Source organism: Lissotriton helveticus, chromosome 1_1, assembly GCF_964261635.1.
Source record: "Lissotriton helveticus chromosome 1_1, aLisHel1.1, whole genome shotgun sequence".
In the NCBI taxonomy this organism is placed as follows: domain Eukaryota; kingdom Metazoa; phylum Chordata; class Amphibia; order Caudata; family Salamandridae; genus Lissotriton; species Lissotriton helveticus.
The window spans coordinates 1,623,776,542-1,623,920,720 of record NC_136057.1 but is presented as its reverse complement, the minus strand read 5'-3'; positions in this window follow the sequence as shown (position 1 = coordinate 1,623,920,720).

The window sequence follows — 144,179 nt, the reverse complement described above, 5'->3', positions numbered from 1 at the left end:
TGGCAGGGCTGGCCACTTCACCCATGGTTGTACTTTATGGAAGCTGCTTCACCAGCAAACAGCATTGGCAAAGCCAAACCGATAGGTCCAAAATTGCAGCCTATTGGCTTTGCTACTGCTAGTGCATTTTAAGAAATTGCAGCTAGGTTAGTGACATTGACACAAAGGCTTTTGGGACCTTATAAGTGTTTAGCCATGCAAGGATATTGTGCTGCATAACTAAATACTTATAAGGCCCAAAAAGCGAAACCTATTGGCTATGCCAATGCTTGTTCTAAATTATTCTTAGTCAAATGATTTGCTTTAGTATGCAGTCCACTCACTGCTGTTTGATCCTGGATTCAAGCAAATTGACTCCCACTGCAAAAAATATTGTCTGACTCTGGCAGATGGAGAAATAGGCTAAGCAGCTACCTGACAGCAGTGCAGAATTTGTAAGTGAAAGAGTGCCCCTGCCCCAAAGCTCTGCTCTGAAAGACGCGGCCGTGCAATTAAATGTGACTGCGTGGTCCTGAATCCACCTCGTACCTCTCAAATCCACGGCTGCCCCTTCTGCTCACTCTTGCAGGTTATTACTTTCTCCCTTTGAGATAGTTTCCCGGTCTTTCTTTTCCAACGTCTCGTTTATGGGTTTTTCACTCTCTTGCGTGCGTAAATGTCTGATGCAGAAAAATAAGTGCATTTCCCCAAAAATAAGTGTTGGCGCCCCCCACCAGCAACCACCGGCTCAAATCACACATTTAAGGGATTTCGGAGGGACGTCAGAGGGAAAAGTCAGCAGGCAGATCCAGACCGACTGTAGGAAGTGAGCTCGCACAACATAATCAGGCACCGTCCTGTTTGGCCTTCATCCGACGACCACATGTCACCAAGGCCTTGATTATCTCTCACGTCCTGGCCATAGACTCTGCACCTGAATATTGAACGAGGCAGACCGTTACCTCTGTGACCACACTACCCTCAGTGTACCCGGCTGGGTTCACTGTAAGTATTTTATCTGATTATCCGACGCATGGTTGGCACCCACCACCGAGGATTGAGCTTGCACTACCCAGATGTCCCACATCTCCCTGGTCCTGACGAGACCCGCTATCCACTCCTGGGTCGAAACGCCGTCGACGCCTAATGGAAATGAACCATATAATCAGTGTCTATGATTTAAAATAGTCACTGTAACATTTGTATAAATCATTGCTTTCATGGTCGTTTTCCTTTTTCCTTGTAAATACCCCTTGCAGAATCCTTGTATATAATTCACTCTATGTCACTGAACTGCTGTCTAGGTTCACACAATACACTTGGGACACTTTTGCACTTTTCACAATACTATGTGTATAATATATATGTCTGATTAATTTCCTGGTTGAAATAATACAAAGTCATTATTTAATGCAACAAACTCTGTTGTCTTGAGCCTTGTTTTTCCCTCTGACATCCCTCCGAAATCCCTCAAATGTGTGATCGCTATTAAGCTATGTACTAATTTATAATCGTACATTCAATGCACCACTGGAACCACTGTTTCCTATATAAAGTACGCACCCTGGTTCCTTAGTGAGTAGGGTTCCCTTGTTCTCCTTGTGACCGGCTCAAATCAAGCACTGTCTGACAAATAGAGTTGACATCGGGTATATTCATATTTTTATTGTTCCAGAAAATAATTGAAATGAAATGAAATTGAAATGAAATGAAAAAGCGATTTATAAAGGCGCTGAATCAAAGAATTCCAGGACCCTATCAGAGAAAAACCACCCCAGTGAGAAAAGGCTAGATGATAGATACAGAACCTACAAAACTAAAAAGAATGAAAGAATACCAATAGACTATGAAACCCAGGAGAATAAGGCATAGTTTTTATATGTTGTCGAAAAGAAATGAAAGACAGTCTAAGCAATATAACTTGGCAGTGTAAATCATAACTTGGCCGCTGCCACAGAGAAGGAGTGTGCGCCCCATCTTGCCTTTCGTAATTTGGGAATGATAAATAGGGCTCCCGGTTTTATGGTATTTATTTTTTTGACATTTCCATCTGTATTTATCACATTTATTTTGTGCTAATCTTATCTGTATTTATCCATATTTATTTTGGTCTTTGTGAAAAAATTAAGCTGAAATTAGTATATTTCCACATTTATTTAACATATAAATATGCACTCATGCTTGAATGCCTGCCAGGTTTCAGTGCTGTGAACACCCGCTGAAGTTAAATCAATGCACTTATATGAAAACATGCACATTTCACTATCAGCATTGTGTTTATCTGCTACTGTTAAAGCCTCTTTACTATAATCCTTTTCTTTTTTAACCCCCTTTTCTATCAACCCACACAGCTATTGGATTGGCAGTCATGGCAGAAGGAATTTAGAATTACTCAGAAAACAACCCAATTTCTGGCTTTATCCACATTTCAAAATAAATACAGGCACGAAAATAAATGTTTTCTATCTGTATTTATCTGTAAAAATCAGTAAAAACTGAAAACAGGGAGCCCTAGTTATACATTTCTTTCTAGAGGCTGATTTTAAGTGCCTGGTCGGCCTGTACAAATGAAAGGCAGACCTGATGGTTACTGATCCTTTAACATGAACAGCCAAGTATAGTATACTAAGCGCCTTAAAGATCACTCGATTCCTATTTGGCAGATAGATATTTCAGGATGTTAAGAATAAGACGTGCAGCTGCATTGTGCACCGTCTGGAGCTTATTCAGAGAGTTACTATTGATAATAAGGTAAGTAGCATTACAGTAATCTAACTGTGAGGTGACCAACGCGATTACCACTGATTTGAGAAGTTCCTCAGGAATGAAAGGAAACATTTTCCTCAGGGTGCGGATGATGAAAAAGCAACTGCTTGTGGTGCAATTTACTTGTAGATTAAAATTATGAGAGGTGTCCATTAGTACTCCAAGATTCTTTACTGAATCCACAGCGGTTGGGAGGGGCCCACATAATTCCAGCCACCATAACTCTGACCAGACGGACTGCTCGGCTCTAAAGATCATAACTTGGGTCTTGTCAGCATTTAGGTTAAGGAAGTTATTCTTCATCAATCAATAGCCATTTATTCAGCGCACAGATACCTCCAACAAAGGTGTCCCGGCGCTAGGAGTGGACACAGCGGTGAGTAAGGGTGGCTAAAGAACCAGGTCTTCAGGGCCTTCCTGAATGCTGGTTCTGTCTCAGCCTTATGAAGGTGTAATGGCATAGAGTTCCAAAGAGACGGGTTTCTCACTGAGAAAGCATGGCCGTCCACCCTGGCTTTAGAAAAGCACGGAGTCCTAAGTAGTTCTTGATAGTTCGATCTCAAGTCCCTGGTCCGGCGATATTTCTGGAGTCTTTGTCTGAGGTAAAACGGGCCTCGGTCCCTGGTGGCTCTAAAAGCCAAGAACAGCGCCTTGAACTCGAATCTTCTTTGGACCGGTAGCCAGTGGAGGCTCAGTAAGTGTCGAGAGATGTGGTGGCGGAGTAGCACATTTCTAGTAAGTCAAATCGCAGCGTTTTAGATGATTTGTAGTCTACGAATCAAATAAGGTGGGAGACCTGTATAGAGTGCATGAACCACTGTCTTTCTGCAGTCCATGGGCATGAGATGCGGAAATCTCAGAAAGGCTTTTACTTTCCAGAAGCAAGATGATGAGACTTGGCAAATCTGGGCCTTGCAAGAGAGGCGTGTGTTTAACTTAAACCCAAGGTTCCTAGCTCAGTTAACTGGCCACCAGAGAACGGGATGCAGAGGAGAGGATCTCAGTCAGCTATCTGTCATCCAAATTGAGATATTAATCAAGAATTGCTTAAAATCATTGAAAGCTACCTTAGAGTGTTTTCTAAAAGAGAACACCAGCTGATTATCATCAACATAGGAAACTACTTTCACTCCCTGTTGTTCGACTAGCGATGCAAGGGGGGGCAGATGTACGTTAAAAGAGTTGGGCTCAGAGCTGAACCCTGGGGGACTCCACACATTAAGGGGTTTAGGTGTGGAGACATACGGACCGAGAAATACTTGCTGAGATCGGCCGTCTAAAAATTAGCGGAAACACGCCAGTGTATTTCCTGTTACTCCGAGATGTTCAAGTCTTTCCAGCAGGATCGATGCGACACCGTGTCGAATGCTGCGGATAAATCCAGCAACACGAGCATAGCGCAGTGGCCTAGATCTAAGGTTTCACGCAACGTTTCTGCTACTTCCAACAGGGCTGCCTCTGTACTATAGCCAGATCTAAAGCCAGATTGAGAGTCGTGGAGACAGTTGTTAGTCTCCAGAAAGTTGGATAGTTGCTTCTGGACCTCCTTCTCAACTAGCTGGGCACAGACCACCGGGCGAGCCCGATTTACATTTATGCAATAATAGGAGCGCTGCATCTGGGCCAAACGGACAAAATTCTGACCAAACGCCTGGAAGGCATAATGAAGAGTTTTATAACATTGGTGGCGCTTTCGAGGAGAAAGAGGAATAGGTGGATTGTATTTTCTTATGAAAGAAAACAGATAAGTCCTCACAGAGCGTAGCTGAGCGTAGCTTCATGCAGCGGCTCACTTCACTCATGCAGAGTTTACATTTCTCTGCCATTTCAGAGAGAGTATCAGTGAAAGACACAATAATTTGCGGGACATCAGCATATGACAACACCGGGAGACCAAAAGATCTCACCAAGGTCGCCAAAAGCAAACGTAGAAATTAAAAAGTGTGGTACTAAGCAGGGATCCCTGCGGCGCTCCACATAAGAGACTATCCCCCAGATTCAACAATCTCAAAATCTGCGATTTCTAAATTGCGAGAAATACCGGATCGCAATTTAGAAATCGCAGAATGGGATTCATGAAATTTTGTGAGAAAAATAAGCGAATCGCAATTGGCCGCAAACGCCGATTGCGAGTTATCGAAAATCGCAGAAAAATCGCAATCGGACTTTTTCCCTGTTGAAATTGCGATCTCGCAATTACCGATTTCGCAAATTGCGATCGCGCTAAAATGGGAAGTCGCATTTTGAGCACAGTGATGACATCACAACCAGGAAGTAGGCAGTCCCCACCCTCATTCTGCATTCAGAGCCTGAAGTGGAAGCAGCATTGATCTGAGCTCCACTCCAGACAAACTCCAGCTGAAAACCAGGAGACACCCCACTGCAGAATATGTCCCAGGAAGCAGCAGGGGACAGTTCCTCAGGGAGGAAACGGAAAATTTAATTTTCTGAACAAGAACTTGAATATCTCTTAGAGGGTGTGTGCAAGGACCACGATCGGCTCTTTGGGAAGGACTCAAGGAGGGTGCCTGAGACCGACAAGAGAAGGATTTGGGTGCGTATCCGCGCCAAAGTAAATTCTGTGGGAGTGACCCAGCGTTCCATAGATGAATTGAAGAAGCGTTGGTACGACCTCAGAGGGCGTGCCAAGGAGAGGATTGCTGAGAGGCTGGGGGAGCGTGTCGCAACAGGAGGAGGAGAGCCCACTGTCCCACCCAACACCCCACTTGAGGACATGCCAGTGGGGCTGACAACAGCAGCAGCAGCACGTAACCAAACCCGCAGCACTGCCGCTGTGAGAAGCCAGTCCAGTGGACTGGGGAGGGAGCCGCGCAACTCAACACCACGTGCAGGCAGGGGGGTGAATGTGCGTGCACCTGGGCTCTCCATTGAGCGCTGTATGCTCCGCATACACCAGACACAAGCCCATCATCTCGCAGCAATCCACCTCTAGCTACACAAGACCGCTAATAATGTGGGACAGCTGTCAGACAGGATGGATAGGATGACCGCTGCAGTAGAGGACAACACACAGGCCATGTTGAACCAGCAGGATGTCAATTGGCGCCGCCACCGTCAGCTGCTGACCCGCCTTTCTGCGTACACGCGGTCAAATTATATCATAGGGAATACCACCTCCCAACTCTCACGACGCTCATTGGCCATGCAACTGCAAATGGTCCAGTGCTGCCAGGATGTTGCAAGGGCACTGGAGCAAGTGACTACTGCAGTGCAGGGTCTGCAGGCAACTGGCCATGGCCAGGCGGGTGGGGGGGATGACACTAGTGAGGCAAATTCAAGCCACAGCAGCCAATCGGTGCCACTGGTGATTGTACCCCGCCGCAGCACCAGAACCACTGCTGCCTCACGGCCAAATCCTGAGGAAGAGCTGGAAAGACGTCTGGGAGCGTCCGCCCGGAGGCGGCATTGACATTTTCGTTACTACCATGAAGGGCCATGCTGCTGACACACGCATGCCCTCCTCAAATACAAGGGGACATATGACTTACAATACCACTCATGTAACTGTGTGAGAAATTCCTAGTTAATTGTGAACAAAACAATAACAAATATTCAGTTCCAATTAATTTGACTCATGTCATTATTTCAATTGTCATGCAAGAGTGCAGTGTTGGGTGAGGGGAGTGGGTGCACTAGAAACAGTTAATGGTGATTTGGTTGCGGCGCCTGTGTACTTCTGCAGGATTCTCCCCGCGTGCATGATGCACATGTGCAGGTGGGCGGTTGTCCCCTTCCGACTCACTGCCAGAGATCTCTACAGGTATCCTGCGCTTGGTAGCAATGTTGTGGAGTATTGCACACACAGCCACGATGCGGCAGCAGACCTCAGGCTCGTATTTGAGGGCACCACCAGTCTTGTGGAGTATGCGGAATCTGCTCTTCAAAAAGCCAAATGTCCTCTCAATGCAATTTCTCGTGCGTATGTGTGCAGCATTGTAACGCCGTTGCTGTGGTGTTGCAGGGTTGCGGTATGGGGTGAGGAGGTACTCACAGAGACCGTAGGTGCTGTCACCTGAATGAAAGGAGCAGAGGGTGAGTGTCTGTAATGCGCAGCTACATGGTCACAGTGTACTAATTGTTGGCATGTGTACTCACCGAGTAGGTGTCCTTCCCCAAAGTCTCCCCTGGCTAGACGTGTGTGCATGCCGCTATGCCGGAATATGAAGGAGTCATGTGTGCTCCCCGGGTATTGTGCCACTATGTCTGTGATGAATGTCTTGGCGTTGCACACCATCTGTATATTCAGGGAGTGGTAGGACTTGCGGTTCCGGTACATGTACTCCGTTTGTGCAGGTGGGCAGATGTGGATGTGGGTACAGTCAATGCATCCTATGACATGTGGAAATTGCGCAATGTTGTAGAAATGAAGCTTGGTTTCATTTAAGTCCTGTTGAGTTGTCGGGAATGAGATATAATGGTGTAGCCGGGTCTGCATTGCCTCCAGGAAACTCCTTAGGCAGCGGGACATGGTGCTCTGGGATATCCCCCCAGCAACAGCGACTATCCCCTGGAAGCTTCCTGAGGCCAGTAGGTGCAGGCTGCACAGGACCTGGACATGGGTGGGCACGGCATTGGTCCTCCTTGTTGGGTGCTGCATCAGGGGGTCTAGGTCCCGGATCAGCTTAATGATCATTGCCCCATTCAGGCGGTACTTTGAGTAAATTTGCTCTGCAGTTTGGCCCATAAGGGTGATCCGCTGGCGAAATATTCGCTCCTGGATCCTGCGTCTGTTCCGTGCTGCTGCCTGGAGGCTTCGCCGCCTGACCACCGTGTAGAGTCCTGGCATTGTGAAAGTCCTCATGCTCCTACCGTGTCTCCTTAAGTGTGTTTGATCAGGCCTGCACCTGTGGCTAGTAAGGACTTTTTATAAAAAAAAAAAAAATCTTTCATGGTTACCACCTGGTTTTGGTTCTCCTAAAATTGCGCGTCGCTAATTGCGATTTTCTGATTTTTCGCAATTTGCGATTTTTCATGAATGGCGTTAGCGAATATTTAGCGAGTTCGCAAGGAAATTCGCAGAATCCATGGATTCTCGCTATTTCCGATTCGCTATAGGGGTTCCTCCTAGATCCTGCAAATTATTTTGCGAAGTCGCAAATGTTCTTTTGCGATTTCGCAATTTCTGTGCTTTTCACATCATGAATTGCTTTTCTGTTGATTGCGATCGCAATAGCTAATTCGCAGCTATTGCGATCGCAATTGTGCTTGATGAATCTGGCTGTAAAAGCCTTGGCCCTGAACTGACTGAAGCTTACAATCTAACGTCTCTCCAAAAGAAAGGAATGAAGCAATTTCAGTGCCTTACCAATTAGGATTTTAGCCACTTTTGGCATGTTTTAGGGGTCATATCACATACACAGGGCACTGGACAGCAGTGTGCCAGTGTGCAGGGTCAAAACAACAACAATATCTAGCAAAAAATAGGGGTGACCACGCAAAGAGGGGCATTTCCCTATAATGTGAACATTGAGAAATGGAGTTAGAAAAATTGTGAGAAAAGCAAACATAGATCAAGCCGGTGTGTGTCCTAAGGCTCCTGCTTCTCAAGTGGTTTTTCATATATGAACTCATCATTTAAAGATTCATATAATCTCCGACCAAACTAGGTATGATTACAGTCCCATCTTGTTCTATATGAAAGCAAGTGCTGTAATATGCTTACCGCACACTCCTAACTGAATAATCACGAACTGAAACTGGGTACAATTACAGTCCTACCTAGTTCCATGTGGGAACAAGTACTCTAATAGCCTTGCCACACACTCCTATTGTAATGCTGCAGTGTGTTTCATGTTTGGAGAAGTAGTCAAAGTCCAAAGCATATCAAAACACATGAAGGCCAAGGAAGACTCGTTCTGATCCAGAAGTCACAAGGACATCTATGTGCCAATCTGTCTTGCTATCAATCTTCCTATGAGAAGACGATTTTTCAGTTGATCCTGATGCGCCTGAGCTAGCTCATCACCAATGCCACAGCAGATAACCTTTAGGGAGGCCATGCCATGGCTCTTTGGCACTCTTCCCATTACTTCTGGCTCGCCTTCAGGTTCCAAGAAGCCGAAGTGGCACCATCTGTGCCTTTTGAACCCGCCTTGGATTCTGTACCAACTTTGTTGCCAACTTCCACTCTGGCGCCACAATCTGCACCTGTCCCTTCGATGTCATTGTTGGCCCCTATGCCACTGAGGAGGACCATTTACTGAAGACAATGTCCAAGCAGCACCTGTTTTAGACTCACCTTGGTTGTGTCCCCATACAGTCAGATTTTGTGGGGAACACTGCATCTACCACAGAGCAACTCTCAAGCGCCCCATCAGCTTTTTGGGTGGGACCCAGATCAAAGCCAACTACTACTTGTGGATGACAGTAAAACCCATACATGGAGGGTACAGGTGGCCAATGGACTCAATAGGTCCTGATACTGAGTTGATTTGTTTCTCCCAGGGCCACCAATAGAGGAAAGTGCTCCCTTCGCTGTGGTGAGTAGACATGCAGTTGAAGTCTTGGACCTATGACTCCCTTCTCAGGAGTTTTGGAGCTTAGGCAGGCTTCATCTGAGCTCTTACTACTGTTTAATGAAGCCCTAGATGACACATTATGGGTACCTGGTCTAAGACATATTCTTGAACCACAATTCATTCAATACACCCCCTTACACCTGACAGAGAATCAAAGAGAATTGAGGCATTCAGTAAACAAAATTTCTCAGCAACCAGCCTATCCTTAAGTTCAGTCACTGCCAGTTGCCTGCAATGGCATTGCACTTGCCCTAGAGGGCGTGGTCAGTGAAATTTTGCCATCAGAGGAGTTTTATGGCTCCCTGGCTCAAACTGTTAAGAATGCAGACAAAAATGCAATGTGTTTGTGCCAGGACACTACCAATTGCTTGGGATAAGCAATCAGCATGAGGGTGCTTTAGCTTCTGAGAGTGAGGATGTGTTCGCAGGACAGCTTTTTCTTGGGTACCATCTCTAACCAGCTGCAACCCCATCCCCTGCCTCTCCTTATTCTCTGTGGGTGTTCAGTGGTGCTCAGAATCAAACAAAACAAGCCGGGTTTCAATCCATAATGAAGCCAATGTTTGTAAGGGTACCAATGAGTGTCCTGAAAACTAAGAACTTGGAATATGTTTCAAAAGTGGTAAATACTGTTAAAAAAAGTGTTGTTCTCCATCGCCATGCATGGATGTGGTCTATGAGCTTCTCTGTCTGAGCAGCCCTTCTATTCTGGCTGTCTTTGTGTGCTGTCGCCTTCTCCCCCATGCCCCTGCTGTGAGGTATCCCAAGGACACTGTTTGAGCAGCTCTTATATCTAGGTTACTCTTTTCTATGGATAACTTTCTGTGCTGCCTCCGCCTTGCCCTCTCCCACTGCCTTCATCTCTGCGACTGCCGTATTCTTGGTGTGGGTGGTGAGTTTCTCCGGCAAGGTCAGTTGTGTGACCAAGGAGTCCTGTGCTCCCCTTTTGACCTTTTCATGCTCGCCCACCCCACTCTCCTGTTGGACAGGTCGTGCCTTTTGAATGTTGCTCCCAATCGCTGCCTGGCATTTTTGTGGGTTTTTGCCTTGCGACCATAGTCCTCGTTTCCACCGCCGGGAGGTGCTCCCCGTGATCCCTAAATGCCTCCCCGACCTACGTTACTCTCTTTCCTTTGGCTTCCAACACAAGAGCGTCCTACGCCATTTTGAATGTTGAACTTTAAGTGTATTTTCTAAACTCAACTACGAGTACATGTGATTCACAAAGAGTTGTCCAATCAATCAGCACTTTTATGCTACTCCTCCTTGAGGGAATTTCCCCTGAGCCGCGCACCGAACTGAGGAGCTCCAAGGTGAGAGGTCACATTGACTGACCCTAGACCATGTAGGATTCGACTCCATTAACGGTGAGAGGACGAGAGGTTTCCAGGGAGTAGGTAGGGACAGGGCTACACCCTCTTGAAGCTCTTCTTTCCCCGACCTCCCTGCAGACTTTACACTAGTATAACTAGATATTTTCTACTCATTCCTCTAGGACTACTGAATTTAGTAAACACTGTGAGCAGGCTTTTGGATGTTATTGTCATTTCCACTGCTCCCCTGGTGCTGTTTTAGGTGAGAATTTCATCGCTGCAGACGGCGTGCAAGACAGCATTTCACTGATCTTCCAATTGTGGTGTACCCTGGGTATCATGGGCCCTGATGCAAGCAAGGAAATGAGGCTCTACGCCCACCGAGGGTTAGTTTTAAACTACAGAGATAATTAGATGCAGTGGGCACCTCACATTCCTTGACCTTGGTGTTACTACACCTGCTAGTCCCCTCCCACCTCTGGTCCCAGGTACCCCTTCAAAGGCTGCACCACTAACAGCCAGTGTTGATTGGGAACAAAAATCGTCCCGGGTACACCAAAAAAAAAGTGGCCCACATTTGCGTATTCCCTATCCGCAAAACACTGCATCAGCAAAGTTTTATGAAAAAAAAGGGGGTGAGGTCATGTTTTATGAACTTCACTTAGATTTGAGAAAAATGCACAGATTAGTTCACATTGCTGAGCCACACATGAATGCAAGTGAGACCACTTCTGCTCAGGCCCCCTGCCCCGCTCAATCAGCATACATTAATGGGCCGGCCCAGCGAGAGAAAGGGAGTGATACCTCCACCCATCTGCCTCTAGAAAGGCCACTCAGGCACCCACTGGGCCGCTTGTGGCATCTTAACAGCATAGACAGCATAGACAGCCCCAGGCTGCCCAAGAAAGCAGCCCACAGGTGGAACTCGGCTATCAGCCCTCTGGCCATTTCCCAGGTGCCCGCCTTACCAATCCGACCCTGCTAACAGCTACGCCCCTGCTGCCAACATCGAATTTGTACACCTGTGCTTTATTCTTAAATGGAAGGCATGATTTACAGAGGGGTGGGGCGATGCGTCACAAAGCACTCCTCGGTTTCCTCAGCTTCGCGCAGAAGATGTGTACTTTCTGCCAGGATTAAAAAGCAAATGGTGCAAGGTGGATATGCTTCAGTGAAGGGATGAAGCATCTGGCAATCCTGCTTCTCAACTAAGCACAAAAATCGATCAAGGCGAGTGAGCAATTGTTGCAGGGTTCAATAACTGCACAGACAGATCCCAATTGAGGTAGGCAGCTGGGTTGTGCATGACCTTACAGGAGGTGTGATGTCATGCAGAGCAAATTCAGTGAGTTTTCTTTTCTACACTGCCTGTCTTCATTGTGGCCGGCCCCACCAGAATGATCATTCACTTACTGCATGGTGTGCTCCTGCTGTAAGCTCCTGTGGCCACCCTTCACCGTGCAGTTTACACTGTAGTTCCCCTCATTTGGTGCACTCCAGCAAAGAAAGTTGCCACAGAATTCTGCACTTGTGCCATGGCCTGCTGCCACAAGGTGAACAACATGTATGTCCTTCCGCTTGGTCTCATCAGGCAGGAGAGTCTGACAGATGTTAGGGACCTGTCTGGTGAGACCAAGTGGAAGGTCATACTTATCTGGTGGCTCTCTTTCCATTCAGTGAGCCATTTGTCCAGTCAGGTCAATTGCTATTTTCTGCTTACTCTCTGTGAAGAAATGTGTTTATTATATGGTGTGGTTGTGCGACCTTACTGTGTAATAAAGACATAAAATCCATATTGAGTCCAGTCAGTTTTGTTTAAAAAACCTTAGTTCAATCCTGGGTAGCTGTTGCTCTGAGCAATCACGTTTTATCAAAGGAACAAGTGTTAAGCATTAATAAGTACTAAAACAGTTGGATAAGAAGAAAACACAACACAATTAAAAACAAAAAATCTAAATAAATCTATACAATTTGGTTATGTTTTTATCTTTATATAGACACTTTAATGACACAAATCCACCGTAGGGTTCCAGAGATATGAACTTTTAAAGGAACAGTAAATCATAGCTTTTCATTGAGCGCAATAAATCATTATAATAGAACGCAATAGTGTTAAACATTTCAAACTAAGTTGTAAACAACTCTTACGGCAGCCAACTCTTTCAGGGAACTAGTCACAGAGACCAATAAGTTTGAGTAGAATAGTTAGCCCACAGTCAAAACAGTCTCCAGTCCAGTTCCAGGCTCTAAGGCGAACCACCATAGACTTTAATGAAGTGGTTCTGATTCAAGAGATGCAGGATGGTGAAGATGTTCAAGGATGTCGAGCCGGAGATAGGGCCATCCTGGGGCCATCCCTTGATCGCCGAATATGGTGGGGGGGTGCGACTTTGGCTACAAGAGTCGATGTCCCTCAAAATCCAGGTTACGTCAAGCCAAAAAACAGTTACCACTGGTCTACTGGTTTCCGGTTACGGCAAAACCAGCGGTTCCCTTTCGCTGCCAGTGGCTTCCTTGCTGGGTAACCTAACTGCACTCTGACAACTCTCTCAGGTCTAGTAGACTTGGTTGTAACTTTTGAGGGTTAGAACTTGTTCTCCATGGGTTCATTTTGGCGGCAGTGTCATTCTGGGCTACCTACTCACCAAAGCAGGCTTCTTCAGCTTTTGTGGCACTATAGCTCTAAATGAAAGTCAACCAACTGACTCTTAGAGTTACTTGTGCCTGAGGCTTAGGACAACTTTTTCTCAAGCATGGTACCACAGTCCTCTTTTTGCTAGCCCAAAGGCCAGCAGATGCAGTCCAGACTTTGGTGCACCCACTTTTTACTGGGTCCACAGAACAGCAGGGAAGCCCTTCTTTGGTCCTCTGATCAGTTCAGACGTGATGTGAAGTTTGGGTGCCAGGGGTGCGACTTTTATTCCTAGGTTATGCCCTCTGGGTATGCTGCGATTGCTAGCCAATGAGCTACCACATCCCCTCCCGCCTAGTAATGACTTCCTGTAAAGTGTGGCATCTATCTAGCCCAGAATGCATCATTCTGCCTGCTCCCAAGATGGCAGAACCCTTCTCTTGGCGTGTGGAGGTCCCAAGCTCATTCCAGATGTGTGGCAATGTGGGGGCCACATGCCACGTAAATACAGTTTTGTAGTAGCTTCTCCATCTCTGTCCCCAATGCCAGCCTATGTGCAAAAACAGAAGAGCAGCCCCTCTTGTGTGTGACTACAATTTGTCCTTCAAAGGCAGCCTCCCCATTGAAGCTTGTGTTTTGGACTCACATCCTGTTTGGCCTTCCTGCCAGGGAGAGGTCACCCCTCTTCCAATGGCAGGCCCTTTGTGTTCCTTCCTGACAGTCATTTCCATCTCCCCTTAGGAGGGCAGAAGTCTGTCTCGTATCCAGCAACCATAAACGGTCACCGGAATACTTTGCACAACAAAGTGGCATCAAGTCAAATTTAATGCAACAATTATTTTGATTTTTTCATACCTCGAAGTATCATATTTCGTAGTTCCATTTAGATGTTAGCACTGTCGAGTTGTCAGCCTGTAACCCTCTACTTGCCATTTGGGGTAGTAGCCCTTCCACAGTAAAAATGACAATGTATGGTTTTTACTGCCAGGACATGTAAAGTTATAAACACATGTCCAACTTTTTAATATAATACTCCCTAAATTAATAGCTCAGTAGGCTTGTCTTAGGGGCAACTAATAAATAATAATAAGCATTTGCAATGCAACAGGTCTCGCAATTTCTAGTTTCTGACCTATTGGCATTATAAATGACAATGCCATTAATTTATGTGTTAAAAAAGCACCTCCAATAATAAAAGGCATTGTCATTTACAACACCGATAGGTCAAATTTTCTGAAATGCGAGACATATTGCATTGCAAATGCTTGCTTGCGTTCCCTGCCAAAGTCCCTGGTTGCATGAACAACCTTCTTATTTTTTTAAGGCTATGGAAGACATGATTCTTCCCGATGCAAACCAGCCCATATACATCTGCGTTGAAAGTTCAAAATGTTTACTTTAGTTTTAAACCATTAGGGAGGAGCAGTGAACTTTAAAATTGCTAACTTTCCATGTATTTTGCATTTAGTTAAACACATTTTAGTGGCTCATTAAATGCCAGGCAGGCAGACCTGCAAAGCTACTGGTACCCTGAATCTATCTCCCCTGCCTGCCAATGACAGCCCACCCACTTTTTAATGTGATTAATGGATAAGGGATGGGAAAATAGTTGCCAAAACTGCTTTTTGGTCAAATGGCTGTAGTAAATCACTGAAAATGCTTAGTGACAGTCAGTTTACCATGCTGTAGCAGCCAGATTCCCCTGACACACCGAGAATGTTCTCCCTGCGTGTTGGGGACATAGGTATGTTTTCATGTCTTGCAATTGTATGGCAGACCTGGGCATGGAATAACAGTGCTAGAAGGCCCCACTAAATAAGGCAGATTTCTGACACCTCTGAACCCTGATTGTGTGGCCACTGAAGGCTCAGAGCTGGCTGGGCCTTTAGAAGCAGAAGTGCATTCACCTCTAAAATAGGAGGGGAAAGGAGTGCCGACTGAAGGGCCATGTAAGAGTGGCTGGACCACTCAAGAAGAGGCGGAGGCACAATAGCAGGTAAAGTATTTATTTCACTTATGGAGTAATAAGAGCGCCGGGAGCCGCGTCTGCTCTCTTTGCGGGCTCTGTGGTAACTGCCAACATGGCGGTCACCCTCTACGTCGTTACGTCACGGCGTATCGACTAGAGCGAGACACTACATATCTCCCCCCGTTAACAACGGAACACAGTAGGAAAGATAATGTCCCAAAGTCTATCTGCTTCCCCGCACGTTCACCTCTCCCATCTCATAGTCTCTGTACCTCGCCGGTCTTACCACAGTTCTGCCAGCATGGGTACATCTCACCGGGGTGCTGGAGGCATTCCTTGTATCTTCTCTGGGAGATCTAGGCCACGATCCATCTACACCCATTGGTCCCCCTTTCGGTGTCACTTCGCTTGGGCCATCTTGGCATCCCTGTGTGTCCGGCTCATCCCCTTCCACTGACACCGTCTCTCCCAGGACGTCTCCCGAGATAGCCTTCTCTTCCCTCGAAGGGAGGATCTCAGAGTGGTTTTCGTTGTGGTGTTCCGACTGTGACCCCTCTGCCTTTGTCCACTGCAGTATTTTGTTGCACTTGGACATCCGATCCTGGGACCAGATCTTTCCGTCACTCGGCAAGGCCGCTCTGTTGTAAACCTCCTTCACTTGCATGGGTGCACTGAACTTGCTGTCGCCGTTTCTTCTCATCTGAGCTAGTTTGACTCGGACCCACTCTCCTCTCCCTAACGTCATCTCCTTCATATTACGTCGTTTGTTGAAGTGTTCCGTGTATACTCTTTGTGCTTTCTCCAGATTGTGGTGGACCACTGCTGGGGACCACTTGCTCACGATGGTGCGTTCCTTCCATGCCACGTTGTCCTTGGTAAAGGGGCCCCGTCCCCTGAGGATTTTGAAGGGACTGTACCCCGTGCTGGTTGGGGTGATCAGGTATGCCCACAGCGTGTTCCTCAACTCCGTTTCCCAGTTCCTTCCCACGCCGATTGCCAATTGTACTGACCCCATGATGACTCTGTTAAACCTTTCGGCTAAGCCATCACCGGCCAGATGGTATACCGACGTGTGCTCGATCTTGATCCCATTCCTTCCCATGTAGGCTTTCCACTTCTCGGACGTGAACTGGGGTCCATTGTCGCTTAAGACGGAACGTGGGATACCTCCCCTTAGGAAGGTGGCTGTGAGAAACTTCAACACTGTCTCGGTATCCATGTCCTCTTGTATGTCGATCTCAAGCCATTTGGAATATCTGTCCATGAGCACCACCACATATTTCTGGACTCCTTGTGCATCTAGCACTGGACCTAGGATGTCTATCGACAACTCCCCCAAGGGGTTTGCTGGGTTGTCGAACCTACCTAAGGACAGTCGCATCAAGCTTTGGGATTTGTCAGCATTTTGGCATTGCGAGCATTCTCTGGCATGTCTTTCTATCTGGCTGTCCATTGCTGGCCACCAGTACGTTTGTTTCGCCCGAAGTTTTGTTTTTTCAATACCTAAGTGTCCTTCATGCAGGATGGAGAACAGGTGCGACACCAAGGAAGCGGGGGGAACTACTTTATCTCCTCTTAGCAGGAAGGTGCCTTTGTCCCCAATGGATAATTCTTCCCGCACTTCGAAGAACTTACTGTGCTCTGCACTCAAGCATTTCTTTTCTGGCCACCCTTGTAGGATGAACTGCATAACCGCCTTGATGTTTCTGTCGTTCTCATAGGCCTCTTTCCATTCCTGTGCGCCCGCCGCTTATTACTTTTTCGTGGTCCTCCATGAATGCCACAGCTGACGTCCTCTCCCTCCGCACAGTGTGGAGCTTCCTCCATGGCTGACGCTCTGCTGAGGTAATCAGCAACCTTATTTATCTGTCCTGGTATATATTCGACATCATACCGGTAGTCCAACAACTTTAGTGTCATCTTTGCTATGCGGGGGGTTGCGTTCGCATGTCCGCAAGATGTGAGCACTTTCACCAGAGGCTTGTGATCCGTCCTGAGCCGGAATCTAGAGCCCCATATGAAGCGGCAGAACTTCTCCATGGCCCAGACTGCCGCCAGCATCTTTTTCCACTACACTGAACTTCTGCTCCGTGGGCGACAGGGACCTGGACACAAAGCTGATGGTGGATACCTCACCTTCTTTCGTTTCTTGCATCGGGACAGCTCCCAGTCCCCTCTCACTTGCGTCCGTAGTTAGTATGGACATCGCTTGTTGGTCTAAACCGTAAAGCAGTATAACCGTACTGATATCTGCTTTAATGCTTTGAAATTCTTCCTGCGTCTCCTCCGTCCACACAAAGGATGTTCTGTCTTTCAGGAGTTTGCGCAAGTGGTGTGTCTTTGTGGCGAAGTGCGGCACGAATTTACTATAGAACGCGTCCATCCCCAAGAAGGAGCGAACCTCTTCCTTGTTTTTCAGTGGGGGCGGATCGCGTATGGCTTTGAAATTAGCTTGTTTGGGCGTAATCCCTTGGTCACTGATCTCGTGGTCTAGGTAGGTAACTGAAGACATTCCAAAACAACATTTCTCCCATTCGGCAGTGAGTCCATTCATGCCAGGATGTGCAACCCTGTGGACAGTTTTGCATCATGGTCTGCCCAGTTCTTGCCCATTATCAGGATGTCATCTTAAAAGTACTGTACCCCATCTGTGTCTTTGAACAGCTTATGCATAAGCTTTTGAAAGACAGCCGTCGCCGATGCTAGTCCAAATTGCATCTTGCGAAATTGGTAGCACCCGAATGGGGTTATAAAGGAAGTCCGCTTGCGGCACGTATGATGTACGGCTATTTGATGGTATACACCGAGGTAAGGTCGATGGTGGAAAACCATTTCACATCTTTGGTCTTGGCCAGTATTTCGTTTATCCTTGGTAGCGGGAACTTTTCAACTATTATGTTTTTGTTCAGTTCTCTCAAGTTCATGCATAGGAGTACCTTACCATTGGGCTTCTTGGCCACTACCAACGGTGCCAACCATTCTGTGCTGCTTATCGGCTCGATGATGCCATTGTCCTCCAGCTGTTGCAACTCCAGCTGTACTGTCTCTCTTATTGCCAACGGGATGTTTCTCACTTTGTGGCACATGGGCTTGCCGTCTGCTTTAAGGTCTATTTTGTACTGGAATTTTGTCAATTTTCCTATTTTGCCTCCGAACACTGTGGTAAACTCCTCCTTCCATTTGGTGGCATCTGGCTATCGCTCTGGGCTTGTCCTTAGAACCTGCGCAATACCACCCGGGTCCAGTTGTATGCCCAACTCTCCCTGGTCGACCCATCCTAAGACTGAGGGCTCTTTTTCGGCTACGTACAGCTTGCAGTTTGCTCTTCAGTCCTTAAACTCAAATTGCAGGACTCGGTACCCCACCATGGGGATGGCTCACCTGGAGGTTCCAGGTGTGGTCCTAGATGTTGCCTGAAGTGTTCGTCCCACACCTTGCGTTGTATTATGGTGTACGGGGACCCTGAGTCAGCCACCATTTTTGTTTATACTCCCCCAATTGACAGTTCACATTGTGGTTTCTTAGAGCGAGTGCAGTCGATGCCCAGTATGTGTTCTTCTATGCATAATACGTTATCATCTTCTTCGTCCCCGTCTCCTTCATTGTCTGATTCTTGTGCGACGTACTTGACCGCCAGTCTTCTCTGCGTACGGCGACACACTTTTTCAAAGTGCCCCATGATTCCACAGAACATACATTTGGCGCGGAAGGCCGGGCAACATTTGTCAAGGGCTGCATGGGCATGGCTCCCACACCTGTAGCACTAAAAAATAGTGAGAAGGCAAGATGACACCACACGCTCACCACACGCTTTCATAGGGCTTTGGTGATTGACACTACGGCAGAGTGTAAGCCCATTGAAAAGACTCACAGATCGAGTTTTGTCTAATGTGTGACATAAGAAAAGAGCTGGTATGAAGGACCCTGGCTCGTTTATGTCCTTGTAAAAGAAAATGTCAGTATCCAGTACTGGTGCCAGGCGACCTCACTGCCCTGATGAAATTGCCTTAAAATTGTGGTGGCAATGAAACATGTCGGCTCAGTATGAAGCAGTATGCATAATTTGCAACCGATTTTAATTTGAATAAGTGTACAGTGAATAATGAAGTTGGTATCGATTAATGTGCAACTTATTTCAATTTTATTTTCACATGGTCGCATTTGATTCATTCACTTCACTTTTTTCTTAGCACCATTCTTTGTATGTTTTGGAAACTTTATTTATTCTTTAAGGCAAGATGGCTACCAATGATGAAAAAAGTGGGTATAGCTGGTGAGTACCAATCAGCAAACTCTATTGGTGGTGCGCATGTGAGGTGTCATCTTGCCTTCTCACCATTTTTTAGATTGAGGTGTTTTATTTCTGGTACACCATTCACAGTGATGCTCCTGTACATTGGTCAGGGGTATTGTAGTTCGGTGACTGCTATTTGTAAAAGCGAGATTGTCTTAAAAATTTTAAGGCAATTAAGTGGGAGGTTACTACCTCGTAATATAAAGGAGAGGCGTATATGGCAAAAATTGTTTTGGATCCCTACCCCCGCTTATATAATTAGCCTCAAGAGATGTTCTTTGATGTTCAGGTCTTGATGTACTGATAATGATAAGACTTGATTCAGGTCTGTCAGGCCCAGGGGGCCTTGCTACTAAAGGTGTTGCGGCACCATGGAAATTTTTGACTATTTCAAAAAGAGACGAAGTGGACTCTTGATAAGATCTACTAGTGAGCATTCCATGGATGTGGCCACCAGTGAACGGGGAGTAATCCCAAATACATTGCAATGAAGAGGATGGGAGAGGAATTTGCCAGATTAATACAAGATCCCCGATCTCAAGGGGAGTGTGTTATTGCTTATGAATGTCAAAATACTTCTTTGAATGCATAGTTAGAAATAAAATATTTATTTTAATATAAAAACAAGTATTCAACTGGAGATTGATTTATTGTCATTACTGAGTGCGCTTTGAGGAATGATTTGGGTTCACTAACCTATATGTACACTTCCTCTACAAGGGAGTCTATGACTGCTCATCCGTAGCTACCGCTGAAAATGAAGTGCAGAAGGGGTACTTGGCCCATTTACTTAGGATCCAAAGTAAGTCCATCTCCAAAATATCAGGAGTAAAATGTCTCAACCACCACGGTTGGGCCCAGTAGCCCTTGCGTGCCCTGTGGTCCTCTGAAAGGGGTTCTAACAAGGTGCTATAACTAAATCTAGCCATAATTTCACTTTAACCGTATATATACATGAAAAAGTTTTGGTTTCTGTGTATCATATCATGTATATATGTATGTGTGTGCTTTTCAGGACGCTTTGTTGGCAGGTTGTAGTTTTTCCATCCACCACAGGTTAGGAATTCTGTTTTAAAGGCTTTGAGGTGACTCTTGATCAGTTGTAATTTGTAAAGCAAAAGTGCCTCTGATACCATGGATCGGACAAACAATGTTCTTTCCCAAAAGATTTTTTAATTATCCTTGGGGTATAATCATATATACTTTTTATTTTTTCACATTTATTTTACAGAACATTCATGCCTGTCACTCGACAAACTAGACATTATTGACTTGCCTTCTCATATCTCTTCTGTAAATATATACCATTAATTAAACAAACAACACGGAAGTGCCCAAGGATTATGTACAGTGCTAAAGAATCAAGTATTAAGACATACAGTGCATTCTTCACAAAAAAGTATATTAATGAATCAAGGGTAAAGTTCAGGTACATATAAAATCCCAAATCAAAGACTAATCCTGTTGCATTCTATCACCATAGGATGATACACAGGCAAGTTGCTACTTTTCTTGTCCTTCAGTTATGTTATTGATGTAGACAGGAGAGAGGTCAAGGATAGAGTTCAGAGCTCAAGGAAGGTCTCCCTTAACGGGGATTTATTATGTCCAATTAAAGGACCCTATTCCGACTTGGTTCTGTTATGAGCCTCTCTTGGGTAAAGCCAACGCGTTTCGACCTTCTTGATGGCTGCGCTTTAAACGAAGATCTTCATCAGGGAATGTGTATCTTTTAGAAAGGACTTGTGTACCCTGTGTGCTTCTTGAGAACTCAAGGCAAAAGTTAAATTGTCCTTGTACTTTTCAAATCGCGACAAACGCTTCTACAGTCCGTGATGGGGTGTTGGCTCCTGGGCAATCCTGCTCCTGCCCAACGGATGGGTGTGCTGCACCGTTCTTATTTTGCGGGTCCCCACGCTGGGTTTCTCGAGCGTGATGGTGGTATGAGAGCCCTTCCGTCAACGCTACGAGTCTCTTGATCAGTTGTAAGTCACTGGCTTTGAGGCAGTCACCTAATTTTGAGAGCTCAGGGTGATTAGGTTTATCCAGTTAGTGAATTATGTGGGTGTTGTCAGCGTCGTTGCAGGAAGTGTGGTTGAAGGATTTGATGAGTGCCGTATGTTTTTTTGGTGTTGGTGTTGAACCAAAGCAGTGAGGTAATTCATCATTGCAGAACCTCTGTCTTAAACTTTGCATTGGTTGTAAGAGAATGGAGGAAAGGAAAGGATACTTGACCTGTTAGGAGTCAATCCAGTTGAGTATATTTCCCTTCAAAATAATATTTTTCAATCTGCTCAATAAGGTTTCATGCTGTACAGTGTTGAATGCTTTGGGGGTCCAAAAGAAGGAGTCAGAGCACTCCATATTTATCCACTAAAGATTACCATGATCCTTGAGGAGTCAGAGTTGTCATGTTCAGTGATTGCTAGGAACTCCTTGTTTAGGTTAGGGGGGCTTATGGTGGCTCTGTGAGCTTGCTGGTCTCTAGGCCAACATAGACTACAGTAGTGCTTGGAATCAGTCTAGGCACCTCACCCAAAGTTTATGTTGTTCACAAACGTCCAGATCCTGTGGATTAGTGAGAACTACTTGACACCCCCTGTCCCAACTACTAGGCCAAGAATACATTTATTTGTGTGGTTTCTCACTCCTAAAACCCCTCTGAAATTACGCATGTGCCTATAGAGTCACTTGGGCACAGTGCAATAAAAAATAAAAGCTGGTTTTCCGGATTAAACAATTACTCTTTCTGTGCAGTGTAATATACTGCGGCTAAGGGTAGACTGGGGGTCAAGGAGCTCAGCTCCCTCTGCACCACCACAGCAAAGGACGCTCCCTCCTCCGTAGCCATGGTAGCGTGTGAAAGCATGCCAGCATCTGGACAAGTGTCCAGGTCACTCGCTTCACCCAGAGCCTCACCTCAGCCCATATTGCCTTCATCATCAGGCTGATATTTCCAAGGGACTAGCTACCCCTCCCATTCCTTCCTGAGTCCCAGCCCATAAGAATAGGGGATAATTCTAAGGTAAGGAATTTGCGGGTAGAAGTCTCTATCAGATATTTACTTTAAATTTCAAGGAATGCTTTGTTAGCATTCCTATTTAATACATAAGCAGCCAAGCAGTTTCGCATCTAAATTAGCTAATTACTATGTGTCTGCGAGTGCGGCATCACTGGTCACAGAACACTCTCTGCAGCATTATGTACCACAAAGAAGAATCAGTTTCAGAGAGACTATTTCCTTTTTGGACCATGGTGCTGCAGTTAATGACTCTGATGGGACACAATGTTTGCTCATAATGGGGAATTAGGGAGTTCAGCTGTATCTCTCAGCACAATTAAGCAGTTAGTTAGAAAGTATCAGAAGTGCTGACCTGCAGGGGCAGAACGCAGGCCTCTGCAGTCGCTGTGGCGCAAAGAGGCCCACAACCTCTAAAGGGGCCCTAAATGGTTGAGGGGGCCTGTTTCAGCCTTTGGCCAATTAATATCTGTGAGATATGAGAGACTCAGGGGCTTCTCATCAAACTCTGCAGGGGGGGCTCATAATTTTGTGTTAGGCTGCCTGGCAGTTGCATGGGCTTTATCAGTGGTGCAACATTAGCCCCCGCAGCTGACTGGGTCCAGGGTGGGCGGGCCTTCATGTACTTTGCAGGGGGGGGGCCTCAAGTTTCGTTATGGAACTGGGCTGCATCAGTACAGTCCATGATTGACAGCTGAAAAAAAAGATCAAAAGAGGTCACCTCAAATAAATCAGACGAAGGGTCAGGGATCTCCTGGCTCGTCAGTTTGAAATCTTGCCTGCATTTAGTCAACCTTCAGCAGGTTTGTACGGGGCAGGAGATACACCTTAACGTTTATAAAAACAGCGATGCCAGGCCCTATATGATTTAACTGACGACACTGAAAGAACGTTCATAGGGAGGCGGAAGACAAGTGTGGCCGCTTATATGAACTCTGTACCCTTAGGCCAGACTGAGGGATATATGACCAGACCACTGGGGCGTTGGGAACAGAGTTAATTATCGGGCAGATACACTGAAATATATGTTATGTGTCCCATTGGGTTTTCACACCAATCTTAAATCTTTACCATGCCCCTGTGATGGTAATTCTGGCCAAACGATGTTGCGCTTTACATTTTTTGTGTGGTTATTATGTTATGTACTCAAGACGCCTTTTGCTTCCCCTCATAAAAAAGCACCATATTGTTAATCTAAAAAAAAACTAAACGTACTTTTTCAACTCTTGGACAAGGAAGTGATAATCCCTCTAAGTGCTCGTCGGTCTCTGAACACTGGGTAGATCTGCCAAAATGTCTGATGAATTGCTTGTCAGTTATATGATGAGAGACAACATTTTAGCCAATCGTTTAACGAATTGTTTGACTGTGTATATATTTTTTACGAGTATTTTATTGTACGTGTGTGTGCACTTTAATGGACAGCATTGGTATTCGAATAACGTTTTTGAACTTGATTCAGATATTTCAATGTGGCTTGGAGCCTGGCTCTCTTTATCTGTATCTTAATTGGCCTCTTGCAGCTAGGAGTCATGCTGTTGCTTGAAGTGCAAAAAGAGGGAAATCTTTAAGAGCAGCATGCTATCATCTTAATTTAGTTGATAGATGTGATTATTTTCACAGTCCCCCAAGGAATTTTTCAATCCCTCGGCATGTCTGCAATGGGATGGCGGCATCTACGTGTCCCCAATCAAAACAGAGGAACCCAAAAGCGCCATGACGTGGCAGAATGCACAGGCAGGCGGCGTCAGCGTGGATCTTGGCAACAGTAATAGTTGGCCTTTCACCCAATGTTGGGGGAACAGTGGTGGCACCCCGGCAACAAATACAATAGCAGGTACTTCAGGTCCTGGTAATGGAGATCTACAAAACAACCCCACAGAAAAGGACAAGAGGAACATTGAAGAAACCCCTGTGGCAGTCCGGAATAGTGGTAAAAGGAGGGACGGAGGAAGGTCAACTGTCAGATGTTCAGTTTCCAAGGCCCAATCAACAAGGACCATGTTGAGAGGTCGAACACTGGAGGCATTGATGGAATATAGAGAGGAGGCAAGAGAGACAGAATCATGTGCTACCCAGGCTCCCGGGGTATGGGTATGGAAGGGGAAACAGACTCCTCAACATGATAGATAGATCGATATATATTTATTTGTACAATTAATTAAAATCATTGCAATTCATACAAAAAAGAACATAAACAGCACTTTCTGCTCTCAGTTTAAAAGAAAATTAATAACTGACACAGCAGAGGTTAATGGGTGGTATCTGCCGGTAAAATTGAGTTTATCTTAATCATAAATTTTACTGATCGGGCGGCCATCTGGGCTGAGTCCCTCTTCATACATTCCTCTAAGGCTTCTTGGCATGTCTGCATGTTAAGAATTCTCCAGATGGGGGCAACCAAAAAGTTTGAAGGGGGAGTAAAGTTCTACAGATGCACAAGACATGAGTTAAGTTTTCTTCCCCGTTGTAACAAAAGCGGCACTGAGAGGACGTATCAGCCTTGTACTTACCTCCATATTTGTACGCCCCTAGGGGGATTAGTCCAAAGCGTAATATCATTGACTGGTGCTTCACTGATGGCATCATGGAGGATGACAGATAGTGTGGTAGAGTTTTTAGATCTTAAAGTTTTGACGCCCAGCTGAGGTGCATCAGGTGAACTGGGGCTTTACATGTCTGATTGACAGAAACATAGGTGGGCAAAGAGATGGTGGGTGTGGCCAGGATGTATGACGTTACAATGCATGCTTTTACCACGCATGCTGTTACAACGCAGGTTTTACTACGCATACCATTACAATGTATAGCGCTTTGGGGTGCTGGAAAGTGAATAGTTTAATTTACTATTCCAACTCCAGTCCCCGTGGACACTAGGGAAGGTGTTGGATAGTAAATTAAATCTATTCCCTATCCTAGAGCGCCCCCCAGCGCAATGCGTTGTAATGGTTTTCGTTGTAAAACCTGCGTTGTAATAGCACTGCGTGGTAAAAGTTGCGTTGTAAAGGATGTTTCCCGTGTGGCCAGCATGCCCATCTCGCATCAAGAGGTTTGCCACCAGAATACTCGACTAAAAGTGGGATGGTTAGCTTGTTAGCAGTGGCACAGGAAAGAAGGACAGGCAAGGAAGCACAAATTATCAAACTGATGGAGGTGGAGATACACCAGACGGGCAGAAGGTCTGGTGTCTGAGGCCAATATTACAAGCAAACATTGGGAGAGCTAAGGGGCTGCATTACTCTGGTGATGCAATGTATTGAGAAGCTATAGGAATCTTCAGAGGAAAAAGGAGGGGTAACAGGGAAAATGCAGCTGTTTGGCGAGAGCCTTGGAGAACGTGGCAGGCAACTCTGGGATTCCACTGGCCCAGTAGAAGACAAAAGGGACAGCCACGACCATCACTTTTCTGGGCTATGCCTTAAATTTGGTAGTCATGGAATCACACTTGCTGGAAGAAAAGTTGTAAGTTCTGAGAATCTTCTACAAGGTAGAGGGGCCTCAGAATTCCAAGTTGAGGAAAATACTATAGTTTCTGGAACATCTGAACTTTGTGGGTAGGGTGTTTGCCCCAGAATGAGCCTTCTATAGAAGCATGGCCCTTGTCTTGACAGGGGCTTCGAAGCAACGCCATACGATTGTATTTCAAAGACTATGAGGCAGGACTTGATGAGTGGATTAGATTCTTAGACTAATACAATGTAGTGTAGTGACAATATGGTTGTAGTTGGAACTCAGATTGCCTGGGCGGTGGAAATCTCTTGTAACGCATTAGGTTCTGTGAGGTTCAGCCTACATTTGAGAGGACACTGATGTGATGATAAGTGGCCAGTTAAGTGGATTGGGAGCAAGCATAGTATTATATTTCTGAAATGTTTTCAAGCAGCACTGGCCAGGGATAGGAGTTTAGGAACAGGACAGTTTCCCTTGCCATTGATAATGAGGTGGTGGTGCAGATGATCAACAAACAGTCAGCCAAGGACCAGTGGATGCACAGATTTTAAGAGAATGGTACTGAAATGTATGCATTGAAGCATCATGTTTGGAGCATGGCACATCCCATTTCTAACTAACATAGTGGCAGATACATTGTCTCCATCTCTGTGGCCAAGATTCCTTGGCTTGGCACCGGATACAGACCAGCACAGGGTGGCTGGTCTGGAGGCTATGTGGAACCTATGACAGTCAGGGTATTACAGCTCACTGAAAACTTGCTGGTACGGTTCATGATGAAAATGTATTGGCAGGCATCGAAGGAGATTGCCATGAGCAATGTGGGGAAAAGAAACAATTATGGGTCAGATTAGGAACTGAGGAAGTCAATTTAGCGAACTTTTTGATTTCCATGATTGACAGGAAGTTGTCACTGGTGAATATTTCCTGGGATTTAGCAGGGATAAAATATTTTGTGAAATGCTGTTAGGGACATGAACCAGGAGGGTGGTGTTTCTTAAGAGAATACTGGAAAGACGGGCCAGTGACAGGCACCAGACACAAGATAATAGGCAATTGATAATGGTGGACATTTTGGACTGTATCATTGCACAGATGAGAACTGTGTGCACGTCTACCTCGGAATGATCCGCATCCCTCAAAACTACTGTGGTAATAGGAACTAATCTTCCACTGTCTAAAACGCCTCCTTTTGTTTCCCACTAGGTCACCCTGCTACCAATCATCCACTAGCTCCTGCTCTCAGAACAAACTGTCCTGTTCTCCTCTTTTGCCCATACACTTGAGTCAACTTCTGTTCATGCACACCCCCCTTCTCTCAATTCCACATTCCTAATACCCCAACGAGTTTCATCCACAACTCACCATCAAAGTCTTTCAATCACACCCCACTTCTACCATGCTCCTATGCTCCCTTGCAGCACGTTTCTAACACTACATAGATTATCAACCCTCTGCCCCATTCCGTTTCTCACAGCGACATTCTAACATTACGGATGCGCCAAAACCAACCAAGTATCATTTGATAACCACATTCTACTAGCTCCATTTTTTCTTCAGTAGTCAGCAACAAAGTATCCAACACTAACCCATCAAAGTCGTATAAATGCAATCCGCCAAATCAGTTAACCAACCACATTTAACAATGTACTCACAAATTGCTTCATTACCATTCAGACAACATGCTACACCAAAACTGGCACTCACATCCACAACACACAAAACCCACAAAAAGTCCTTTCATCTATTGTAGTAAACAGAGCTCTTACGGATGCCATCCACCCTCTCCCTTTCCACTTATGCACATGCAAACACACACACACACACTCTCTACCTATGCCAGAATCAAAAGGAAAAGAGACAGTGCCTCAAACGCCACAAACACTCTCGCCTCTCTTTCTTTGCACTCCAACAAGCCATCCCCACATGTTTCCATCCGTAGTCCACAATACTATTGCAGCCCAGATACTCAATGCTTTCAGAAAACACAAAACCTCACACTTCTCTACCCAAATAACAGATACCAGTTTATTGCTAATGCAGGACTATTCTAAACACAACACATTCAAATATGAATCTTATAAGGCCATATTCCCTCCTCTTTTCTCACATCTTGCCTCACACCTCAACAGCTTACTCATCAGTACCAGATAATTAAACACAAAAAGACTACATTCATGACATTCTATCTGAAAAACAGACCTTTTTCATATTATGGCTTGGAAATGAGTTGGCTCCAGTACTCCACCAAGCAGCACCACCATGGTATTAATGATTAATGATTCACTTAGAACCACCAAGACAAAAAGGAGAGCTCGGAACAACATTCAAGGATGACATAACTTTCACAAAATGGAAGGGTGTGAATCTGTACTCACAGGATACATTGCTAACCAGACATTCTAATGTACATTTATACAACCATACAGACCTTCACCCAGGGCTTTAAGTGGGGGGGTCTGTGGGGGTCTGAGCCCCCCCAGTTTTTGGGGGGGCCTCGAAAGGGGGCTCTCGGGGGCTCTATTTTCGGGCCTCAAAGGTCAAAGGTAGGGTGACCAGACATCCCGGTTTTTGTTTGGTGTTACTAGTGTAGTAACATGTCTTGATAGTGAAATACTGCCAATTTCGTTTTTCACTATTGAAAGGCTATCTTGCCCATAGGATAACATGGGGGATGCTGTGTAACATGTTTACCTGCATATCTTCCCATAACAGCAAGGTAGACATATGGAATCTGGTATCCCTGAACTCAGAATTTAATAACACATCCTTTAGTGAATATGGTTTTTAAATTCTAAGTTTGGAAATAGCGCTTTTAGAAAGTGGCTATTTTCCTGTTCAACCTTTCTGTGTGCCTCTGCCTGGTTGTGTATTGACTGTCTGGTCTGTGAGTGACAGGAGCTGGGGGCGGCTCCAGGAGGCTGGCTGAGTCAGCAAGAGGCTGAATAGACCTATCCACATGTAGAGTGGTGGTAGGAGTAGCACCAGGGCCTGAATAGGGCTGTGCCTGCCTGCCACAATGCTGGCTCCACCTCCTGCGATGCGTCTGATGGCCCTGGCCTACACTCACAATGGAAGAAGAGGTGCACTGGAAGAGTGCACCCAGAACGGGTTTAGATTGGGTCCAGGACCCCTCACACAAGAAGAACAAAGACTTTTGGGGTATAAAAGTAGGGCTGGAGCCCCAGTAAAAATAGATTAGGAAACTTCTTTTTTTTTTTTTTTATTTAAACAATTGTTATTGCCATTTCTAGTCATAGGGGAGACAGAATCCACTACTCCCTCTCCCTCCCTCTTATGTTAAGGATCATTTCTAGTCATATACATACAATTGGCAGAAAATCTGACACCATATCAGAAGATTAGCAATGATACAGTTTGGCATTCGTGCATGATTCATAATATTGTCAACAGTGGTCATTTGGCACAAATCACAGTTACAAGCAGGTTCAAACCCCAACATTAAGGCATCGTATTCATCAACAGCGTATTTCCCTCCTCCATTGTCGCCCTCACCCCACCCTATCGTTCATTGACACTACAGCAATTTACAATTATCAGCGACATCCCGGCACCCATGTCCGCCATCACTGCCAGTCAGTTTATTATATCTATTCTGTAATATGACCACCCTGCTGCGTCATGTGCTCTCGCATATCATCCACTTCTTGGTCTGAGCCCCTGTCCCCAGAATTGCCTTCACCCACCACAGGCATCCTTTCCAAATATAATGCCCAATAGTTCTTAGGGCGATTACGTGGGGGGAGTAACTCACTATACAATCCCGTTTGGGTACAACAATACAGCATATCCCTGGACCATCTGGCTAGTGTCGGGGTGGGTCCCTTCATCCAGGTGATCGCCACGCAGCGTCTAGCTACCAGAAAAGCTATATCCACCAGCCTGCGAAGCTCTGGGACTAAATCCTTAGAGTAGCCTATTAATGCAAGCATCGGTGAGGGAGATAAGGACAAATCAGTAACTCTATTCACCTCCGCGTAAACTGTGCACCAGAAATCTGCAATCTTTGGGCACAGCCAGGCTAAATGCAAAAAAATTGCAGTTTGCTCCGGACACCTCTCACAGTTTGGAGCGTCTCGCAGTCCATATCGGAACAGTCGCTCGGGTGTGTAATACACCCTATTGAGAAATTTAAAGTGCAAGAGTCGGTGTCGGCCGATTAGGGAGACCCTTTTAACGTTAGCGCAGCAATAATCCCATTTGTCCTCTGATAGTTCGGTCCCTATGTCCGTCTGCCGCTCCAATCTGGGTTTTGCATAATGCGTCGTTTTCTCCCCCAGTGTGATTCTATATAGCCGCGATATTAAATGAGCTGGAGTCTTAGCCGTGGCCACATATTTATATGTCAGTATCGTAGGTGGTTCTGCCATGTCCTCCCCTAATAGTGCTCGAAGAGCCTATCTCACCCGGTGGAACTGGAATCGAGCCAGCGGCGGTGTGCTCGGACTATCTTCCGCAACCACTTTGTCCCATGTGCGAGTCGCTCCGTTAAGAAACAGATCACCCATAGTTGTTAAATTTATTTTCACGAGTGATGACAGGACACCCCTGTCTGTGCAAGGTCGTAACCACGAGCCCCATTCCAGTTTGGCCGCCGGCGCATACAGCAGCGAGCAAGCCTGTGTATCTTTCAGTAGATTAGGAAACTTCGTGATCAAGAAGGAATCCGTGCTGAGTGTCTGGAAGCTGACCTACAGTTGCTGTGAGTGCTGAGGAAGAGGACCAAGGGACTGCCTGCTGTGTGCTGTGTCCCCCTAACTTGAAGAGGAGCTGTGCTGTGTGCATTGCCCCTCTGAAGCCTGCCTATCTCCAAGGGCCTGAGAAGAGCTGGGAACTCAGGAATACAAAATTTCTCCACCCACCCTTCCAGCTGCTGTGTGGGACTCTGCGCTGTGCCTTCGTGAAGCTGCCCCCTGTGAAATCTGTCTCAGTGTGCTCATCGGTACACAGCTGGGGCGTAAGGTCGTGAGGCCTGCTCTGCCTCAAGCGTGATCTGCCCCAGGATGAAGTCCCTTGCGCTTTGTGTGGATTAACGCACCGCTGAGGACCTTTGGAGCGCCTGCTTTGCCCCCAGACTTTTGGTTAGTGAAGTGCGTATATTAAGAGGAATGAAGGACTCATCAGGGGAGTTTGCTTCTGCGGCTCAGAGAGCAGTTGACAAGGGCAAATTCAAGAATGTTCCTCTTTTCCATGGTAGAAGTAACTCTGTTGCCCTTAATCCAAATCAGTTTTACCAAAGTCTGTCTGTAAATATCAATAAACTATGTGCCCCGGATTCTGAGTAACAACTTATAGCCAGTTTCAGTGTACTAGATGCAGGCAAATTGCCTTCTGGTGATGAATGCATTCTTGATGGCGAAACAGAGATCCAGAAACTGTGTTCAGAGTTTCAGCTGCCAGCAAGAGATACTATCCAAGCTTTTAGACTTTTCAAAGATTTTGGTGGAAAGAAAACCACTGAAGCATTAAAAAAGTTTGTAGTTTGCATGGAAACCCTGCCAGCAAGTAATGCAGATTGCGAGAGAGGTTTCAGCGCAATGAACTTAATTGCTAGTCCAACAAGGGCCTCTCTTCTTGTAGATACCATTTCTTCATGCTTATGGGTAAAACTCAAAGGTCCTCCATTTGAAACATTTGACTCAAAGCTGTATGTAAGGAGTTGGCTAGCAAAAGATAGAAGGTCTGCTGAAGAAATTTGTTGTGAGAAACCCCGGCAAAATAGACACAGTGAATGTCTTCAAGGGTTTTGGGATCCTACAATAGATTTCTAAGTAATGTAAATAATTATTACATGTTTTTTTAAAGTGTTTGGTATTTTATGGCTTATACTTCATGAATATATTTTTTTGCCTATTTTATTATCCTTTGCTGGATGCGACTTCATGATTTTCTTAAGCACACAATGCTAATTATCTTGATTTAGACCACGCCCCTACTTAGATAGGCCACAGCCCTTTACGAGATTTGCCAAGCCCCTTTTGGAGCACCACCAGGTTTTTTTTCCCACTTAAAACCCTGCCTTCACCGACAATTGAAGCATTAAAAATAAGTGTCTAGACATCATATTTGACCAGTACAATAGATATTTCAACATATCCGTCCTCGGTGACCTAAACATTGGGTTCAACAAGCCAAATATGCCACACCCCAAAACTATCACCGCTGGACTATCTGGTCTCAATATCACTCGAGTAATCTCCACTCAGACTCACATAGCAGGGTACACACTGGACTCCAATCCGAAGCAATGAATAACAAACAGATTGTTCCTGTCCCCTGGAGTAACCACTATGTCATCTCAATTAACCATAATATTCTGACTAAACATTCAATCAACTCTACATCTCATTGCACAAAACATAGACAAAGAAACAAACTGTCAGTGGAGAACTTTGCCACCAAAATTACTAAAATTAACATCAATATAGACAAGACAAACTCAATAAAGAAGCTTTCTTATTGATGGAACACTGCCTTCAATCAAATTAGCCGCCTGAAAATGTCAAGACAATGCAAAAGGAGAGGATAAAACTCTTGAATTAATATTGAAATAAAATAGAAGAAACATCACAAATATACACTCTTTGACAAGTGTGGTACAACTCCAAAAACCTATAGGACAAAGCACATCTACAGTTTAAAAGGACGCCAAATCCTATGCTAAAAATCCACAAAAAAACTCAATTCGGGCAATATTTTAATGAACAAATGGTATTAAAAGAACTACACAAATTTGTGGAATTTTTTTGAAATCCTGCATTCAAAACAGCATCAATATCTCAAGTCCAAACCTCCTGCAACCAAACAGATGATCCTTTCCTTTCCAAAGTCAGAGCACTAGATGTATACCTATCAAATGAAAGGAAAATGTGCAAAATAAAATTCCCTATTAATGGAGCTCATTGGAGGAAAATACTCTCACTGTATCAAACAAGTGATTTTCATGTAGTTTCATAAGTGAGTGAGATCAAGTTGGCTAGTCATCAAACCATCAAATACTTACCCACGCCCAATAGTCAATGACATTTTACCATTTATATCAGCAGCAGTTCCAGCACTGAACATCATCAACAAGTCCTTACCCACAGGCACATTTCCGTCATAAAACATCACACATACTCCCAATAATTAAAAAAGAATAACTTGGAGCCCAGACCCCAACAACTGCAGACCTGTAGGTAGCTAATGGCCCAAACATTGTTTGCAAAAATAACAGACAGACTGCCTTCTCCCACCACAAAGTTCTGTAGGCAAATTGGCTTCCGTCCAGGAAAAGGCGCCAAATTCACCTGAACTCCATTTATGAGGACTAGTTAACAGATCAAGAACTCTTTAGCTCAGTAACTCATGCACTCTTTCTCTCAGAGAAATATCCACAGAATATGCAATGGGACGTTTGCAAAATATTTTTTGAACCTACATTATTCTTGTATAGAATACATGTACTGCTATAATTAGTAGACTGAAGGATATGAAAGTGATTACAAGCACCAAAATAGTGAATAGAAGATTTAGTTCAACCATGGTGCTACAACAGTGTATAAATGCAGGCAGATATAGCAGGGTAGTACTCAGATGTATTCCTACTGTGCAATCCCTACTCTATGTGCGTCTAGAGTGTATGTAGGTGTATAGCCAATAATCCCCCCATGGGATGATCCAACCCCATTACCTGGCGGGAAAGAATGTAGGACCCGTCTTGGTCACATACTGGACCTCCTCATGGAGATGTTAGACAACTGCTTATCGAAGCCTCAGCATGCGGCACCTTTCAATGTCAATGGAAGTGTTACCTCTGCTAACCCCGGAAATGCTTCTTTATTTATAATAAAAACCATCCTTGCGATGTATATGCAAACTTCCATTGTTATGGATATGCAGATAGCCCTGTCGCCTGTGGATGAAGATAGAGCGACATTTGTACATTGTGTGTGAAGGGCTTGTACTCTGTGTACAAGGCATCATGATAATGTTGCGCGAAACCAGATGTGTAAGCAAAGTAATTATGCAGAAACCAATACAACATTATCACGCTCGAAAATATGTGCAACTTCCATTGTTATGGATATGCAGATAGCCCTGTCGCCAGTGGATGAAGATAGAGCGACATTTGTACATTGTGTGTAAAGGGCTTGTACTCTGTGTACAAGGCATCATGATAATGTTGCGCGAAACCAGATGTGTAAGCAAAGTAGTTTTAGAGAAACCACTACAACATTATCACGCTCGAAAATATGTGCAAAAGGTCACAGCAAGAGGACAATGCAGAAAGAGGACAATGGAAGACTAAGAAATTGTGCAGTGTTGCTACATGGACCTAACTTGGACACATAACATGGGCCTGAGTCTGGTCTGCTATGTCTGTGTCAAGTTTCCTTGTCATGCACTAGAATAAATGACAAAAAAGTGACCTTTTTTTTATTTCTATTTTTGTATGGAGCTTTATATAGCACGAATTTGACCAGAAGGTATCGGCTATCAGAGCACTTCACACGAGCACCAGTTGCATTACATGAAGACATATTCATTTTTGTTAGGTATGGGAAGATTAAGTGATTTGCCCAGAATCACAGGATGTTGTGCGTCCTTGCCCAGACTCAAACCCGGTTCCCCAGATTTGAGGTTGACCGCCCTAGCCATTAGGCCACCTCCTCTCCCCTTTGATGTAAAACGAGAGAGAGAGACAGAGATACATATCTAGTGGCTGAATTTCAAAACATGAAACCAAATAAGCAGGAATCAATATCACTTCTCTGTTTGTCCAAACTGTGTGATCCTAGGCAAATATTTTAGTTCACAGAGCCTCCCTTTTCTTTATTATCAAGCAGGAGAGTATTTTTAAGTACTTGAGTGCCCAATCTGCGGTGTAAAAACACCTCTTACATTTGCCTTAATAGACTATAATGTTGCTCCACCAATCATAACAATCATAACAATGTAGGCCACGTTAGGGTTTACATCTTCACTGACTTGCATCTTAGCTCATTAATGAAATTTTGTTGGTGGGGTAAGCCATTAATGTTACTAAGTTCATGTTTAAAAACTATCACTTTTAATAAATGTCATCTATTCAGTGATATAATCTGATATACTATGGCGGAATGCTTTAGCATGTTACAGAAATACACTTATTTTTAACTTTGAAGAGACTCTATCATATTTTAACATTTTGTTTGATGCACAAAATACATGGCAACTCTTTTCATGCCTTGGCTCGTGCATTGACTATTAGAGCAAAGCCAGACCTTTTGGTCATCTCTGGCTCGGTTAACCCTATTATAAATGTGTTGGCGTGCCAGCCTCTATTTCCAATTTGGGCTTCGTACATGGGGCAGCTAGTCACTTGTCGCTTTTTAACATCGTTTTTTAACATCGCTTTTAAATATCACTTTTTAACATCACTTTTAAATATCACTTTCACCACCTGCTTTTAAAAAAAAAGAATAACCCACCACGCACTCTGCTCCCTGAATCCTCACAGGCTTCCCCGGTCCACCACGGATTGTTCCGTTTGTGGGAGGGAAGACCTGACTCACCGGAAGGACTCTACTTCCGACAGGGCATCGCACGCAAGTCAGCAGTCCAGCTGCTTAACCTTCAGGATAAAAACAGATGCACTCCCCGCCGCGCAGCGGACGCGCACAGCTGGCGCACCGCCGGCGCGCCAAAGGCAAGCCAGTCTGTTCCCGTCCGCACCTGGCCGGGCCCAGGGGCCAGGACCCCTGGCCGCCTCCCCTCCGGGAGCATCATTTACTCCAGCGAAGAGTTGAACAATCTAGAACCTCCCCTGTTCCTACGCCATCTCTCCCACGAACCACAAGAAGTGCACACTCTGCTCGTATGAATTTACCCCATTAGGCTCCCTAGTACCTGAGCCGGCAAAACCCCTCAAACTATATCTACTCAACTGCAGATCCCTACCCAAGCACAATATAGAAATTTCAATGCTCTTGAATGACCTATCACAGGAGGTGCTTTTCCTCATAGAGACCTGGCTCACCCCAAGCTCAGATCCCGACATATTACAAGCTCTTCCCCCGGGGTATCAGATTAAACGCCTTGATAGAGGTTTTGGCAAAGGGGGCGGGATCGCAATCATCCATAAGTACCAGCTGATCTGTCGGCTACTATGTAGCCCTCTATCAGACTGTGAGAACGTCCACTTCTCTATCGAATTTTCCCCTACTCTTTCCCTCTCAGGCATCTTCATATACCGGTCCCCTGGAGCCTTGAATAAATTCACTCATTCTATAATAGAATCAACCATCACCATCGCCAGCAGGGCATCCAATTTTGCCATTCTTGGAGACCTCAATCTCCATTTTGACGACCCGCTAGACGGACCTGCAACTGACGTAGCCTCAGACATTGCGTCTTACCAGCTACTTCAGAAGGTCCCACTAGCTACACATATCAAAGGACATCTTCTCGATCCAATTTTTTCAAATCTTACACACCTGAAAGGTACCAACGCTCTCCCCCTTCCTTGGTTTGACCACTTCCTAGTCACCCTCCTTTGGTACCCACCTAAATCGACCCTTCCCCTCCCTGCACTGCCATTGCTCACAAAAATCCGCCCCTGGTCAAAACTCTCCGTAGAAGACTTGGACCCTTGCTTTAGAGAACTCCAGACCCACCCTCAATGACAATCCTATTTCATCTAACAGGAACATCACCACATGGATTGAAAGCTCCCTAAACATGGTACTCCCAAAAAAAACAACCGGGAGAAAACAGCTTCTTATACAGCTTCTTATACAGCTTCTTTTCTCACCTGTTGCCTGTTGTGATTTGACGAGGGAGCTTTGGACTGCGAGCACGCAGGAGCTGCTCTTCCTTAAACTTCACTCAACTCCTCGCGGTACCCGCTCCGCGGGTCCCGCTTCGCCCTTGGTTCTGTGTCAGCGCTGCTGAAAGTGCGCTGTGTCTCCAGGATTCTTAGTGACTGAGCCTCTGTGGCGGTGGTGTGGGCAGGGCTGCGAGCGTGGTCAGGCGAGGACTTCAAGTCCCAGGAGCGCCTGACCCTCGGCATCACCAGCAGCTGACCCGCTCTCCCTGCTGGCCCCTCCCCCGCCTCAGCGCGGCTAAAACCAGCGCTTCAGTTTGTCCTGTGGTTTCTCACCTGTTGCCTGTTGTGATTTGACGAGGGAGCTTTGGACTGCGAGCACGCAGGAGCTGCTCTTCCTTAAACTTCACTCAACTCCTCGCGGTACCCGCTCCGCGGGTCCCGCTTCGCCCTTGGTTCTGTGTCAGCGCTGCTGAAAGTGCGCTGTGTCTCCAGGATTCTTAGTGACTGAGCCTCTGTGGCGGTGGTGTGGGCAGGGCTGCGAGCGTGGTCAGGCGAGGACTTCAAGTCCCAGGAGCGCCTGACCCTCGGCATCACCAGCAGCTGACCCGCTCTCCCTGCTGGCCCCTCCCCCGCCTCAGCGCGGCTAAAACCAGCGCTTCAGTTTGTCCTGTGGTTTCTCACCTGTTGCCTGTTGTGATTTGACGAGGGAGCTTTGGACTGCGAGCACGCAGGAGCTGCTCTTCCTTAAACTTCACTCAACTCCTCGCGGTACCCGCTCCGCGGGTCCCGCTTCGCCCTTGGTTCTGTGTCAGCGCTGCTGAAAGTGCGCTGTGTCTCCAGGATTCTTAGTGACTGAGCCTCTGTGGCGGTGGTGTGGGCAGGGCTGCGAGCGTGGTCAGGCGAGGACTTCAAGTCCCAGGAGCGCCTGACCCTCGGCATCACCAGCAGCTGACCCGCTCTCCCTGCTGGCCCCTCCCCCGCCTCAGCGCGGCTAAAACCAGCGCTTCAGTTTGTCCTGTGGTTTCTCACCTGTTGCCTGTTGTGATTTGACGAGGGAGCTTTGGACTGCGAGCACGCAGGAGCTGCTCTTCCTTAAACTTCACTCAACTCCTCGCGGTACCCGCTCCGCGGGTCCCGCTTCGCCCTTGGTTCTGTGTCAGCGCTGCTAAAAGTGCGCTGTGTCTCCAGGATTCTTAGTGACTGAGCCTCTGTGGCGGTGGTGTGGGCAGGGCTGCGAGCGTGGTCAGGCGAGGACTTCAAGTCCCAGGAGCGCCTGACCCTCGGCATCACCAGCAGCTGACCCGCTCTCCCTGCTGGCCCCTCCCCCGCCTCAGCGCGGCTAAAACCAGCGCTTCAGTTTGTCCTGTGGTTTCTCACCTGTTGCCTGTTGTGATTTGACGAGGGAGCTTTGGACTGCGAGCACGCAGGAGCTGCTCTTCCTTAAACTTCACTCAACTCCTCGCGGTACCCGCTCCGCGGGTCCCGCTTCGCCCTTGGTTCTGTGTCAGCGCTGCTGAAAGTGCGCTGTGTCTCCAGGATTCTTAGTGACTGAGCCTCTGTGGCGGTGGTGTGGGCAGGGCTGCGAGCGTGGTCAGGCGAGGACTTCAAGTCCCAGGAGCGCCTGACCCTCGGCATCACCAGCAGCTGACCCGCTCTCCCTGCTGGCCCCTCCCCCGCCTCAGCGCGGCTAAAACCAGCGCTTCAGTTTGTCCTGTGGTTTCTCACCTGTTGCCTGTTGTGATTTGACGAGGGAGCTTTGGACTGCGAGCACGCAGGAGCTGCTCTTCCTTAAACTTCACTCAACTCCTCGCGGTACCCGCTCCGCGGGTCCCGCTTCGCCCTTGGTTCTGTGTCAGCGCTGCTGAAAGTGCGCTGTGTCTCCAGGATTCTTAGTGACTGAGCCTCTGTGGCGGTGGTGTGGGCAGGGCTGCGAGCGTGGTCAGGCGAGGACTTCAAGTCCCAGGAGCGCCTGACCCTCGGCATCACCAGCAGCTGACCCGCTCTCCCTGCTGGCCCCTCCCCCGCCTCAGCGCGGCTAAAACCAGCGCTTCAGTTTGTCCTGTGGTTTCTCACCTGTTGCCTGTTGTGATTTGACGAGGGAGCTTTGGACTGCGAGCACGCAGGAGCTGCTCTTCCTTAAACTTCACTCAACTCCTCGCGGTACCCGCTCCGCGGGTCCCGCTTCGCCCTTGGTTCTGTGTCAGCGCTGCTGAAAGTGTGCTGTGTCTCCAGGATTCTTAGTGACTGAGCCTCTGTGGCGGTGGTGTGGGCAGGGCTGCGAGCGTGGTCAGGCGAGGACTTCAAGTCCCAGGAGCGCCTGACCCTCGGCATCACCAGCAGCTGACCCGCTCTCCCTGCTGGCCCCTCCCCCGCCTCAGCGCGGCTAAAACCAGCGCTTCAGTTTGTCCTGTGGTTTCTCGCCTGTTGTGATTTGACGAGGGAGCTTTGGACTGCGAGCACGCAGGAGCTGCTCTTCCTTAAACTTCACTCAACTCCTCGCGGTACCCGCTCCGCGGGTCCCGCTTCGCCCTTGGTTCTGTGTCAGCGCTGCTGAAAGTGCGCTGTGTCTCCAGGATTCTTAGTGACTGAGCCTCTGTGGCGGTGGTGTGGGCAGGGCTGCGAGCGTGGTCAGGCGAGGACTTCAAGTCCCAGGAGCGCCTGACCCTCGGCATCACCAGCAGCTGACCCGCTCTCCCTGCTGGCTCCTCCCCCGCCTCAGCGCGGCTATAAACCTCCTCTGTGACACCGCAACGCGGGAGCGCGCGGGAGTGCGCCGGGAGAAGCCCGGGACAAGGGCGGGACCGTCTGAGGCCGTCAGAGGCTGAAGAAGGCTGGGCTGGGCCCCCCCCCTTGGTTCTCCGGTATCAAATTAGTGTGTTATTTTATTCAAAGGCTTGCATTGCATTTTAAGGCTTTGTTTATTAGGTTTTATATTATATAATTGTTTTTATTCTTTTTTTTCCCCCTCTCTAATATAAGTCTCATGACGGCTAAAAAACTACGCTCTGGGCGAGTGATTGTGGGGAGATCCGGGTCTAAAACCAAATCCAATCCTCTACGGAACAAAATTGCATCTTCCATGCAATTGAAAGGTCAATGCCAGCTTTTCAACTTATGGGACAAAGGGAAAGATAAACCCACTGATTTGCAGTCCCCCAATGTCATTCCGGGTTCTAATGAATCGGTGCCTGTTAACCAGGTCATTGATGTTTCTTCAAGTTTAATCTTGGTCGCAAGTCAATCTTTGCCTATTTTAGCTAGCCCCGAAATTTTAAGGGGTTCGCAGTCGGCGTCTAACAATGTACAACTGAAACAGAAGGCTCCCCTTGAATCTCTGGGTAATATGTCCTCAAAACTTGTTAAAACTGTCCCCTCTCAAGTTGCACCGATGGATGCTCCTAAAGGTCCTGTGAATATTGATCCTTTTACAGCCGCGTTGGTTAAATCCCCTGTAGTGGGGAATGATTTTACACTGCCTGACATTGATTTAACAGCTCATAGGGCGCGGGTAGGATCAGTACAGGGGAACCCTAAAGGAGAACCTCTAGAGGAAGCAATAACGATTTCAAGTTCCGGTCCTCTAAATAGCACACCTTCTAATAAAATAGATTTTTCCCTTCCACAATTAAACTTTACATCTTGTTCAGGTCAAATGTTGAACAATGTAGTGGAGGGTTCTCCAAATATTAATGGGAGGTTAATCTCTAATTCTTTATCCTCTTTGGAATCAATTCTCTCTTCGATTTTAAGTTTGCTTGGAAAGTTTGTGGGAGGTTCGGAATGTATTTTTGACACTGTAACGCAAATCTTGCAAGTTCTCTTGTTAAGTAAAAATGAGTTAGTGTCAGATCCTCCTATACCATCGGCCCCTTTGTTGGCACATCCGAAAATAATCGCACCCTCTGCTTCGGCAGTTTTGGATTCAGCTTTATCTTGTCCTTTGATAGAGGGACAAAAGGAAAAGAAGCCGGTAGCCCTCCTAGCTGTCCCCAATCCTGCCAAAGTAGTTTCGGCTGGCGCTAATTGTATAGCTCTAATTAGCGACAAGATAGATGCAACAATATCTTCCCCTCCCATTCTCAAATCCGAAATCCCATCTCTTTTTCCGATATTCTCCCTGCCATTAAGTAAAGAAGAGGAGATTCCTAAAGTAAATACGGGATTGATGGGAAAAGAGAGTCCTTTGAAACATAAAAAGACTAAAATAAAGAAGAGGAAACCCATTCGTAGGTTTGCTAAGAAAAGACAGAGGAAACTTTTCTTTGATAAGAATGCTGAATTAAGTATGGATGATTCCGTGCAGGTGGAGCAGTCTCCTCCTCCTCATGTAGAAGTTAGGGTTATCTCGCCCAAAGAAAATGCCCTCTCCCCTGGGCTAGGTCCTATGAGCTTCACTAATCCCTTTCTTCCCAAGGTTCCCTATCCCTCCGCAAACCCTTTTTCCTATTGTAACAGCAAAGCAGGTTCTGGCCAAGTAATTTCTAAGGTTTCCTCACCTCCTGTCCTCCCGTGTGCGCCTCCGTTGAATCCGTCAGCTAGACCCTTTCAGGTTTCATCCTCAAAAGAAAAAATAAATGTGGATACGTTATATCTTGATTTCTCTCCCTTATTTGATCCTGATTTAATTTTAAATCGATCTACCCTGTTGATCTGTTTTAAAGAGATCGAAGGTTTGAAATTAATTCAAACTTCCGATTTAGATATTGTATTTCTCCTTAATTCTTATATGGGGAAACCATTAAGATCATCAAGGGTGAAATTTTATTCGAAAGTTGTATTAAATCTTGTTCTACAGTGGGCAGAGGAATTACAAGTTAGAGGGATAGATGTCATGCCATACTTCGGGGAAAAATGTTCCCAAAGTATTGTTGCTGATTCTCCACTATCACTTCCCTTAAATACGGGAGCGCAGTTGTCGGATTGGTCTAATTCTAAATTAGAGGACCTAAAAATTTCTGTGGCTAAGAATGAAAGGCTAGTCTCATACAAAAATCCTCCCCTTAAGCAGACAGTGAAGGATGATCAATCCAAATGGAGTTGGTTACCTGGAGTTCTAGCGAGTAGATCTGCTCCCGGTTTTAAACACCATTCCAATTTTTAACAAAGAGCTGAAATTTATTTCATGGAACACTGCTGGATTTAAGGATTATAAGGAAAAATTGGGTTTCCTACATTCTCAAAAGGCTGACATAATATGTTTGCAGGAAACATGGGTTGAAGGAAGATTAGCTTTGGAAAAGGATTTCTTTGTTTTGGACTGCAGTGCAACCAGTACTAGAAGAGGCCATGCCAAGGGAGGGTTAGCATGCCTGTTATCTAACAGATTGCATTGGAACTATTCATATTACTTAGATCCAGGAAAACTGTTTCAAGCAATAATGCTAAAAGATGTTTTTGAGGATTGCTCTAAATTGTTGATTGTGATAAACATTTATATTCCTCCTAATTGCAGTTTTAATGCTGGTCTAAAAACTCTGTTTTCTTTTTTAACTAAAGCGTTTGATATCTCCCCTACTCCGCACGTGATAATGTTTGGGGATCTAAATTGTAATATATCTAACTGTGGGTTGGAATTGTTTAGAAATATTTTATTAGAAGAGTCTCTGAATATACCACCAGCCCAGTTTCCCTCCAAAATTAAAATTAACAAAAGAGGTAAAATTATATTAGAGGGTCTACTTAATGTTGAATGCTTAATAGTAAATGGGAGGCTTCCATCTGATATCCCGGCAGCTTACACTCGAAAATCTGAAAAGGGAAAATCTATTATTGATTTTATCATGGTAGATTATGCCGGTTTTCACCTACTGAAGGATATGAAGGTCATTGAGACTAATCTTAGTTACCATAATGTGTTGACGCTTTCTATATCCGTTAAGCTTCAAAAAGCAGATCCGTGGAGTCTGGATATAGATTCTGTGAATTTTGACTCCAGCTCAGGGAAATGTTTTTGGAACCCCTATATTGTTGGAAATCTGATGCCTCTTTTGTATTTTACCGTTGAGAATTTACCCCTTTGGGAAGGGAGAGTGCTGTTATGCTTTAAAAAATTTTTAGATTCTGTAACGGCTAGTGCAAAAAAGAAACCAGGTCTGAAACAATCCCCTGTGGTCCATTATCCGCTAAGGGTTTTAAATAGAGAAATAAACAAAGTTGTAAGGGCGCAATTTTTATTCTTTACTCAAGAAGCTAAGTCTAAGTTGCTTATCTTAAAACGAAGGAGAGTTAGGCTCAAGGCCCGCTTAAAACGGTCCACGGAAGATGCCCTCTGGATCCAACTGAGGGAAGCTTCTTATAATGGTCGAGCCAAGACTTTCTGGTCCCTAATTGGCAAAGGTTGTGGTACCAGAGCCAGTCCTACGCCTATTGCCATTGAGGAACAGGTGTGGGTTAATTATATTGAGAAGTTGTACAGTAGCAATAATTTTCATGTTTCAAATGTTGAATTGGATAATATCTCACGTATACCTGACTGTCCTACAGAAAAGGAAATTGAAAGTGCCATCAATAATATGCGTTCCTCTGGTGCGATGGGGCCTGATAAAATCCCAATTTTAGTATTAAAAAACCAGAGTGAACTTTGGAGTAAAATACTCTTCCCAGTGTTTAAATTTTGTTTTTTTAGCGGAACAGTCCCCCCCTCCTGGAAAGGAAGTATTATTGTCCCTTTATATAAAAAAGGGGCACGAGACCTACCACAAAACTATCGTCAAATAGCTTTGCTTGACGCGATTGGTAAGGTCTTTGCAAAATGCGTGCTTAGTTTAATGAATCAATGGGTATTTGAACATAAAATTCTTCCCATGGAGCAAACTGGCTTCAGACAAAATCACGGAACTCTTGATAACTTGACTGCATTACAAGTTATCAATGAAAAATATGTGAAAGTCCGTGGTGGCCAGGTATTTGGCGCATTTATTGATTTCTCCACCGCCTTTGATAAGGTAGATAGAATTTTGCTTTGGAGAAAGTTAGTTAACTTGGGTATGCCTTCATTCCTTATTAAGTTAATTCGCGCCCTTTATTCTGATACTTGGTGCAGAGTTCTACTTGGAGGTGAACGTGGTGTATCTAAATTAATTCCCACCTCCAACGGGTTGAAGCAAGGTTGCCTTTTGGCTCCATTGCTATTTTCCTTATATACAGTTGACTTACCCGTCACTCTCTCTGCTTGCGCCGGTATTGCCCCGCATTTGGGTGGAGCTCCAATTGCATGCCTTATGTATGCAGATGACATCCTGATTTTGGATCTCACCCCAAAGGGCCTGAATAATCGGCTGCATGCATTGTCTGAATATGCCGAAGGCCATTTCCTATCTATAAATACGGCAAAAAGCAAAGTTATTTGTTTTTCTGGTAGAAAGAAGTCTAAATACCTTAATTATCCATGGGTTGTGGGGGGGAAAAACCTGGAATGTGTGAAATCTTATACCTTCCTAGGTAAAATTGTCACTTATAACTTAAGTGACAAACAACACATTGACAATAACTCTCGTAAGGCTATCTCGCAGGGAAAGAGCTTAGTTTCCCTATATAAAGCCACAGGTAGAAGGCATTTTTCTATTCTTTTAGATGTTTTTAGAGCAAAAGTTCCTGCCTCCCTGTTATACGGTATTGAGTTAGTTGATCTAAAAAAGTGGAGTTTTTTAAACTCTGTGGAAGGGAAAATTTTACGTAGTTTATTGTCTGTAGGTACTGCAAATTCAACTGCCTCTTTGAGACAGGAGCTGGGTTTACGTAGCAGCTGGGTCCAAGGTTTGGCAAGCATTATACGTTGGGTAGTAGCGTTATCTAAAGGTGAACCTAATACTTTACGAGTTCTCATAAAAAATGAATTATTAGGATCTCTTAATGACTTTTCACTGATTGTAAAAAACTTCAGATTTGCCGTGTTAAAATTAAAATTGGATGAGGAGACCCTATTTTTATTGTCCTCTCTCCAATTAAAAACGGTTCTGAAGTCAGCCTCTTGGGAATTGGGGTTTTGTCAGGATAGAGACCTTTGTCTAGCAAAAAAAGGTTGTACGCCTGTTATTGAATCTTATACCCTGCGGAAGGCTCAACCATATATGCATTGGAATATTTCCCATGGCGCCAGGCGCCTTGTGTATTTATTAAGACACAATTTGCTTCCGCTGAAAGTTCTATATGCCAGTTGGTTTGGTCATTCGGCACGCTGTGATCTTTGTCAATTGTATGATCAGGACTTAGATCACGTCATGTTTGTCTGTCCGACACTGATGCCTTCCAGGCGCAGATGGTTAAGACCAATTTGCTTACAACTCAACATATCATCTGCTTCTTTGTTTAAGGCTGCCTTGATTAACCCACCTAATGAAATGTTTGCTTTTAAACTGTACAACTATTTTAAATGTTTTTTAGACCTATATTAAGATGTCTTCTGTAATTTTGATGGTATAATATTTTAATATATTTCTTGTTTGTATGTATATGCTGTTTTATGTGGACCTCATAAAGAGTTCCTTATCATAATAAAAATAAACTTATTTGTCAAAACTTATTTGTCAAATTTATACTCCCAGACCCCCAGGTAGCACCAGCCCCTTCAGGAGAGCACTGCAACTTACTTGCAGATTTTTTCCAGTCTAAAATCCAAAACCTCTTGAAGCACATCCTCCCCCCCAGAAATACCATTCCCCACCTCTACCCATAGATTCGGAAGATGATGAGAACAGCCCCCCTAGACACATTTATCCCTCTCAATCAGCGCCATTTAGCACCAAGACGCTGCGGCATTCGAGCGCTTTATAAGTATTTCAGTCAGTCAGTCAATCAGGAATCTCTCCTCTCCATTCTGACCACTGTCAAAAGCGGGTCGCCTCTGGACCCTGCGCCACTCAATATTCTCAAGAGAGTATTGCCCACTATCACCCCCCACATCATCTACTTAATCAATGCATCCCTAGCAGCAGGACTTGTCCCTTCGGAATGGAAAAATGCCATGGTTAAAGCACTTCTAAAAAAAAACTCATCTAGACCCAGCGGAATTGGACAACTATCGTCCCATCTCGCTCCTCCCCGGCATCAGTAAGCTTGAAGAAAATCATGTCAATAACTCCTTGTCAGCATTCCTTGAATCCCACTGCCATCTCCACTTCTCCCAAACTGGCTTCCAGCCCCACCAAGGCACCAAAACAGCTTTGCTCTCGGTGGTGGAGTCCTCAAGAAAGATCCTCGACCAAGGAGGGTCCTCCGCCATAATCCTCCTTGACCTCAGTGTGGCCTTCGACACAGTGAACCACCATACCTTGGTTCACCGTCTCAAGAAGGTGGGAATGTCAGGAATAGCCTTGGCCTGGCTTCAGTCATTCCTGGAAAACAGACACTTTCAGGTATTCGAAGGAGACATCTTATCCAAATCTCTCCCTCTGCAATGTGGAGTCCCTCAGGGCTCATCCCTGAGCCCCACCCTCTTTAATGTGTATATGGCCCCGTTGGCGGACATTGTATTCCCCTTCGTGGCCCATATTGTCACATATGCGGACCACACCCAGCTGGTTGTCGAACTACATCAGGCTAAGCAGTCACCCATTGATCTCCACTCCTGCCTCAAGGAAGTCAACAACTAGATGTGTCAATCTCATCTCAAGCTCAATGGTGACAAAATTGAACTGATGGTGCTGGGCAACCAGATGAGCTTGAAATCGAGTACCATGTGGCCTGTCTGCATGGGCCCAGTTCCCACTCCTAAAACTGAAATAAAGAGCCTGGGAATCTGGCTGGACCAAGAACTCTCATTCAAGACCCAAGCACGAAAGACCACCGCGACATGCTATGGCATTCTCAGAACTATCCGTAAAATCCTCCCCCTGCTCCTCAGCAGACCCAAAAAACTCTTGATCTAGGCCCTGATCTTGTCCAGGTTGGACTTTGGTAACTCCCTTTATCTGGGTGCTCCCAGCTCAGTAACCGCCAGGCTGCAGGTTGTGCAGAACTCGCGGCTAGACTACTCACTGGAACAAGAAGCCATTGCTCAGCAAAATCCGCCCTCCGCTCCCTCCACTGGCTCCCCGTACAGGAGAGAATTCACTTCAAGGCTTTGAGTATTGCCCCTAAATACTTGAATTTTAATGGTCCAACACTCATTAAGGCCCTGGTTAGACCCTACAAAGCCTCGAGAAGACTTCGCTCCGACGATCTTCATCTTGCTATGATCCCCAGAATGAGGAGGTCCACATTGGGAGGCCACCTTTTCTTTTACAACTCAGCCAAGTTGTGGAATTCGCGTCCCCAAGCTCTCCGGAAAGAACCCAACTATTTGGCCTTTCGGAAACTGTTGAAGACCAGGCTCTTCCCTTCAGGACTCTCTCACGCAGTCCTGCCACAGCACTGGGATGCCCCCGGGTAGCCATGCGCTATACAAGAGCCTTTTCCATTCCATTCCACTTGATAAAATGATTTGTAAATGGTGAGGATTGGAAACATGGAGCCTTATATACACTACAGTTACAACTCTCCTATCAAGACTTCTCGAAGCAGAGTGTGTGCAATGAAAACACATTTAAAATAAGTGATCCCAGGGCAGGGACTCCAGGCCGTTGTGCTGTACATGAATGTAGCCATGTGTTCCCATGGAGAACTACCAGGCCCTGGTGGGACAGGCAGAGGTATAGCTTCAAAGGATGTTTGTTGTGTGGCATCCCCCAAATGCATTCTGGGCTTGGTCGTTGGATATGGGGGTCCTGAGTCGGGTTTTCTATGCCTGTGTCCCTTTTTTCTCATTTCACTAAGAGCTTTTAACTTGTTCATTTTTTTGAGTGGACACTTAGATTTCTAGTGAGGGGTTTGCCAAAAGAATTGTAAATATGTGTCCATAGAAGGACTACTCCTTGAGTGAGGGCAAATTGACTACTTTTTGGAATACACAAATAATGGCAGTAGTAGGCTTGGAAAGCTGCTCCAGTCTCACGTTTCCAGGCATACTACTGGCAATCAAACACCCAAATGGTGGAGTTAATGCTTGTAAATGATTTAAGTAGTTGCAATTGAACAGGGTAGAAGTCCATACATTGGACATCATTTAAGGGTAACCAGGGTTCGCAGCTGCAGCCCCCAGCTTTCCCCTTGCGAATCATGGCGCTGTTTTTGCGACCCCTAACTTAAGAGGGAGGGGCAAAATCAGTCCCAGGAGTACTGAGGCAGCTCATCATTATAGATGTCGTTTGGGTATCTACTTGCTTTGTTTTCGCTCAATGTTTTATTACAGTAATAGTGAATAATGAAAGATTATTTACTATTAGTGTAATAAAAATGGAGTACAGTTAGCTGGAGTGTGATATTCCCTGGCATTTGAGGTAAGTAAAAAAATGCTTTGAAATGTATGTTGTGGGCGAGCTTGCAGGTGAGTGTGAGTTTACGTAAGAAAGTTTATGTTAGTGTGAATGTGTGTATGAGTAAGCATGTGTGGGTGAATGCAATTGAAGGTCAAAGGGCGTGTAATATCACTTTCCCTACCCCAGGCATTTTGGCAAATTGATGCCCACGCTCCACCCTACCACTCACTGCTTTGTTAGTTTGGAACTTTGAGATTCACCCCCTCCCCAATCTCACTGACTACGCTTCCTACACCCCTCCCTGCAGGTTTCAAAAACGTCCATCGCATTACAAACAGAAGTGACATAACATGTTGCAGCATAGTTTTGAATCAACACGCATTGCGTTAGTCAGCTCTGCACTATGGGTAAGCAATCAAACTTCAGCACAAACTCTGTGTTTACTGGAAGTTAATTGTCAGGTTCACATCCAGAGCTGCCGGCTGCGTGGCAACTCCATGTTGCTGCAGCGCGTCGGAGAAACAGACTACTCCCTCAGTTTGATATAGTTGCTGGGTTTAGTCCCAGGCCCCAAAAGCATCACTCAGGCCCTGGAGAGTGGAGGTTCTCTGTGCACTGAGGGAGGTTGAGGGACCCTATTAAAAAATAAAAGCTGCTAAGGAGGTGATGCATTGACTCTGTATCCAACAGAGTTTGGATCTACTGTCCTCCCTTCGGCTTGGAGAGGTGGGATTGCGGTAAGGTGTTTCCTATATGAGCTAGTTTTCAACCAGGCGAGATAGGCTTTTTATTCAACTGGACATTTGCCCGGTGGACAGGAGCCCTTGGATGCCGGTTTTGAAAGCCCAGCGCTCTCCTAGTGCCTCTGTCTCTTTTCATAGCTCTCCTGGGTTCATTGCAGCAGGCACTGATGGCTTAAGGAGAGAGAGAGCCAGCAAGAGTTGGAGAGAGGGGAGAAGTAAATGTAAATGTAAATGTACAGGAATTTATATAGCGCAAATCACCGAGCGGTTTCTAAGCGCTTGCCTAGGGAACCCATCCTGGTATTCCCCTGTGAGATAACCCCGGCAGGGTATCCGCAAGGTGAAAGCCAGGCATCCCGCCGCGAGGGACCGTTGTGGAGATTAAGAAAGCTATTGCCCAGAGTCGCAGAGTGTGAACCCGTGAATCAAGTAGGCACCGGAGCGAGAATTGTCAAGTCCATGGACATTTTAGGACTCAAGACCCTGCCGAGCCGGGAATTGAACCCTGGTCCCGGGCTGACCTCTGCTTCCAGGTCTGCCTCCTCTAACCAGTGAGCCACACTTCTCCACTAGTAGAGAGAAAGTGAACAGAGTTGGCGAAGAGAGAGAGGTGAAAAGACAGGATAATGGATGGAAAGAAAGACAGAGCACAAGAAGACAAAGGGAGTAGATCTGGTCTGAGCATTTTTGCCAGGACTGCTTTGGTTCCTTAGCAGGCCCTGTTTTCCCATCTATGATGTATGAATGAGACTGTATTATATGTAAGATTAGATATATGGTGTGACTCCCATACAGCCAGTGCTTAATTTGAGTCTTTGGTTTCTGGTGCTCGGTACTGGCACCTAATTGTAAGTACCAGCACCTATGACAGTCTGCCACATGGTATCAGTGTTTGTCTAATTTATAGATGAGCACAACAGCTGTTTATTAATTCAGTATAATACATGATAATACCTGCCTGCTAAGCCATTGTTATAGCCTTTGGTTGGCCTGGAAGTGTCTGAATTGTCTCATGATTATGGGGAGGGATGGTTAGTAGTTGTGTTGATACTGTCATTGACAGGACAGGAAGGGGCAATGGGTGGTGTAAACTGCAGTGGACAACTGACAAGGGCTCTGACACTTATATTTTAACAACTTAAGCGCTGCGTGCAGCTGTTGTATTAATTGGAAAAAGCAATATAAAAACTATCAAAAAAAGACTACACTGCTCTCAATCCATGCAAAGAGGAGGGTGTGTAGAAGTGAGCACAATCAATGCACCATACCTCCTTGAAACCAAAATCTTTCACTGCCTGCTACTGGGTCAAGAGGTGGGATGATAGGAGTAGAGAAAGAGGCACAGGCGTAGGCCATGTTCTATTCCTTTTGGAAGCCTTGCAGGGCTTGAGTGGAGTCAGTGATACCAGATCAGCACATCTGAAAGGCCAGATGATCTGGGGCAAAGAATGGTATAAGCTAGGCTCACCTCAACTCCGTCTCTCACATGAGGAGCATGTGTGAGTGGTATATTTTAAAAAACTAACCAAGAATAAATATTTATTATTTGTTCGGTCACTTAAAACCATTATAGACTAAAAACAGCATAAAAAGTGCATTAGTGTTACATGTACAGAGACTTCATTAAATTCAACTTATCAATAATTTGTAAGTAGCATATTGTAAAACTGGATTTCTGGCAGAGACTTCTAGCCACGGATTCCGTGCCTTAGAATTATCCCCAGGCGTCGACTGGATTGGGAATTTTTTTCGGGAGCAGTACCCCAGCGCCGCCGTTAGGTGGCATCGTTCAGATCGTTGTGTTGTTGTGGGTGCTGTGCGCACTGGAGGTGGCATTCACAGTACCTATATAGGTGCCCCACAGACTTGCTGATGTCAGTTCTTTTCTTTCCGCCCCAGTCATTCGCAAATCTAGGAACAGCTACCCCTTGGTCTCTTTTTGACTTAGCTTTTTTTGACGTTTTGTCAAAGTCTTTTTGAGGTTTTACCTTTAGGTGTAGCAAAAAATGTAACCGAAGAAGACCAGCTTCAAAACCGCATGGCGGCTGTCGATAACAGATGTCAGTGACGGACCCACACCTTGTTGCCTGTGAGGCCTCAAACTAGACCATGACTTGGAGTCCTGTTCCAACTGCCACAGCATGCATGCGATGACCTTAAGGGAGAAACAACCCAGCTATGCTGGAGATGCTAGTCCAGATGATGGTCCTGGAAGCTATAGTGAGTTCGAGCTCATCATCGCTCTCTAAGTTGTCCAGTCATTCAGATAAGGCCACAAGAAGTAAAAGAAGTCGAAGCACCTCAGATGACACTGCAAGGCAGCATCATTCAAGGCCTGGCTCCATGGTTAAGCCAGTGCGTCGGCCGACTCTACGTCTTCTCATGTCTCTGGGAACCAGAGCAACGCCCACTCAACTTCAAGAGTTTTATGAGGCCTTGTGCCTCATATTTGAGCGGCCCATTCCCTGTGGTGCGCCATTGGGCATTGCAAGTCCCGGAAGGGCCCCTACTGGATGCACACCGGCAGCTTAAGTGTAGGTCAGACCGCAGGGATCCAAAGATGGATTCAAATTGGTACCGGTTGTACCATGTCGACCTTCCTCACTGTCCGTACCCAGGCCGACGCTCCCAGCGCCGCCTGCTCCCACCGGCAGTGCCATCCCCATTTACATCTGACACAGAGCCAGAGGAAGATCATCAGACATCCACTCCAAGGCCGACTGGAGTCATGCCTTCCAGGCCAGAGCCTGAGTTCTATTCCTATGGGCTAGGAATCAGGGAAGAATTGAAGAGGTTGCTAGTCCCTGAAGAGTACCAACCTTATGAATCCTTGGACTAGTGTGAGGATCCGGATGACGCCAGTGAATTGGACACTTCTCCAGATACGGGCATGCTTTCTCCCCCTTCTGTGGCAATGGAGGAGGTAGCTTCATTCGCTATGGTGGTGCGGAGGGAAGCTGAGGTCATGGATTTTAGCTTGCCCTCATTGGCAGTCAAGACTAATGTCTTGACAGAAGTGCTTCAGCGAGGAGTGTCTCCATCAGAACCACTTCCGCCTTTCAATGAGGCACTTAATGACATCCTGCTTGGGACTTGATCCAAGCCCAGCACAAGGGGATGTATGACGTTACAACGCATACTTTTACCACGCATACCTTTACAACGCGGTTTTTACCACGCATACCTTTACAACGCATAGAGGTGCTGGATAGTGGGAAGTATAATTTTCTATTCCAACTCCAGTCCCCGTGGACACTAGGGAAGGTGTTGGATAGAAAATTAAACTTATTCCCTATCCTAGAGCGCCCCCCAGCGCAATGCGTTGTAATGGTTTGCGTTGTAATACCAGCGTTGTAATGGTATTGCGTGGTAAAAAATGCGTGGTAAAGGTTGTATACCGCACAAGGGCTCCTCTAAACAGGATGAAAACCTGCCACCACCGCCCGATGAAGGGAATCCAAACTTCCCCACTCAACACCCCACCCAGAGAGCTTGGTGGTCCATGCCTCCATTTCACATATAAATTCTGGCACATTCCCAACCACCTGCCAGATCTGGAATCCAAGAGGCTGGACAATTTAGGCAAGAAAATGTTTTCTTCCACCAGCCTCACATTGTAGTCGGTGAACACCGCATACCTTTTTGGCCGCTATTCCCACGCACTGTGGGATACGGTTGTGCAGGTGCTGCCAATGGTTCCGGAGGAAAGAAGGCCCGGGCCATGCTCTCCCAGGCTGTTGCTGATGGGAGGGATGCAGCTAAGTTTACCATTAGATGTGGAGTAGACGCCACAGACTCACTAGGACAGAGTCATTGAGACACCTGGTTGAGGACTACTGGCTTTTCTGGGGATGTCCAGACATCATTCATGGACATACTCTTTGATGGATCCCGTCTTTTTGGAGACAAGGCGGATTCAGAGCTGGAGCGCTTTAAGGTCAGCAGGGCTACGGCCTGGTCCTAGAGCCTTTCCATGGCCCCTTGTCACCCTCAAAGCACCTTTCCCTCCCTTGGTGGCCACAGAAGGGGCTTACAGCTGCGTTCTTACCCACCCGGACACAGCGGCCTGCAAGCTTTCCAGCCTCTTTGTGACCATAGTACCTACCAGCGCTGTGGGTCGGGTGGCCATTGGTCGGGTCAGTCCACCACCCCCATCAGCTGCAGCCTCTAAAACTTCCTTGTCCAACCATTTAACCCACTGGCAGTCTATAACATCGTACAGGTGGGTTTTACAGATTTTCAAAGAACTTCTCCCTCCCCTTTGAGACTATGCCTCCCTCCATGCCACCTACTTAGGACAGGCTGATGGAGGACCACCTATCTCTTCTTCACCAGGAAGTGATATCTCTTTTGGACAAAGGAGCCATAGAGAGAGTGCTGACACCAAAATTTGGTTGTGACTGTCATTCCCGCTGCTTTCTTGTGCTCAAGAAAGAAGCTGGCCTTCATCCTACGCTAGATCTGAGCTCCCTCAACTTCCTTCTCAAGAAACAGAAGTTTAGAAGGCTCACTCTGGGTCAGGTCCTATCTGCCATGGACCCAGGAGACTGCATGGCAGCATTGGACTTGCAGGACGCATAGTTCCTTATTCGTGTCCTGCCTACAGGCATTCCCAGCAGTTCACAGTGGGCCACGAGCACCTTCAGTTCACTATGCTGCCCTTTGGCCTCACCAGCGCCACTCGGTGTTCACCAAGGTGATGGTGGTAGCTCATTTGTGGAGATCAGGGGTGCCAGTCTTCCCTTATCCTAACGACTGACTGTTGACGGCAGGCTCACTCCAGGCTGTTGTCTCCCACCTCCAGACTACAGAGGACCTCCTGCCTTCGCTGGGGTGTGTCCCTCCTGAGGTGAAGCAGCTGCCATCTGGGAGAGGTGGAGATCAGAGGACTCTGGTCTCCGACAAAATCCGGACTCCACATCAACCTGGTGAAGTTCGGAGCATTCTTTCCCTGGTTCAGCAGGGCTCTGCTCTGGGCACTCTGAAGGGCTAGCTCTCTGCCATTTCAGCTTTTCTGCAGTTGCGTGATCAGCCATCCCTCTTCAAATCCCCTCTTGTATATAGATATCTGAAAAGTTTACAACATTTGTTTCCATTTTCTTCCTTTGTTCAGCCCCTGTGGGACCTCAATCTTTCCTCACTTTCCTTATGTGGGATTCCTTTGAGTCACTGCACAATTGTCCACTCAGGCTCTTTACCATCAACACGGCCTTCCTAGTTGCAATAACGTTTGCCCGGAGGGTCAACGAACTTCAGGTCTTGTCATCCAAGCCTCCTCATCTTAACATCTACGCAGACAAACTAGTGCTTTGTACAAGAGCTTCCTTTTTCCAAAAGTGGTCACTCCATTTCACGTTAGCCAATCCATCACTCTGCCTACTTTTTACGCTCTGCCTCATGTCGTGGCGAAGAAGGGATAGGCCATACAGAAAAGGACCAACAAACTATAGATGGTACTATGAATAAAAATCTGCTATGCATTGGCTGAAAGCCGGAGGGGTTGCGTGCTCATTCTACCAAAGCTTAAGCTGCAACAACTGAGTTAGCTGGTGGAGTTCCAGTCCTGGACATCTCCCTTGCACACGTTTACCAAACACTACTGAGATTTGTGCTGCTTGGAGGCCATTTGGGGCTTGGGAACAGTTAATTCTATATCGAGTCAGTGGGGCTGGGGCAGAGTCAGTGACTTGTTGGGCAGCCACTTAATTGGTGCAAACTGGTGTAAGTACATTGTTAATTATAACGGTCCGTGTCTCTCGAAGGGCAGAGCATATGGGTTGCAGGAAGTTTTTTCCATCTAACACGGTACACAGACCTTGTACTCAAAATATCGGCACATACTGCATTTTATCACATCAAAATGAAGCGGAAGAATTTACTGAAAAGCCAGGCCCTTCATAACTGGGACATCTTATTTCTTAGTCAACGTGAAAGTGAACATCTCAACTCATGAAACCTATAATCAAAAGCTGTCGAAGTTGTCGAACCCCCATCGTCCAGACGTGTTGACAGGCAGCCTAATGTCTGAATGAGTCACGGTAAACAGAATTAATTACCAGAGTGTGCCGTGGGATTGGAGCCATGTTTTAAGCGCATTTTATTGTTGTTTTAGACCCTAAAAGAGGTCACCAAAACAAGAGCCACACCAGTCCAACCAATTTGCGTATTTTTAAAAGAAGTAGACGAAACCTAAATGGCACACGATGAAATTAAACAAAATAAAACACAGAACAAGCAGGAGAAGAGGACAGTCATGGAGGGTCATACATTTCTCACTTCACTAAAATTGATTTAGTACAGAGGTAAAACAAAAAAATCTAAATGTTAAAACCAACGAGTTCGTTCTAAGAAGACAGAATAAAGACTGCTGTTCCTTCAGGAGAAGATTGCAAACCAGCCCTCCGAATCCACCTCCTGGTCGGAGTGCCTTAAAGTGAACACCTACTTGCATCCTATGATCAAGGCTCAGTCCAAGATAAGGTTGTAGCTTTTACCTGTGCTGAACTTGTAATCACTTCACATGTGGAAGCGGTGCTCTACATCAAGTTTGATGCTCGCCATGGGGACCACCAGTACCTCGAATTTCAGTTCCTGGTGTCAAAGTTGATAAACTGGCCATGGAAATCCAAACGAGCCTTAGAGCCGAAGGCAGGCGCTTGAGGTAGGAATGGAAAGACCCTTCTACTTGGGAATCTCATCGCGGAATCAAAAAGATCCCCAGTTAATTTCCTGTGGCCTGTCCTACTACAAAAGAACCATTGGAGACAGATCCCACTTGCCTTGCTGGAACTGATGCCAAGGAGTTCATAGGGCACGAGTTTGGGTAGAATCTTACCTTCTGTTAAATTCAAGAAAGACCAGGACTGAAACTTGATTGTTTCAACTGCAAATTTTGCTTAGATAAATGGTGATCAAGTGATCAAACTGCATATGACCGACTGAAGAATAAAACCACTGTGGCTCAAAAAAAAAAAACACTCACTGCCAGCTGCAACACCCGCTCATTGAAGCTATCATAGGACCTCTGAAAGTTTAAGCAGAAATCTAACCATTTACTGCTACAATCATAGAAGGATGGCACAAGAAGGCTTCAACACAATCCTAGACACTAAAGGAATACACATTAATTGAAAATAGAAATAAGTACAATGATGCAGCAAGGGGATACTGGGGTCTCTGTTGTGCAGTGAGAAGAAGCTTCTGGCAATGTCTGCTTGCAGAACTACAGGCCTGTTTTGTCAACCCTTCCAGCTGTGGCAGCAGTGCTGGTATACACAGTGGGCAGCTGAGGTGTAGGATCATCTTACTAGCCCACTACCACTTCTGGTAAGAGGCCAGACACCCAACCAGAGGCTGCCTACAATTTGAACTACTTGCAATATAACCAGAAAAGCACCATGGCTAAGTGGCTGAAGTCTTTCTCTTCCATCTACATAGAATCTTACAAGTAGGTAATGTGAAATGGCCACAACGTGGCATGTAGCTCTAAACAAAAATACCTCAAGAAATATGTAAAATACACTACAGATGCATAGCATATCTAGCTTTTGCTGCACAGTTAATAACAACCTCTCACAGTTGGCACTGAACATTGTTTACCAGTTGGGTCCAATCCATCGGACACCTCCTAACCACGTGCTCCCAGACAAAGCATCTCAGGATGAAGACAGCAGTTTAGTGTTTGTTCCTTTGGCTTCTAAGCTGTGTGAGAGGCAGCATTCAAAGGTCCTCCCTTTGCTTAGTCATGTATCATTTTTCATAGTTGACGTGGTGACCCAGAGCCCGGGCAGCAGATTCTATTCTGCAAGAGGTCGACTTGTTGTCCGAATGCCAATGTCCAGCTGTTTTCCAGGCTAGTACCACCCTCACGAGGGAGCCCTGTGGAGGTGGACAGAGCCACGCTGTTTATCCAAGCACTGGTGGTCATTTTTCATAAAGCCATGACTCCCCGCTGGCCAGGGAGCAACAGCGGATGCATCATGTGAAGCAGCAGACAGAGACCATTGGTGGCATATAAATCAGGAACAAGCCTTTACCCGTCCATCAAAGCATTCAATACTTCCCCTGCAGAACAGCACTGAGAAGCAGCAGCAGGTATCCAGCTAAGATCTGGGAGTGAGGCTAGGCCTCAGTGATGCACACCTGTCTGGAGCATGAACTCACGGACATAGTAAAACGGGGCCTCAATCTATTGTGGCAACAACAGGAAATCATGTGGATTTGACAGAGAAATGGGCACTTTATCAAGACAGCCTGGCTCACGTCATTTGACAAGCGGTGGAGAGCGTGTGATTGGACAGTGAAGATACACCTATTGGCATTGACAGGTGTCACAACTGCGCTCAAGTAACGAATGCAAGGTTGACATCTGAGAAAATGTGGTTAAAGTGCTGATGACGTTGGAACAATAGTCTAGAAGAATGAAAGTGCTTGATGCAAGGATTGAAGGTAGTGGGAGTAGTGTGATACCTACTGCTGCTGTTTTTGGCAAGAACCTAATTGTAATGGGCCACTGCTCCTACCACTACTGCAATAACCCAAGAGACGAGGGGGCAGAAGCTGGGGCTAGTAGGATAGAGTTACTGGGTTTAAAAAGTATGAGCTCAATGCAAAAGGTTGTGGCACTTAGATGCATCTGTCTGTGTGGCGGAGAGAGCCAAGCATGCAGCATAACTCATGGCACTAACCTAAACCGAGAAGGAGGACTATCACGCACACCTTTTGGTGTAGGGAGATCTGGCCCTCCGTTTGTCTGTCCTCGTAAGAAGAACATCCTCAAAATGGCAAGAACGAGATCTGTATCACGAAGGTCCAGGCAAGGAGAAGGAGATTTTCAGGTAGGAGGAAATTTTAATAATTGAGCAACCTCCACTTCCTGTTGTAGTCTGGTTGACCAGAAGAGACATGAAAGGTATGAGAGGGAAACAGCCTTTTTGATTATATCGTTTTGCATGTATGCCTCCTTTTTGGTCAACAATGAAACTAATAAATAATAAAAGTACTTTGTGTTCCTCCTGCTGATGTAAGCCACTCACTCCATCTGGGGTGTTACCTATGCTGAACGATGTGGAACTTTAAAGTGGCTCAGAAATTTCAATACAATCAGTGGTAGTGCAGAAAGCGTCAACGCACCTTTAGACTACACCAACGTATGGATGTTATTATGAAGGAAATGGGAGAGTACAATGCACTCCCATCAAACAGCTATGGGGATCTGGGAAACTTTCATTCGAAGGACTGAAAGAATGACTTATGTGCCCCATTGCCCATGTCACCGTTTGGTTTTCAAGGCCCAGTCCACTTCCACGGGAGGCGTGCGGGATTACATAAAAGTCCACAGCTTCCTAGAACAATGTGATCTTGAGACAATGAAGTCACCCATCCGGTGAATACTGAACATTTTCGAAGAATGCTACGTAGAAAGGTTCTGAACGCAAAAATTGGAAAAGATTTAGCCTCCCTTATAGTCTCTTCCACTGCATAGGCCATCCTCATTCACAGAGAAAGTCATTATTATTTATTTTTGTTTAAATACAAAACTTTTTTAATGCATATGCACGGATTTTGGTAGGTCTGTTCAGGGCCAGACTGGGAACCCAAAGCAGCCCTGGTATATTGTCAAACTAGTCCCCAATGGTGCATGATAATTCTCGTCTCGGTACCTACTATAACCAGGGGTCCCACTCGGCAACTCTGGGCATTAGCTTGCCGAATCTCCACAATGGCCCCATCAACGCCGGGGATGCCTGGCTTCACCTTGGGGACTCCCAGTAGGGACCATCCCACAGGGAAAGCCAGGACGGGTTCCCCAGCGGTATACCGCGCCAGGATACTCCGGTAGTAATTGAGCGCGTTACAAAACAGCTTATAACATAACATAACATAACATAGAGAGTAGAGCGAAGCAGTCTGACCACTGCAAAGAGGGTCTTTGGGGCTTTCTCCCCCCCAAACATTTTTTGAAAAAAATGGTGCATTCTACAACACATTTGTCATTAAATATTCAATGGTATTAGCTTTTAAGCATATTAAATGATGACCTTGCTGTGCACCAGAATGCGACAATCTTTGTTGGGGCTTTTCCACGATTCCCTCTCTATTACCCTCCATCAGTGCATCTCATCTCTCCATAGTCCCGCTGTCACATTTTATTTATTTATTTATTTATGTAAAAGGTTTTATATAGCCCTGCTGGACCCGAGAGTATCAAAGCGCTTTACATAGTGATAACACAAGAACATATTAAGTACAAAATATAGTTGAAAGTGAACAGGAAAATTAAAAGAGATAAAGACATTGCGTTACATAAGTGATAGGGGTAAGGAAAGAGGAATAGTAGAGGGACAGGGAGAGTTGAAAATAGCGCTAAAGAAGGGGGTGAGGTGGGGAGAGTGAGATGGAAGGGGGAGAGGGGTTGTTTGTTTTTTAGCAGCTCTCATACCAGTGTAGGGTGTTGGAGCACTCTACATCACACACACATACAGAGAATGAATCATGCATCTGTAAATCAGTGTATAGAAAATGTTACATAAGGCAAAGGGGACTACAAGGTGTAGAATTCATGTTATCCATACTGGTAGGCATTTTTAAGAGTGCTTGGTCTGGATATGCACAAACTCTGGAGTCAGAGCATAACACGGTAGTTAAGTTTGACTTTAATCATAAGAATTTATTTCTGCCCAAACAAAGCCTTTTTTAGCAAAGACTGTGAAAAAAAATTCTAAACTTTCTAAACTGTATCATGCAGTTTGCATACTCTGTGATAGCAGTTCATAGCTCACTGTCCTAGATTACGAATGTAATTTATGAACTGCACAGTAACAAAAGAATCTCTGTGGCAAAAGCAGTAACCCCCTGAGCTATGCACATAAAATACATCCAAACTCCAATATATCGAACCTGCAGGTTAACACAGGACAAAGAACTACTAACAGTGGGCAGACTGCCTCCGAACGAATTTGTATGTTATAATTTCTACAAATTTTTTAAATCTATGTTGTTTTTATATTAATCTGTGATGTATACATTTTCTTGTCCTTTTTTCTTGTTTTATATGTCATATTTGTGGTCCTCTGTTGAGTACCAACACAAATAAAATCTTTTTGACTTTGACTTTGACATCCGAACTCCAATGTCTCTCTAGAGAGTACATTAACACCAGAGAAAACGTGACACTTTTATTGTTGCCTGAACATTTCTGGATGCATAAGAACTTTGCAGTACTTTTGAACCTGCTGCACTGCTACAAAACTGGCCCCCACTAACAAAACAGGCCCTCACCCTTCCAGCCTCCTGGGGACACGCCTGATGCCTGGTACAGCCAGTCGGCCTTGGATTTGTGGCCAAAAAAAAGGATCATTTTTTGATCAATTAAAACACTTTAATCTTGTGGAGGTCATTTGAGGGTCACCAGGAGTAGAAGCTGTGACCCCTGGCGTGCTTCTTGCTACCCCTGGCACTGCACTGGCTTCAGAGATCACAATGGAAGTTCCAGGAACAGAAACAAAGCAAGGCTCTCATGAGCCCTGTTTAGTTTCTGCTACTCCACTTCTACCAGGAAATTGTAATCCATTTGTCACACTTCAGGACGTTCTTAGTTTGCAAAATAGATACATTCTGATGTGCAAATGATTTTAAAAGCTGTTATTCTGAATGGGGCATAAGGTTCACCCAGTTCAATCTCTGGCTCCACCTCAGCAGAGTTGGTTTCACTTCCTTTGCTGCTGCTGTAAGTCGCACGAGCCTTTCCAGTGCTCTCTTTCCTCATGACAGTGGAAATGCACATGCAACAGGCAGCACCCCTCCAAGGGCACGGCGTGCCTGGAACTAGGAGTGGTGGCGGGCCTGGCTGCTGCATGGTATCCGAAGTCCCGAACATAATGAGATTGTCTTTCTGTAAACCAGAAGGTCTTCTGCTAACTGTTTGTTTTTTAGATTTTCTTATAGGTAAGCAATGCTGGCTGGGTTGGACATTCATTGTCTGTAGCCTTGGCACTCACTGATGCCCACTGCAAAGATCAATTAGATACAAAGGACCCGATTCACAGAACTAATTTAAGACAAAATTCTAAACTTACTACCATTTTGGTATTCACAGAAGGCACTTACTCATTTTGGTATTCACAGAAGGCACTTACTCATTTTGGTATTCACAGAAGGCACTTACTCATTTCGGTATTCACCGAAGTTAGGAGTCCTAACTTTAGGACTCCTAAATGCCTTCTGTGAATACTGAAAGTCTTAAAGTTAGGATTGTTCTCAGTTTAGGAGTAGTAAAGTTAGGACTCCTAACTTTAGGGCTCTTAAATGCCTTCTGTGAATACTGAAAGTCTTAAAGTTAGGATTTTTCTCAGTTTAGAGTAGTAAAGTTAGGACTCCTAACTTTAGGACTCCTAAACTGAGAAAAATCCTAACTTTAAGACGTTCTGTATTCACAGAAGCCATTTAGGAGTCCTAAAGTTCGGAGTCCTAACTTTACTACTCCTAATCTGAGAAAAATCCTAACTTTAAGTATTTCGGTATTCACAGAAGGCATTCAGTAGTCCTAAAGTTAGGAGTCCTAACTTTACTACTCCAAAACCCGAGAAAAATCCTAACTTTAAGACTTTCGGTATTCACAGATCGCATTTAGGACTCCTAACTTCTGTGAATACCAAAATGAGTAAGGGCCAAATGTATCAAAGGGTTTTACCCATTCTGTGTCTATGGGAAAATGTGTTGATACAAATGGCCCTAAGTGCCTTCTATGAATACCAATATGGTAGTAAGTTTAGGATTTTGTCTTAAGTTAGTTCTGTGAATCGGGCCCAAGGACCTGATGTTTGAAATGACGTTGGTCAGCCTTGCAGATGGCAGAGAGGCTGAGAGCTCCTCTCAAATGTGCACATAATTTAATACATTTGATGTCACGCTCAGTGTAGTTGTAAGGATCCATTCTGTAGTTATCTTATTTAACGATTTGTGCCAGGAAGTGCTCACAGGATTGTCACATGGCAATAGGAATCTGCCCAATGGTCCCATGATATCCATTCCATCTTCACGTAGCCCTGGCATTTTAGGGAATGATTGCAATCAAAGAAAGATCCTTTGTAGGCATGCCACGTAGGTTTAGCTAATAGTCCCTGTTGCAGGTTACAGATGTCATGTAAATGCCATAGAAACAAAAACTCATGTCCTTCTGGGACATTGTTATTTTCCTGTTACCATTACCAGCATGCATTTGAGAATCACAACCAGAGATGTGCTGTTGGATATAAAGCCATGCAGTTCTCTCCTATTACATGGAGCCACAAGTTAATTGTGCACACCAAGCTCTAACTGTTGCCTAAGGTGTCTTTGTTTGTGAGGTGGCCTGCAAAGCTGTAGCCCACGATGTACCTACTTCGTGAGGGAGGCATGAACTGCTGATGCTCACATGCTATGGGCTTGATCTTTCCTGGCATGCAGTCCTGGTTCGTTATCGCGCACCGTGTGAATATTGCTATAGCTGGGTGCAGTATTTGCACAGTGTGCAATTTCCATGCCATTCTGAGTTTCGAACCCCGGAAAACACGTGAATAGCTTCTTTACCCACATTCTGTGGGGCGCAGATCTACAATGAGTGAGACCAGGAAAGGGATGCCACAAGAATATAGATGTCAGACAGAGAAACGGGGAGAGGGATGGGGCAATCCAGTGCAAGTTGGATAAGGGGATGAGAGTGGGTGAATAGAGAAGCAGCAGTCTAAGTGAGGAAATGGAAAAGGAGTGACAGAGTGATGGGGACAGATGTTAAGCATGCAAATAACATGGGAGAGTAATGAGTGAAGAAACAGGATTTCACTGAGCTGAGACTGAAAATGGGAAAGGAGATTAAATAGGATAATAAATTAGCACCATAAAACAGTAAGAGGGAACCCAGGAGATAAATGTGAGAGAATATTTGAGATAGAGGTGAGGTAGGCGGGAGTCAGGAGGCGCTATAGAGTTAAGAAGATTAGAGAGGAAGGAGAAATCGACTTACTACAATGATGGTTAGAGAATGAAGGTGTGAGAATGGAGGGCAAAAGCAGTGGTGCTGGAGCAATTGTCGGAGTGAGGGTACTGCCATCAATGTTACATCACTGAATCACAGGGGTTGTGAAAAATCCAAGTGTTGCGCAAAGTACAAGTGTAGCAGATGAGCCACACCAATTCAGCAGGAGAGTGGTAAGGGTGTGGTATGTAGTCGGGGGGAGCATTTTGCAGCTCACTGTTGCAAATATATTCCAAAAGCATTGTGTGGTAGTGCATTGTTATTTACAGACAGCACATCTTACATACAGTTTTACTGAAAAAATTATATAGCCCACAAGCCCCTCTCCCTTCCCCCAAACCTCTCCCCTCTCCGCTCCTACTCTTTCCAGCTTCTGTCCTCTGCCCTCACCTGCCCCTGCCCTTTGTCCCCACCCTGTTTTTCTGGCAACCTCTTCCCTCGACACTTGAGACGGAACTATTTTGTCTGAGGCCCGATGGAGCTACCTGGTTTAGCTATAGGGGAGATGGGCCGTGGATTCCCTCCTTGGTCGTCACCTACCCAGTCGGTCTTTAGACAGACATCCTTTCGTCTCTACGGTTGTCTCTTCCCTTATCCTCACTTTCTCACCTCCCCTACCCCCCACTTCTTTTCTCTCTCCTTTCTCTCCTCTCCTAATGTATTGCTGATTGTTTGATGTAATGTGTAATTGTTGATCTTTTTCTGTTATATTGTTGAACGACAATGTTGCACTTCCTTTCGTCTCTCCTGTCGTCTCCTCCTGCATCCTCCCTCTATTTATGTCTCTCCTTCTCTCCTCTCTCAAAGTATTGAGACTGAACTATTTTGTCTGATGCCTGATGGAGCTACCTGGTTTAGCTATAGGGGAGATTTGCCGTGGATTCCCTCCTTGGTCGTCACCTACCCAGTCGGTCTTTAGACAGACTTCTTTTCGTCTCTCCTTATTGTCTCTTCCCTTATCCTCCCTTTCTCACCTCCCCTGCCCATCCACTACTTTTCTCTCTCCTTTCTCTCCTCTCCTAATTGTACTGCCTATTTTTTTATGTATTGTGTAATTGTTGAACTTTTTCTGTTACATTGTTGATTCTCATGTAGAGCGCTCTGATACCTTCGGGTCTAGCCAGCGCTATATAAAACTCTTTAAATAAATTTAAATCTTGTTGAGTGGTAGAAAACAAATGACATCCTACAGCCTTTCCTTTCACACTCTCTGTACCCCAGCAAGATTGTTATACAGTTCACTTTACAAAAGCCTCTCCCTTTGCAGACAGAAAAGAAAAAGAAACACCAATCTCCATGCTAAAACAAGCATTTGCAATGCAACAGGTCTCGCGTTTACAAGAGTTTGCGCTATTGGCATTGTAAATGACAATGCAGTTTATTTAGGGTTTGGTGTATGAAACATAAATAAAATACATTGTCATTTACAATGTCGATAGCTGAACCTTGTGTAAATGTGAGACCTATTGCATTGCAAATGCTTGTTTTCTGAAGGGGGGCTTGGTGAGGGGCACAGTGCTTCTTAGTGAGCTTTCAGCACCATGTCCTGCACCCTCCCCCTCACACAGTGAAAATATTTTGTACATTGGCAGGTATCAAACTCTGAAAACAAGCTTAACTCACAACACAGACTGCAAATCTCACCAATCTAGAACTCAACGTAACCCTTACTGTGCACCCAATATATTGCAAGAATGTACAACAAAAAAGGTACAATACAACATAAGCAGTAAAATCCTGGGCTGTCGTTTCAAACCCCCTTGTAGTGGCCAGGGTCGCTTGCTGTTCTCGCCCTGAACCGTAAGGGGGCTGGTGGTCTGACAAAAAGTGCTAGGGCTGCATTGTGTTCAGAGTCCAGCCCTGGACCTAGGCACTTGCTGCCAGGTACACAGAGTCACGTGGAATGCCTTCTTTTAACAGTAAGTCGCACAGTACAACTTGTAGTTCTACTGTTCCAGATGACGGCGTGAACATAACATTCCCAGCATGCAAAGTGTACTTGACTAAAAGCGAGAGCTGTCTGAATGCGCCATACAAGACCTGTGTGCTCTTGGTGGGGGCAGCGAAATCCCCTAAAGTTGCTCTTTGACGGTCTGTCTACCTTCTTAGGGATAACAGTGCGAGAGAAGTTCATAGCCTGTAAGCAGCCTGTGTTACCAACTACAGTTCAAGCACAATTATTTTATGTCCGTTTTATATGGCGCGAACCCGACCAGAGGTATCGGCACCCTTTACATAAGTATCAGTTATGTTACATGTGGTGGGCAGGGGGGAGGCGGGGGCACAGGCCGTGCCCGCCCGCACTGGGAGCCCTCGCTCCTGCTGGCTGTGGCGTAGGAGGCCACGGCGCCCCGCGAGCGCTGTTCTTCAGGTAAAACCGCCAGAGCGTGTGTGCGCCGCCTGCCATGGCCGTGGATTGGGTGGAGGGCGCGAGGCGCTAGCATGGAGGCTGTGGATTGCTCGCGCTTCTACCACATGCACACCGTGCAAATCACCTCCCCCTGCCTCGTGCAACCACTGCGGATGTTGGATAGGACTCTAACTGTTGTGAGCGCCTCACACCAGGCCAGATCCTTCACCCGACCCTCTGGATCTAACCACGCCCTCTTTCTTTCGAACAACCCGCCTCCAACCCCCTATCTTGACAGCGTTAGTAACATGAGGGGGCGCGAGACCGAGGCTCGGAGCCCGGACTCTGTCACGCCGTCCCTAAGCCAATGGAAAAGTAAGACGGGCTGGATTGGGTAATCTCCTTTGACAAGCAAGCGGAAAAATGGGCATTCGATGAAACACCCTTTTGTCAGAGGTGTTTAATTGTATTGGTTTGCCATGCCCTGTAGCCACGCCTGCACTGTAGATCACTCCCCTGTGTTTACACTGGTACGTGTGCTGTGTCAGGTGTTTGGGTTTGGGACCAGACATTGGGATAGGAGAGCAAGCCCGCGAGCAAATGAGACGCCGTGCGGTGCGCGTGCTCATTGCCTGTCCAGGAGGGCACATGGTTTGTCTCCCTTCCCTAGTAAAACCGACAACAATTGTCTCGCCAAGGCGAAGCAGCGCATGCACTGCGTTCACTAGGCGAGACCTAAAAACACAGAAGACATAGCCTGACATTTTACCTCTGTCTTTGAATCACAGCATACGTGGCCAGATAAACACAAGATTTATAGACATATTTCTCCTTGCTCTTTCATCTTCAGAATGGTTATTTTGGAGGTGGTGCAGCACACCCAGCACCTCTACTTCCAGTGCGTATGGGAATAAGAACAGATAGCGATAATTAGTGGTCAAAAATAGGGATTAACATCAAATGGTCTGGAATGGAATTGAGTAGAGGGAATACAAGATCTGTAGATGAGAGGAAAATGGAATAGATGTGAGAATAATAGAGGTGGAGGTGGGAGGAAAACTGTGAAAGTTGTAGGTGAACGAGAGACGAATGAGGGTGATACAGTTAAAAGTAAGAAACTAACTGGCAAAGAAAGAGTGAATTAATAAATGAAGCTGTATATTCATATGCAAGGGTGCTCAAATGGCGTATCATGACAGCACCGAAGTTTAAATATTCTTAGTTTCTCAACGAGATATGTATCTGCTTTAGGAACCATTGTGGTATTTTAATAATTTTGGAATCATAGTAGGATTCTTAACTTTAGTGATGTACTTCCTGGAATATCATCATGAATCATGATCAATGATCTCAACGCATTATTTCCTGGGAAGACGTCTCACTCAAGTGACTTCTTTTCATATAATATTATTGCTGTCAAAGCGTGTGTGACGTCACTTCTGCTACCCCTAGGACGCTAGTGAACAGACGGCCATGGTAAGTTTGAAAGGTACATTGGTGGAAGAAAGAGTTTTATCCTGCATTGCTTAATTGTTTCATCCACAAAACTGTGATTGAGCACATAAGGATAAAATAACAGAAATGGTTAGAGGTTTTGCAATGATAATCGACCGGCAGAGGTAGGAATACCAAATCCTATCTCTCATATCGACCCTCTTCTCTAAGACATTGGTCATTCACCCGTCCTCCCATATCATGACTAACCTTTGGTACCCACCTCACCTAACCCATTCCCACCACTCCAACTCCACCTCCACTCCTACCCATTTCCACAGGTAACCTCTACCCCCTCTGTTAACACTTTGTCACCCAGACTACCCACCTTCTCCAAGTTGCTCACCTACATACTATCCTAACAACCATCATAATCAATCAATCAATCATGCCATTTGTATAGCACACTACTCACCCGGGAGGGTCTCAAGGCGCTTGGGGGGAGGGGTATGCTACTGCTCGAACAGCCAGGTCTTGAGTTTCCTGAAGGCGAGATGGTCCTGGGTCAGCCGAAGGTGGATGGGGAGGGAGTTCCAAGTCTTGGCAGCCAGGTAAGAGAAGGATCTTCCTCCGGCGGTGGCTCTTCGGATGCGTGGTACGGCTGCGAGGGCGAGGCTGGTGGACCGTAGCTGGCGGGTGGGCGTGTAGAAGGTCAGGCGGTCGTTAAGGTACTTGGGGCCCAGGTCGTGGAGAGACTTGTGTGCGTGGGTGAGGAGCCGGAACGTGATCCTCTTGTCGACGGGGAGCCAGTGCAGGTTCCTCAGGTGGGTGGAGATGTGGCTGCGTCGGGGGACATCCAGAATGAGTCGGGCGGAGGCGTTCTGGATGCGCTGGAGTCTTTTCTGTAGCTTGGCTGTGGTTCCGGCGTAGAGGGCGTTTCCGTAGTCCAGTCGGCTGGTGATGAGTGCCTGGGTGACAGTCTTCCTGGTCTCGGTCGGGATCCAGCGGAAGATCTTGCGAAGCATACGCAGGGTGTTGAAGCACGATGAGGAGACGGCGTTGACTTGTCTGGTCATCGAGAGGGAGGGGTCCAGGATGAAGCCCAGGTTGCGTGCGTGGTCGGTTGGCTTGGGTGCGGTGACCAGGGCTGGGGGCCACCAGGAGTCGTCCCAGGCGGAGGGCGAAGATCCCAGGATGAGGACTTCCGTCTTGTACGAGTTCAGTTTCAGGCAGCTGTCCTTCATCCACTCGGCGACGTCTTTCATCCCTTCGTGTAGGCAGGTTCTGGCGGTGTCGGGGTCTCTGGTGAGGGAGAGGATCAGCTGGGTGTCGTCGGCGTAAGAGATGATGTTGAGGTTGTGCTGGCGTGCGATGGCTGCGAGAGGTTTCATGTAGATGTTGAAGAGGGTGGGGCTGAGTGAAGATTTTTGCGGGACGCCGCAGATGACTTCGGTGGCCTCGGAGCGAAACGGGGGAAGGCGGACTCTTTGTGTTCTTCCAGCGAGGAACGAGGTGATCCACTCCAGTGCCTTCTCTTGGATACCGATGTTGCTGAGGCGCTGGACTAGGGTGCGGTGGCAGACCGTGTCGAACGCAGCGGAGAGGTCCAGGAGGATGAGGGCCACTGTTTCCCCCTTGTCGAGCAGGGTCCGGATGTTGTCGGTGGCTGCGATGAGGGCGGTCTCGGTGCTGTGGTTGGCTCTGAAGCCGGACTGCGAGGGGTGGAGGGATCCGTTCGTCTCAAGGAAGGCGGTCAGCTGTCTGTTGACGATCTTCTCGATGACTTTAGCAGGAAAAGGGAGGAGCGAGATGGGGCGGAGGTTTTTGAGATCGGTGGGGTCCGCTGTAGGTTTCTTCAGGAGGGCGCTGATCTCGGCGTGCTTCCAGCTCTCTGGGAAGGTGGCGGTGTTGAAGGAGGCGTTGATGATGTTCCGGAGTTGGGGTGCGATGGTGGAGTCGGCCTTGTTGAAGACGTGGTGTGGGCAGGGGTCGGTCGGTGATCCGGAGTGGATAGTGTTCATCGTGCGGGCTGTGTCTTCGGTGGTCACCGTGGTCCAGGTGCGAAGGGTGGCAGTGGGGGGCGTTGGTTCGACGGTTGGGTGCGTGGGTGGGGCGCCGAAGCTGTTGTGGATGTCGGCGATCTTGCGGTGGAAGAACGAGGCGAGGGAGTCGCAGAGGTCTTGTGACGGAGTGATGTCGTTGGTGCCGGTGCTGGGGTTGGAGAACTCCTTGACGATAGTGAAGAGCTCTTTGCTGTCGTGGGCGTTGTTGTCCAGTCGTTCCTTCAGGGATTTCTTCTTGGTGGTGCGGATGAGCTGGTGGTGCTTGCGGGTAGCGTGTTTGAGGGCGGTCATGTTGTCGGTGGTCCGGTCGAGGAGCCAGGCTTTCTCGAGGGTGCGGCAGGTCTTCTTGGAGTCCTTGAGGTCGTCGGTGAACCAGGATGCCTTCTTGCTTCTGGGTCTGCTGGGAGGGTTCTTTAGTGGCGCGAGGTCATTGGCGCAGGCGGTCAGCCACTGTGTGAAGTTGCGGGCTGCTTCGTTGGGGTCCGTTGTGTTGGCGGGTGGGCTTTGGCTGAGGGAGGTGGTGAGCTGGTCTGCGGAGATCTTGCTCCAATTCCTGTGAGGTACCTGTTGCGGGTGGTGGTGGGTCGTGGATCTTTTGAAGCTGAAGTGGACGCAGCTGTGGTCGGTCCAGTGGAGTCCGGGGGCGTGGCTGAAGGTGATGTACTTGCTGGAAGAGAAGACGGGATCAAGCGTGTGGCCGGCGTAGTGGGTGGGGGTGTTGACCAGTTGCTTGAGTCCGAGGTTGGCGAGGTTTTCCAGCAGGGCGGTGGTGTTGCGGTCTTGTTGTTCTCCAGGTGGAAGTTGAGGTCCCTGAGGAGGATGTAGTCAGTGGAGGGGAGGGCGTGCGGGCTGATGAAGTCTGTGATGTCTTCGCAGAATTGTGTGCGTGGTCCCGGGGGTCTGTAGATGAGGGTGCCTCTGAGGGTCGTCTTAGGGTCGGTGTGAATCTGGAAGTGGAGATGTTCGGCTGCGGCGAAGGAGTCGTTGGCGTCGGTCGTGATGCGGATAGTGTTCCTGTGGACGATGGCGATGCCACCTCCGGTCTGGTTGATGCGGTCCCTCCTAATGATCTTGTACCCGTCCGGGATGGCGATGTCGGGTGCAGAGGAGGCGTTCATCCAGGTTTCCGTGAGGAAGGCGACGTCCGGTGATGTAGCGTCGAGGAGGTTCCAGAGTTCCACGGTGTGTCTGTGGACGGAGCGGGTGTTGATCAGGATGCACTTGAGGTGGTTGCTGCTGGTGTTTGTCTTGGCGGGTGCGGGGCAGGTTCGGAGGCAGGTGAATGTGCAGGTGCAGCAGGTGAAGGGTCCGTGGGTGCGTCTCGGGGTGGCTCGGCAGCAGGCGTGGGTCCGGCCGGCATTGAGTGCGTTGAGAGTGGCGGCGTCGTAGGTCAGTCGGGTCGTCTTGCCTCGGCGGGGAGGGCCAGGGGTCCTGGCGCTGGGCGCGGGCCAGGCGCGGACGGGCGCAGACGGGCTTACCTTTGGCGCACCTTCGGCGCTCAATCGGCGCTCCCGCTGCGCGCGTCCGCTGCGCGGTCGCTCTGGGGGCGTCATAAGTAAGGAGCCGGGAGGGAGGAGCAGCTGGGTGGCGGGAGCGGGGCGGCGAATGGAATCACAGGGGGGCGGGGCCGCAGGGAGGCAGCGGCGGGAAATTCCAAGAAGCAGCGGGCAGCGGGAAATATCCAGGAGCAGCGGGAAATTCCCAGGAGCAGCGGGAAATTCCCAGGAGCAGCGGGCAGCGAGCGAAGGAATCTGCAGGCAGGAGGCGGCAAAGGCAGGCAGGAGCGGCAGCAGTGAGTGGGGCGACCAAGCCCTGTGGAGGGCTGAGCGGTCACACTCATACCATCTGTATCCATCATGCCTCTCACAGTGCTTCTTGAATCGCGACTATCACAGTGCTTTGGCACATAATCTTACCACCTACTGCCACTGAAACCCTCCTCGTACACAATCCCTGCTACCCATTACAAAACATAACAATAGACCACCCCTTCACACTCTTCTCTAACTCAAGTTAACCATACCTCCAAATCCTATTAATCAACCCCCCTCTGTCTCCTTACTCTAGATGCCCATCCTCTCAAAAGCCTCCTGATACGTCCTTGTATTTTATATATTTATAACCATTTATCATCAAACTTTTCATGCCCTTGCCTCCTAGATCAGTAAAGGCCCTCCTCAACCTCAATCAGCATGAAAATTACCCTCCCACCTCTACCTCATCCCTTTTTCCTGTTCTTCTAACATTCCCCAACCATTCACTCCCACATTCCTCCATCTCCATCCAAATACCAACAACTGAACCTTCTCCTCATCAGTGCTCAAAAAATGAGCAAGAACCACGCAAATGTTTATGGCCTCATCTAGAATAGACCTCCTAACTTGATAACACTTCATCGACCTGCTCGAGGTCAAATCACCCTGAATATGGAATCCTGGCTTGAATGTGCCCCAAGAATTTGGGAGTTGGCCTTGTAGTCATGTTCAGAAACACCTTAAGGACTGAATACAAATGTTGAAGTCAACCAAAGTCCACATTTGTAAAGTCCACATTTGTAAAGCGCACAATCACCCGTAAGGGTCTCTAGGCGCTGGGGGCCGTCGGGAAGATTAAGCGAGCTATTGCCCAGAGTCACATGGTGCTGGGCTAACCTGCCGCCGGAGCCGGGGATCGAACCGTGGTCCCCAGATTCCAGCGTCAGTCGCCCTGGCCGCGGCGCCACACTTTGCTCTCATTCCCCATCAATCTCCTGCACAGATAGAGAAGATTGAAATTTTAAAAAAGAACACAAAAAGGCATTATTTCTTCATACAGATCTCCAGCACAAAATGCCCATCAAGTGAACTACATTGCGATCCTCTCAAAAGTCTGCAACTTTGAGTGCTCAGCTAACAAAAGGCACGCTTACAAGTCTTCTGTAACACAATTACTAGTAAGCTTGTCACCAAAACAAAGTTCCTGAAAGACTACCTCAGGAGTGGATGTATGACGTTACACCGCATACTTTTACAACGACTACCTTTACAACGCGGTTTTTACCACGCATACCATTACAATGCATAGCGCTTTGGGGTGTTGGATAGTGAATAGTTTAATTTACTATTCCAACTCCAGTCCCCGTGGATAGTAGGGAAGGTTATTGGATAGTAAATTAACCTATTCCCTATCCTAGAGCACCCCCCAGAGCAATGCGTTGTAATAGTTTGCGTTGTAAAAGTTGCGTTGTAATGGTAGGTCGTTGTAAAAGTTTCGTTGTAAAGGTTACATACCCTCAGGGGATAGATGCTCCACGACCAGACAACCAAAACACATTAAACAGAACTAAAGACCAACATGGACAACAGTCTCCAGCTTGCTTCAAACAGTCCTCAGGAGCAAAATACAAAGACCTGGTTGAGGTAAGCAGGACATCTAGACCTTCATTAGACCTATTTCAGTTGGGAACCTTCAAAGATATTTTAATCAGCACCTTAGCAGCCACCACCATAGTAATCTCTTAAACTCTGTGACAACAGGCATCTTCTACTCTGAACTCAGGAGCCCCTTCATCAAATTACTCATAAAAAATAATTTTCATTACTGCCTGCAAAAGAAAACCAATCCTCAATGGCCCGATCCTAATTAAACGAGGAGTGAGTTCTCAGATATCTCAATTATTAGAAGGCTATAGCCCATTCTCTCACCACCAAATGGTCTTCAGCCCAGCCCAGGCTCCTGAGTTTGCCTTGTTTACCATTTAGGATGATCTAAAAATCATAATGGATAGAAATTGATTAGCAGCACTGCGGCAGCCTTGATACTGTGCACCCTCCAGGCTCTCCTACTGAGGCTGCGCAAGATTGGCAATCAAGCAAGCATCCTAGACTGGACCGCCTCTTACCCCCAAAGAAAGGCACAGCATCATCTTACCACCCTGTAGAGCTAGCAACAATGCATATTCCTTGTAGAAGGCGGTCGACAAGCCATCCAGGCTGGGAGCCTTATCCCCGGTTAAAGCACGAATGACCCTGATTACCTCCTCCTCAAATAACGGCATGCAGAATGTTTTCTGTAGGTCATCTAGACTGATTTAAATAAGTGTATACCAGTGCCTCTGGCAATTTACTTGAACTATTCCAAAACAAAATGAGAGAGTAAGGGTATTAAACAAGGTGTAAGATAGGAACTCCTGGTCCCCTGCTTCAATATTAAACAACAGATGGAGGAGTACCCCCTGGAAGAGTGACAGAAAAAACCTCTGCACCCGGAGCTTAAGGCTCAATGGAGCACAGTGTGTCCAACCTTATATCAGGACAAAGCATGTCCTTTTTGAAGACCCCTCACTCACCAACCTGGTTGGTGACATGCTTCATCATCGGGGTCCCACCACGAAGGCCGAGTGCCAACAGGGTGTGCTGCGACACCTGATTACAGTGGAGCGGGTTTTCTTTTTCTTTTATATGTGCAATGATTCTAAAAGGTGATAACGTGGATTAAAAAGGGAACAATACTACTCACTGCAAGACTTTATTCTTGAGTGATTGCACTACTCTAAAATTAAAGTGTGACACCTGTGTCTAATTAGGTAGACTTTGATGTCTGAGACGTGTAGTGTTTAGTTAAAATAGCGACGTGTGCTATGTGATTTTAAAATGAGGTCTACATGTTTCAACCATCTTGCGATTGTGGGTTTTCGTCAGGACCGAAGGCAGTGATCTGGGTGGTACGCACACGCTAAGGTGCGTCCAGTCCTCGATCACGTGAGAAAAGTTGGCCCACAAAATTATGGACCTACACAAAAATACAAAAGTCTTCTCCCCACTCCGGAAGAAAAACTGAGACAGCAGTGTAAGCCGCTACATGGGTGTCCGGGTTCCAAGAGTCATGCTCACGTCACTCGTGGCTTCTGCTCATCGGACCGGCAACCTACTTGGTTCCTGTTCGGTACACCCCGTGGAAGTCCCTGGCTTCCACGGGCAGCCAGGGACTTCCACGGGGTGTACCGAACAGGAACCAAGTAGGTTTCCGGTCCGATGAGCAGAAGCCACGAGTGACGTGAGCATGACTCTTGAAACCCGGACACCCATGTAGCGGCTTACACCGCTGTCTCAGTTTTTATTCCGGAGTGGGGAGAAGACTTTTGTATTTTTGTGTAGGTCCATAATTTTGTGTGCCAACTTTTCTCACGTGATCGAGGACTGGACGCACCTTAGCGTGTGCGTACCACCCAGATCACTGCCTTCGGTCCTGACGAAAACCCACAATCGCAAGATGGTTGAAACATGTAGACCTCATTTTAAAATCACATAGCACACGTCGCTATTTTAACTAAACACTACACGTCTCAGACATCAAAGTCTACCTAATTAGACATAGGTGTCACACTTTAATTTTATAGGGGTGCAATCACTCAAGAATAAAGTCTTGCAGTGAGTAGTATTGTTCCCTTTTTAATCCACGTTATCACCTTTTAGAATTATTGCACATATAAAAGAAAAAGAAAACCCGCTCCACTGTAATCAGGTGTCGCAGCACACCCTGTTGGCACTCGGCCTTCGGGGTGGGACCCCGATGATGAAGCATGTCACCAACCAGGTTGGTGAGTGAGGGGTCTTCAAAAAGGACATGCTTTGTCCTGATATAAGGTTGGACACACTGTGCTCCATTGAGCCTTAAGCTCCGGGTGCAGAGGTTTTTTCTGTCAATTTACTTGAACTGTCTGTAACCAGCAGCGGCTCCTCTGCTATGGCAAAGGAGCGTCGCCCCACCTTTCAGCTGCCCAATTTTTTTTTTTAAATAAAGCAATATTAAACCCTTGTTTATTATAATTTTATTATTTGCTCGAGCCGTATCTTGGGGGCGGGACCAGTGGGATGACAGGTTGATGGAGTGTTTTGCACTGCAATTAAGTGAGCATGACGGTCTGGCTGGCCGTCTCGATCGGCCAAACCGTTGTGCGCACTGAAGTTCTCTCCAACCCGAGCTGTGTTGCCAGGTTGGAGAGAGCAGGCACAGGCTTTCCGTCTAACTGGGAGCACAATTCCTCAGCGCTCAGCCAATCCTGATGCTGCTTTCAGCAACATGAAAGCAGCGTCAGGATTGGCTGCAGTGTACTGTGGGAGCCTGTGCCTGCAGAAGAGAGGGGCGTGATGCGACAATGCAGGTAAGTGTTTTTTGTTTTATTTTTATGTTTCATTGGTCTGTCCTTTCCCCCCCAACCTCCACTATATCCACACACCAGCCACTATTGCCTGAAAACAAATGCATTCCTGTGTTGTGCCCCTTACCAATCAAGGCTAGTCCCTAAGGAGCATTTACCGAGCCTGTGTCCCCTGATCCTGATTGTGAAGTTACTCACAGCCTTTTACCGTAATTGTCCTTGTAAGTCCCAAGGCTTCAGGTTGCTATACTACTGTGCAAGGTAGGTTCGCTAGACCCTATTGCATGACTACCTATTTCCTGTGCAAGCCTGGGACTGCCTGGAATCATCCACCGTGAGTGGCTGTATTCTTCTTCTCACCTCACCCAAGAGGGCACTGATTAGAATCCGACTGCCTTTATCTTGCACTTACTGTGGACTGTTCCCTCGCGCTCATTGGTGGACCTGTCAAGAAGTGCCTAGTCAGGCACAATCAAATAACTGAATATAAAATGCATGCACACTGGCGGCTCTTCCCCTAAGAAGGAGAAGCATCGCCCCACTGCTCAGTGACCAGTAGTTGAAGAAAACTAAAATGAAAATTACTAATGTTATTATCATTTTAGTTTTCCTTTCCTGGTGCGAGCATGGCTGGGCTGCCAGAGCAGGGCAGGGGGGAGTGGTTTGCCCACTCCAAGGTGCTCAATGACCCTTTGACTCGCTCTCTCGGGTCGACCAAACTGTCATGCGCACTTTGCATGTTCTGCACCTAGAAGAACATGCCCCAGACTCCCATTCCCTGTCTGAGCACCAATCCACGGCACTCAGACCAATCATAGCACTTCGCTGTGAATGGGTAGGGGAGTATCAGGAGCCTGGGTGCCTCCGGTTCCTGCTTCCGGGAGCGAGAGGCTGTGGCGGCGAGTGGAGGCAGCAGCCAGCCGGTTGGCCATACTGAAGGTAAGTGGATTTTTTAATTTTGTTTTTCCATTTAGAACCCTCTCCATCCCTCTGCCCCGCCACATCCACTAAATAGCAGCCGCCACTGGTTTTATCCCTCCCTTCCATTACATGCTTAGGTACAGCGAAGCAAGATACGAAGACCGCTATGGTCACTCAGTTCCAACACTGCACATAGGTAACATGGCAATGTCAGTACTCTTATAACAAAGCACTCCCCGCAGTGTACCGTATTACCAGCCTGCTAATACGCGTCAGCACCACATCATGGGTGGGAAGTGATAGATGCATGTATCTACAGTACAACCAATGTTACAGTTTCAGTCGCTGTTCAAAGTGGCACCAGTGAGAAGCTGCACCGGAATACATGTGTTTTGTGAAAAGGAATGCCCAGAACTAAAACGAAGTAAGTGGTTGAACCGTGCAAGGGTATAACAGCTCTGCATGCAGTGATGCTGTTCCTCACGAGGTGACCGTGTTACTTGGCCAACATGTTCTTTCACAAACCATCGCTAGCTGGGGCCATATTATGTAAAAGGACACAGTGCCCTGTTGTACTGGTCTCACCCTCAATTGGGCGTGGCCGCTGCAGACTGAGGCAGTGTGCCATGTTACTTACAAATGTGCATTCCCCGGGGGCATTTGCCAGAGCAGCAAGTCGAGGAGAGACCAAAAATTTCCCTTCAGGCGGACCCGCCTGCAGGGTCCCTGGAACCTGTGTCGCAGCTTTCAAAAACCATCTGCCCCGGACCGTATCATCCCAACCTCCTGACAAACTGCTGTGCTGGAGAAGGGGGCCGTCAGACAAGTGCTGCAGATTGAGCATTTGAATACCTACAAAATATATTTTTTATCAGTCTTTCCTCAGTGATGACCACCCGCCAAAAAGCCAATTTCCATTGAATGATTTTGGAGAATGTCTGTTCTAGATTGAGAGGAGAGAGGAGTTGGAAGGTTAACAAGCATTGGAAATGCCAATAGGTTTCCCTCTGTGAGAGCTATTGTCTTTGTTAATGTCTTTTGGCCACGTTGTGCAGCAGTGTGGAGTAGAGTAGAGTGGACTGGTATGGCATGGCGTAGAGGGGTTAGGATTGGCGTGAAAAGAGCGGCTTGGAGTGGCGTAGCCTAGAGTGAAGTGTTGTAGAGTACAGAGGTGTAGAGAGGAATAGTGTAGAGTGGTTACTGTAGAGTGGAGTGTCATTGAGTCAAGTGGTATAGATTAGAATGGAGTGGTGTAAAGTAGAGTTGAGTGGACTGGCATAGAATAGAGTGGTGTAGAGTGCAGAGGCGCAGAGTGGATTGGCATAGAGTAGAGTTGAATAGAGCAGAGTAGAGTGAAGTGGGGTAGACGAGTGGAGTGGTGTCGAGAGGAATAGAGTAAAGTGGAGTAGAGTGGCGTTGAGTGGAGTAGAGTATCTTGGAGTCATGTAGAGTGGCGTAGAATGGAGTGGGGTAGAGTGAAGTGGCGTAGAGTAGAGTGGCATAGAGTAGAGTGGTATTGTGTGGAGAAGAGTGATGTGGTGTGTAGTAGAGTGGTGCAGAGTGGCATAGAGTGGAGTAGAGTCCCATAGAGTGAAGTGGCATAGAATAGAGTAGAGTAGAATGGACTGGCGTATAGTGCAGTGGCATAGAGTAGAGTGGTGCAGAGTAGAGTGCAGTGGCGTTGAGTGCTGTGGCATAGAGTAACGTGGTGTGGAATGCAGTGGCATAGAGTGCACTGGCTTAGAGTGGTGCTGAGTAGAGTAGAATGGAATATAGTTTACTGGAGTAGAGTGCAGTGGCATAGAGTAGAGTGATGCAAAGTAGAGTAGAGTGGCGTAGAGTGTAGTGACATACAGTAGAGGGCAATGGCATAGAGTAGAGTGGTGTAGAGTAGAGTAGAGTGGCATACAGTGCAGTGGTGTAGAGGGCAGTGGGGTAGAGTGGTGTAGAGTAGAGTGGTGTATAGTGCACTAGGGTCCCCTAAACTGGTGTTCAGCAGAGTAGAGTAGACTACAATGGCATAGGGTAGAGTAGGGTACGGTGTAGTAAAGTAGAGTGCACTAGCATAAAGTGCAGTAGCATAGGGTAGCATGGTGCAAAGTAAACTAGAGTGGTGCAGAGTACAGTAGAGTGCAGTTACGTAGAGTAGAGTGCTGCACAGTAGAGTGGCATAGCATGCAGTGGCACTGAGTGCAGTGGCATAGAGTGCCATGGTGCAGAGTTGAGTAGAGTGGCATAGAGTTCAGTTGAGTAGAGAGTGTGAGAAGTTAGCCTGGCATATGATGTCCACTAGTTCTAGTGGGCACCTTGCACCAGTCTAATCGACCCTTATTGTTGGTGGTTGTAAAGTCAACCTTACAGAAAGCTATCCTAGTGGTAGCATGAACCAGCAGTCTTCAGGCTAAGACTTCAGTAGGCGAGTTAAGCAAGTTGTTTTGTCATATATAGGGCCAGATGTAGGTAAATAGGTTTTACTGATTCTAAAATACCGAATTTTACCGATTCGGTATTTCAGAATCGATAAATCCTATGTAGGTAATTAATCGGTAAAAAATACCGAATCGTTAAGATTCGGTATTTACCGAATTGGTAATTACCGATTCGGTAAAATTGGGAAAAAGTCAAGGGTGGCAGGGTGTTACTTTGACACCCTGTTGCACTGCTGGATGTATGTCAGTACAACGCGATCTTTTAGATCGCGGTACTTGACAACGCTGCCATTACAACGCAAGTCGTTACAACAACTTGTGTTGGAGTGCGCTGATTGTGGAATATTATAATTTTATATTCCAACACCTATCCACGTAACAGTAGGGAAGGTGTTGGAATATAAAATTACAATATTCCTTAACCAACAGCGCCATCCAGCGCAAGTCGTAGTAACGACTTGCGTTCTAATGGCAGCGTTGTTAAGGTAGTGCGGTGTAAACACCGTGTTGTAAACGATGTTCCCCTGCACCCCTGATTAGTGCTGCTGTGCACATGTGGCATACATACATGCCCTAAGGGAATGTATGTCTGTCACATGGCACAGGTGTAAATGCACATTTATGCATTTACATAGGAATTCCCTATTTACCACCAACTAATAGTTGGTGGTAAATAACGAATTCTTTAAGCCCAGAAGCACTGTTTACAGTGCTTCCTACATCTCATTTACCGATTCGGTAAATACCGAATCGGTAAATGATGATTTGGTAAATACTGAATCGGTAAATACCGATTCGTTATTTACCGAATCGGTAAAAAAGCCTCCTACATAGGAAAATCGTTTTACCGGTCGGTAAGGTCCGATTTCGGCCGTTACCGACTGGTAAAAGCCTACCTACATCTGGCCCATTATCCCTTGAATACCAAATGAAAGGACACCACACAAGGTATATATCAAATATATATGTGTTTAATCTAAACACAACCCCTCTGCACTCTTTATGAGGTCAGAGGTAAAAATACAATACAAGTCATAGAGTTAATACACAATAAGTTGTACAGTATATGTTATGCCCTAGGGGCCTCACTAACCATATACTAAGAAAGTGGTATAAGTACCATGTGAGAGTTAGGAAGCAGGCTTGGGCCTGTAGAATCGCTGGGGCTAAACTAAGCAACCAAAGGTTAAGAAGTAGGAGACCCATGCGAGCCGCGTGCAGTGTCTAAACACAGGCGTGGATTCCCATTGACTTTCTATGGAGTTCGTAAAAGTTACAAAGTTACAAGTTAAGGACACTTACGGATGGACTAGGACGGAACCGTTTTAGACTTAGACACTAGGAAGGCCAATACCCTCGAGACTACCAGAGTACTTGTGTTACCTCACCCACGGAAGTCGGGTGCATAGGTGTCTTTTGATGTTGTGTTTCGTCGTTGTTTTCTATGGAGAGCTGCAAAGAAGTGCTGCAGGCGACCAGAGGAAAAGTGTCCTGGTGGATCCAAGGGTGGATCGGAGATGTGAAGAACCTAAAAGAAGAGGAGACAGAGTCTGGGTCACTAGCTAGTGACCAGGAAGGAACCAGGTGATGTCAGGTGCTTTAAGGTGAAGAAGGGGAGTTTGTCTCTTCAGCCACGAGGTCCAGGAGGCATCGACGATGACCAGGAGCTGGATTAAAGCTGTCCCACAGTGGACCTAGATGACTGCAGCATCGGTATCCGGATTGGACCCAACAAGCCATGTCAACCGCAACCCACTCAGGATGTCAAGATTGGTTCTGTTGCAGACCAGCAAGGTCTGTGGTGCTTCTCCTTTTTAGGGAAGCAGGAACAAGCCTGGAGCAACCAGGATCGCAAGTCAGATTCAAGATGGCGACTTCAGGGTGCTCACTAGCCAAAGGGCAAGGAGCCGGGAAGACGCGTCAAGCACAACTGTACAGGCGGGGCCCACGGGACACTCGCGTATTGTGGGAGCCTGGGCTTCAGGTCAAATGATGCTCGGGCTGGGGCTTCTCAAACTCCAATGCAGAATTTACTGAAGCTTCAGGAAAGGAGTGCAGGTAGCAAAATGCTGGATGTCCAAGATGTCCAGTCCCACGTCTCTCGTGTCCGCCACGGGTCTCAGCTTTGCTGTGGATGTGGGTCGGGGTCAGTAAAGTGTGAAAGTTTAGTTCTTGAGTTGCAGAGTCTTCGGGTTACGGCGGAAGCCTTGAAACTGCAGACTGCAGACTGCTGTTGGTGCCTGTTTGAACAGTGTGGTCACTCCTTGACCACAAGGGAGGTGTCTTCCGTCTTCTAGTCAGAATAGAATGTCGAAGGTCCAAGAGTTCTGATTCAAAGTTTCGTTCCAGGATAATCTAAAGTCCTGGGGACACAGCTCCTATACTTATACTAAGGATGGGGGCTGGATTACCTGCCTAGGTCCCTCCTATGGGTGGACCTGAGAAGGGGGTGGTTACACCCCTTTCCCATTGTCCAGTTTCACGCCAGAGCTGGGGCTAGATTGCCCCAGCAACTGGTTTGAACCGGACTATGCATGGAGCACCTTGTGTCCCCCAGGCAGTGTCTAGATGCATTCACTGAATGCAGCCCTCCCTGCCCCAATACACAAAACCCTTGTTTGGGGAGGTGCTGGCACCTCCCTGGACAGGAAAACTATTGTCCAGGCCACCCTTGCTGGAGTTTCCCCCAGCAACAGGAGGTCAGACTCCATTTTGTGATGCTGAGGCTCTGTTTAACTTTAACCAGGTAAAGCAGTAACATGCATGTCTTTTCCTTCTAGAACGGTGGAATGCTACCCCCGCCGCCAGAATTGGTGGGGGTAGTATTCCAAAGTGTTTGACACCTCAAACGACATGCTTTGATAAAGCCAAACCAAAGTTAGCATTCATCGCGAGGATCATAATGCACTTAAGAGTATATGGTATGGCTATATCATAGAACAGCTATAAGGAGATGGTTCCGAAAGCTGCAGAGGTGCTCAGCTCATGCTAGGGCACCCTCTCACATAAAACTAAGCACTCTACCTCCAGGATTGTCGAGGCCTACCATAGGAGTGGCTTATAGTTGTGTATGTGTCTATATGTAAAGGTAGATATAGGTATACTATATCTAAGTATGGGGTGATTACACCACCTTACCCAGGCTGTGCGAACAGACCTGTAGTGTCAGTTTGGAAGGCAAACCAGGGTTGGCACAATACATGCTGCAGCCCCTGGTAGGCCTAGGGTGCACCTATGCCCTGGGTACCTATAGTACACTATACAGGGGCTCACAAGGGTGACCCAGTAACCAATCTGTTATGTACCTAAAGTACATGGAGTCCATTTTATAGAGAAAGCAGATAGTCTGGGTCCCTGAATAGCAGGGTCCCAGGCCAACTAAGTCGAAAACCAGCAAATCACCAGGAAAAAGTTGGGGTAACCATATAGTCAGATTCCACCTTCCTACAGAGTGGTGCAGTGTAGAGTAAAGTGCAGTGGTGTAGAGTGGTACAGAGCAGTGGCATAAAGTGACATAGATTGTAGAGGCTCAAAGTATAACAGCATTGAGTGCAGTGGCACAGAGTGCAGTGGCATTGAGTGGTGCAGAGTAGAGTGCACCAGCATAGAGTGCAGCGTTGTAAAGTGCAGTTGCATAGAGTACAGTGGTGTAGAGCAGAGTTGCGTCGAGTGCAGTAGTGCAGAATAGAGTGTAGTGGCATAGAGTGGAGTGTTGTAGAGGGCAGTGGCCTAGAGAAGAGTGGTGTGGTGCAAAGTGCAGTGGCATAGAGTGATGTGGCATGGAGTATGGTGCTGAAGATTAGAGTGTTGTAGAATGCAATGGCATAAAATGCAGTGACCTAGGGTGGTGCGCAGTAGAGTATAGTAGTGTAAAGTGCAGTGGTGTAGAGTAGAGTAGCATAAAGTGCAGTGGCACAGAATGGTGTGGAGTAGACTGGCGTAGAGTGTGGTGACGTAGAGTGAAGTGGCTTAGAGTGCTATGGAAGAGTAGAGTGGTGTAGATTAGAGTGACATAGAGTGCAGTGGTGTACAGTGGATTAGTACAGATCCGAGTAGAGTGGAGTGGTGCAGAGTAGAGTCAAGTGGCATAGAGTGCAGTGGCGTTGAATAGAGTACAGTGGTGTAGAGTGCAGGGTAGGGGTGGGAGGGAAAAGAAGCAACATGGAAGGAAGACAGATGGGATCCCAATCAACACCAAGCAGACAGTCATGCAGGCCCTCGTCACCAGCCGCCTCTATTATGGCAACGCTCTCTATGTAAAAATCTCCACCCAGCTCCTCAAAAGACTCAAGACCATACAGAACACAGTGGCCAGACTCATCCTGGACCTTCCCAAACAGACTCACATCACCCCGCCTCAGAAACCTCCACTGGCTACCCATCCAGAAGAGATGCCAGTTCAAGATCCTCACACACATACAAGGCCCTACGCAACCAAGGACCATTCTACACCAACATCAACTGTATTTCAACCTACCCTCAAGACACCTGCGATCCACCTCTCTCGACTTGCACACATCCCCGTATCCTTCTCAGCCTGAGCAGGGGCTGCTCCTACATTTTTGCCAAGATTTGGAACGCCCTGCCCCTCCACCTCCATACAGCAGCCTCCCTGGCGGACTTTAGAATGAAGCTCAAGACCTGGCTTTTTGACAGAGACACAGCGCCATCAGTGCCCAGATACCCCTAGGGGTGACAGTGTTGCGCTATACAAATGCTGACTGATTGATCAATGGGAGGAAATAGAAGTGACTTGGACGGGGAGATGGGAGATTAAATGACAACACAAACACTCATATGGAGTGCTTGAACACAAATTAAAAAGTAGCTCCAAAACAGGAGCAATGGATGGACACAAGTACTTGCTCAGTCCATGCTCCAGGGGAGGACCAAACACAAGAAGAGGACATGATGCCCACATGCCGTGACAAACAGGAGCGAAGCAAATAAGAGCAATGCTGAAGCTAACAAATGGTGAGGTATGGGTTGACTGTAAGCCCACTATATGTAAACAAAAGTCTTGCAGAGACAGGGCATGTGCTGTCTAGATGAAACATAAAAATGATTGGGAGGGGAGATGACTGCAAGCCAAAGGATAAAGGCTTGAAGGCTAAAGGAGAGAGAGAGAGAGTGGCTATGAGAGAAATAGGAATGAAAGAGTAAAATTTCTCTGGAGGGCAAGAAGAATTTTGAGACAGAACAATAAAAAGACTCAAGAGGAGGTTGATTGCAAAGCGAATCAGGAGGGAGCAAACTTTAAGGCTAACATGACTGAAGAGAGAGAAGGGCTGAGTTGGAGAGTTGGAGGGTAAAACCTTCAGGTCTAGACCAGACTTGTAAAACATTTTTGATATGCTAAACCCTGCGATTCATAAAATCTACTGGGTTTTCAACTGTAAAAGTGTTTTGAGATGTGCAAAACAACGTTGCTAGTGGGAAAGGTGCAAAATAGGTACTTTGACTAATTCCACATCGTAATTAGGAGGGAATGTGAAAGAGTGACTGGCTAATTGTGAGTACTAATGATATATCAGTAGTTTGTGACTGCAATTGTAGGTGCAAACCTTTTATCAGATGCCTTTACACACACCTCAATTGAGTTGGTATGTGATTAAAGGGGATTCTGTCCCTGTGGACACCTTTCTCTTTGTGAATCACGTTGGACATCTCGGGGGCAGACAGTATTCTAGGGGACATGGACATCTTTTAGGGGTTGCCAGGGGTCGAATTTGGGATCCATGGCTTACCTATTGCTACCCCTGGCAGAACCCCTGCGACCCCTGGCTTTCAATATGATAGTGTAAGTGTCAAAAATGGAAGGACCCACAAAGTGAGAGGTGGCGCTGCACACACTTTCAAAACAGATAAAAACATTTTTCGCTGCTCGCAGTTTGACATGGGACACATGCACCTGTATTCTACAAAAGCCACACTCTTCATTTTCTAACAGTGAAGGAGCAGGAGGAGGCATGGCATTCTTCATGTTGACAACACCCTTGGGTACTAGAGCGCTGACCTCGACATTGCATGGAGGGTGAATTTATGGGCCAGATGTACGACCATAGCATTTTGACTCTCAAATTCCGACAAATTGCTAGTTGCAATTTGCGATTCGCAAAATGCTATGGACAACAGTGTCTGAGACACTGTGCATGATTCCCAATGGGTCGCAAATTGCATGCCTCATGAATATTAATGAGGCTGTCGCAATTTGCGACCTCATTGTGAATGGCTAGCACTCCCAGGGAGGATGGCCTGCTGAGGTCAGCGGACCACCATGTCTGGGACTGCTTTGTCAATAAAGGAGTTTTTTTTAACGCATCCCATTTTCCTTAAAGGAAAACGGTATGCATTTAAAAAATAAAAATGAAACTTTTCAGTTTACATTTTTAAGGGCAGGCAGTGGTCCCTGGAACCATTGCCTGCTCTTAAAAAATATTTGCGCATCCCTTCCCATTTGCGAGTGCCTTACCACCCTTCAGAGAAGGGTGGTAAACAGCGAGTGTTTTGCGATCGCAATTGTGGTTGCACAACATTCATACATAGGTTTAGGAGTCGCTATTAGGAAGGGACACCCTTGCCAACCCTTTTCCTAATAGCGAGTCGCTAACCCTATTTTACGAGTCGCTAAGTGATTTGCAACTCGCAAAATAGGGTTGGTACATTGGGCCGCCCTATTTTGCGGATGTAAAGGGTCTGAAATCCCGTTTACGACCGCAAAAAAACGGTTGTACATCGGGCCCTTAGGGCTAGATGAACAACCATAGCATTTTGCGACTTGTAAATTGCGACAAATTGCGAGTCGCAAAATGCTATGTACAACAGTTTCTGAGACACTGTTTGCGATTCCCAATGGGGTCGCAAATTGCATGCTTCATGAATATTAATGAGGCTGTCGCAATTTACAACCCCATTGGGAATGGCTAGCACTCCCAGGGATGGTGGCCTGCTGGGGTCAGCAGACCACCATGTTTGGGACTGCTTTGTCAATAAAGCAGTTTTTTTAGGTCTCGCCTAGGCAGCGCTTGCGCTGTCTTTTCGATGCATGTTGTATTCAGGATATGTGCACAAAGCTCTGCCTACTTCCAGACCATCTTTTTAATTTGCTCCTGTCCTTTGTAAATAGTGCTTTTCATTGGTCATTAGGTTTTATAGTATCTCCTTGGTACCTCCTTGGCTCTTTTTGTAACCTTCCTTGAGGACACCCCCTATTACATGTGTTGTTACACCCTAGGCTTTAATTACAGCCTCAGGGCACTATTTTCTTAAAGGCCTTCAGACAGGACACTCACTCGGTCCTAAACAAGGTTGGCAGTGGTTACTTTACTCGCTAGCACATCTCACATTTATATTAGACCTTCTATAAATTTCCCTTCATCATCTCCACATAGAGTACAACCTAATCCGGAATTAATGTATTAATTCTTTTGTCACATTTCAAAGCTACTAATTGTATATATTGACTGTACTGTGGTACTGTATTGCATGCAATGCATTATGGGTAGGGTAGATTATAATTTTTTTTCTCTTGTAAGGGCGTTGTTTCTGGTTCAGATACATCAATCGTCACCTTCCACAACACCCTATTTATTCGTCACTCGTTGGTAACAAACTTGGCAACAAGTGTGCAAGCTTTCCCATTGACCTTTTACCTGTGAAGGGAAAAGGTCACGTTGGTCAAATACGTATAGTATATAACTACATTTACACCACCTGTCTTCATCCGCCTTCTCCTCTCCCCTATCGCCAACCTGTCCTGGGTTAAAGAAAAAAGGACAAAAACAGGTTAGTGGCCCCTCCAGGGACCCCCCGAGCAAGGTTACCCCTTTGCGTCCTCAGTCTTTGTCGCAGTCTTCATCTGATCCGTCCAGTGCAGCGTAGTCATGCAGGAGGCTGTGGAACATTGTATGGCACACCAGGATCGATGTCTCCTTCTTCCCTCCTACCAGGTGGTTTCTGGAAAACAGAATAACATCTTTAAATCAGCACAGGAGCCTCCAGCATCCCTGGAGGTCACCTAGTGCATGTGTCCCTGGGAACAAAGTATACATCACAGAGTCCGCAGTGATGCATGAAGTAGGCATCCTGGCTCTAAGCTCCGGGCCTAGGGCCTTCAGCAGGTCCTGTGTGTCCATGCACTTCCAGAAGAGATGGTATGTCGTCTCATCCATGATGCACCCTCTAGAGCAGGATCTGTATTGGTTGAGTCCCCTTGCATGCATGAAGACTCTCACGGGAAGTCCTTCTTGGATGGCCATCCAGGCGATGTCTTTGTGCTGGTTCATCAGGTGCTTGGATGCGACATTTCCCCACACGTGGTCCGCTATGGCAGAGGGGAGGGCGCCGATCGGTTCGCTGTTGTCCTTTGCTCGTATCTGGCATTGGACAAGCTTCAGGGTCCATGTGGCAGAGGTGGCAGCCTCCAAACCGAACTCTTTCACAAACTTCTTTGTAGAACCACTGGGTCTCCCAGTTGTCCGGGACAGCGCTCACCCACTCTGCCCATCCGTGGCGCCCCCACTTTGGCAACAGGAAGAAGCACGCCATCAGAAAGACGACATGGCTCTCATTTTCGGTCCTCATGGTGTTCCTCACACAGTGGCACACAAAGATTTCCCTCAGGATGGTGGCGATGTCTGGCACTCCCTTACCTCCCTTGTCATGGGTCTTGAACATCACCACCCTCTTCACTCTGTTCATCTTCGAGCTCCAGATGAAGTAGAAGATCATTCTCGTGATGGCCTTGGCCGTTCGGCAGAGGCCACACTTGAGTGATGTACTGGAGCACTGGCAGGGTCCCGTTCTGCAGGACCAAAGACTTCCCTTCGATAGTCAGCTTCCGGAGGCTCCAGAGTCCCAGCTTCCGACTCGTCTTCGCCAGTCTCTCTACCCATGTCTTCTCTCTTCTGCCCCAGACCAGACTCCAAGGATCTTCAGAAAGTCCTGCTTGATGGGGAATGGCAGAGGGTCTCGGGTGGGGGTCCAATGTCCGAAGTGTAGGGTTTCCAACTTAGCTCTGTTGATCTTTGCTCCTGACGCTTTTCCAAACTCGATACAGGTTCTCTCCAGCTCTTTCACAGATGGTCCGTCCACACAGAAGACTGAGACGTTGTCCATGTAGAGGGAGCACTTCACTTCGCCTTATCCCCTGATTTCTGAAGCCTTCACTCCTCTGATGTTCTTGTTCTGCTGGATGCAATCAGCGAAGAGCTCAATTACGCAGATGAAAAGGAGGGGGGAAAGCAGGCAGCTCTGCCTCACCGCCGACAGGATGGGGAAGGGGTCATTTCTCCAGCCATTTGCCAATGCCATGCTGGAGATGTCTCTATGCATTGTGGTCACCACGTCACCGAAGAAGTCCCCCAGTCCCAGTGCTCCTAGTGCCCGGTCCATGAACTCATAGGAAACGCAGTCAAACTCCTTTTCCTGATCCAGGCTGACCAAGGCCGTTGGGACCTTGCGGCCCTTGACGTACTCAATCATGTCCCGAACCAGGGCCAGACTGTCCTTGATTTGCAGACACTGTATCCCACAAGACTGGTCAGGGTGAACTATCTTTGCTATCACTTTCTTTAGGCAGTTGGCCATCACCTTTGCGAGAATCTTGTAGTCCACATTGAGGAGAGAGATGGGACTCCAGTTCTTGAGGTCTTCTCTCTCTCTCCCTTCTGTTTGTACAAGAGTGTTATTGTACCCTCTTGCAGGAATTGTGGCATACTACCCTTGGCCACCATTTCCTCGTAGAGGTCCAGCAAGTCTGGCCTGATCAGGTCCCACAGTTTGACATAAAGTTCTACTGGGAGACCATCATTCCCAGGTGTCTTGCTCTCATGGAGGTCGTGGTGGCCAAGTGCAGCTCTTCACGGGTGAAGGGCGCGTTCAGGCCCTCCCTCTCTTCCCGCCCCAGTGTCTTTGAGATGCCCTCAAGGAAACTATCCGCCTGGGCTCTCTCCGACAACTTCAGTGAGTAGAGTTTGCCATAAAAATCGGTTACAACTCTCATGACTTCCTCCTTTTCACTTGGGAGGTTGCCCTCCGAGTCCCAAAGCTCTGCCTGCGGTGTGTGGGCTGAGTGAAGTTTATAAAAGAAGAACGAGTCGCATTTCTCATCCTTCGCGAGGTTCTCGGTTCTGGGCCGGAAGATGATTTTCTTTGATTCCTCCCTGAAGTGCTTCGTGAGCACTTTTCGAGTTTTCTCCAAGTTATCATCCATGTCCCATCCCCTGAGCTCGAGTTCGTATAGTTGCTGCAGTTTGCTCTGCAGCTTCCTGAACGCCCGTGCAGCAGCTCTGCTTGCATCTTGGAAGAAGCTCCGGAACCTGTCCTTCACCCATTCCCACCACTCACTGGTGAAGTGAAAGAAGTCCTTCATGCGCCTCAACTCTACATACACAGTTCTGAGGTTCGCCACTAACTCCTCGTTTTCCAACAACGAATAGTCAGCTTCCACGATCCTGGTCCAGCGAGTAACTTCCCTGTAAGTTCCCCCTTGAAACTGACTGCTCTGTGGTCAGAGAAGTGGACGGTAACCATGGAGCTTCGCCCAGGCTTTACCATTGGGGAGTTGAATAGGAAGTCGATCCTTGAGCACACAGATCCGTCCGGCCTACTCCAGGAAAAATTCCTCCTGGCATTTGGCCCCATGCTCCCAATGACATCCTGGAGGGATGCCTCACCTATCATCTCCACCAACAGCCTGGACGTCACATCCATCCCTGCAGGACCTGTCCTAGTGTGTTCATCCAACTTTACCATGCAGTTGAAATCACCACCCATCAGAATGGTTCTGGAGGTCACAAGTTGCTTCCTGAGCACCTTGTTCATCTCGAGTCGCTCATTCTTTTCTTGGAACCTCTAGGAGCAGCTTGCGGTTCTGGCAGTGCTGGTGCCTTGCTCACTAGGGACCTCTAGGAGCAGCTTGCGGGACTGCACCTACCACATCTCACATTTATATTAGACCTTCTATAAATTTCCCTTCATCAGCTCCACATAGAGTACAACCTAAACGAATCCGGAATTAATATAATTACTTTGTCACATTACAAAGCTACTAATTGTATATATGGACATAGCTATTTGAATGTACTCTTGGTACTGTCGTGCATGCAATGCATAATGGGAGTACCTTATGTGACCAAAAGTTTATGATTCTCACTAGGGACCTCTAGTAGCACCTTGTGGTACTGGCAGTGGATTTACCATATCTTCAAAGTGTATGATGCTCACTAGGAACCTCTAGGAGCAGCTTCCGGTGCTGCACCTAGACAAGCAGTGCTGGTGCCTTGCTCACTAGGAACCTCTAGGAACAGCTTGCGGTACTGCACCTAGACAAGCAGTGCTGGTGCCTTGCTCACTAGGGAGCTCTAGGAGCAGCTTGCGGTACTGCACTGAGACATACAATGCTAGTTCCTGGCTCACTATGCAATCACTTGCAAGGCACTAGGTCTTGCATTATTGAAAGTATGAGCTATTGGCGTTGCATTATTACTTGCAATGCCAATACCTCAATCTATCTGTAATGCGAGACCTGTTGCATTGCAAATGCTTGTTTTTAAATGCAGTCCATTTTCCTTAAAGGAAAACGGGATGTATTTAAAAAATAAAAATTAAACTTTTCAGTTTCAATTTTTAAGGGTACGCAGTGGTCCCTGGGACCACTGCTTGCTCTTAAAAATATTTGCGCATGCATTCCCCAAGGGAAAGGTGTCCCCTCGGGACCCCTTCCCGTTTGCGAGTGCCTTACCACCTGTCTGAGAAGGGTCGTAAACTGTGAGTGTTTTGCAACCGCAGTTGCGGTCGTAAAACATTCATACATAGGTTTAGGAGTCACTATTAGGAAGGGACGCCCTTGACACGTCCATTCCTAATAGCGAGTCGCTAACCCTATTTTGCGAGTCGCTAATTGATTAGCGACTCGCAAAACAGGGTTGGTACATTGTGCTGACCTATTTTGCGGTCACAAAGGGGCTGAAATCCCCTATATGACCACAAGAAATGGTCGTACATCGGGCCCTGATAAGTACTCATTTGCACCTGGCAGAATCGGGCGGCTGCGCATGCATCCTTCAGCCCCTGTTAGTGCTTAGATGACTATAGAAATAGCATGGCTCACAAGTCTCCATAGTGACACAGAGTTGGCCCAGGGACAGCCTGTAAGTCCTGATGCTGTTGATTGTACATTACAGCATTAGAAACAGCTGCTGGTGGTCAAACAGGCACCCCTCCCATGTGCACTCCATGGTGTCAACAAAGCAGGCCCTCGCTGCCGATCATGCTGACTGTGCTCCATGCAATAGCCGGTTGGAAAACACATAGGCCCAGATGCATCAAGCAAAAAACTGGTCGCAAAGGGGCAGATTCTCTGAATCTGCCCCTTTGCGATATTTGGGATGCATCATCCCAAATGCAAAAATCGCAAATTGAGAATTCGCTAAATTGCGATTACTTGCATTTAAGGAATCTCAAATTGAGAATCCTTAAATGCAATGCATTAAAGTTTAAAAAATAGCGATTTCGCTAATGGGGCTCGCAAATTACCATGAAGTACAACTTCATGGTAATTTGCAAAAACTTTGAAAAATGCACTAAAGTGCATTTTTCAAAGTTTCATGTTGCGCACATACATGCCCTAAGGGCATGTGTGTGCGCAACATATGTGCACAGATCAATTTCAGGGGTGCAACAGGGTGTCCTTTGGACAACCCTGGACCCTTGAAATCGCAATCTCATTTTGCGAATCGCTAATTGCGATTCGCAAATTGAAAATTCTTCCCATTCATTCCTCTAGCCCCATAGGAATGAATGGGGATGTATTCCTTAATTGCGACTCGCAATTTGTGAATCGCAATTAAGGAATTTTAAGAAATCGCTATTTTTAAAGTGATTTCTTCTTGCATACCATTTTGCTATTCCTTATTAGCTATTCCTTATTTTTTGCTAATAAGGAATCGCAAAATGGATGCTTGATGCATCTGGGGGATACAGTTTTATTGGTCGACAATTGAGATTCAGATCGATGGGGTCCAGAGCTTCAATGAGAGCGCCATTATCTTCTTGACTCAGACTTTGAATTGGTAATCATAGCTTCGGGTGTCAAATTAAATGAAAGGCATCTGACTGCACAGTTTCATGTAAGTTACAGCTAGTATTTTAATGTAATATCTATATCTGCGTTTCTGCAATGTGTGTGGGTCTCGAAACACTGAATGAAAATGTAGTTTTGCAGTAGACCTGACTTTTAATTTCTATTTCTGAGCTACGCAGGGCGGTGATATGTCACTCTATAGTTCTGGATTCAGAAGGCCGGGCAGCGTGAGCACATGCCGGTGAGAGTAGGGCACAGCACTGAGCAGTAGGGCTGGTGTCCCTAAAAGCCTGTCTGGTACCTTTTAAGGTCACCAATATAACAGGTCACATATTGAAGACTTACGTGAGGACAGAATACTATAGAACAAACACTAACTTATCACCTGAGAGCCCAGTGTAGCTAACAGTCTAGCTTTAACTTGCAACGCCTCCCTCAACATAAAACCCTGCTGGTCTTTTAGACCCCAGTAAAGTAGATAAATATTGTGGTGTTAATTTAGGCTGTCTCCTCAAGTAAAAGAGTGTGTATGTTAGGATTTTAGTTTTAGTTACTTTTAAGAAAATAACAGTAAATTGGCAGTGGTGTACAAATGAAGAAGACATACGTTCTTATTAATAATAGTCTCAGATGTATATGTTAATTATCTTTCCACTGGAATTAAGATTTGCTGCTGAATGCATTAGGCATCCCATGTTACAGAGACTCATGCACCAGCAATAGGCCCATTATAAGGGTCCTGACAAGGAACTTACAGCCTGATTCATGAAGCGAAATAGCGCCCGCAATGGCTGCGAAAACGCAATTGCGGGTGCAAAACACGGAATCGGCATTCAAGTACGAAATAGCGAAATCGCAAAAAAATAATAGCGACCGGAATAGCGATTACGCTGTAAAAGTCGCAGACTCCGGGAAGCCGAGCATTAGCGATAATGAAATAGCGACCAACCACGGAATCTGCGAATTGAATAGCGAAACGCAATATTGTCTCAATCGGCATTCATGAAAGAAATACATTAGCGAAAAAGCGCTAAATCGCACATTTGCGTGGCGCAATTTAAGGACAACTCAAAGCAGGTGGTAACCATAAAAGCCATGATTAACCAAATTTTGAAAAACTGTTAGCCAATCACCAACAGGTCCAGGCCTGACCAATCACACATAAGGACATTCAGCAGCAGCAATAGGCGTTCCACAATGCCTGGGATGTACATGGTGGTGAGGCGGCGAAGGCTACAGCGAGCAGCACGGAGGAGACGCATGAGGCAGGCAAGGATTTACCGGCAGCGGGTCACCTTGCTGGGGCAAACCAGAGAACAGATTTATGCTAAATACAGGCTGAATGGGGAAATGATCACCTGGCTGATACAAGAACTCGACCCCATCATGCAGCACCCAACAAGGCGAAACAATTCTGTGCCCACACATGTGCAGGTATTGTGCAGCCTGCACCTCCTGGCATCCGGCAGTTTCCAGGGCATAGTAGCCGCTGCTGGGGGGATATCCCAGCCCACCATGTCACGCTGCCTCCACACTTTTGTTGACGCCATGCTCACCCAGCTCCACCGGCACATCACATTTCCCACGAGCCAACAGGATTTGGACCTCACAAAACTACAATTTTATAATGTTGCCCATTTTCCCCATGTCCTTGGCTGCATAGACTGTACCCACGTAGCCATCTGCCCACCAGCTGGCACGGAGTATATGTGCCGCAACAGGAAGTCGTACCACTCCCTCAACATACAGATGGTCTGCAATGCCAAGACCATCATCACAGACATTGTGGCCCAGTACCCAGGGAGTACCCATGACTCCTTCATCTTCAGGCACAGCGGACTCCACACACGACTGATCAGGGGAGAGTTTGGGGAAGGACACCTACTCGGTAAGTACACTTTGTCGACAATGTCACATTGCTATGAAGTAACTGCGCTGCACAGGCAATCAACATCTGCTCCTCTCATACAGGTGACAGTGGCTACGCCCTACGGGAATACCTCCTGACCCCTTACCTCAACCCTGCCACACCTCAGCAACGCCGCTACAATGTTGCGCACATCCGGACAAGGAACTGTATTGAAAGGACATTTGGCCTGCTCAAGAGCAGGTTCCGTATACTGCACAAGACAGGTGGGGCCATGTATTACAGTCCTGCAGCGTGCTGCCGCATTGTGGCTGTCTGTGCAATGCTTCATAACATTGCAACCAAGCGCCGGATACCAGTTGACATCTCAGGCAGTGAATCTGAGGGGGACGACCGGCCACCAGCACATGCGCACCATGCACGTGGGGAGAACCCAGCTGAAGGCCACAGACGTCGCAACCACATCACAGCTAACAATTTCTAGCCCACCCCCTTCCCCCACCCCACATATCACAATTGCATGCAAACTGTAATGATTACACAAGGCGTATGTGTGCACCAAAATAAATGTATTTGTTATTTTCACAAAAAATAATGGGTCTTGGAAATAACTATTTACAAAATGCAGTATTCATGCATACTGCATGACACGGTCCATGGCAGGCTTAAGTTCAGCCTGCGCCTGTGTCCCTGACACAATGTCATTGGCGCCTCCGGCGCACAATTTGCATGCGCCTGGGAGGCTCCTCCTCCTCCTGGGCAGCTGGAGCAGGCGTAGCCCTTGTGCTGCGCCTAGGTGGGGGGGCGTGCGTGGCAGAGTGGCTGCTGACACTGGAGGCACCCTCACTAGCATCATCACCCCCCACAATTGCCGGTAGCACAGGTGCGTGCAGTGCGGTGACGGCGGTGGTCAAATGCTCCAGCACCCGGGTAATATCTTCGCAGCACTGGACCAGTTGGTGCTGCTGGGTCAGGGAGCGCCGCGCAAGCAGGGTGGTGGCATTTGCCGAGACATAATTGGAGCGGCTGTAGGTGGACAGCCGGCTCAGCAACTGGTGGTGGCGCCTGCTTGCAACACTGCGGTGCTTCACCAGCGCTGCAGTGTTGTCTTCCATAGCCGCCGTCATGCGGTCCATGGCCGCCGTCATGCGGTCCATCCTCTCCCCGACTCCAGCCACATTGCGGCCTATCTTATGGAGCTGGAGCTGGATTGCTCCCTGCTGCTGGGACTGCCGCTGGTGTATGCGGAGCATGCGCCGCTCCACGCTCAGGCAGGCATGGAGATGCCCATTGCCCCGCCTGCTGTTGGGCCGCTGTGTAGCGGATGTGGCTGGGCCAGATCTTATTGGCCGTGCTGCAGGTGTTGTTGCAGCTGGTGTTGCAGGTGCCGCAGCCACTGGAGGCACATTGGTGGGGTGCCTGGCTCTGGCAGACGGTGGGCCTGCAGGTGTTGATGCAGCAGAGGCGGGGGGCCTGGCCTTGGCAGCCGGTGGGCCTGTAGGTGTTGATGCAGCAGAGGCGGGGGGCCTGGCCTTGGCAGCCGGTGGGCCTGTAGGTGTTGATGCAGCAGAGGCGGGGGGCCTGGCCTTGGCAGCCGGTGGGCCTGTAGGTGTTGATGCAGCAGAGGCGGGGGGCCTGGCCTTGGCAGCCGGTGGGCCTGTAGGTGTTGATGCAGCAGAGGCGGGGGGCCTGGCTGCTGGTGTTGGCGCTGCTGCAGGGGCTGGTGGCTGTGTCTCAGGTAGGGATTCCTCCTCCTGGGCCTCCTCATCGATCAGCAGCTTCTCACTGTCACTGCTGTCTCCCGCACCTGTGAGGGTAAGTGGATACTCATTAGGTGCATGTGACTGTCAGACGTGCAGATGTTACATGCATGCTGGGTGTCATTCCCTGGGTGGCTGTGTATTTGCGCACTTTGGAACCTTTCTGGCCGCATTGTGGTACTACTACATTGTGGACATACTACGTCTCCCACAATGCTTCAGGGCATTTCCTGATGCACAACATAGGCATGACTAAGGGCCAATGAGTGAGCCTATTTGGTCAGGGGCGGTCATAGGGGACAGGGTCGCAGTCGCATGCCACTTACCTTGGGTGTCTTGGGTGGGGCGGGAGGAGTCCAGAGGGGTCACGCCAACACACGCCTCCCTCTCCAACGTGTCCTCTACCTGGTCCTCCAGGGGGGTGTTGGGTGGGACAGTCGGTCCACCACCTCCGGTGCCTGATGCCTCACCAAGGCGCTCCGCAACCTTCTCCTTGGCACGGCCTCGGAGGTCGTACCACCGCTTTTTGAGTTCCTCCAGAGACCTGTCCGCAACGCCCACTGAGTTCACACTGGAGGCAATCCCAACCCAGATCCTCCTCTTCTCCTGCTCTGGGACCCTCCGGGAGTTGGCACCAAACAGCTGGTCGTGGTTGGCCACCACCCCTTCGATGAGGTTCTCCAGCTCCTGTTCGGAGAATTTCAGTTTGCGCTTGCGGGCAGCGCTGTTGCTGGGGCCTGGCTGGGGTTCCTCCGACATGGCGGTCGCTATTTCGGCGGGGTTGTGAGTCGCTAACGGCAGTTTAGCGGCAGCTTTCGGTCTTCAACACTCGACTGATAGCGTCACTGTGTTGTTTGGGGGTGGGATTTGGCTGCTTCCTGGTTGTGATGTCATCACGGTGCTCGTAATGCGTCTTCCCGTTTTCCAGATCCCGCGAGATAGCGACTCGCATTCCCGATCCCACGGGATTGCGAGTCGCTATCCCGTGCGATCGGGATTGCGAGTCGCTATCCCGTGCGATCGGGATTGCGAGACGCTATCCCGATCGCAGGTAGCCGGAAATAGCGATTTTTCTGCGTTTTTTGTCGGTCGCTAACGGCTTTAGCGCCCGCGTGCGAGTCGCTATTTTTTCCCCGAAAAGTACATGAATGCCGTTTTGCGTTTCCTCAATAGCGAGTCGCTATTAATCGCTATTAGGGACACGCAAAACGGCCCGTACATGAATCAGGCTGTAAGGTATTAGAAATCGATAACAACCTATCAGGGCTGAGTATGTGCATTGAGCTATTGAATCTTATCTGGACCCCCTAGCTGGGTCTGGCGGCTCACTAGTGTAAAATATGCTCTGCAAGAACAAGAGTTTAACTCACGTGGTCGCACCTTTAAATCCAAATGTGTCCACTCATCCTTTCATCCTTCCCAGGGTGATAAAGTGAATACTATTAACTTTGGGGAAAATACATGAACCTGAGCTTTGAGCACCTACTATACCACCTGTTCTATCTGGAAGCCATTTTGCAGATCAATTAGTGCTTGTGTGTGAAATTCACAAGCTTGAGTATGAGGAAGGTCCGACATGTACACCTGAAATGTATACCCAACAGAAGCAGCTGTTTAAATGTATTTACATATTAATGGCTCCTAAGTGCGCAGGGTTATCAGGGTTTTGATGAGCATGATAATATTAAACCCCTAATGAGACTGTGTGCCCATAATCACAATAATTGTCTCATAAATTGTGCACATGCCTGTTTACATGAATTCTGGGGCACCCACACCTGTGGACTACCGCCGCCTGTCTCTCTGACAAATATGTGCTCTTTGTGGGCAGGTTCCAGATTATTACCAGTGTAGTGTATTTCATTCTTGAAAATAATGGTCTATAGTTCCATATGGGATTTATCAAATGTTCTGCCAATAATTCAGTTTCCTTTCAGTTCATATATACATCTGACTTATGTTATTGTTCTTTATGCGTAGCTGCACAGGCTTACTGCCAGAAACAGTTTGGGGCACAGAGGGCCAGATGGGCCTCCTGAGCCACAGCCCTGGGGCTTGGGGTTGTTTGCCTGTGATGTTCTGGGGTCTGTTCAACTATGGCTCTGCAGAATGAGCCAAGTAAACCCCTTCAGCACGTGACTCTCAGTGGTAGGTAGTGGTGGTGTCCATCTTTGAAATGAGAAGCTGAGAATTTTGTTTGTGTGCTGGGCCCAGGGAAAGCCATGCTGGCCACCTCAGTGGCTGATACACAAGCCAGTTAACAGTATGAGCCAGTCTGTGCACCTCCACTTGCCTTCTATGGCTGCAAGGTATTCCTAAGTCTCCACTCTAGTTTTACTCAGCCTGGGCTTGGCATTCCTGACGAGGACTAAATCCACTTAGGAAGGGGAAGTAACAAAATGCTACAGAGGGCCCAGTCGCAGTCCTTTATCCACTGGACATGAGCTGAGAAGGGAACACAGCCAGAAGCAATGACTCAGATAGACGTAGGACCAACATTTAGAAGGCTCTTTTCATGATGTTCATTCGTTAAGTGTTACCATTACAAACGCCTCATAACTGTGTTCACAGTTATACTTGCGGATGGAAGGGTAGTTACAGTGATGCTCTCCAGCTGAGGGTTTCTAAGCACCGGCGCCTGGTCTGGAGCTTCTGGAAGCTGATATTTCATGGAAGACATCATTATGTGAGCAGAAAAAAAGAATGTTGACAATAAACGTTTTGTTGTCTCAAACTTTAAATTAGAACATGCAATATGTAAGGTTTTAACTATGTGTAAAGTTTAACCCTCCGCAGTATGTATATGTATCTTTTATTTGTATAGCAAACACTTAGCCGATTATTATAATAATAATCTGGCTAAGACGTGTTGCCACTGTGCTTAAGTATAACTTCAGAGCTGCTGGTTCAGAAGGCTAAGGCCTCCACTGCAGAGATCTGTTTCACTCCCATGCACATAGACTTGAATTCCAGCAAACCCTCCCAGTATTTCATCCTTCCGAAGGGAATTACATAAATATAATTGAATATGGCAAAATGAGAGAACTGATCACCTCAAGCAGAAAATCAAATGGCAGAACACTCACCAACAAATAGATATTGGAAGCACTGGGGGCTGCAACAGTGCCTGGGGATATCAGATGTTAATTGTGTGCTGTGACTGAGTATTGGAGTTTGCACTGGCAAACAGAGGCTGGCACTGTACCCGAGGATGTAGTTCTGGGTACCGGTAGCAGGGTGCGCACGTTCCGACCTTCTGGTCTATACATCATTAGCAATGTAAAGAAGAAGGGACTCCTGCTAATAACACCAGTTCCTGAGGCAGGGAAATAAACATCAGTGGATAAGAACCTGAAGCAACTACAATGTTTACACTCTATGATTGGCAAAATGTATAATACAAGCGGGCAAAAAAAAGACTTACAAAATAATATATTCTTTGTTTTAACACATATTTTAATATTTTCAAACATATAGGCACACAATCAGGGCATTTTAGAGACATGGAATGCAATCAATGTGTATAACATTATCAGATCATCAGTACTGCAATCCGGAGAATATATTCAACAGCAATTAGTGATAATCATTTCGATTATAGGATAAGCATATTAAACAACCCAACAGTAATTTTTTAGACGAGATTATACCGGTCGCTGTGGGGATCCCCATCAAGGGGACATTAGAGGAGTACAAGTTGAGCCCTTTGGTGTATTTGAGGGCTTTCTTCCAATATGTCATGGCCACCTTTAGTAATGGGGGTGCGGATCGAGGAGGCCTGCGCTTGGAGAGTAGTCTTGTCTGTAGTGCTCCCTTCTCCTATGCTGCCTGTGTCATTCCTATTTCCTGCAAGTGACGGCCAGCAGTCCAATAGGACAGCCACTTCAATTGGCTGGCATAGCAGTATGCCTGAAAGTCTGGGACTCCCAAACCCCCATGATCAGTACCCAGCCGCGGCCCGTGGAGGGAGTTGAGGTGGGGCGAAAGGCGGGGCGGGGGAGGGGCAGGGTGGGGGATGCTAAAAACCGGAGTATGGATAATTGGAGGTAAGTAAACAATTTAATTAATAAAACACCCTGTGACTGATGCTACTTGGAAACCTCCTGGGACATTGCCTTGGCCACAAGCTACAGTTCCCATCATTGCCTGTACCTGTTCTCCCTTTTGGGAATTTCGTATTTGGACCAGCATTAGTTTCTCATTTATTCTCCAATGCTTAGAGTTCACTTCATCACTGCAGTACCTGGCATACCCGAGGATTTCATTTATGGATTTGTTTTGCCAACAGATTAACACAAACTTGGATACATATTGTCTCAGGTGTCTAGGGTCGAGTGTATCTAACCCACTGTACTGCCTAAAGGCCTATAACAGGCTCTCATAGTAAGCATGTACTGACTCTTTAGGCTCCTGGGTTGTTCAGTGTATCTTAACCCAATCGATGTACTGTGGGGCTATTTTGGATTGCAAAAATGTAATCACCTGATTGTAAATTCATCATAACCAAAGGCGAAGGACCATGAGTCACTGGCTCTCATCTGGCTCAGCAGCAGGGCACTAAACAGCTAGCTTACAAGCACACCATAGATCACTAGGAACCACAATCTTGAAAACGGTTTTTAAGTCAATCCACAGCACTATCTGGGAAAATCATTTGGGAATGCAGCAAGGTCGCCCGACCTTCTGCTAGGTACTTCCCATAATGGCTATGCCTCTACTTCCTGCATTCCCCCTCCTGGAGGTGGTGTCTCTTCTGTCACCTTTCTTACGCTCTTCTTCTTTGACCATCTATCCTCCCAGTTATCCAGCATACTCCGGGCCCTTATTCCTATCACCAGTTCTCAGAAGTTTGTCCACAACCCAGTCACTCTCTTTTTTTCTAGCTCTTGATCACTGTAAGTAAGCCTATGATTTCCATGTAGTGTTTTCGTACGAGACAAGTCTACTCCATACCTCTGAGCCAATTCTGACAACTTTTCATGTGCTTATCTTGCCCTTTGGGGGACATCCTTCGCTACAAACAACAGATCCTCCGGCTCATTTGTCCCTATTCTATCTAAAGGTAGATTCACACTGATAATTTTGTCTACTTCAGCCTTCAGCCTCGCCACATCCACTAGTTTCACCTTCATTGCATCCTTTATGGTACCCTGACTCAACGTACTGCTCTGACTTTACTTACTGTTATTATGGTCTCTCAACCAGGACTCCAAGTCTGATGCATCTGGAACATGTTGGTTTCCAGTGGCTCTCTGGCTTGTGCTTGCTTCTAAAGTCACACCACTTGGTCCTCTCACAGGCGTTGCCCACATCCGTAGATCTGAACTTTGGCCTACCATGTGAGCCAATGCGTACTCCAAAAGGGTCATAGGTAGCTGCTAAAAGGGTACTAGATTTCATAGGCACTAATGAGGGACAATTCCCATTCATGCTCCTTGTTCCTCCCAATCCAGTTCCTTCAGCATGTTTGGGTTGTCTCTGACTAAGGGTTCCAGCTGAACTTGGGTCGTAAACACGTAAACAGGAACAACAGGACCAATGGTAACCTGTACTGTAAGAGCTTCAGGAAACCGTGAAGTTGCATTAAAGCCATTCTGTTCCATACCTCTCGAGGCAGACACTCCTGTCCCCCCTACTCCTGTTGATATCCTACCCACGACTCCTGGATCAGGACCCACCTGAGCTACTACACTACCCATATTCTCAACACCTTCCGAGTTTCGCCCCCTTCACCCGATTGCACACTGTAAGGTGGAGGACGCTTGGCTAACAAACCATCCAACAAGCTGTCTTCGTTGTCACTACTGTCACTTCCATTTGTCCTCTAACTCCTGTCCGGTGACTCCCCATCTCCTACCAGTACGGGGTACAACCTCTCTCCCTCAATAGTATCCACTATCCATCTCTTAAGCCTTGCATCCCACTGTGCATGCCCTTACAGGTTTCCTCATTCTCCCTTGGTATTTCTTCCTCTGCTTAACATGAGCTGCACGCATCCATGCATCTAACGCTTTAAACGGTGTTGGTCTAGGTAAATGTTGCAGTGCAAACATTGCTCCTCTGAGCTGATTCAATACATCCAACCGGAATGAACCAAAGCATGGAAATGACAACTTGCCCTCCTTCTGAGTGATCTTATGCTAATTTTGGAGCCACATTATAGTGTGAAGCCCAAGTTTTGTCACCTTATAGAGTGCTGGAGTATTGTCGGATGGCACCTCTTCGCCCACTCAAGTAACAACCCCTTTGTCACCTCTTAAAATATCCCACAACACCCTAAAGCACTGCATGATTTCAAAATGCATTTTTTCGTTCAATTAAATATGTCGGAAAAATCCTTTTTCAGCCACAACTTTCCAATAATTAACAACCAATCCCAGCACGGCGTTACTCCAACCACCCTATCGCAGCATGGCACACTCTAACGTCACTCTTACTCCTCGCAGCAGCTCACCCTCTTTCACAATTTCTCTGTAAGTATTCATTCACATAATCATCTTAAATCCGTAATTGTCTGCCATCTAAAAGGATCTATGGGATTCAACCACTCAAGAACATTCACGCACAGCAACCCTCGACCAGCGCAGATACCCCAAATCAGTGTAGTTAACCCCTGTAGACAAGGTCCACTTGACGATTCCCATAAGTCCCATTCACACAAATTACCCTGTCTTAGGTGAAACAGCTGATAACGTCTCGTGACAATTCCTCAATTCTTCGGTCAGACAATCACAATCTTGATGTCTTCTACACCTTTTAATATATCTAGGTGTTAGAAATGGGGATCTCCAGTTGGCAGCGGCTGGTGCCGAGGTCCAAATAGGGATCCTTCTTCCTAAGTCAGATTAAGGGGGCTACACCCTTCAATAACCCCTGCTCAACCCTGTGGTAATGTAGCACGAGCAGACAGGCCTATATCAGCGGTAGTGTGTGAAGCATTTATGACCAAACACAATAACGCAGGAGAGACGCTACAAAATGGACACCACAAGTAGTTATAGAAAAATAGTTATCTTTATATAGACTGAACAGGAGGCTAAAATCGCTCGAGGAGCCACAATGCACATAATTACAGATTCACTTCAAAAGCAATTAAGGCACTCAAATAGCGTGTGGAATTAAATTAGTTCTAGGCCGGGGTTCGCGCGACCCGGTGATGCACAATGTACCTGAAATTTAAAGGGGCACAGCACGCAGCCTCACAGGGAAGCTGCAGTGATGACAAGCAGACTCTCAGCGGCCACAGCTCCCAGTTGTCGCGGTCCGCGGCATGCACTCACGATAATCTTGGGACGGGGCTTAAAGGCGGGCACACGCAGGTGATAACAAGATCCTTGAAGTGGTGACTTAGTGCAGGCACTCAGCGGCATAGCTCCTTAGCTGCAGTGGTCCACAATAGTGATAACGATGACTTTGGTAACACAGGCAAATGCGGGCTCTCAGCGGCAACAGCTTCTCACCTACGGTGGCCCACAATGACGATAACGATGAATTTGGTAACACAGGCAAATACGGACACTCAGCGGCACAGCTCTTCAGCTACAGTGGCCCACAATAGCGATAACTATGACGTTGGTAAGACAGGCAAATGCGGGCACCTCAGCGGCACAGCTCCTCAGCTGCAGCAGCCCACAATAGCGATAACGATGACTTTGGTAACATAGGCAAATGCGGGCTCTCAGCAGCAACAGCTTCTCAGCTACGGCAGCCCACAATAGCGATAATGATGACTTTGGTAACACAGGCAAATGCGGGTTCTCTGCGGCAACAGCTTCTCAGCTACAGCGGCCTACAATAGCAATAACGATGACTTTCAGCCCGCGTTCCCCACAGTAAAACCAGAGGCTCTGGAATTCTCAACAGAGGCCTCACCTGTGCGTATAATCCCCCTCAAATAGGAATCCAGACGGCCGATGGGTGAAGTCTAATGTCCCTGAAACTTCAGCAGGAGGCAATCTCAAATCAGGCCCTTGGGTAGTTGCTTCAGCAAGATGGGTGAAAGTTTCAAAGTCCTTTCACTCTAGTTACACGGACAGAGGTTTGTCTTTACATCCAGAAGTAACAACCTGTGTAGGGGTTTTAGCACAGATCTTTATACCCCAAAAGTCTTTGTTCGCAAAAAGTCACAAATCACTGAACCCAGCCAGAACCAGTTTGGTGTCGTCCTGGAGCACTCTGTTTACAACGCTGCATCCTGCCTTTCAGGAAGAGGGTTCTGCCATCAGACGCACAGTGGGAGGTGGAGCCATCATTCACCTTGCCAGGCACAGCCCTGCTCAGATCAAACGGTCATCCCTCCCCATACTCCACTGCAGATTTCTCTATTCAATCCAGGTCGGGCTCAGCCTGCCCTGACCCTCCAAAACCAGACAGCCAATACACATAACAGCAGAGCACACCGGAAGGTTTAGGCAAGAAAATACCTACTTCCCAAAAGTGGTATTTTGAATCACAGAATATAAAAATAAGCGTCACTAAAAGATGCACTTTCATATTTGGAGCACAGGCATACTAAAATCAACTTTCCTATCATGTTTCTTGGGTCAATTAGGATTATACCAATTCATACAGTCAATTTACAATAGGGAGCATTTGCACTGTGGCACTGAATGGCAGTGGCACAGCGCCCGGAGCATCTAATACCAGCAAACACAGAGGAGACAAAAGCGAAAAATGGAAAGGAGACCCACGCCAATGGTGTCAGGTCTAACACCAGGGATCTTTGACCACTTCAGGGCGTGCAACTCAAATCTCGATCCTTGGACCCGACCTGAAACCACATTCACTCGACTCTTATTCCCAACTCCACAAGACGTCACACAATCAAATAATTTCCCTAATCTAACACACCACAAACACCCTATTAATACTCACTCCTCCTTCCGCTGCTGATCTTGCCATACCATCCAATTCCGTTGATCTTCACCAGATTCCGTTGCCTCTCGTTCTTGATCATTGGGCTCTAATTCAGGGTTGGGATTCTAAGTTCCACCTATTCTAGACTACTTTCAGATTCTCCCCTTATTTCATGCATGGATCATCCTACACTGCTACCAACTGAAAGGGCCAGGACCATAAGTTCTAGACTGTTCTAGAGTCACACTCTGATGGTTCTTTATTGCAGAATGAAAGTGTAAAGAGAAGAAAAGTTGTTGGGAAAAATGAATTAGCTAAAACTTATCTGGGATACATAAAAACCCACAGACAACTATCTGAGGTTAGTTAATTTATGACAAAGCCAAAAATAACTGAACATGGAGACACCTCAACACAAGTGTATAGAAAAACAAAAGGATTAGCATGAAGCCAAATCTGAGCATCCAGTTTAGACTATACAGTACAAGCAGCACAATTGATTCAAGAAGTAGGATACAGAAAATCAGGAAGCATGAGTCCAATTTTCCCTGAATCAAGGGTTGGTACGTGCAAAGCATTCAATCTATCCCTACTCAATCACAAAGGTGACATCCCTAAATAAGCATTTTTTAGAAGGAAAGATAAAAGGTGTCAGCACATGGAGTCTCCCTAAGAAGTCTCTCCACAATCAATGGGTCAGGTCGCATAAAGCTACCAAAGACAGAGCTTGTTCTAGGATGCTCTCTCTCTGAAGGCAAGAAAGAAGTGGCACACAATCCCTACTTCCAACAATCAGTTATCCCTAGGTAGCAATCCCAGGATGCACTTCAGATCACACCATCCAGCTGGGTACAGTCCTGAAGGTAATTTTCCACGATGTTGATGGTGTACCTTCCTTGATACAATGTGTCCTTTGTTCCCAGGCCTTTGCCTGTGTGACGCACAACGACCTTCCTTTATCAACTCAGGCCACGCAATTGTAACTTCTTCTCTCCTGGCCTATCTAGTAATACAAACAAATTTTTCTATTTAGCTAGAGCTCTTCTTTCACCTACAACACAAAACGTGAGAAAGAACAAGTTCCACAATCACTTGAAATTCTGCTAATTCTAAAGCAAGAGTTTTCAGGGACTATGAGTTTTAGCTAACGTAAGAGACACAACATATATACTTTCTGAAATCATATAATACTGGTGCAAATTCAAACTGTATATGAAATAACGTAATTCATAACCACATTTAATCCATGATTAATTGTCAGATGCACAACACGAGTACTTCATGTTAATGTTTCCTGCTAGTTACATTCGTTTTCTACATCGATTCTCCATGTTACTTGTCAATGGACTACAATACACCACATATTTATATTTAGACATCAAAACTCTAACACTTCACATTAATACAAGTGACTATATGCGGGTGTGCTCTAAACGTGATTATGATGCACCCCTACAATTGAAATGAAATTTCCGCTTCATCACTTGCCTTTGGAAAGAATTTGTGGCATGGTGTGCAGGAAAATACATTGATCCCCTTTGTGCCTCCCTTCCTGAAGTCTTACTCTTCATTCCTTCACTTGCCAAGCAGGGCTCTGCGCTGGGCACACTTAAGAGCTATATATTTGTTCTTTCTGATTTTTTGCCCGTGCCTGAACAACTTTCCTTGTTTAAGTCTCCTATTGTACATAGGTTCTTAAAAGGTCTTGTCCATCTCTTCCCTCCTTCAATATTTAATATACCTCAGTGGGACCTAAATCTGGTTTTGACATTGTTCAATCTGTGTTCCTTTCGAGCCTCTCCATAATGGTCCCCTTGGGCTTTATCGCAATCAAAATGGTCTTATTTGTGTCAATTACATCTGCCTGTAAAGGGAGATTGCTGCGCAGGCCTTATCATGTAACAACTTACATGTTAAGGCTGCAGCTCACTCACTGTAGGTGTACTTCTCTGACTATCCTGACAAAATGATGCTTTGCACGAGGGCCTCCTTTCTACAGCAAGTGGTCACTCCATTTCATGTTCACCAATCAATCACCCTGCCTTTTACGCTCCTTCACATCCCTCTAAAGAAGAGGACCGACTCCTCTGTCTGGACCCAAAAAGAGGGATGTCGTTCTACCTTGACGGCATACAACAGTTTTGGGTAGATCACCAACTCTTCATGGGGTATGTTGGTGTGAAGAAGGGTCTGGTCATGCAGAAGCAGACCGTCTTTAGATGGGTCATACTCTGCATTAAAATCCGCTACACACTGGCCAAGGAGCAACCTCCTGAAGGTTTGTGAACTCACTCCACCAAAACTAAAGCTGTGACCGCTGTATTAGCACATGGAGTTCCAGTCCCTGACATCTGTCAGGCAGCAACGTGGGCTTCCCTGCACATGTTCACCAAAAAGTACTGTCTGGACAGTCAGGTCCGTAGAGATGGGCAATTTGCCCGTTCGGTTCTGCAGAACTTCCTTGTGTGAAATTGATCCACAGACACACCTCCGGGGAGTTATTGCTTGGGTATCTATTCAAAGTTAAGGAATCGTAGGCTAGAAGTCTCTAACAAATTAGCAAGTTACTTACCTTCGGTAACGCCTTATCTGGTGGAGACTACATCTAGCCTCTAATTCCTTACCGAACCACCCATCCTCCCAACTCTGCAAATAGACTTCTAGGGACAGGGCTTTCCCCTTTCACTCCCCTAGTTTTCCACACTAGTGCCCTTCATGGGTCTGTGCTTCTGGCTTGGAAAGTCGCGAAAAGTAACTGGCATCAACGTGCCTAGGTGGCACCACTGGAGTCAAGCTAGCCAGGCTGATGACAGCTGATAGCCAGAAACCGGTCCTTGGATGCTTGATTCCGGTCCAGGAAAGACATGGCTTGGCAGTTCGGGCTGGACTGTTCCCATGAGGCACAGGGTCAAGGCTGATTTGCATATGGCCATGTCTGACCTGGGGTGGTTTGGAGTGCAAAAAAACGATGGATTTAGGCCCAGATCTCTGTACTGGGGTGAATGTATGACAATGTTCTGCATTCTGTCCATCGCCTGTTGTTTTTGCCTTTGTCGCCCTTAGTGGGATGGGTATGCTCAGACGTGAGTCCCATGCTCTCCACACCACTGGAGTCAAGCTAGCCAGGCTGATGACAGCTGATAGCCAGAAACCGGTCCTTGGATGCTTGATTCCGGTCCAGGAAAGACATGGCTTGGCAGTTCGGGCTGGACTGTTCCCATGAGGCACAGGGTCAAGGCTGATTTGCATATGGCCATGTCTGACCTGGGGTGGTTTGGAGTGCAAAAAAATGATGGATTTAGGCCCGAATCTCTGTACTGGGGTGAATGTATGACAATGTTATGCATTCTGTCCATCACCTGTTGTTTTTGCCTTTGTCGCCCCGAGTGGGATGGGTATGCTCAGACATGAGTCCCATGCTCTCCACACCACTGGAGTCAAGCTATCCAGGCTGATGACGGCTGATAGCCAGAAACCGGTCCTTGGATGCTTGATTCCGGTCCAGGAAAGACATGGCTTGGCAGTTCGGGCTGGACTGTTCCCATGAAGCACAGGGTCAAGGCTGATTTGCATATGGCCATGTCTGACCTGGGGTGGTGTGGAGTGCAAAAGAACAATGGATTTAGGCCCAGATCTCTGTACTGGGGTGAATGTATGACAATGTTCTGTATTCTGTCCATCACCTGTTGTTTTTGCATCTGGTGAAACATGCAGTGCAGTATCATTATACCGTATTAATAACATGAGACATGCAGTACACAATCTGCACACTGATGTCCTTCTCATAAGATGTGATGTGGCATGCACAATTTTTATGGTTGCTTCCATTTCAAGAGATGTGCAGTAAGGGATGTGTACAATGCTGTACATGCATTTTCTCGAAAGTACATTGCAGGATCCATCCTGAGGCCTGCACTGAGGGACCTATGCACTGGTGATCCTATCATGAGACATGCCATACATGATATGCACACTAATGTCCAAGGTATGACATATACAACACACAACTGTAGGAAAGTGCCCCTTTTTGCATGGTTGTCCCCCACGTTTAGCTTAATGTTGAGGTACTTTGACTGAGTGTGCACTAGGTTCCTACCAACCAGATACCCAGGGCCTATGTTCTTTCCCTAAACTATACTGAAGCAAAACCCAATTGGCAACTCTCTACCCACATGTAAGTCCTTTTTAAAAGGTACCATAGGTACCAAGGGCACTGTAACAAGGGAAAGCCTCTAATGGCTGCAGAAATTATTGTGCCACCCTTAGAGGCCCTGTACCTTTACACGCACACTGCCATTGCAGGCTGCGTATTTTGGTGCAGAACAAAGTGAAGAGTCGACATGACACACATCCCTGTGTTCCATGCCTGCAAACCACTGCCCTGGCATAGGTAAGCCGCCCCTTTAGCTGGGTGCACTATACCATTGGTGAGAGTACAGGTGCATTTGCCCTGTACCCCTACAGTGTCTAAGTCAATTCATAACATTGTAAGTTCAGTAGTTCCATAAAGAGTATATGGTTTGGGAGTTTGTCATTAAGATCTCCACAGCACCATAATGGCTTTACTGAAAACTGGGAAGTTTGGTATCAAACTTTTCAGCACATTAAAGCCACACTGATGCCAGTGTGGGATTTAATGAAAAACTCACTCAGAGGGCATCTTAGAGATGCTCCCTGACAAATGAACTAATTTTCGTGTCCTGAATGAGTGGCTGCTCGCCAGCTGCCACCACCAGACATGTTTCTGGACACCTGGGTCGAGAGCCCGCTGCTCTTGGGGTCCTGAAACAAAGCATATCCTGGGACGAGGTACCAAGCCTCCTCCTCCAGGATGGGTAAGGTCCACGAAGAGGAAGCTTCAAAGGTTTGCCACCTTTGTGGGCTACCCAAGCAATTTGCTGCTCTCAGCAACTGGCCCCCACCGGTTCTGACCCTGCACTTTGGGCGGGAGGATTGGCGGGAAAACCAAGTTAGGAGGAGAGGTGTGTCCACCTTTGCCAACCACACTCCTCAGTGGGGGTGGTGATGTGTAGCACAACTCTCAGTCCCTGCCATCTTGCAGATGGGGGGACCCAGCCAACCAGAGTGAGGAGTATGCCTCCCTTCCACTGGAGGGTGGCATAATAGTGGGTGTACTCACCCCAGGGGACCCATAGGTCCTGACCTGTACCTATCTGTAATGCCCCTAAATTTAGTATTGAGGGACAACCCTGAACCTTGCTTCCTCAGACAAGAAGGGAGAAAAAGGAGGACCCAAGAAGCCATGCTGAAAGAAGAAGAGGAGGACACCAACTGCCTTGGCCCCAGCCCTACCGTCCTTTCCCAACCTCAACCTGCTCCTGCAAAATTTTGATGTGTCCTGCAGCCAGCAAGAACCCGGAGGACTTGCCCTGCCTTCCCAAACCAGACTTTGTCTTGTGAGCACTGGATTTGCTCAACCACAGGCTCCTGCCAAATAAGCGAGTCTGCACCACTCTGCACCCGACGCCCACAGCCTGAGTTTGAGTGGCCCAACACCACGAGAAGGTCTCCCCAGCAATCCTGACCTGGGATCTGTTGATCTCTGAACTCCCTCAAGTCTCCAACCGAAACCTGCAGCCCCTTTCTGCATCTCCCCGACCGGTAAGAAAAACCCGACTCCAAAAGACACCCCTGCACCCGACGTCCCATGGTCTTGGGTGGCCCAACCAACCATGTCCAGGCATCCCAAGACATCCCAACTTACCTCTCCAACCGGTGGTCGCCTCCAGATGATCTTCTTCCCCTATCCTGCAGTGTTTGCTGCAACCAGTGAATCCCTATTAAAAACAACAGGGCACCCGATGCCAAACAGCACCAGGCCACCCCTGTGCCGCTGTGGGTGCACCTTGTGTGTTAAACCAGATCCCCCTTTGCCCTGAGCCTAAAACAAGGCGCTGTGCTTCCACAACATTGTGGCCTCCTCGTAAGCAGCCACCAACCGGAGGCCCCCTACCCCCTTTTGAATAACATTGGGCCTCAGAACCTGCACCCGGCCACTCTAGTGCCACTGGGGTTGCTTCAAGAGTGCATCCTTGACCCTGGGGGAACCCTGGTTCTAACCCCAGAAAACCAACTCCCAAAACTAAGTAGTTACTGTTAAGTCGATAACATTGTTTTCTCCCATGGGACTGCATTGACTGCTTTCTTGTGAAAATTGTTTTAAGTTTGAGGTTGGTTTCTATGAAACCTTGAGAAACTGCCTATATGCAAAAACTGATTTACTCACCTTTTGTCTAGGAAATGTCCCAGCGTGATATCTAGGCATATCACACTGAGTAGAAAAAGTATCTTAAAAAGTAATCTGAAAAGTAACTTCAAAAGTAATCTGCAAATTAATTACCTGTAAACCAATCCACTGCATTCAAACTGCATTCACATTGTATTTCACTGCACAATTCTTGCAAAGTATTTATTATACTTACCTGTACCAGACCTGGCTTGGTTCTAGAAAATAAAATACAACGAAATAATAATTTTATACAAACAAATTGATCTGAGTTCAGTTTTTGAGAGTGTGACATCCTTTCTTGCCTGAGCGGGTGCAATAAATGCTTAACACTACCCTCTGATAATAATAATAATAATAATAATAATAATAATAATAATAATAGACATTTATAGAGCGCTATGGCTACGCCATCCCGGCGTGTCCCCGCACTAAAAAAAAAAAAAAGGAGAAACTCGCCAGGGGAGAGTACAGTGCAAGGCCCAAGACTCTAGGGCGGACTTACAAGGAGAACATGTGGGTTTTCAATTGACGGCGGAATTTGGTTTCAGATGATTCCAGGCGGAGGCTGGTGGGAAGTTTGTTCCAGCCAAAGCCGCCGCCACTCTAAAGGATCTGCCTCCCATTTTTTCTCTCCTATAGCAGTGGGTCACCAGCGTGCCCATTCCTCCCGACCTGAGCGGTCTACGTGGCTCATACCAGGTAGCCAGATCCGCCAGATAACTGGGAGCTTTGTGCCAAAGAATCCGATGACAGATTAAGAGGGTTTTGTACATTATTCTCTTTTTCACTGGGAGCCAGTGGAGGGCCTCCAGGGCTGCTCTGGAATTGGCTCTTCTTGGGAGTCTAAGCACTAGGCGAGCTGCGGCATTTTGCAATATCTGTAGTCGACCTATGCTTTTGCTAGAGGCTCCCAGGAAGAGGGCATTCCCATAGTCGAGGAGTGACCTAATCAGTGCCTGGGTCATGGTGCGCCGGGCCTCCAGAGGAAGAAGGTCAAGGGTTTTATTGAGAGTCTTTAGGACTCCGAAGCACTTGCCCACTAATCTATTGATATGTACCTCATAAGAGAGTGTGGGGTCCACCCATATCCCTAAGTTCTTAGCTTCAGAACAGGGTGTGGGCATAGAGCCTAGACAACTTGGCCACCAGTCACATGTCCAGAGCTGTTGATCACCACCAACCACCAAGACTTCTGTCTTGGAGCCGTTCAGTTTAAGACAGTTACTATCCATCCAGGTGGCCAAAGCTTGCATGCAGGCACGGAAGTTATTGGCTCCAGCTGCGGGTGTTTGGGTGAGGGTGAGTAAGAGCTGCGTATCGTCGGCGTAGGAAACAATCTCTACGCCGAACGATTGAACTACCTCAGCCAGGGGGGACATATATAAATTAAAAAGAGTAGGGCTTAGAGCTGAGCCCTGTGGCACCCCCTGTTCCAATACCCTCTCCTCAGACTGAAACGAGCCCCGCTGGACCTGAAAGCTTCTGCCCGTCAGAAACGATTTTAGCCAGCCGAGGGCTCTACCAGTCACACCTCCTCTGTTCAGACACTGTAGCAAGGTGATATGTGCTACAGTGTCGAACGCTGCACTAAGGTCTAGCATGATCAGTGCCATGGTTAGGCCTGCATCAGCCCCTTGACGTAAGGTTTCGGTGGCTCGTAATAAGGCTGTTTCAGTAGAGAAGCCCCATCGGAACCCCGATTGGGAGGGGTGCAGGAGATTGGTCTTCTCCGCATATGCCATCATTTGCATATTAGCAATTTTCTCTGCAATTTTCGCAGTATAAGGTAGTAAAGAGATGGGTCGTAAGTTCTCCAGGACATCATGGCTTACAGTAGGTTTTTTCCTAATAGGTAGTACAATGGCCTTTTTCCAGTTTATTGGGAGTGTCTGGGAGTCAAAGGAAGTTACAAGGACGTGGCGGATGTAGGGTTCTAAGGCCACTATGCTTGCACCCAGGACCCTCGGGGGGGCAGGATCACGTGGAGAGCCCGATTTTATACTGGTGCAGATGGCTTCAAGTTCTTTGCTGGGCGGTACAGTAAAACACTCTAATTTGATATTTGATATTTATTGTCATTTGTAAAGCGCTGGCTTTCGCTCCGGAGGGAGCATCTTGGCGCTGAGCACACAGAAAGTCGTCTATGGGGAGCATGGATCAAATGGCTGCGAGAACTGAAGAGTCGGACTGAGTATAAATCCAAGTTTTCAGGGATTTCCTAAATAGGCTTTCGGAGGGGGCGTGCCTCAGGCTGGGGGGAAGGCGGTTCCATGCCTTGGCCGCCAAAAAAGAAAAGGTCTTTCCACCCTTGGATTTTAATTTTATACGGGGTTCAGAGATGAGGTTGGCGCCCGATGACCTCAAACAGCGGGTTGGATTATAGCACTGGAAGCGCTTAATCAGGTAGGATGGACCCAAGCACCTGTTAGCTTTAAATACAGTGACTAAGAGCTTGAAAAGGATTCTCTTGTGGAGTGGCAGCCAGTGGAGGGCGTTGAGGGCTGCAGAGGCCGAGGACCTGCGGGGGAGTTTCAGAACAAGCCTGGCTGCTGCATTTTGGACAGTTTGTAGCTTTTTCAGAGAGGACTTCTTGATACCTGCCAGGAGGCCGTTACAATAATCCAGCCGGGAGAGGACAAGCGCCACCGCGACTGATTTCCTGGCACTGATAGGCAGAAAATTACAAAATTTCTTTAATTGCCTGATCAGACTGAAACAGCGCCCTGCGGTAATGCGCACATGTTCATCGAAGCTGAGGGAAGCATCAAATTGAACGCCCAAGTTGCGTGCTGAGGCTACCGCGCTCGGTGGTGCTTCGGAATTATGAGGCCACCAGTCTTTGGGGGAAAAGAATGTGCCTTTACCGAGGGGAATTATTTCTGTTTTGGAGCTGTTGCATTTTAAATGGTGCAGGTTGAGCCAAGAAAAGACTTCTGACAGACAGTTTTGGAAGTTGATGGCAGCATCCGGGAGTCTTTTATCAATAGTGACGACAAGTTGGGTGTCATCAGCGTAGGATGTCACGAGGATCCCATGTGATTCAATCAACGCAAGAAGGGGGGCCATATACACGTTAAAAAAGAGGGGGCTCAGGATGGAACCCTGTGGTACCCCTGAGGTGATGGATCGTTCACCGGAAACAAAGGGGCCTAAGGAGATCGATTGAGAGCGATTGGATAGAAATGATGTAATCCAAGCAAGTGCGGAGCCCGAGACACCGATCTCACGCATCCTATTAATTAGAATAGTGTGTGAGATGGTGTCGAAGGCCGCGGTTAAGTCGAGCAGGATGAGGACGGCCTGCCTGCCCTCATCCTGCAAGAACTTGATGGTGTCAGACAACTCAATCAAAGCGGTCTCTGTGGAATGGCCGGAACGAAAACCGGATTGCTGCGGGTGTAAGATGCATTGATTTTCCACAAAATTCTTTAATTCCTCGTGGACTAGTTGCTCGGTAATTTTGCCTAGTGCAGGGAGGAGTGAGATTGGGCGCATATTGGACAAATCAGTAGGGGATTTATTTTGCTTTTTCATGAGGGGCTTGACTGTGGCCTTCTTCCACTCAATAGGAACAATACCGGAGTCAAGGGATTCGTTCACAATCGCATTGATTAGAGGGTTGACGGACTCAATGAGGTGGTGCAAGATGACTGGGGGGCAGGAATCTGTGGGTGCACCTGATTTACAGGCTAGTATGGCTTTGTGCGTTTGCAATAGGGAGACTGCTGTAAATTGGTTTAGTGAGGGAGTAGATGTGTCAGACGCTTGGATTAGGATGGGAACCGGGGGGAAGTCCTTATGGATATTATTGATTTTCTCCTCAAAGAAATCAGCGATTTGATCGCAGAGGGCTTGTGAGGGGGGAATTTCAAGTGCCAGTGCTTTGGGATGAGTGAAAGATTTTACGATATTGAAAATCGTATGTTGTTTCTGTTTTGCTGCAATTTAGAATTTGGTAAAGCCACTTCCTTCAGTTCTACGAAGGTTTCACCCTCAGCAGGACATCTAGAGATGGAGTGGTTGGCAAAATGTTCTGCCACCTTATTGCATTACAGGACGGAATCAGTCTCTGGAACATTGTGTTAAAATCTGGTTTGCGAGGTCAACATTATTGGCGCCATCTTGTCCCCTTTCAGACTCACGCACACTTGCAGCAGCAGCCATTTTTTTTTTTTTAAACCATGGTCTCTCTCTGTCCACTGCCAATAGCCAGCGCGTCTCTCCCCCTCACCCCCCGGCCTCGCAAGCATCCCCCGCGCACCGACAGCCCCCGGTCTCTCCTGCCTGGGCCATAAACGCACCTCCAGCGCGACCCTGCCTCCGAGCCACATCCCGTGCTGAATCCCCCGCACTCTTTCATCTCATTCATCGAACAGGCCCTTTTGATAACCTCTTCCTCCCTGCCCGATTGTCCGGCCTGATCCCAGGCCATCACCTAGCCCAATAGATGCAGTTTATTGCCCCCTACAGTAGTACCTCGCCTCACATCAAAGGAGCGGGGATTAATCAATGCCTTCACACCCCTAGATCCGACCGATCGCCCGCATTCCAGTTCCCAGCGGAATGTCCAGCTGCGCGATAGCCATCATGCTGAGATTTGGGTGGGGACCCCTACTGTAGATATGTGTGAGAACGGGCCTGAACCGGGATTCCAAAGATGCCTTTTTCATGCTTCAAAGCAATACCACGAATGTCATGAATGTAATAAAGCCATAAACTTGTGTATAAGAGGCCAGGCCTCAGAGATGCGGCTAGAGCACCTCGAGAAGATACCCTGTTGTCTGATTTGACGTGTTCTGCTCCGTCGGAATAAACTCCTGTTTCCCGCCTTCCAGTCTCCAGCGCCTGCCTCTTCATTTGGTAACCTTGAGTTGGGTGAGAGGCGGCTATCGCTGGGCAAACCTTGAAAGGGGGTAATCGATCTGACCTGTCCCTCCTTTTTCCACAATTGGCGTCCCAAACGTGGGGCCCATCAGCGACACGTGGATCCAGTGGGAGAGGTCCCAACGACAGTGTGAACGACTGCAACGATCGGGAAAGAGCTCCTGCCCGATAGACCCTCGTCTGGCAGCCGATCATCCGAACTTCACCGGTTCCGAACAGACCTCTCTCGAGTGATCTACGGTCCTGGCTGGGAACCATCAGGAGTGCCACAGCAATTACGGAGAATAGAGGACGATCAGGCGCTGGAAGCGGAAGACGAGAAACTGTCCATGCGGTCCGGGTAAGGTCGTGTAACACGACGAATTGCGAATTGATTGTTTGATTGTCTTGGAAAATACTAGTATTACGCATTTGATTGTTTGGTTCTGAGAGATTCTCTGTCTACAAACGGGGAAGGATAGGAGTATTCTCTCTTTGCAGATAGTGACGGGTAGGTAGCGCAGGCTTTTGCCCCTGTTGTAACCCGTCGCGCCTACTTCCCTCTCCATTGATTGATTGTTTGTTCGAGCATTAACTGTTCGAAATTGGTTCTCTGAAAGGATCTTCTCTGCCTACAAACGGGGAGGAACAGGAATTTCCCTCTCTCTTTGCAGATAGTGAAGGGTAGGTAGCGCAGGTTTTTGCCCCTGTTGTAACCCGTCGCGCCTATTTTATTCCTCATTTGATTGATTGATTGTTTGTCCGAACATTGACTGTTTGGAATTAGTTCTCTCTTTGGGTATTCCCTATTTGCGAATACTGTAGAATAGAAATATTCTGCCTAGTCTTCGCAAAGTAGTGAAGGATAGGTAGTGCAGACTTTTGTCCCCCTTGTAACCCGTCATGCCTATCTTCTCCCCATCGTTCAGTAGTTGGTTCAGCCCGGACCGCTTATTAGAGGTGGATCATACGGCTCCTCTGGAAGGCACCCCTAATAAGGATATGTTTTTAAAGTATGGACTAGTCGCCGTAGCTTATAGTAAGTTATGGCATAAATATACTAAAAAGGATCAGGAAAGTCAGTGGCCACTGATAGGATCCTTCGATGATACTAAAATAAGCGTGCTGGAAACAGCCCTTCGTAACCATAAAACAACACCCACTATGCTTGATAGTTTTGGCATGTGGCGCAAAGAAACAGAACAGCGAAAGAAAAGAAATGAAGTCAGACTAGAAAAAGAATTACGAAAAGCAGCTCATTTAGCCGCGAACAAGTTGAAAGAAGAAATAAAAGAAAGAGAGGAAGCTAAACTAAAACAAGAATCTGAAACATCAAGCCAATGTCCCGTTAGAACGCCCGCCACGCTTTACCCTGAGCTACCTTCGAAGCAGCGAGCGAACGATGATCTACTGCTAGGTCCCCCGATCATCTACATGCCCCCTCCATACGCCCCTTCCCAACCCCTAGTGCAACGCACGCAACCCCCAAGCACAGATGAGAGCGGTACCAGAGCTTCGGTCCTCACGGCCTCCGCGCCGGCCGAGCCCCTTGTACTCAGCGCAGCGCAAGCAGCAACAGTAGATGACCCCGACACTGAGAAGAAAGACTCCGCTAGATTAAATCGATTGAGCAAGAATGAACGAGCAGGGATTGATAAAATCGTAAAGACGTTAGTGGAACGGAAAGAAAGCGAAGATTACGTAACAGATATATGCAATTCGTATGCCAATAACCACAAACGACACTTTGTTACACGTTTCTGTTACCACACCCTTAATGCTTATGAAGATCGGTACCAAGCCAAAGGTCCTGAAAGCCTAACGATTCTGTATAGAAAAGTCGACATTGGAGACGGAGGTGAGTGTGATGTGATGGACCTCTTCATGCGCACGCTTGAAGTCTCCCGCCACCTCACTGAACAAAGATTAGAAGCTAGCACCACGACCCCTGTAGCGACTGTACCTCAAACCGAGGGAACTAACACCATGATGCCGATAAGAGAAGCAGCTCCTTATTGGGTCCCCTCACGAGGACAGGGAACCCACAACGATATTAACTACCAAGATGCGAGGGGGAGGGTAATGTACAACTGGGTCTACCAACCCTGGGATCGGCAAGACATCCTGACTTTTCGAAAGTCCTTGCCTGATCTACGAAAGAACCCCACTGCCTTCTACACAGAATTAGGTACCGCCTTGGGTTCGACGATTATGACCCTAGCGGACATCGACTTGTTTTTCGGGCTATGTCTACCAGCTGATGTGTGGAAGCTAATCCGGAAAGTCGACCACCTTGAGCTATTCGGACATACCTGGTTACAACTCGATGGCATAGACAAGCAACGAGAGCCCGGACAGAAACCTTTGAAATCAATTCTAGACCTGCCAGACAAAATCGTACAAAAACTCAAAACCATAGTCCCAGAAAAGAAGGTGGACTGGTCGATAGTAACGGCCTGCTGTCAGAAACCCCAGGAAGACGTATCAGAATACTTTTCCAGGTTCGAAACGGTGTTCTCCGATTACAGCGGCCAGGACATGACCTCTGCAACCGGACATCACTTATTCGTCCAGAATTACGTAAAGGGCCTGACTCCAGAAGTCTCGCAGAAACTGCAGACTAGTGAAAGTAGTTGGGCTGCCTCCAAACCCGCGGCTATCCTTCAGATGGCTCAATACTACGAACGACAAAAGAATGAGAACGACAAAGCGACTGAGAGAAAGAAAAAGGACTTGAAAGAACGAGTAATGATCGCTCAATTGCAAGGAGCGACGATAGGTAGGGAACCATACAAAGGGCACTACCAGTCGACTGCCCCTAGAAATCCACCCCCTAAAGACCGTACCCCCGCGCTCTATGCTGGACGGACAGACATTGACGACAACCAGTGTGCGTTCTGCAAGGGATTTGGGCATTGGAAGTCCCAGTGTCCGGTCCTGTTAGAAATGTACAAAAATAGAGACACAAAAGACGTAGCGGATGGGCCGAAAAATAGAGGACAGGGACGAGGGCACACAAACGACGCTAGCAATGACAGACCAGGCAGACCGAACACTTTTGACCGCCCCCGACAGAACCAATGCCAGCAGGCTAACCGTGACGATGCCCGCGACTTCGCATAGGACTACCAAGGGCAAGGGAGGGATCCAGTCGAGCTCTATGTTGACCAGCAAGGTCCTTATGTCACCGCTAAGGTCCTAGGTACGAAGTCTCCATTCCTGGTAGACACTGGCGCGACACGTAGTGCGTTATCTAAACGACTGATTCCAAGGGCACCCTTGTCTGGCTCACACATAACATCAATAGGTTTTGATGGAACGCCCTCCACTAATCCCTTGTCCGCCCCGATCTCCTTCGACTTGGACAGTAACCCCACTGACACGACGTTTCTGCTTTCCTCCAACACCCCCGATGCCATTATGGGACTTGACTTACTGAAGCATTTCCGAGCTACTATTAGGTGTTCACAGGACGGAGCTCGAGTCATTCTGTACGATAACCCGACTCTGCTTATCCCTTACGACACATGTTCTCCATCTCTGACGCTGACTCATCCTTACTCGACTCTCTACCTCTGTATCTGTGGGCCAAAACTGACGCTGACGTAGGACGCATGATGATTGACCCTGTGCACATAACTGTTCGCCAAGATGCGATACTCCCAAAACTCCCACAGTATCGGATATCGCCCAAAGGTGAGAAGGCATTGGTAAAGATAATTCAGTCCTTGGTAGAGGCAGGAGTGGTAGAGGAAGTAGTCAGCAATATTTGCAACAGCCCTATCCTACCCATTGTAAAGAAGCAGGGTGAGGGAGATGAGAAAGCGTACCGCTTCATCATCGACCTTCGAGAGGTCAACAAAGTGGTTGTACCTCAGTACCCCGTAGTCTCGGATATCACCACCATTCTGACCCTGATTCCTTCCACAGCCACCACCTTCACTGTAATCGATCTCAAGAATGCATTCTTCTCCATCCCCATCCACCCAGACAGCCGCTACCTTTTCGGCTTCACGTTAAAATCCCGCTCATATAGATTTTGTAGAGCTCCCCAAGGTTACACAGAAAGTCCCAGCATCTATAGCCAGGCCCTCAAGAGACAGCTGGACGCCGTTCAGCTGCCGGATGGAGTGGTGTTGATACAATACGTCGATGATATCCTTTTTGGCGGCCGACACCACTCCACTTGCAGTCACTACCACTGCCAAATCCTGCACTTCCTTGCGGAAATTTGCCACAAGGTCTCCAAGAAGAAGTTGCAATTCTGCCAACCCCAGGTCACCTACCTAGGCCATCTCTTGTCCAAAGACGGGAGAAAGCTTACACCCGATCAAATTCAGGCCATTCTAGAAACTCCTGTCCCAAAGACCCAGAAACAAGTCCGCTCCCTGGTAGGCCTCACCTCCTTCTGCCGGCAGTGGTTGCCAAACTTCAGCCTCATTGTAAAGCCACTGCTTTCTCTACTAGCTAAAGATGTCCCCTTTCCGCTCCCTTGGACCCCCGAATGCCAATCCTCCTTCAAAGAACTTCGAGACGCCCTTTGTTCTGCACCAGTCCTAGGAACCCCCGATTATACCAAACCCTTCTCTCTCTACACTCACGAAAGGGAGGGATACGCTTTGTCTGTCCTGACTCAAACCATCGGCCCCAAGCAACGACCATGTGCCTATTTCTCTACCACTCTTGATCCCGTAGCGAGAGCCTTGCCTGCCTGCCTTTGAGCCGTAGCTGCCACTGCTGTCTCTATCCGACAAAGTGAGGGGATCGTACTCTCGAATTCCCTCACGGTATTAGTGCCCCATGCTGTTGACACCCTCCTGAACCAGACTAAGACACAACCCCTGACTAGCGCACGACTGACTGGATACGAACTGACTCTGCTTGCACCCCACATCACGCTGAAAAGATGCACCACGCTGAACCCAGCCACCTTGTTGCATCTGCCTGAAAATGACCCAAATGTCCCCCCTATACATGACTGTGTGACCCTCACGGACGAACAGACTAGGAGTAGAGTTGACCTCCGAGACACTGCCTTCCCAAACCCTGACGGAGAGCTATGGGTAGACGGCTCTTGCATTAAACTCCCCGACGGCACCACCTCAGCTGCCTATGCAGTTACCACAGCCCGAACTGTAGTTGAAACCGCCCTCATCACGCAACGATCCGCACAGGCGGCAGAACTGATTGCCCTCACACGAGCATGTATCCTAGCAAAGGGGACGACAGCAAACATTTACACGGACAGCCAGTATGCCTTCGGGGTGGTTCATCATTTTGGGCTCTTATGGAAGGAGAGGGGATTTCTGACTTCTCATGGCACGCCCATCCTGCACGGAGATCTAGTCTCCGCTCTGACTGAAGCGGTTCTCCTCCCCAAACGACTTGCCGTAATCAAATGCCAAGCACACAAAAAAGTGACAGACATCATTGGACAGGGAAATGCACTGGCCGACATCACTGCCCGGACCACAGCTGAGAATAAGACGATGACTCACATGTACGTGACTAGGTCACAAGCAGAAAAATGGACGGACGCTAGGGAAACTATTAGGGACATCCAAATGGCCAGCTCACCACACGAATTGACTGAATGGGCTCGGGTGGGATTAAAAGACGATGAAGGCTGCTGGCGGACAAAAGACACGAACAAATGGTTGCTACCCAACTCGTATCTGATCCCCATACTGACTATGGCTCATTCCCCTGCACACATAGGATCTGCCCCTATGACCGAACTTGTCTCCCGAGTTTGGCATAACGATAGAATTGCAGACTCAGCCAAACGATTAGTCCAGCAATGTCTAGTCTGCCTGCAACACAACCCTGGGAAAGGAACTGTCGTACCCCGGGGAGGGTTTTGGGTCCCCAACCATCCATTTGAAGTCCTACAGATGGACTAAATCCAGTTAGAGAGATGTCAAGGACTGAAGTATGTACTTGTTGTTGTATGCGCTTTTAGCAAATGGGTGGAAGCCTACCCGACGCTTGACAACACTGCCATTGCCACTGCAAAAGTACTACTGAAAGAGTTCTTCCCTCGCTACGGCCTTTGTCGTATTTTATGGAGTGATAATGGCCCCCATTTCGTAGCCGAGGTTATCCAGCTTATCCTGAAGGGGCTGGGGGTACGACAGAAATTCCACACAGTTTTTCACCCCCAATCTGCTGGACTGGTCGAGCGACACAACGCCACATTGAAACTAAAACTGGCAAAAATAGTGGCTACCACAGGACTAAAATGGCCAGACGCTCTTCCCCTGGCATTGCTGTCAATGCGTTCCACCCCCACCAAACACCACTTGACCCCTTACGAGGTTGTTTTTGGCCGACCCATGAGCATCTGGTCTGCACCCAAACCGACATCTATTCACAACGTCCCGGACGTCCTAATGTCTGACTATCTGTATAACCTAACTAAAACGCTGTCTGTTATTCATCATCAGGTGCTGCAGGCCATCCCCGATGCTTCCAGGGGCCCCGGACATACCATCCAGCCTGGAGATTTCGTCCTAATTCGGAACTTCCAGCGGGAGAAGAGTCTGGAACCCCGCTGGACGGGCCCCTGGCAAGTTTTGATCACCACCCGAACAGCTCTTCGAGTGGAGGGAAAGCGCAATTGGCTGCACGCACACCACTGCAAGAAGATCTCGTCGAATCTGACAACAACCGAAGGCGTGACCACGCAAGAAGAGCTCCTGAACAAAGATCGACCACCCCTGAGCTGCTACCCGGAAACAGACGCGCTTGAACTGGCAACATATCCCGACCCCACTGTGCCATCCAGAGAAGGGTACAACCTGCGACGAAAGGAGGGAGCTTCGGCTAAATAGACCACTAACTAAGTTTATATTCTCAGAGCGGTGGCCTAATGCTACTAAGGTCGTCAGGAGAAAAGCCAAATGAAGTTTGTTGTTCTGCCCACTACCGAGCCCCCTTGAAGATGATGGAAGCGCCCGATACGAAGATGATGGAAGCACCCGACTTGAAGATGGTGGAAGCGACCGGATATCCAAAGACCCACTACAGAAACCCAAAGACTGACAAAATGCACAGTTCAAAGACTATTGCCTTCTTTGTTGCCCTTCTCTTCTGCCTCCTCCTCATGACCACCCTCTGGATCTTGGAAGAAACCTCACCAGTACATGAGACACTTCTAGCCACTGTACTACCTGTCACCGTGAAGGAACACCACCTGATCTCTCTCTCACCTCAACTCCGAGAAAGACGTAAGGAGTTTTGGAATAACTCCTTTGTACAACTTTTGCACCAGCACAACCTTGCCGCCAATGCCACCAACTGCTGGATATGCGGGTTGCTTCCGCATGCCACTGGACATTCCATCCCTTTCATCCCCTCACCATTCTCTGTTCATGGCTCCTGCCTCGCCTGGTTGATTCTCCTGCAAGAGAGCTACCGAGATAAGACAATCTCCAGCGAAACCATGTCACACTTTTATCAAGGGGTCTGGCTGAACAAAACAAAAAAAGCGGCTGCACCCTTTTGCCCACTGACGTCCAACACCTCTGTTCACTTGGACATCCCAGCCAAAGAACGTGTCAAAATGCAGGTGTTCAACAATCCGGCCAGACCTACCTTCTCCTACCTCCGGAAACGAACAGCAGCCACCCTGACTGTGGCCCTATCTGTTGTCAATGTCTCGGGCCTTGTATGCATCGAAGGCCTCGGGACACAATTTGTAGGTCACAGTGCCTGCAACATCACCAGAACCTTGGACACTACTGACCCACCCTCTTTTGTCACTTCTCCAAACATGTACTTTGTCTGCTGTACGAAAACCTACACCTGGCTCCCAAAAGGCTGGGGAGGTACCTGCTACATTGCCTTCATCCTTCCTCCGACCTATGTGGCATCTGCAAATCACCACCTACAAAAACGAGAGAGAGACATTGAACAAGCCGACTCTGCCGGAGCACAGTTCCTGGACGCAATAAAGGGACTTGTTCCACTCTGAGGTCCAATGGCAAACAGCCGTGCCATCCGACATTTGACCCAGGCAGTTGAAACAACCATGAACATTACAGCTGGCATCCTCACAAATAACACGGCCGAGCTTCAAGCGGTCCGCTTGGTGGCCCTTCAGAACCGCCTTGTTCTAGATGTGGTTCTAGCAGATCGTGGAGGGGCATGCCGCATCATAGGGTCTAGCTGCTGCACCTATATACCGGACAATTCACCCTCAGTGTACAAAGCCATTGAACATCTCCACAGACTTTCCTCAGAAGTCCACCAGGAACAAGAAGAATGGTCGCTTGGCGGGTGGATCTGGAGTACTGTAAAGAACTGGGGGTGAAGGTTGTTTACAATTATACTGATACCCATTGTTGTGTTATGTGGGTTCTGCCTAGGAATTCAATGCCTGCAGCCTTTGTGCTCACTATGTACAAACTGTATCTGCCCAAAGACTCTGGACTTTGACAAGGAACGCATGAGAGCATTGTACGATGTCGAGGTTAAGGATTTAATGAAGATCGATATCGACTAGACAAAATGGCTAGATATGTTGAAAAGGGAGGACTGTTAAAATCTGGTTTGCGAGGTCAACATTATCGGCGCCATCGTGTCCCCTTTCAGACTCACGCACACTTGCAGCAGCAGCCCTTTTTTTTTTTGTGAAAACCATGGTCTCTCTCTGTCCACTGCCAATAGCCAGCGCGTCTCTCCCCCTCACCCCCCGGCCTTGCAAGCATCCCCCGCGCACCGACAGCCCCCGGTCTCTCCTGCCTGGGCCATAAACGCACCTCCAGCGCGACCCTGCCTCCGAGCCACATCAAGTGCTGAATCCCCTGCACTCTTTCATCTCATTCATCGAACAGGCCCTTTTGATAACCTCTTCCTCCCTGCCCGATTGTCCGGCCTGATCCCAGGCCATCACCTAGCCCAACAGATGCAGTTTATTGCCCCCTACAGTAGTACCTCGCCTCACATCAAAGGAGCGGGGATTAATCAATGCCTTCACACCCCTAGATCCGACCGATCGCCCGCATTCCTATTCCCAGCGGAATGTCCAGCTGCGAGATAGCCATCATGCTGAGATTTGGGTGGGGACCCCTACTGTAGATATGTGTGAGAATGGGCCTGAACCGGGGATTCCAAAGATGCCTTTTTCGTGCTTCAAAGCAATACCACGGATGTCATGAATGTAATAAAGCCATAAACTTGTGTATAAGAGGCCAGGCCTCAGAGATGCGGCTAGAGCACATCGAGAAGATACCCTGTTGTCTGATTTGACGTGTTCTGCTCCGTCGGAATAAACTCCTGTTTCCCGCCTTCCAGTCTCCAGCACCTGCCTCTTCATTTGGTAACCTTGAGTTGGGTGAGAGGCGGCTATCGCCGGGCAAACCTTGAAAGGGGGTAATCGATCTGACCTGTCCCCCCTTTTTCCACAATTGGAATTAGAGACGGCTGAGATTTCTTTATAAATTTTAAAAAGTTCTCTAGACGAACAGTCCGCCTCCCTAATTCTGTTTCCATAAAATAAGGCTTTAGCAGCTCTAACCTGTTTCTGGTAGCTTCTCTGGGCTGTTCTATACTGAAGTTTGCTGTCTTCATTCATATTTCTGCGCCATAGTCTCTCCAGCTTTTTACATTCTGATCTGATAGACTGCAGATCTGTCGTGTACCAAAGGGCCGATCTCCTAACTCTATTCCCCTGTTTGGCTTTCGATAAAGGGGCTACCCTGTTCAAGGCATCAAGGATCCGGGTTTCTTAGTTTAGATTAGCACTTTCACTATCCGTGCCTCCCGGCATTCCACCCAAACTTAGCATCTCGCTGAAACTAGATTGTGAAAATGTTTTCCATTTACGGTATGGATAACTATTGTTGCCTCCCGATTGGGGGTCAGAGTTGCCTAAAGTGCGAATTTCAAAAGGGACTAGAAAATGGTCTGTCCATGGAAGTGGGTTGGGAATACTCGTGGTTATACCCTCCCAGTTGGCAAACACCGGGTCTAATAGATGTCCATGAATATGAGTAGATGTTTGATTTATCAGATCCAAATCCGTGTTTCGCAGTTCCTGCCTCATCTCCGTAGCTTCTTGTGACTGGATGTCATCAAAATGAATATTGAGATCACCTAGAAGCAGGACCTTCCTATGTCTAAGTGCCAGGTGAGCAAGATGTTCTTGCAGACTCTGCCGGAATTTCCCAGGGTCCCAGGAGGTCTATATAGAATAACACCCGAGATATGGTCCTGAGGGCCAATTTTTAATGCAAATTTGCCGGCCTCGCAGTTTTCTACTCCAAGAGGTTCAAGGGAGCACAACAGGGGGGCCCTGCTAATCACTGCAATCCCGCCTCCTCTGCCTGACGGTCGATCCACCCTGGCTATACTATAGCCGGGTGGTAGGGATTCGATAATCTCGGGGTCGGAATCTGGCCCCAGCCATGTTTCCGTTAGAAAGAGTAAATCAAGGCGCTCCTCTAAGAGCAGATCCCAGATTTGCAAGGCATGTCTCGGGAGGGAACGGCAATTCAACAGTCCTCCCCTGAGGCCCCTTGTCCACTCTTTGTTGCACTTCCGTATACTGGTTTTAAAAGGGCAATGCCTGCATTTAGTGGAAGATCCAACCTCCATATTGTGCCTGCAGTTCTCATTTATCAGCGGGCATAAATCCCATAGGTCCGGTCTATTATAAGTTATCGGGTCGGTCGGTGAGAGGGCAGGGGTTAGGGACCTGGACCGTGCCCGACCGCGGACGGGCGCAGACGGGCTTGCCTTAGGCACGCCTTCGGCGCGCAAACGTCGCGCCCGCTGCGCGACCGAAAAATTCACATAATTTATGTTGCTCGGAGGGGGCGTGGCCTGAAAGGGGCGTGGCCTCCGCTCGTGGCGGGAGGGCGCGAGGGGGAGTATGCGACCAGCGTGCAACGTCAGCGCTGGCTCCGCTGCGTGCAACAACTGTTCTTCAGGTGAGTGGGATTTTAAGAACACAAGCAATCTGTGAGCGAAGATTTTTTTTTAAAAACAACACAAGCAATCTGTGACAATAAATTTTCTAAAACCACAAGCAGTCTGTGATAAAAGTATTAAGAAATGGTGCCTCGCTCCCGGCTTTCCGCCTCAGGAGCTTACCTCTCAGTTTTAAAGACTTACTGCTCGCCCACACTACCACAAACAGAGAGTAAGCTATCATCTACTTTTACCTCGGCCTACCGTTGGGGTTCCACTGGACTCTGTGCACACTATACCTTATTTTGGTATAGTATGTACAGAGCCAGCTTCCTATAACGACATGTACGCTCTGCCCATGTCATGAGAGCTGTGGTACAGGGTCTGAATGACGTGCAGCACAGCATCTGTACACTGCAGCGTGGGATCTGTACTCGGCTGTTGAGTCATGGGACCCTTCCGTCAGGCTCTGTACACTATTGTCCATGTCACGGGGCGGCGTGCAGGGCAGGGTGTGTGCACTGGTGTCTATATCATAAAATGTGCAATGAAAGATCCGTGCACTGGTGTTCATGTCAGGAGGCGTGCACTGCGGGATCTTTTCACTGCTGTCCAGGCCATGAGAGTCATGAAACATACAGTGCATGATCAGTACACTGGCGCCAATATAATGGGAAGAGCCGTGCAGGGTATGGAGACTGATCTCTGTGCCATGAGACGGGCAGTGCAGCACCTGGACGCTCATGTCCTGTCATCAGACGCCCAGTGCAGGCTCATCGGTATGACGTCACCAGAGACGTACAGTGCACGATTCGTCTCCTTCGTCTGCACAGGCTGTTCCTACCGGAGATCTTGGCTCGCGCAGCCAGATGTGGAGGCAGTGCGCATTGCCTCACTGCTTGTGGAATGCCTTTTTCCCAGCCCGCGTGAGTAATGTGGATGGACGCAGATGTATGCTTAAGTGCAAAGGTCGGATGAAGTCACTCTCAGTGGCTTAGGAGCGAGTGGGGGAATGGGATGTCTGACGTGAGAACCATGTCCACCCAGAAACGTCAATGATACATTCTCGCCCCCTCCCCTTTCCCCAGGAGAGAGATAAAATTAGCCTCGTGTTTTCTGAGGAAGTGAGAACATGTGGAGGTGGGAAAATCAAATCTGTGCCTTCACTCCATTCACATCATATCAGGGGGTGTTGTGTGGATTCTCGCAGAGGGACCCCGAGACATCATATCCCTCCGTGCCTCTCCTTAGCTGTTCCTGTCCGTCACATGCGTCACCCACCCATCCTCTCTTCCATCTGCACGCACTGCCTTCCTGCATCTCTTATCCAACCACTTTTTTTGTTCTCCATCCATCTTTCGTCTCCCTCTAGCGTTTGCATACCCTGCCCTGCATATTTTTTCATTGTATTGATTTATATAGCGCTAGCTAGTGGCACCACTTCGCAGCGCTAGTCTAGATCTTTCAAAAGTCAGAAGACTTCTGCTGATCTGTAAAGGTGGGCGAGCCACTAGAAGCTCGAGCTCAGGGCTGGCTCTGACTCAGCTCGAGGTCCTCTTGAAACCTCGAGCCCAACAATTAACCAAGCTGTTGTCACAGGAGTCATGTGCATCAGTGAACACAAATGGCAACCGTGTTGCATGGGGACTGAGGTTCGAATACTGGCCTCAGGTCCGCATCCTGCTAAAATCCCTGTGCCATAAAAAACAGTGTGTAAGGTATTTTGCGTCTTTTGTAAAGTGCTTTCATGTCCTCAGGTAAAGTTCCCCTTAGGTAAAATTGCCGAAAATAAAATGCGGACGGAACTCATGCTATGCTTTCATTTTCAAGAATTAAAGACAAAGCATTAACATTTGATGTAAAAAAGAAATACCCATTTAAGTGGCTGAATTGCACAGCATGAAATTGAGACATTTTTAATAAATCCCAACTTCATTGCCTGACCAAATTGTGTGACCTTAGGCACATACTTTGTCGCCAAGTCTCCTTTTTGTTGATTCTCACATATCAGAGCACTCTTCACATACATATGTTCAGGCTGTGCACAGTACAAAAACCTCATATAAATTTGATTTAATACACTGTAATAGTGCCCTGTATAAAATAAGAACCCAGGCCCCATATAGGATACACGAGACAACTGACATGTCTCTTTGTTCACTAATAGCATTCTTATCACGGAGGGGGCAAGAATGTTTCTGTTTGAATAACTTTCAACAAATACCTCTCAATGCAGAGATACAGTATCATGTACTATGGTGGAACGTTTCTGCGTGTTAATGAAATATGCCTTTTCGAATTTTGAAGACATCATATTCCAACATGATGTTTGTTGCATGATTACATGCCAAATAGTCTCATGACTCGGCTCGTGCACAGCTCTTAGAGCCAGGGCCGGACTGGGAAGCCTAAGCCCTGCAGGCTGGAAAATCTTGCTTACCGCTTTTGTTACTAGGGGCCGATACTGCAGAACTGCCACAAAACTGGCCCCCACCGCTACAAAACCGTCCCCCACCCTTCCTGTCTTCGGTGTTTTACCAGGTCTCTGGATTTAGAACCACTTTCTGTCCGTACTGTAAACACTCCTTAGGGCTTCCTGCTGTCCACGCCTCTCAGAGCCTCCTGCTGTCCATGCCCCCTAGGACTTCCTGCTCTCCATGCCGCTCCCCGGGGCTTCCTGCTGTCCACGCCCCCCTGATACGCTCACTTCCATCCCTGTCTCAAACCGGACAGGATCCCCTGGATTAGCAGCACCTAGTCCCCCTGCTTCTAGTGTCACTTTCATGACAATGAAGCTTCCTTCTTTCTGGGCTTCCTTTACACCTCAGTTCAGGCTCCTGCTTTTTCTTCTCCCTTCCAGTTGCTTTCTTATAGTCATCGTCACTTCTTTTCTCTGCTTCTTCTGTTTGTGTCATTGTCCCCTGAGCTCCTGGCTCTACTTCTTTTCCTCCTGGCAATCTCATTGCTTTAGTTGAATGTCATCATCAAACCTCACACAGAACTCATCAATTCTGCCAACCTTACACACTACAGCTACACTGATGATATCGAGAAAATCTATCTTCAAACTGTATAAACCAAATGATCTTCAGCTTTCAAAATTAGAAGACCCTCCCAAAGCCACCAGTGACTGAAAGAGTTACCCTCATACCCAACAAGTAAAAAAACAGGAATCCTAAAATACAGGCAATGGAAAATATTCAACCTACTAAAAAAGCGTCCTGAAAAAACATCACCACCACCAACGACCTCTTCTGAGATACAGAAATTAGGAATTATCCTGGACTCTGCCCCCTCTGTGATCTCACAGCCAACCAATTAAACAAATCCATATTCCATATCATGAGGACACTCTGATCCTTTCAACAACCTCACTCACCTTATCATGTCCCAAATATGCCATTGGACTATGCCATGGAGTATCTATATGTATTATGAGACAACGGGAAAGAATTCAAAATGCAGCCACAAGACAACTTCTGCACCTAAAGATTTGCAACCAAATGTAACTTCCACTAAAGGCTGTGCACTGGCTGCCTTTTGCCAGATGATCTCATTTCAATTACTGTGCATAACACACAAGAAAATACATGGTACTGTACCAATATTTTTACAGATGAAACTCATGAAATCCTCCTAGAGAAGGACACTATCCCCAAGATTGGCCCACAAATAATTGTCCCATTTTTTAATGAGAAAACTGTTTGTGGTACATCCATCTCCATTCAAGCTGCTAAACTAAGGAATGCAGCAAAAATAGCGGTGACGATAAATCACCTGGCGTTGGGAAGGATGCAGAAAACAGGGCGGTTCCCAATTTGAACCCAGAGTCCAAAACATCTCACTACCGACAGGAATTGAGGCCTTAATGTAGCACTGAAGTAGAAGGATCATGTTTTCTTGATGTTACCTAAAAATTACAAATTCCCAGAACAACATATCTAACACATCATTGGCAAAGATGAAAAACAAGGGTATATTTGAAATTTGTATTGAAATACAGCCTCTATCACCCATATCTATGGAGAAACGAAAAGCAGCCATGAGATTCTGGCAACATTTAGTGCTCCCAAAATCTGAAGGATTCAACTCTGTAGCTACAAATAAAAAAACTATAAATAAAAATGTCTTCTTGTACTCCTTGGCCTGATACAGCATGTGAGCTATCAACCAAACGTGCATGAATTACATACCAGGCTTATGTCATATCCCAACAATCTTAAATCATGTCATTCCATGTCTCCTGTCCTAAAGTGCTTACACGTACAGAGTAAATCCTACTGAGCTCTTTCCACCATACTTACTGTCCCACCCTATATGGGCATGATCCAACATATGCATAATTACATCCCTTAATAAATTTACTTCCATAGGATTAAACTGTGTTCTATGACAACTGAAAATAGTGTACACATCCATTCCATTACCTTTAATTACAAAGACAAAACTAGGAATGCAAATGAAAATATAACTTAAGCATCTGCATCCGTTACAGCAATTCACTATTAACGTCCAGTTAGAATAAAACCTGCATGCTACTAATCAGTAGAACAATCTTAATAAGGTTCCATAATATATGATTAACTTCTACAGTTAAAACACTGCAAACTAACTCCTGGCTCCACAGTAGTGTACTACCTTCATCAAAAGGCTTCAATGCCTCATTGGTGTAGTAAGTATAAACCAATACTACATTACCATTGCGCTCTCTCAGCCCTTTCCCTCTTCCACTTACCTTTTCCCTCACTCACTGCACTTGGTCTCTTTCTAATCATCAGAAACATGTCCTGCCAGGAAGCACCAGCAAGAATGCATTCTCTTAGCTCTTTCAATGTTGGAATTTCGGTCATTGTCCTTTTAGTCTGGCTTGGTTTCCTGTAGTGATTGATGCACAAGGTGGTGGGCTGGCAGCTATGGGGATAGTTCTGTAAAAGTAAGCAGGTTGATGGTGGCAGTGGTGTAGATATGCTGTTTTGTTTGGGGTGGAAGGATTTCAGCCCTCCCCACCCTTGGAGTAGTCCGAGTTGAGGTTGTATGTCTTTGATGTTGCCTATAGTGTGCTTGCTTGTGAAGCTATTGCATTTACCATAGGTCGGAATGGCCCATAGGGCAATTAGGCAGTGCCTGACAGGCTGGTCTGAAAGGCCATTGTGAAGACCCATTTTTGTGGGACGGCTTTACGGTTTGCTGGACTGGTTTTTATGTTAATTTCCATGATATTAAAACAAACAGTGCCCACAGCAAGCTCAAATCCATTAAGTCTTCCATATCTTGCAAAACACTTACACACCTTGCCTTTACAAGTTCAAGCCCCAATTTGTAAACATGAGCCACGTTTTTCAGCTATCTGATTCACTAGGGGGGGGGCACTTTAATTTTGGTGCCTGGACCTAATTTCTGCCAAGCCCACGACCCTGCGCATTTCTCTTAAACGCCGTGCTTCGTAAAGTGCTCTGATGCTCTGTAAGATATATAACAAGCATTTACAATGCAATGCTTTGCAAAAGTTAGAGCTATTGGCATCGTAAATGACAATATTTTTATTTATGTGTTGGTTTTGAAAACAGATAAATAAATGGCATTGTCATTTACAATGCCAATAGCTTAATCTCTTGCAAATGCGAGACCTATTGCATTTGCACCCACAAACACAGAGAGCCACACACACACACAGAGCCACACACACACATACAGAGCCACACACACACACACACAGAGCCACACATACACACACAGAGCCACACACACACACACACACACACAGAGCCACACACAAGGCCACACACACACACACACACACACACACATAGCCACACACACACACAGAGCCACACACACACACAGAGCCACACACACACAGAGCCACACCCACACACAGAGCCACACACTCACACACAGAGCCACACACTCACACACAGAGCCACACACACACAGAGCCACGTCCACACACAGAGCCACACACACACAGAGCCACACCCACACAGAGCCACACCCACACACACACACACACACTGAGTAGTAAATAAATTTTCACAGATAAATACTGTGGTACTGTAAACCGGAAGCAAAAGGGTTTATGCTTCAGTGAAATGGAGGCCTAATTTTCCAATGAACAAAAAACATCAGAAGGTGCTGTCCTTGACCCCAAACAGTACATCGTAGATATCAGATGGTAAGAATTCCATACCTCTAACATCCATGTTCACCTTGACCACAGGTGTCCAGCATTGTTCCAATCTATGCCATATTTTCAGGATAAGCGCAATGAAAATGAACTCTATTATAATTAAATGTTGATAAATTCATCCTGGGGGCGTGGTTTAGGCGCCGACCGGGATGGCTGCGTGAGCGAGTTGCTCCGCGCCGAGTCCCGTCTTTCTCCTGGAATAGCTGGCCCCGCGCTACCTGGCAGCTGGAACTGTGCTTCGGCGGGGTCCCTGAACTAACGGGGAGCGTCTGACCCCCGTCGGCACCCTCGGCGCAGCAGGCGGACGGACCTGGCATCCTGATCGGTGCGGCCGGAGGACAAAGCCAAGATGGCGGCGCCAAGTGAGCGAGCGCTCGGAGAGCGGCGCGCTGTGGGGTGCTGAGCGATCTGAGGCGCCTGGGGGCCTTTGAGTAGCAGTGCGCTGGTGGGGGATCCCAGGAAGCGGGACCGGAGCACCGGAGAAGGACGGCGGCGCTGCCTTGGCGCGAGCGGCGCCCCTCCCCCACCTGCTCGCCCAGACGGCAGGAGAGTGAAGCCCTCACTCGCGCTGCACCGGTGGCGGCGCTGCTGACGACTGTGGCCGACCCCTCCCTGGGGATATTGACGCAGAGGCCGTGTGCTGAGGGGGCAGCTGCCCAGAGCGAGTGGACGCCCGGTTGGCCGCAGGAGGGGGTGAGGCAGTGTGTGGACCCCGCAGTGCGCTGACGCAGCGCGGATTGGTGCCGCCGGGGGCGGGGGGCTCAAATTGCCCGGTGGGGCGACCCCTGACTATCGGTCTTCCGTGGAGGCTCACACCCCTGGCCCCTGCACTTTGGCGACGCACTGAGGATATCGGTGGGGCTGCGTGGAGTCCGTTCTTGAGCTGGTGGTTGGCGACGGAGCGCTGGGGAAGGACCATTGGCGCCGTCTGGAGACCGGGGAGCTGCGCACCTTGTGATCTGCCATTGGACTGTGCCAGGTGGCCCTGGGCGCGGAAAGGACGGAAGGACGGCAGCAGCCGACCGTCATTAAAAGAGGCTTGGGTGGCACGTTTCCCGTCGTCAAGATGGCCGCGCAGGGGGCTGGCCTCGCTGCGCCTCATGAGCGAGGTGACGGAACGACCGGGGCCGCGGATGGCGATGTCCTAACGGAACCCTCGCCGCAGGAGATGCGGCTGAACCTCCGTCTTGATGCCATTCTGGCCGCGATCACTACCACCAAGGATGAGCTGCACCAGGATATTGCGCAGGTGGCGTCCGGGCTTGGCTTGCTGAGAGCGGACCACGCCAAGCTCTCTGACCGTGTGAAATCCAATGAACAACTGCTCCAGGAGCTGAAACCGGCGGTGGTCACGGCGGAGCACAAACTTGATGACGTTATCCACCGACTGGCGATTCTGGAGCGTCGAGCAGAGGACGCGGAAGGACGCAACCGCCGGAACAACGTGAGGGTGGTGGGGCTTCCAGAGAAAATTGAGAAGGATGATGCGGTGGCCTACTTGGAGGACTGGTTCCGCACGGTGGTGGCGCCGGAGGGCCTCTCCCCCTTCTTCTCCCTGGAGAGAGCGCACAGGGTGCCCGCGAGGCCTCCCCTGGAGGGCCGACCGCCTCGACCGATGGTGGCCAGACTGCTGCACTACAAGGACCGGGATCTGCTGATCCAAAGGGCGAGAGATCATGGGCCCTTCCAAGTGGACAACAGCAAGGTGACGATATTTCCGGACTATACGCAGGAGGTGCAGCGGAGCAGGGCGTCTTTTCTGTCGGTAAAGAAAGAGCTGAGAGAGGAAGGGATTCAATACTCCTTGCTTTTTCCAGCCAAGCTGCGGATCATTGTTGATGACAGAGCTCACTTTTTCCAAACACCCGATGAAGCATGGTCCTGGCTGGAACTGTATCGTGCAGGGACGGATCGAGCACACAGGCCCGCCAGGGATCGCGAGCAGCCGGTCAGGGTCAGGAAGTCGCAGCGCATCCGCTCCCGGAATAGGCGCCAACGGGCCGAGCGAGAGGCGCAAATACTGGCCGATAGACAGAGTGCGCTGGAGGCCACGGCGTCCATCACGGGCTCAGAGGTTCGGCTTCAGAGGGTGAAGGTGTGAAGTCCGGTGATGAAGGCTCGGAGGTGGGGGGAGCTCAGGGGCCGGAGGTTACCCCACAAACATCAGATGGTATCTTTAATGGCTGAAGCTCATGGCCGCTGAACTTCTGTCAGGTCTGGACGCTCCTGACTTCTATTGGACTGCCAGGTATGGGGCTGCACTAGCAGTATGGGGCTGTGGGCGCGGGGTGGCTGCTCTGTCGTCCTGGTTCGGAGCTCCATTGTCCTCATTAGACCCTTAAGGTCTTCTGTGGTGTCGACCACAGATTAGTGTGATGTGTTGGGTGTTTGAGGTTTGGAACGGGGCTGAAGCTGGGTTATTAGGCCCTGTCCTGGGGAGGGGGGGGTTGGGAGTTACGGGGTTTGTGTTGGAGGGATTGTACAATTGCTGCGATGCGGGTCACATTTATTGGCGTGAGCCACTGTTGGGATTGATGCTCTATGGGGACGTTACCTAATTTGAAATGTGTCACATGGAATGTCCGGGGTATCCGAACTATGGTTAAGCGCCACAAGGTACATGCATACTTGGTGAGGCGGGGCGTTCAGATAGCGATGCTTCAGGAGACTCACTTGACACAGCAGGAATGTGGGGCTTTACAGAGGAGGTGGCGGGGTCAGGTGTTTGGCACGACTTACTCAGCGTTTGCCAGAGGGGTATTAATATGGATCAGAGCGGGCACGCCATTCCAAGTCACGAGTCAGAGGATAGATCCGGAGGGTCGCTATGTGGTGGTGGAAGGACGGCTGTGTGGTAGGGAAGTGGTGCTGTGTAACATCTATGCCCCCAACGCTGATCAAGCACGCTTCTTTGAGGGTTTGTCGCGCTCACTAGCGTATTATTTGGCGGGCCCTGTATTGCTGGCGGGGGATTTTAACTCCATTTCAGATGTGCTGCTGGACAGGTCACACCCGCCTTTGGTAGACTCCCCAGTGCGCAGACTTGCGACCCACAGGCGGGACTGGCAGGAGAGGTGGGGCTTGGTGGATGTATGGAGGGCGCAGCACCCCGAAACTCGAGATTATTCCTACTTCTCAGCACTGCATGATCTGCATGTTAGACTGGATTCGGTGCTGTGTTGCGAATCTCTAGCGCAGGTGGTGGTTCACTCTGAATATTTGTCTAGAACCATTTCGGACCATAACCCACTGCTGATTTCTGTGCAATGGCAGCTGGCGAGATCGGCGGTCCCTACGTGGAGACTTCGTCCGGAGACGCTGGAGGATCCGGCGTTCTGTGACACGGTCCGACAGGGTATAGACGAATACTTCACGGTCAATGCTGGGTCGACAGCGACTAGAGCGAATGAATGGGATGCGATGAAAGTGGTGGTGAGGGGGGTGTGTATGGGGCGGTTTCTGACTGTGAGAGGAACAGTGCTGAATGACCTCGCGAAGGCGGAGGAAGTGCTGAGAGGGGTGGAACGGCTGCGACCCGAGCAATCGGAGCTGCAAGACAGCTTGTTGCGTGCTAAAGAGGCGGTGGCAACTGAAACGGAGAGACTGCGGTGCTATGACTATAAGTTGTATGCGGTGAAAGTGCATGAGGAGCGAGATAAAGTGGGCACGCTCCTTGCAAAGTTGGCTGATCCGAACCCTAGAGGTTGTCCGGTTATGAGTGTGCGACAGGAGGATGGGGAAGTGGTTTATTCGCAGTCAGCGGTCCTGGGGCGCTTTCAGTCCTACTACGCGGGTCTGTACACCAGCCACCTCGAAGTGGACGCCGCGGACATTGGCGATTATTTAGATCAGATCCCTTTGCCGGTACTGGATGAGGAGGATGCCCGGGATCTGGGGGGCCCTGTCACCCTAGCGGAAATCAGAGGGGCGATTTGTCATATGGCGCGGAACAAAACCCCTGGGGTGGATGGGTTGCCGATCGAGTTCTACGTCAAATTTATGGAAGTGCTGGCACCCAGACTGTAGGTTGTATATGCGGAGGCGAAACAATTGGGGCGGTTGCCTGACTCTATGACGGAGGCGCTGGTTGTGCCCCTGCTGAAGCCGGGCAGGGATGCTTTAGATGTTTCTTCTTTTCGTCCGTTGTCTATGCTAACTGTAGATTATAAGATTTTGAGCCGAATCCTAGCCACCCGGCTCCTACCACTGATGACCTCTTTGGTGCATAGGGATCAAGCGGGATTCATCCCCTCTAGGAGCACTTCGATGAATGTCCGTCGGCTGATTGGGGTCATTGATAGTGCTGCCATGGCGGATCCGGGCCCGGTAGTGTTGACGGTTGATATTGAAAAGGCGTTTGATAGCTTGGAATGGGATTTTTTAGATGGCGTGCTGTTGAAGTTCGGGGTTGGGGAGGGGTTCCGGGGCTGGACGAAAGTGCTCTATTCCTCGGCTAAGGCGCGGGTGCGACTGGGGACCTTGGTCTCTTCGGTTTATCCGGTCTGCAGGGGCACGAGGCAGGGCTGCTCGCTATCTCCTCTGCTCTTTGCTCTAGCGGTGGAACCACTGGCGGCGCAGGCGAGAACGGGAGTGGTTTTCGACGGGATTGCGCAGGGACTTGACTCGCATTATATTTCGTTGTATGCCGACGACTTGTTACTGTACCTGGCGTACTCTGGAAGGGCTCTTGAAGGTGCGGTGGACATGTTGGGCAGGTTCGGGAGGCTCTCAGGCCTCAGGGTGAACTGGACTAAGACATGTGTGTTTCCGCTGCGGAAGACCACGCTCTGCCCGCAGCTCACGAGGCCGGTAATGTGGGAACCCTCTTGTTTTGTTTACTTAGGAGTGCGCATCTACCATGACGCGGCGGACCTCCTTGAGGGGAATGTGGGGCGCTGTATTAGGGCGCTGAGAGGCAGTATGGACTTCTGGGCCTCTCTCCCGCTGTCTGTACTGGGCCGTGTGGCGCTGTTGAAAATGGTGGCACTCCCGAGGCTCCTCTACTATTTTAGAACGCTGCCGGTGTGGATCCCGCAGGGTATCTTTCGGGAGCTGAAGATGTTGGTGACTGGCTTTCTCTGGGGCCACGGCCGCAGGCGGGTGGCATTGACCACCCTGATGAGACCCAAGTGTGAGGGAGGGATGGCCGCCCCCGACTATGAGTTATACTATCTGGCAGCGCAGCTCCAGGTCCTGACGCAGAACGTGGCCAGAGAGTTCAGGGGGCCTGAAGATGGCCGGGGGGTCGGCATTCAGAGGCATGTCTTGTCGTCTATCGTGATGCAACAGAGACTGGCCAGTAGGGACCTCACGATGGAGGAATGGACGCTCAGATTGTGTTGGAACAGGCACCTGAAGAGGGCTGGGAAGCGCCGGCCATACGCACCGGAGAGTCCGCTGGGAATGCTCACTGCCTTACCGCATGGAGGTGATTGGTCCCAATTGTTAGAATGGGAGGATCTGGGTTTGCAGATGGTAGGAGACCTTTATGTGGACGGGACGCTGGCCCCGTTCCAAACCTTACAAGAGCAATTCGGCCTACCGAGTGGTACCTTCCTGTTGCATGCGGCGGTTGTCGCGGCCCTGCAGAGGCATTGGGGGGGTGGATTGGCTGAGCCGGAGGTGACGACGGTGTGCCAATATGTAGTGATGGCAGCGGGCACCGTGAAGGCGGTGACCTGCCTCCACAATAGGATGTTAAATGATGGTCTGGCCCCGTTGGTTGAGCTGAAGTCGCGTTGGGAGACCAGCGTCGGTAGACAGATCCCGGACTCTGTATGGGGTCAGGTCCTACACAGGACCTGGAAAGGGACGAGGAATGCGAGATTCCAACAGGTGCATTATTTTGTGCTCCATAGGGCATATTTGACCCCGGAGAGGTTACGGCGACACTTCCAGGTGCTTGATGCCATGTGCCCGCGATGTCTAGAACCTGAGGTGGATCTTGATCACATGCTGTGGGGTTGCCCGTCATTGGGGGACTACTGGTCTGAGGTGGGGGACCTCTTGAATGCTGTTACGGATCGGGAGGTAGACTTTGACATGGCCGCATGCCTGCTTCTTTGGTTCCCGCATACCAAAAAGACCAAGGTTACGAGCAAATTCATTGGGTTGGGACTGATACTGGCACAGCGTGAAATCACTTGGCACTGGAAGTCTAAAGAGGGGCCGTCTGTACGGAGGTGGAGGAATGAATTGGTGAAGTGGTCGAGCTGTGAGAGTGTGTTACGAATGCGCCAGGCGACTAGAACTGGCAACGAGAAGAGCTTGGAACTGGCACGGTCCTGGGAGCTGGTGGTGCAGGCATTAAGGGACTACATAACCGAAGGCGAGGACACTGATCAGTAATGTCCAGGGATTCCGTGTGGCTACTTGCTTGTCAAAGCTTCCTGATATTTGTCACCCGAGAGCAGGAGGGGGATGGTGGAACCCGCATTAGCAGCAGTTGAGGGGGGGGTTGTTCTGGGATAAAAGCAGAAACGAAGTGTTACACTTGCCCTGTGTCCCGAATAGGGCGTGCACCGAGGTACCTCCAGTGAACTGACTCGTTGAAGCGCCGCCCAGCCTCCGGGATGTGGGCCAATCGGCTGTGTATTGTATTATTTTTGCACTGTATGATGGGTGCCGTTGGTGTATGGGTTGGTTTGTTGGATGTTTTTATTCCTGATTCTGCAATAAAAATATATTTAAAAAAATTTTTTTTTTGATAAATTCATCCTAAGGATATCCTTAAATTCTTGCACGAACAGTACACTTTTACGCCTACTTTAGACATTCCTTGCTCAGGTTATGCCCATTGGACGTAATGTGGCTTTCCTCCTCTGAACTTGAACTCTTTCTAACTCAACATGTTACAACTCTGCACAATAGGGGGGTTATGTGCAGAGGGCGACCCCCTTCACTTATAACAAATTCCCCTTCTGAACCTCACCTTTCCTCTGTCTATAACTTGTTCTCTCATTATGAATGTCTCTTCAGTTCCACCCAGAAAGCAGAACGAACAGGGACCTTATATGGTTAAGCCTATGATGCCCATCAGACATTCAGCCATCTACAGTGGAGTCCTAGCTGCTTGACAATTAATGTATAGTTTTGCTCAGTGTGAACCTGAACAATCAGGATAGTAGAGCTTTTTGTCAAGCATTAAATGCATATACAAATAGAGAGATCTAGCTATTAGAGTTAATAACAGACTAGTGTATAATTCATATAAACATCAAAGCTTTACAATAGCCAAAGAACATGCCTGGAGCAAGATTTCGTGAGGAGAGGTATAATAGGGGCCAAATGGTAAGTCAACTTTTACATGCACAATGTCATAGTAGAATGGAATATCAAAGGCTTTTCAGCATTCACTGATTGGTTGAAAACACATTCTGTGACTAAGCAAATCATTGCACATACATTCAGACACCGCTACATTTATAATTGCAAAAAGAACAATTGATGGACAGAATGCTGAACACTGCCAAACATTCACCCAGTACAGAGATCTGGGTCTAAATCTGTCCTTTATTTGCTCCTCATGCCATTACAGTTTAAACCCAGCCATATGCAAATCAGTCTTGACCCCACTCCCCATGGGAATAGTCCATTCCAAATTGTCATCACTCGGCGTTCTACGAACATAACACAGGTTAACAGCATCCTACAGCAATACCCAGGAAGACCATTAGATACACAGACTTCCATAGTTGATCCCAGGCTACTCTACAGACAACCATTGGTTCTATAGTTAAACCCAAGCTGCCCATTAGACAGTGTCCTCTGTAAAATCAAAACCAGGCTGAAGACAGTCAGCACTCTCCAGCAAAGCACTCTCCGTGTAGTAAACAGCACAATGTTTTATCCACAGCGAAGCACTGCAGCACAGGCATCTACAGCAAACCAAAGGCTGCCTTCACAACGTTCAGGCGTTACACAAGCAACTTCAACAAAGCGAGGCTGTCTGTCACAGGCTCAGTGCTCCACACAGTAAACAGAGGCTCGAGCATGTTTTTAAAAACACAGACTGGTTATCACTCTTCCACCTACAACGCAGGACTGGCGGGCACTGAACTAGACTACAATAAACTGTGCACTGCAAAGGATGAAGGGAGAGATACATTGTACATTCACGAAAAGAGACAACGTGTGATGTTAAGTGTAGCACTGGAGATGCTGGTGCTAGCAGCAGGCTTGGTGCAGAGAGGCCTGCTTTCACCTGGCTCACTGGATTTGAGAGCAGAGGAGGCACCGACTCTTCTGGGTACAGGATCCAGGCCTCACAGCCGGGGGCAGAGACAGGGCTGGGCCTGGATGTGCCCGACTGGTCATAGGAGACTGTTTTTAGGAGTGCCCACAGTGCAGGGGGCAGCCTCAGCGGTCGGGGTGAAAGTGACAACCTATAAAGGGCCTGCGGTACACCGGGCCTCTGACGTCACTGGGCGGCGCTGCGCTCTCACCGGTGCGGAGTGGGGTAGCTGTTGCTGTGTGTCTCTGCTTCCTTGGCGGTGTCTGGGCTACCGCTGTCGTCGCCCGGGTGTCCCTGCCCCTCCGCTACGCAACCGTGCTATCAGGTCTACCCTCGGCTTCCTGTCTTGGCTCCTCCGCGTCCCCTCTCCTTTCCAAGATGGCGACGCTTCCCCCTGCACAGAGTTTCCTGTCACGCTCCCTGTGGCAGCGCACTGGCTGTTGGGGGCTGGCGCGCGAGCGCCCGGCACTCCTTGACAGGGTGGCGGTTGGCTGCAAGCCATCGCTGGCCCTGCAGTTCAGTAGCTCCTGGCGTCCCAAGACGTCTCGAGACGCGCCGACCGTTTAGCGATTACACGCCTGTTTCTCTGCCCTTTGGTGTCACGTGAGGAGGGCTAAACAGGAAAGAGAGTGATTGAAACCGGGACATTGGGTGTTTTAAAACCCTCACACACCTTAAAGGCTGTGACAACAAGCGCTCGCCATGTCTGTAAGCCCCGTCCTTTTCAGACTGGGGTGCGTGTTTTTCTTTCTCTTCTCTTCACCATTGGCTGGAATGTAAACAATGGGCGTGTTTTTGACTGTTGTTTACCATTCCAGGCAATAGAGAAGAGGGTAGAAAGAAACTAAAAACACGCCCCCCCAATCCAAAAAAGACGGGGCTTAGAGCGAGAGAATGATGTCACTGAGACCTCTTCTCCAATGGCTGGCCGCCATTTAGGAGGCCAGCCAATGGAGTAGAGGGGCGGGGCTTAACCTCGCTACTCAGAGTCATTAAATCTCGCCAGCGAGACTGTGCATATGCGCAGCCTACGCTAGCCGAGACCTAAAAAAGCTATTGGGAATGGCGTGGGTTACTGGAGTGGCATCGAGGGTGAGCGGAAGGAAAACTGCAACAAAAGAAGTTCGCTACTCAGCAACATGCTAACAAGATTCCTTCTGCCAGGGATAATTGCGCCAAACACTCGTTAGATTGAGAACCAGGCAGTGATACTGCCCCTCCCTGCACTCCAAGGGCTGCCAGTCTCCACGAGGGCTGGGGAGGGTGTGGGGTGATCCCTGTGTGGCAGACCCTGAAATCCAATTAAGTGATGTCAGCACTTGGCAGCACTAAACTGAAGCCTCATTACCTCAGTTCAGACGGAAAAGCCCAGGTTTGTTTTAACCCCCTCCCCTCCACTATTCTATTGAAATCTGGACATGGAATAATCAGCTAGGGTGGGGTTCTCTCTCTAGAAACAAACTCAGGTTTTCATTTTTTTTTTTACATTAGCTCAACATTTTATTCTATTTCTTGCTAATTTTTACACCTTGGCTCCATCACTAGCTCGTGCCCCCCCCATGGGAGTACACAGTCATGGGTGTACATCTTAGGGTGTCTGTATTTAAAATGTGTGCCTCAACCCAGTTTGCTGATGATGCTGGAAGACAGGAAATCTGGTACTGACGTTCACTCAGAGTTAGTGATGTAAAAAGGCTGCAAAAAGACAAGTGAGTACGCTAATACTGAAATAATGCCAATGAATCTTTCCTTCACTTACGCAGTACCAGAAACTCCTCCCCTCCCCCTTTCCTTTCCTTTCCTTTCCTTTCCTTTCCTTTCCTTTCCTTTCCTTTCCTTTCCTTTCCTTCCCTTTCCTTTCCTTTCCTTTCCTTTCCCCTCCCCATTGAGGGAGGACACTGCTCAAAAATACTTTCGGCAGCTTTGGTGCCAGGATCTCAATGAAACGCCAATAAAATCTAACACCATGTGTTGGAAATTGGGTTACTGTTTGAGGTTGGGGGGAGGCGAAACCTTACTGAAGCAGCAACCACCATCTCTGTTAGGGTAATACACAAGCAAATCCCAATAACCTGTGCTTAACGCTCTGCCAGCTTGCCACAAAAACAAGCAGCATTAACTTAGAGGCAATGTGTAAAGTATATTTGCAGCACTTCGAACAATAATAGAGTAACAACACATAACAAGAAAAATCCCACACCAATCCAGAAAAATAGGGTAAAAATGTATATATGATTTGATATCAAAACAACAAAACCCCAGTCATTGGAACCGGAGATATGCAATTTTAAAGATTTAAGTAAAAATAGTGCTAAGAAGCACAAAGCAACCATCTGGTTGTGTCGGACTGGGACAAAGTCACAAGTTCAGGCTGACTGCGATGGAGCATGGGCCAGATACAACGACCAAGTTAGGATCGCCAAACAAAGTACCTTAAATGCTGGTTTGCAGAGCATTGCAAAATCCCACGTCAATGATTTGGTGCGCAGCATAGGTTCTGAGAGGCTGCAATGTGATGGGGGGCTGGCGATGGAAAGTCCTGTGTCGAAGTTGCGTCATGCACCAATGGTTCCAAAAAAAGATGCGGGCTGCAATGCAAAGTCCTGCATCGTCATCGAGGATGCTGGAGACAAGGGGTTTGTGATGCAAAGGTCTGTCTCATGATGGCTTGCACAGCGGCGGTTCCAAGGAGACTGCGGGCTGCGATGCGAGGTCTAGCATCAGGAATGCGTCACTCTGTGGCAATTCCGATGCAGCTGTGAGAAGATGCATCGCAATGCACCAGTTTTGCTTACAGGCACCCAGCTAGGCTGGCAGAGCACCTTTAGGCTCACCTCCAAAGTCTACGGCAGAGTTGGCACCCCTGTGGGGTAAGACTCACAGCATACAAAGTCAAGGTGCTGAGTTCAAGGTGGTTGGAACCTTTTCTGTCCCTGAGGCTCTGATGAGCAGGCCAACTGACTGGCCCATAGAGTCACTCTGGCTGTCCTGGGTTCAAGTTGCAGATCCACTCTTTCTCACTCAGGCAGCAGGGCCACAAGTCAAAAGAGCAGCAGTCCTTCTAGTGGAGCAGCAAAGTAGTCCTTGTAAGTCTTTCACAGGTCCAGAGTTGTACCAAAGAGTTGGGTATGAGGGTCCAATATTTAACTGTGGTGCCAACTTTGAAGTAGGAGTAGGTTTTTAAGGTTTTCCCCAGTAGAGGTGTTTGGAATTTCCTCCCTCCCTGTCCTAGCTCTAGCTTGGCTAGGGACACAAATGACTAGTATCAAACCCTTTGTGAGATTGCTCACTCAGGCAGAGGCTTTGTGATGCACAAGTGTGGAAGGTTACAGCTCCTTCCCCTCATCAAGTCAGAGATGGCCCAACGTAACAACACCTGTTCCCCTTTGTCGTTCTGTCTGGGAGCAATACACAAGGCCAACTGGTAGCTACACCTAGTCATGTGATACAGGCTGCTGGTATCAAATGGTTAAAAAAAGAAAATGCCACTTTCTAAAAGCGGCATTTTCAGAACTGTGACTACAAATCTGACTTTACCATTAAAGAGAGCTTTAATTTACAATCCTTTAGACACTAAAATTCGATATCCTTCCTGCTCCCAATTGAAATTATCACTTGCTAAATGTAATAAGGGAACCTAATGTTATCCTATGGGAGAGGTAGGTCTCACAGAAGTGAAAAACAAATGTAGAAGTTTTTCACTACCAGGACATGTTAAACTTAAAAGCACATGTCCAACTTTTTAAATACACTGCAACCTGCCCTATGGACTGTTTAGGTCCTACAGTAGGGGAAACTTATATGTGTTAAAAACTGAGGTTTAGTCTTGGCAAAAGGTTTGTTTTGCCAGGTCAAACTGTCAGTTTTATAACTGCACACACAAGTTGCAATGGCAAGCCTGAGACATCTTTAAAGGCTACTTAAGTGGGTGACACAATCAGTGCTGCAAGCCCACTATTGTATATAAGAAAACAAGGGTTCTCCAATGCTAGAGGTGGGGTGGAATG